The following is a 121914-nucleotide window of genomic DNA, read 5'->3' on the forward strand; positions in this document are numbered from 1 at the left end:
ATAGCTATAAGTCTCTGAGAGTTGCTGGTTTGGAAAGGAATGCCCTATGGACGGATTGGGAGAGAAAGAAGGTTGAAAGAAGATGGATTTATCGGTTGGATACTAAAGAACCAGATGGGTTAAACATTAGATTCCGGTAATTTGGATATTGGTAGGATAACGTTGATGGGGAGACGATGGTTAGTGGATTGGTATGGCCGGGTTTGGTGTGATCGGGCGAGACTTTCTGTCTTACCGACCCCTGACCTGAACTTAGGCCCTAACCTTAACCATTCCACCTTGATTGGAACCCCATCCCCAATCTGAGCCCTACCCATATCTTTCTATGACAGCCCAACCCTGACAACTGGCCCTAACCTTAACCCCACCCTTATATCTGGCCCTAACCCTAACCACACCCCCCACACCCAGCCCGAACCCTAACCATATCCCCCCTACCCCGTTTCACTCCCCGCCCCCCATACTAACCCTTATTGGGAAGATGGGAAGAGGAAGGGGTTCAATGTTTACAATGGGTCATTGTAATCATACAAATTAATGGGGGAATTGCGACCCTTCAGAATTTAATTTGGATAATTTGGATAATTTAGGGTATTATTGGATTTAAAATTTCATATTTGTAGTTCACGTGCAAGGGGCATGCAGAATTTGGGGGTCTAAAAATTTACAAGTAAAAAATTCATATGTAATAACATTTGACATAAATTTTGGGATAAAAAATTATTATTAGACATTTCATGTTAAATTGGACTTTTAATATTGGGTTTAAAAATGATTTGGGCCTACATTAATTAAGTACATGCTGGGAATTATCATAATTCATGGAGTAAGCATTTTTAAAAAAACTAATGGGAAAGGGCTATTTAAATAAAACGGCACTTGGGATAAAAAAGACGAATGAAAAATCTAACTGGAGCAGAGGGTATAAAAGGAGCTGCTACACACAGAAAGGGCATTTCGCCTTGAGACACAGAAGGAGCAACATCACAGAGACTAGACAAACACACAGAAGTTTGTTTTGCTTGTTTTTTGTGCCATAGCCTGAAGAAGGCCCTTTTCAGGGCCGAAACGTCGCGGCGGCACATATTGCAATTTGCTTTTATTTAATTTAATTTGATTCACTTTATTTTTAATTCATAAATACAAAACTAATACGTAACAAAAGAACTAAAAAAATTTTTTATTTCATTTTATTTTATTTCCTTCATTACCATTCTTACTTTTTGATTACTTAGATACCAAAGGCGACATTATTACTATATAACAAAGGCGATACCACAATAATAAAAATCAACACATTTCATAAGTTGCCAAGAACAACAAAACATTAAAAAGCCCATCGGGCTCGATGGCTTTTTTTGATGATGAGGATGGGTGGACGGTGGTCCGTCGCAGGAGGCGCCAGGGGCGTCCTGGGCGGTCCAACTTCCAGCAGCAACGGGTCACCTGGGGGATGGACCGTGCACGTCCTCCTGCCTTCGAAAGAGGGGGGAGGAGTCAGTCTTCATTCCCTAACCCCCTAACCCTAACCCCCCTAACCCCTAACCCTAACCCCTAACCCTAACCCCCCTAACCCTTGCCCCCCACCCCCTATTACCTCTGACCCCAAATTTGGACCCCAAATTTGTCCCCTATGCCAATTTGGACCTAACAACACTATCCCCATCCCAAATTCTGATCCTAACCCTAACCACAGCCACAATCCTGGCCCTGACCCTAGCCCCATCCATGGCAAACCCCTATCCTTAACCTCAATAAAAAACTCTAAGGGCCACACAAAGGAAAAATATATATAAACAAAACGGACAAACAAAAATGAAGGCCGTGTATGTCATTAGGAAAGGAGGGTGTATAAGCCAAAGGAAAGGACGCAGGAATTAGGAGAAAAAAGGAAACACAAGGCAAAGGAAGGGTAGGAGAGGAGAAATGGAAAGGAAAAAGATAGTGTTAAGCAAAAGAAAGCAGTGGAAAAAAGGAAAAAGAGAAGTCACGTATATCCGGCACTTTGGCTGCTATGCAGTGGGGAGGAGCCAAAAGCTATAAAAGGAGGGGGCAGAGAGGAGTCTCCTTTATTTTGATCTGGCCACCGATGCATGAGCACAGCCTGAAGAAGGCACAACACCGCCGAAAGCTAGCGCAGGCCATGCATCACAAAAAATGTTTTGTTTGTTGTTTTAGTTTGTTATTTTAGTTTGTTATTTTTGGGGGAGGTTTATTTAAATTTTATTCATTTTCATGTTTATTGAGGGCCTAAAAAACTAATTTAAAAACCTAAGATTGGGAATTCATAAAAACAACACGGAGACAACAATAATTGGGAAAATAGAAAATTTATTACAAACACAGTAAAAACAGTTAAAAACAATTGGAAACCTGAAAGAAAAATGTTAATTAGAACAATTTGGTTAAAAAACAATTAAAATATGGTACTTACCTGGGAAGCCTAATTAAGGAAGGTACTTACCTGAATTTGGACCTGGAGAGTGACGGACACGGAAGACGGGGTGGCGATAACGTGGTGGGCCGCGGGAAGGGTCACGGTATGGCCCGTGCACCACTCCTGCCCTCCTCGTGCAGGGAGGAGTTTCATTCCCCTTACCTAACCGGCCAGTGCCTGCCATGTACCCGCTGGTTTACCAGATTGACCGAGGCCTACTGCCGAAACCACCTACGGGCCCTGCCTGGTTGCCCCCCACCCCCTATTACCTCTGACCCCAAATTTGGACCCCAAATTTGTCCCCTATGCCAATTTGGACCTAACAACACTATCCCCATCCCAAATTCTGATCCTAACCCTAACCACAGCCACAATCCTGGCCCTGACCCTAGCCCCATCCATGGCAAACCCCTATCCTTAACCTCAATAAAAAACTCTAAGGGCCACACAAAGGAAAAATATATATAAACAAAACGGACAAACAAAAATGAAGGCCGTGTATGTCATTAGGAAAGGAGGGTGTATAAGCCAAAGGAAAGGACGCAGGAATTAGGAGAAAAAAGGAAACACAAGGCAAAGGAAGGGTAGGAGAGGAGAAATGGAAAGGAAAAAGATAGTGTTAAGCAAAAGAAAGCAGTGGAAAAAAGGAAAAAGAGAAGTCACGTATATCCGGCACTTTGGCTGCTATGCAGTGGGGAGGAGCCAAAAGCTATAAAAGGAGGGGGCAGAGAGGAGTCTCCTTTATTTTGATCTGGCCACCGATGCATGAGCACAGCCTGAAGAAGGCACAACACCGCCGAAAGCTAGCGCAGGCCATGCATCACAAAAAATGTTTTGTTTGTTGTTTTAGTTTGTTATTTTAGTTTGTTATTTTTGGGGGAGGTTTATTTAAATTTTATTCATTTTCATGTTTATTGAGGGCCTAAAAAACTAATTTAAAAACCTAAGATTGGGAATTCATAAAAACAACACGGAGACAACAATAATTGGGAAAATAGAAAATTTATTACAAACACAGTAAAAACAGTTAAAAACAATTGGAAACCTGAAAGAAAAATGTTAATTAGAACAATTTGGTTAAAAAACAATTAAAATATGGTACTTACCTGGGAAGCCTAATTAAGGAAGGTACTTACCTGAATTTGGACCTGGAGAGTGACGGACACGGAAGACGGGGTGGCGATAACGTGGTGGGCCGCGGGAAGGGTCACGGTATGGCCCGTGCACCACTCCTGCCCTCCTCGTGCAGGGAGGAGTTTCATTCCCCTTACCTAACCGGCCAGTGCCTGCCATGTACCCGCTGGTTTACCAGATTGACCGAGGCCTACTGCCGAAACCACCTACGGGCCCTGCCTGGTTGCCCCCCACCCCCTATTACCTCTGACCCCAAATTTGGACCCCAAATTTGTCCCCTATGCCAATTTGGACCTAACAACACTATCCCCATCCCAAATTCTGATCCTAACCCTAACCACAGCCACAATCCTGGCCCTGACCCTAGCCCCATCCATGGCAAACCCCTATCCTTAACCTCAATAAAAAACTCTAAGGGCCACACAAAGGAAAAATATATATAAACAAAACGGACAAACAAAAATGAAGGCCGTGTATGTCATTAGGAAAGGAGGGTGTATAAGCCAAAGGAAAGGACGCAGGAATTAGGAGAAAAAAGGAAACACAAGGCAAAGGAAGGGTAGGAGAGGAGAAATGGAAAGGAAAAAGATAGTGTTAAGCAAAAGAAAGCAGTGGAAAAAAGGAAAAAGAGAAGTCACGTATATCCGGCACTTTGGCTGCTATGCAGTGGGGAGGAGCCAAAAGCTATAAAAGGAGGGGGCAGAGAGGAGTCTCCTTTATTTTGATCTGGCCACCGATGCATGAGCACAGCCTGAAGAAGGCACAACACCGCCGAAAGCTAGCGCAGGCCATGCATCACAAAAAATGTTTTGTTTGTTGTTTTAGTTTGTTATTTTAGTTTGTTATTTTTGGGGGAGGTTTATTTAAATTTTATTCATTTTCATGTTTATTGAGGGCCTAAAAAACTAATTTAAAAACCTAAGATTGGGAATTCATAAAAACAACACGGAGACAACAATAATTGGGAAAATAGAAAATTTATTACAAACACAGTAAAAACAGTTAAAAACAATTGGAAACCTGAAAGAAAAATGTTAATTAGAACAATTTGGTTAAAAAACAATTAAAATATGGTACTTACCTGGGAAGCCTAATTAAGGAAGGTACTTACCTGAATTTGGACCTGGAGAGTGACGGACACGGAAGACGGGGTGGCGATAACGTGGTGGGCCGCGGGAAGGGTCACGGTATGGCCCGTGCACCACTCCTGCCCTCCTCGTGCAGGGAGGAGTTTCATTCCCCTTACCTAACCGGCCAGTGCCTGCCATGTACCCGCTGGTTTACCAGATTGACCGAGGCCTACTGCCGAAACCACCTACGGGCCCTGCCTGGTTGCCCCCCACCCCCTATTACCTCTGACCCCAAATTTGGACCCCAAATTTGTCCCCTATGCCAATTTGGACCTAACAACACTATCCCCATCCCAAATTCTGATCCTAACCCTAACCACAGCCACAATCCTGGCCCTGACCCTAGCCCCATCCATGGCAAACCCCTATCCTTAACCTCAATAAAAAACTCTAAGGGCCACACAAAGGAAAAATATATATAAACAAAACGGACAAACAAAAATGAAGGCCGTGTATGTCATTAGGAAAGGAGGGTGTATAAGCCAAAGGAAAGGACGCAGGAATTAGGAGAAAAAAGGAAACACAAGGCAAAGGAAGGGTAGGAGAGGAGAAATGGAAAGGAAAAAGATAGTGTTAAGCAAAAGAAAGCAGTGGAAAAAAGGAAAAAGAGAAGTCACGTATATCCGGCACTTTGGCTGCTATGCAGTGGGGAGGAGCCAAAAGCTATAAAAGGAGGGGGCAGAGAGGAGTCTCCTTTATTTTGATCTGGCCACCGATGCATGAGCACAGCCTGAAGAAGGCACAACACCGCCGAAAGCTAGCGCAGGCCATGCATCACAAAAAATGTTTTGTTTGTTGTTTTAGTTTGTTATTTTAGTTTGTTATTTTTGGGGGAGGTTTATTTAAATTTTATTCATTTTCATGTTTATTGAGGGCCTAAAAAACTAATTTAAAAACCTAAGATTGGGAATTCATAAAAACAACACGGAGACAACAATAATTGGGAAAATAGAAAATTTATTACAAACACAGTAAAAACAGTTAAAAACAATTGGAAACCTGAAAGAAAAATGTTAATTAGAACAATTTGGTTAAAAAACAATTAAAATATGGTACTTACCTGGGAAGCCTAATTAAGGAAGGTACTTACCTGAATTTGGACCTGGAGAGTGACGGACACGGAAGACGGGGTGGCGATAACGTGGTGGGCCGCGGGAAGGGTCACGGTATGGCCCGTGCACCACTCCTGCCCTCCTCGTGCAGGGAGGAGTTTCATTCCCCTTACCTAACCGGCCAGTGCCTGCCATGTACCCGCTGGTTTACCAGATTGACCGAGGCCTACTGCCGAAACCACCTACGGGCCCTGCCTGGTTGCCCCCCACCCCCTATTACCTCTGACCCCAAATTTGGACCCCAAATTTGTCCCCTATGCCAATTTGGACCTAACAACACTATCCCCATCCCAAATTCTGATCCTAACCCTAACCACAGCCACAATCCTGGCCCTGACCCTAGCCCCATCCATGGCAAACCCCTATCCTTAACCTCAATAAAAAACTCTAAGGGCCACACAAAGGAAAAATATATATAAACAAAACGGACAAACAAAAATGAAGGCCGTGTATGTCATTAGGAAAGGAGGGTGTATAAGCCAAAGGAAAGGACGCAGGAATTAGGAGAAAAAAGGAAACACAAGGCAAAGGAAGGGTAGGAGAGGAGAAATGGAAAGGAAAAAGATAGTGTTAAGCAAAAGAAAGCAGTGGAAAAAAGGAAAAAGAGAAGTCACGTATATCCGGCACTTTGGCTGCTATGCAGTGGGGAGGAGCCAAAAGCTATAAAAGGAGGGGGCAGAGAGGAGTCTCCTTTATTTTGATCTGGCCACCGATGCATGAGCACAGCCTGAAGAAGGCACAACACCGCCGAAAGCTAGCGCAGGCCATGCATCACAAAAAATGTTTTGTTTGTTGTTTTAGTTTGTTATTTTAGTTTGTTATTTTTGGGGGAGGTTTATTTAAATTTTATTCATTTTCATGTTTATTGAGGGCCTAAAAAACTAATTTAAAAACCTAAGATTGGGAATTCATAAAAACAACACGGAGACAACAATAATTGGGAAAATAGAAAATTTATTACAAACACAGTAAAAACAGTTAAAAACAATTGGAAACCTGAAAGAAAAATGTTAATTAGAACAATTTGGTTAAAAAACAATTAAAATATGGTACTTACCTGGGAAGCCTAATTAAGGAAGGTACTTACCTGAATTTGGACCTGGAGAGTGACGGACACGGAAGACGGGGTGGCGATAACGTGGTGGGCCGCGGGAAGGGTCACGGTATGGCCCGTGCACCACTCCTGCCCTCCTCGTGCAGGGAGGAGTTTCATTCCCCTTACCTAACCGGCCAGTGCCTGCCATGTACCCGCTGGTTTACCAGATTGACCGAGGCCTACTGCCGAAACCACCTACGGGCCCTGCCTGGTTGCCCCCCACCCCCTATTACCTCTGACCCCAAATTTGGACCCCAAATTTGTCCCCTATGCCAATTTGGACCTAACAACACTATCCCCATCCCAAATTCTGATCCTAACCCTAACCACAGCCACAATCCTGGCCCTGACCCTAGCCCCATCCATGGCAAACCCCTATCCTTAACCTCAATAAAAAACTCTAAGGGCCACACAAAGGAAAAATATATATAAACAAAACGGACAAACAAAAATGAAGGCCGTGTATGTCATTAGGAAAGGAGGGTGTATAAGCCAAAGGAAAGGACGCAGGAATTAGGAGAAAAAAGGAAACACAAGGCAAAGGAAGGGTAGGAGAGGAGAAATGGAAAGGAAAAAGATAGTGTTAAGCAAAAGAAAGCAGTGGAAAAAAGGAAAAAGAGAAGTCACGTATATCCGGCACTTTGGCTGCTATGCAGTGGGGAGGAGCCAAAAGCTATAAAAGGAGGGGGCAGAGAGGAGTCTCCTTTATTTTGATCTGGCCACCGATGCATGAGCACAGCCTGAAGAAGGCACAACACCGCCGAAAGCTAGCGCAGGCCATGCATCACAAAAAATGTTTTGTTTGTTGTTTTAGTTTGTTATTTTAGTTTGTTATTTTTGGGGGAGGTTTATTTAAATTTTATTCATTTTCATGTTTATTGAGGGCCTAAAAAACTAATTTAAAAACCTAAGATTGGGAATTCATAAAAACAACACGGAGACAACAATAATTGGGAAAATAGAAAATTTATTACAAACACAGTAAAAACAGTTAAAAACAATTGGAAACCTGAAAGAAAAATGTTAATTAGAACAATTTGGTTAAAAAACAATTAAAATATGGTACTTACCTGGGAAGCCTAATTAAGGAAGGTACTTACCTGAATTTGGACCTGGAGAGTGACGGACACGGAAGACGGGGTGGCGATAACGTGGTGGGCCGCGGGAAGGGTCACGGTATGGCCCGTGCACCACTCCTGCCCTCCTCGTGCAGGGAGGAGTTTCATTCCCCTTACCTAACCGGCCAGTGCCTGCCATGTACCCGCTGGTTTACCAGATTGACCGAGGCCTACTGCCGAAACCACCTACGGGCCCTGCCTGGTTGCCCCCCACCCCCTATTACCTCTGACCCCAAATTTGGACCCCAAATTTGTCCCCTATGCCAATTTGGACCTAACAACACTATCCCCATCCCAAATTCTGATCCTAACCCTAACCACAGCCACAATCCTGGCCCTGACCCTAGCCCCATCCATGGCAAACCCCTATCCTTAACCTCAATAAAAAACTCTAAGGGCCACACAAAGGAAAAATATATATAAACAAAACGGACAAACAAAAATGAAGGCCGTGTATGTCATTAGGAAAGGAGGGTGTATAAGCCAAAGGAAAGGACGCAGGAATTAGGAGAAAAAAGGAAACACAAGGCAAAGGAAGGGTAGGAGAGGAGAAATGGAAAGGAAAAAGATAGTGTTAAGCAAAAGAAAGCAGTGGAAAAAAGGAAAAAGAGAAGTCACGTATATCCGGCACTTTGGCTGCTATGCAGTGGGGAGGAGCCAAAAGCTATAAAAGGAGGGGGCAGAGAGGAGTCTCCTTTATTTTGATCTGGCCACCGATGCATGAGCACAGCCTGAAGAAGGCACAACACCGCCGAAAGCTAGCGCAGGCCATGCATCACAAAAAATGTTTTGTTTGTTGTTTTAGTTTGTTATTTTAGTTTGTTATTTTTGGGGGAGGTTTATTTAAATTTTATTCATTTTCATGTTTATTGAGGGCCTAAAAAACTAATTTAAAAACCTAAGATTGGGAATTCATAAAAACAACACGGAGACAACAATAATTGGGAAAATAGAAAATTTATTACAAACACAGTAAAAACAGTTAAAAACAATTGGAAACCTGAAAGAAAAATGTTAATTAGAACAATTTGGTTAAAAAACAATTAAAATATGGTACTTACCTGGGAAGCCTAATTAAGGAAGGTACTTACCTGAATTTGGACCTGGAGAGTGACGGACACGGAAGACGGGGTGGCGATAACGTGGTGGGCCGCGGGAAGGGTCACGGTATGGCCCGTGCACCACTCCTGCCCTCCTCGTGCAGGGAGGAGTTTCATTCCCCTTACCTAACCGGCCAGTGCCTGCCATGTACCCGCTGGTTTACCAGATTGACCGAGGCCTACTGCCGAAACCACCTACGGGCCCTGCCTGGTTGCCCCCCACCCCCTATTACCTCTGACCCCAAATTTGGACCCCAAATTTGTCCCCTATGCCAATTTGGACCTAACAACACTATCCCCATCCCAAATTCTGATCCTAACCCTAACCACAGCCACAATCCTGGCCCTGACCCTAGCCCCATCCATGGCAAACCCCTATCCTTAACCTCAATAAAAAACTCTAAGGGCCACACAAAGGAAAAATATATATAAACAAAACGGACAAACAAAAATGAAGGCCGTGTATGTCATTAGGAAAGGAGGGTGTATAAGCCAAAGGAAAGGACGCAGGAATTAGGAGAAAAAAGGAAACACAAGGCAAAGGAAGGGTAGGAGAGGAGAAATGGAAAGGAAAAAGATAGTGTTAAGCAAAAGAAAGCAGTGGAAAAAAGGAAAAAGAGAAGTCACGTATATCCGGCACTTTGGCTGCTATGCAGTGGGGAGGAGCCAAAAGCTATAAAAGGAGGGGGCAGAGAGGAGTCTCCTTTATTTTGATCTGGCCACCGATGCATGAGCACAGCCTGAAGAAGGCACAACACCGCCGAAAGCTAGCGCAGGCCATGCATCACAAAAAATGTTTTGTTTGTTGTTTTAGTTTGTTATTTTAGTTTGTTATTTTTGGGGGAGGTTTATTTAAATTTTATTCATTTTCATGTTTATTGAGGGCCTAAAAAACTAATTTAAAAACCTAAGATTGGGAATTCATAAAAACAACACGGAGACAACAATAATTGGGAAAATAGAAAATTTATTACAAACACAGTAAAAACAGTTAAAAACAATTGGAAACCTGAAAGAAAAATGTTAATTAGAACAATTTGGTTAAAAAACAATTAAAATATGGTACTTACCTGGGAAGCCTAATTAAGGAAGGTACTTACCTGAATTTGGACCTGGAGAGTGACGGACACGGAAGACGGGGTGGCGATAACGTGGTGGGCCGCGGGAAGGGTCACGGTATGGCCCGTGCACCACTCCTGCCCTCCTCGTGCAGGGAGGAGTTTCATTCCCCTTACCTAACCGGCCAGTGCCTGCCATGTACCCGCTGGTTTACCAGATTGACCGAGGCCTACTGCCGAAACCACCTACGGGCCCTGCCTGGTTGCCCCCCACCCCCTATTACCTCTGACCCCAAATTTGGACCCCAAATTTGTCCCCTATGCCAATTTGGACCTAACAACACTATCCCCATCCCAAATTCTGATCCTAACCCTAACCACAGCCACAATCCTGGCCCTGACCCTAGCCCCATCCATGGCAAACCCCTATCCTTAACCTCAATAAAAAACTCTAAGGGCCACACAAAGGAAAAATATATATAAACAAAACGGACAAACAAAAATGAAGGCCGTGTATGTCATTAGGAAAGGAGGGTGTATAAGCCAAAGGAAAGGACGCAGGAATTAGGAGAAAAAAGGAAACACAAGGCAAAGGAAGGGTAGGAGAGGAGAAATGGAAAGGAAAAAGATAGTGTTAAGCAAAAGAAAGCAGTGGAAAAAAGGAAAAAGAGAAGTCACGTATATCCGGCACTTTGGCTGCTATGCAGTGGGGAGGAGCCAAAAGCTATAAAAGGAGGGGGCAGAGAGGAGTCTCCTTTATTTTGATCTGGCCACCGATGCATGAGCACAGCCTGAAGAAGGCACAACACCGCCGAAAGCTAGCGCAGGCCATGCATCACAAAAAATGTTTTGTTTGTTGTTTTAGTTTGTTATTTTAGTTTGTTATTTTTGGGGGAGGTTTATTTAAATTTTATTCATTTTCATGTTTATTGAGGGCCTAAAAAACTAATTTAAAAACCTAAGATTGGGAATTCATAAAAACAACACGGAGACAACAATAATTGGGAAAATAGAAAATTTATTACAAACACAGTAAAAACAGTTAAAAACAATTGGAAACCTGAAAGAAAAATGTTAATTAGAACAATTTGGTTAAAAAACAATTAAAATATGGTACTTACCTGGGAAGCCTAATTAAGGAAGGTACTTACCTGAATTTGGACCTGGAGAGTGACGGACACGGAAGACGGGGTGGCGATAACGTGGTGGGCCGCGGGAAGGGTCACGGTATGGCCCGTGCACCACTCCTGCCCTCCTCGTGCAGGGAGGAGTTTCATTCCCCTTACCTAACCGGCCAGTGCCTGCCATGTACCCGCTGGTTTACCAGATTGACCGAGGCCTACTGCCGAAACCACCTACGGGCCCTGCCTGGTTGCCCCCCACCCCCTATTACCTCTGACCCCAAATTTGGACCCCAAATTTGTCCCCTATGCCAATTTGGACCTAACAACACTATCCCCATCCCAAATTCTGATCCTAACCCTAACCACAGCCACAATCCTGGCCCTGACCCTAGCCCCATCCATGGCAAACCCCTATCCTTAACCTCAATAAAAAACTCTAAGGGCCACACAAAGGAAAAATATATATAAACAAAACGGACAAACAAAAATGAAGGCCGTGTATGTCATTAGGAAAGGAGGGTGTATAAGCCAAAGGAAAGGACGCAGGAATTAGGAGAAAAAAGGAAACACAAGGCAAAGGAAGGGTAGGAGAGGAGAAATGGAAAGGAAAAAGATAGTGTTAAGCAAAAGAAAGCAGTGGAAAAAAGGAAAAAGAGAAGTCACGTATATCCGGCACTTTGGCTGCTATGCAGTGGGGAGGAGCCAAAAGCTATAAAAGGAGGGGGCAGAGAGGAGTCTCCTTTATTTTGATCTGGCCACCGATGCATGAGCACAGCCTGAAGAAGGCACAACACCGCCGAAAGCTAGCGCAGGCCATGCATCACAAAAAATGTTTTGTTTGTTGTTTTAGTTTGTTATTTTAGTTTGTTATTTTTGGGGGAGGTTTATTTAAATTTTATTCATTTTCATGTTTATTGAGGGCCTAAAAAACTAATTTAAAAACCTAAGATTGGGAATTCATAAAAACAACACGGAGACAACAATAATTGGGAAAATAGAAAATTTATTACAAACACAGTAAAAACAGTTAAAAACAATTGGAAACCTGAAAGAAAAATGTTAATTAGAACAATTTGGTTAAAAAACAATTAAAATATGGTACTTACCTGGGAAGCCTAATTAAGGAAGGTACTTACCTGAATTTGGACCTGGAGAGTGACGGACACGGAAGACGGGGTGGCGATAACGTGGTGGGCCGCGGGAAGGGTCACGGTATGGCCCGTGCACCACTCCTGCCCTCCTCGTGCAGGGAGGAGTTTCATTCCCCTTACCTAACCGGCCAGTGCCTGCCATGTACCCGCTGGTTTACCAGATTGACCGAGGCCTACTGCCGAAACCACCTACGGGCCCTGCCTGGTTGCCCCCCACCCCCTATTACCTCTGACCCCAAATTTGGACCCCAAATTTGTCCCCTATGCCAATTTGGACCTAACAACACTATCCCCATCCCAAATTCTGATCCTAACCCTAACCACAGCCACAATCCTGGCCCTGACCCTAGCCCCATCCATGGCAAACCCCTATCCTTAACCTCAATAAAAAACTCTAAGGGCCACACAAAGGAAAAATATATATAAACAAAACGGACAAACAAAAATGAAGGCCGTGTATGTCATTAGGAAAGGAGGGTGTATAAGCCAAAGGAAAGGACGCAGGAATTAGGAGAAAAAAGGAAACACAAGGCAAAGGAAGGGTAGGAGAGGAGAAATGGAAAGGAAAAAGATAGTGTTAAGCAAAAGAAAGCAGTGGAAAAAAGGAAAAAGAGAAGTCACGTATATCCGGCACTTTGGCTGCTATGCAGTGGGGAGGAGCCAAAAGCTATAAAAGGAGGGGGCAGAGAGGAGTCTCCTTTATTTTGATCTGGCCACCGATGCATGAGCACAGCCTGAAGAAGGCACAACACCGCCGAAAGCTAGCGCAGGCCATGCATCACAAAAAATGTTTTGTTTGTTGTTTTAGTTTGTTATTTTAGTTTGTTATTTTTGGGGGAGGTTTATTTAAATTTTATTCATTTTCATGTTTATTGAGGGCCTAAAAAACTAATTTAAAAACCTAAGATTGGGAATTCATAAAAACAACACGGAGACAACAATAATTGGGAAAATAGAAAATTTATTACAAACACAGTAAAAACAGTTAAAAACAATTGGAAACCTGAAAGAAAAATGTTAATTAGAACAATTTGGTTAAAAAACAATTAAAATATGGTACTTACCTGGGAAGCCTAATTAAGGAAGGTACTTACCTGAATTTGGACCTGGAGAGTGACGGACACGGAAGACGGGGTGGCGATAACGTGGTGGGCCGCGGGAAGGGTCACGGTATGGCCCGTGCACCACTCCTGCCCTCCTCGTGCAGGGAGGAGTTTCATTCCCCTTACCTAACCGGCCAGTGCCTGCCATGTACCCGCTGGTTTACCAGATTGACCGAGGCCTACTGCCGAAACCACCTACGGGCCCTGCCTGGTTGCCCCCCACCCCCTATTACCTCTGACCCCAAATTTGGACCCCAAATTTGTCCCCTATGCCAATTTGGACCTAACAACACTATCCCCATCCCAAATTCTGATCCTAACCCTAACCACAGCCACAATCCTGGCCCTGACCCTAGCCCCATCCATGGCAAACCCCTATCCTTAACCTCAATAAAAAACTCTAAGGGCCACACAAAGGAAAAATATATATAAACAAAACGGACAAACAAAAATGAAGGCCGTGTATGTCATTAGGAAAGGAGGGTGTATAAGCCAAAGGAAAGGACGCAGGAATTAGGAGAAAAAAGGAAACACAAGGCAAAGGAAGGGTAGGAGAGGAGAAATGGAAAGGAAAAAGATAGTGTTAAGCAAAAGAAAGCAGTGGAAAAAAGGAAAAAGAGAAGTCACGTATATCCGGCACTTTGGCTGCTATGCAGTGGGGAGGAGCCAAAAGCTATAAAAGGAGGGGGCAGAGAGGAGTCTCCTTTATTTTGATCTGGCCACCGATGCATGAGCACAGCCTGAAGAAGGCACAACACCGCCGAAAGCTAGCGCAGGCCATGCATCACAAAAAATGTTTTGTTTGTTGTTTTAGTTTGTTATTTTAGTTTGTTATTTTTGGGGGAGGTTTATTTAAATTTTATTCATTTTCATGTTTATTGAGGGCCTAAAAAACTAATTTAAAAACCTAAGATTGGGAATTCATAAAAACAACACGGAGACAACAATAATTGGGAAAATAGAAAATTTATTACAAACACAGTAAAAACAGTTAAAAACAATTGGAAACCTGAAAGAAAAATGTTAATTAGAACAATTTGGTTAAAAAACAATTAAAATATGGTACTTACCTGGGAAGCCTAATTAAGGAAGGTACTTACCTGAATTTGGACCTGGAGAGTGACGGACACGGAAGACGGGGTGGCGATAACGTGGTGGGCCGCGGGAAGGGTCACGGTATGGCCCGTGCACCACTCCTGCCCTCCTCGTGCAGGGAGGAGTTTCATTCCCCTTACCTAACCGGCCAGTGCCTGCCATGTACCCGCTGGTTTACCAGATTGACCGAGGCCTACTGCCGAAACCACCTACGGGCCCTGCCTGGTTGCCCCCCACCCCCTATTACCTCTGACCCCAAATTTGGACCCCAAATTTGTCCCCTATGCCAATTTGGACCTAACAACACTATCCCCATCCCAAATTCTGATCCTAACCCTAACCACAGCCACAATCCTGGCCCTGACCCTAGCCCCATCCATGGCAAACCCCTATCCTTAACCTCAATAAAAAACTCTAAGGGCCACACAAAGGAAAAATATATATAAACAAAACGGACAAACAAAAATGAAGGCCGTGTATGTCATTAGGAAAGGAGGGTGTATAAGCCAAAGGAAAGGACGCAGGAATTAGGAGAAAAAAGGAAACACAAGGCAAAGGAAGGGTAGGAGAGGAGAAATGGAAAGGAAAAAGATAGTGTTAAGCAAAAGAAAGCAGTGGAAAAAAGGAAAAAGAGAAGTCACGTATATCCGGCACTTTGGCTGCTATGCAGTGGGGAGGAGCCAAAAGCTATAAAAGGAGGGGGCAGAGAGGAGTCTCCTTTATTTTGATCTGGCCACCGATGCATGAGCACAGCCTGAAGAAGGCACAACACCGCCGAAAGCTAGCGCAGGCCATGCATCACAAAAAATGTTTTGTTTGTTGTTTTAGTTTGTTATTTTAGTTTGTTATTTTTGGGGGAGGTTTATTTAAATTTTATTCATTTTCATGTTTATTGAGGGCCTAAAAAACTAATTTAAAAACCTAAGATTGGGAATTCATAAAAACAACACGGAGACAACAATAATTGGGAAAATAGAAAATTTATTACAAACACAGTAAAAACAGTTAAAAACAATTGGAAACCTGAAAGAAAAATGTTAATTAGAACAATTTGGTTAAAAAACAATTAAAATATGGTACTTACCTGGGAAGCCTAATTAAGGAAGGTACTTACCTGAATTTGGACCTGGAGAGTGACGGACACGGAAGACGGGGTGGCGATAACGTGGTGGGCCGCGGGAAGGGTCACGGTATGGCCCGTGCACCACTCCTGCCCTCCTCGTGCAGGGAGGAGTTTCATTCCCCTTACCTAACCGGCCAGTGCCTGCCATGTACCCGCTGGTTTACCAGATTGACCGAGGCCTACTGCCGAAACCACCTACGGGCCCTGCCTGGTTGCCCCCCACCCCCTATTACCTCTGACCCCAAATTTGGACCCCAAATTTGTCCCCTATGCCAATTTGGACCTAACAACACTATCCCCATCCCAAATTCTGATCCTAACCCTAACCACAGCCACAATCCTGGCCCTGACCCTAGCCCCATCCATGGCAAACCCCTATCCTTAACCTCAATAAAAAACTCTAAGGGCCACACAAAGGAAAAATATATATAAACAAAACGGACAAACAAAAATGAAGGCCGTGTATGTCATTAGGAAAGGAGGGTGTATAAGCCAAAGGAAAGGACGCAGGAATTAGGAGAAAAAAGGAAACACAAGGCAAAGGAAGGGTAGGAGAGGAGAAATGGAAAGGAAAAAGATAGTGTTAAGCAAAAGAAAGCAGTGGAAAAAAGGAAAAAGAGAAGTCACGTATATCCGGCACTTTGGCTGCTATGCAGTGGGGAGGAGCCAAAAGCTATAAAAGGAGGGGGCAGAGAGGAGTCTCCTTTATTTTGATCTGGCCACCGATGCATGAGCACAGCCTGAAGAAGGCACAACACCGCCGAAAGCTAGCGCAGGCCATGCATCACAAAAAATGTTTTGTTTGTTGTTTTAGTTTGTTATTTTAGTTTGTTATTTTTGGGGGAGGTTTATTTAAATTTTATTCATTTTCATGTTTATTGAGGGCCTAAAAAACTAATTTAAAAACCTAAGATTGGGAATTCATAAAAACAACACGGAGACAACAATAATTGGGAAAATAGAAAATTTATTACAAACACAGTAAAAACAGTTAAAAACAATTGGAAACCTGAAAGAAAAATGTTAATTAGAACAATTTGGTTAAAAAACAATTAAAATATGGTACTTACCTGGGAAGCCTAATTAAGGAAGGTACTTACCTGAATTTGGACCTGGAGAGTGACGGACACGGAAGACGGGGTGGCGATAACGTGGTGGGCCGCGGGAAGGGTCACGGTATGGCCCGTGCACCACTCCTGCCCTCCTCGTGCAGGGAGGAGTTTCATTCCCCTTACCTAACCGGCCAGTGCCTGCCATGTACCCGCTGGTTTACCAGATTGACCGAGGCCTACTGCCGAAACCACCTACGGGCCCTGCCTGGTTGCCCCCCACCCCCTATTACCTCTGACCCCAAATTTGGACCCCAAATTTGTCCCCTATGCCAATTTGGACCTAACAACACTATCCCCATCCCAAATTCTGATCCTAACCCTAACCACAGCCACAATCCTGGCCCTGACCCTAGCCCCATCCATGGCAAACCCCTATCCTTAACCTCAATAAAAAACTCTAAGGGCCACACAAAGGAAAAATATATATAAACAAAACGGACAAACAAAAATGAAGGCCGTGTATGTCATTAGGAAAGGAGGGTGTATAAGCCAAAGGAAAGGACGCAGGAATTAGGAGAAAAAAGGAAACACAAGGCAAAGGAAGGGTAGGAGAGGAGAAATGGAAAGGAAAAAGATAGTGTTAAGCAAAAGAAAGCAGTGGAAAAAAGGAAAAAGAGAAGTCACGTATATCCGGCACTTTGGCTGCTATGCAGTGGGGAGGAGCCAAAAGCTATAAAAGGAGGGGGCAGAGAGGAGTCTCCTTTATTTTGATCTGGCCACCGATGCATGAGCACAGCCTGAAGAAGGCACAACACCGCCGAAAGCTAGCGCAGGCCATGCATCACAAAAAATGTTTTGTTTGTTGTTTTAGTTTGTTATTTTAGTTTGTTATTTTTGGGGGAGGTTTATTTAAATTTTATTCATTTTCATGTTTATTGAGGGCCTAAAAAACTAATTTAAAAACCTAAGATTGGGAATTCATAAAAACAACACGGAGACAACAATAATTGGGAAAATAGAAAATTTATTACAAACACAGTAAAAACAGTTAAAAACAATTGGAAACCTGAAAGAAAAATGTTAATTAGAACAATTTGGTTAAAAAACAATTAAAATATGGTACTTACCTGGGAAGCCTAATTAAGGAAGGTACTTACCTGAATTTGGACCTGGAGAGTGACGGACACGGAAGACGGGGTGGCGATAACGTGGTGGGCCGCGGGAAGGGTCACGGTATGGCCCGTGCACCACTCCTGCCCTCCTCGTGCAGGGAGGAGTTTCATTCCCCTTACCTAACCGGCCAGTGCCTGCCATGTACCCGCTGGTTTACCAGATTGACCGAGGCCTACTGCCGAAACCACCTACGGGCCCTGCCTGGTTGCCCCCCACCCCCTATTACCTCTGACCCCAAATTTGGACCCCAAATTTGTCCCCTATGCCAATTTGGACCTAACAACACTATCCCCATCCCAAATTCTGATCCTAACCCTAACCACAGCCACAATCCTGGCCCTGACCCTAGCCCCATCCATGGCAAACCCCTATCCTTAACCTCAATAAAAAACTCTAAGGGCCACACAAAGGAAAAATATATATAAACAAAACGGACAAACAAAAATGAAGGCCGTGTATGTCATTAGGAAAGGAGGGTGTATAAGCCAAAGGAAAGGACGCAGGAATTAGGAGAAAAAAGGAAACACAAGGCAAAGGAAGGGTAGGAGAGGAGAAATGGAAAGGAAAAAGATAGTGTTAAGCAAAAGAAAGCAGTGGAAAAAAGGAAAAAGAGAAGTCACGTATATCCGGCACTTTGGCTGCTATGCAGTGGGGAGGAGCCAAAAGCTATAAAAGGAGGGGGCAGAGAGGAGTCTCCTTTATTTTGATCTGGCCACCGATGCATGAGCACAGCCTGAAGAAGGCACAACACCGCCGAAAGCTAGCGCAGGCCATGCATCACAAAAAATGTTTTGTTTGTTGTTTTAGTTTGTTATTTTAGTTTGTTATTTTTGGGGGAGGTTTATTTAAATTTTATTCATTTTCATGTTTATTGAGGGCCTAAAAAACTAATTTAAAAACCTAAGATTGGGAATTCATAAAAACAACACGGAGACAACAATAATTGGGAAAATAGAAAATTTATTACAAACACAGTAAAAACAGTTAAAAACAATTGGAAACCTGAAAGAAAAATGTTAATTAGAACAATTTGGTTAAAAAACAATTAAAATATGGTACTTACCTGGGAAGCCTAATTAAGGAAGGTACTTACCTGAATTTGGACCTGGAGAGTGACGGACACGGAAGACGGGGTGGCGATAACGTGGTGGGCCGCGGGAAGGGTCACGGTATGGCCCGTGCACCACTCCTGCCCTCCTCGTGCAGGGAGGAGTTTCATTCCCCTTACCTAACCGGCCAGTGCCTGCCATGTACCCGCTGGTTTACCAGATTGACCGAGGCCTACTGCCGAAACCACCTACGGGCCCTGCCTGGTTGCCCCCCACCCCCTATTACCTCTGACCCCAAATTTGGACCCCAAATTTGTCCCCTATGCCAATTTGGACCTAACAACACTATCCCCATCCCAAATTCTGATCCTAACCCTAACCACAGCCACAATCCTGGCCCTGACCCTAGCCCCATCCATGGCAAACCCCTATCCTTAACCTCAATAAAAAACTCTAAGGGCCACACAAAGGAAAAATATATATAAACAAAACGGACAAACAAAAATGAAGGCCGTGTATGTCATTAGGAAAGGAGGGTGTATAAGCCAAAGGAAAGGACGCAGGAATTAGGAGAAAAAAGGAAACACAAGGCAAAGGAAGGGTAGGAGAGGAGAAATGGAAAGGAAAAAGATAGTGTTAAGCAAAAGAAAGCAGTGGAAAAAAGGAAAAAGAGAAGTCACGTATATCCGGCACTTTGGCTGCTATGCAGTGGGGAGGAGCCAAAAGCTATAAAAGGAGGGGGCAGAGAGGAGTCTCCTTTATTTTGATCTGGCCACCGATGCATGAGCACAGCCTGAAGAAGGCACAACACCGCCGAAAGCTAGCGCAGGCCATGCATCACAAAAAATGTTTTGTTTGTTGTTTTAGTTTGTTATTTTAGTTTGTTATTTTTGGGGGAGGTTTATTTAAATTTTATTCATTTTCATGTTTATTGAGGGCCTAAAAAACTAATTTAAAAACCTAAGATTGGGAATTCATAAAAACAACACGGAGACAACAATAATTGGGAAAATAGAAAATTTATTACAAACACAGTAAAAACAGTTAAAAACAATTGGAAACCTGAAAGAAAAATGTTAATTAGAACAATTTGGTTAAAAAACAATTAAAATATGGTACTTACCTGGGAAGCCTAATTAAGGAAGGTACTTACCTGAATTTGGACCTGGAGAGTGACGGACACGGAAGACGGGGTGGCGATAACGTGGTGGGCCGCGGGAAGGGTCACGGTATGGCCCGTGCACCACTCCTGCCCTCCTCGTGCAGGGAGGAGTTTCATTCCCCTTACCTAACCGGCCAGTGCCTGCCATGTACCCGCTGGTTTACCAGATTGACCGAGGCCTACTGCCGAAACCACCTACGGGCCCTGCCTGGTTGCCCCCCACCCCCTATTACCTCTGACCCCAAATTTGGACCCCAAATTTGTCCCCTATGCCAATTTGGACCTAACAACACTATCCCCATCCCAAATTCTGATCCTAACCCTAACCACAGCCACAATCCTGGCCCTGACCCTAGCCCCATCCATGGCAAACCCCTATCCTTAACCTCAATAAAAAACTCTAAGGGCCACACAAAGGAAAAATATATATAAACAAAACGGACAAACAAAAATGAAGGCCGTGTATGTCATTAGGAAAGGAGGGTGTATAAGCCAAAGGAAAGGACGCAGGAATTAGGAGAAAAAAGGAAACACAAGGCAAAGGAAGGGTAGGAGAGGAGAAATGGAAAGGAAAAAGATAGTGTTAAGCAAAAGAAAGCAGTGGAAAAAAGGAAAAAGAGAAGTCACGTATATCCGGCACTTTGGCTGCTATGCAGTGGGGAGGAGCCAAAAGCTATAAAAGGAGGGGGCAGAGAGGAGTCTCCTTTATTTTGATCTGGCCACCGATGCATGAGCACAGCCTGAAGAAGGCACAACACCGCCGAAAGCTAGCGCAGGCCATGCATCACAAAAAATGTTTTGTTTGTTGTTTTAGTTTGTTATTTTAGTTTGTTATTTTTGGGGGAGGTTTATTTAAATTTTATTCATTTTCATGTTTATTGAGGGCCTAAAAAACTAATTTAAAAACCTAAGATTGGGAATTCATAAAAACAACACGGAGACAACAATAATTGGGAAAATAGAAAATTTATTACAAACACAGTAAAAACAGTTAAAAACAATTGGAAACCTGAAAGAAAAATGTTAATTAGAACAATTTGGTTAAAAAACAATTAAAATATGGTACTTACCTGGGAAGCCTAATTAAGGAAGGTACTTACCTGAATTTGGACCTGGAGAGTGACGGACACGGAAGACGGGGTGGCGATAACGTGGTGGGCCGCGGGAAGGGTCACGGTATGGCCCGTGCACCACTCCTGCCCTCCTCGTGCAGGGAGGAGTTTCATTCCCCTTACCTAACCGGCCAGTGCCTGCCATGTACCCGCTGGTTTACCAGATTGACCGAGGCCTACTGCCGAAACCACCTACGGGCCCTGCCTGGTTGCCCCCCACCCCCTATTACCTCTGACCCCAAATTTGGACCCCAAATTTGTCCCCTATGCCAATTTGGACCTAACAACACTATCCCCATCCCAAATTCTGATCCTAACCCTAACCACAGCCACAATCCTGGCCCTGACCCTAGCCCCATCCATGGCAAACCCCTATCCTTAACCTCAATAAAAAACTCTAAGGGCCACACAAAGGAAAAATATATATAAACAAAACGGACAAACAAAAATGAAGGCCGTGTATGTCATTAGGAAAGGAGGGTGTATAAGCCAAAGGAAAGGACGCAGGAATTAGGAGAAAAAAGGAAACACAAGGCAAAGGAAGGGTAGGAGAGGAGAAATGGAAAGGAAAAAGATAGTGTTAAGCAAAAGAAAGCAGTGGAAAAAAGGAAAAAGAGAAGTCACGTATATCCGGCACTTTGGCTGCTATGCAGTGGGGAGGAGCCAAAAGCTATAAAAGGAGGGGGCAGAGAGGAGTCTCCTTTATTTTGATCTGGCCACCGATGCATGAGCACAGCCTGAAGAAGGCACAACACCGCCGAAAGCTAGCGCAGGCCATGCATCACAAAAAATGTTTTGTTTGTTGTTTTAGTTTGTTATTTTAGTTTGTTATTTTTGGGGGAGGTTTATTTAAATTTTATTCATTTTCATGTTTATTGAGGGCCTAAAAAACTAATTTAAAAACCTAAGATTGGGAATTCATAAAAACAACACGGAGACAACAATAATTGGGAAAATAGAAAATTTATTACAAACACAGTAAAAACAGTTAAAAACAATTGGAAACCTGAAAGAAAAATGTTAATTAGAACAATTTGGTTAAAAAACAATTAAAATATGGTACTTACCTGGGAAGCCTAATTAAGGAAGGTACTTACCTGAATTTGGACCTGGAGAGTGACGGACACGGAAGACGGGGTGGCGATAACGTGGTGGGCCGCGGGAAGGGTCACGGTATGGCCCGTGCACCACTCCTGCCCTCCTCGTGCAGGGAGGAGTTTCATTCCCCTTACCTAACCGGCCAGTGCCTGCCATGTACCCGCTGGTTTACCAGATTGACCGAGGCCTACTGCCGAAACCACCTACGGGCCCTGCCTGGTTGCCCCCCACCCCCTATTACCTCTGACCCCAAATTTGGACCCCAAATTTGTCCCCTATGCCAATTTGGACCTAACAACACTATCCCCATCCCAAATTCTGATCCTAACCCTAACCACAGCCACAATCCTGGCCCTGACCCTAGCCCCATCCATGGCAAACCCCTATCCTTAACCTCAATAAAAAACTCTAAGGGCCACACAAAGGAAAAATATATATAAACAAAACGGACAAACAAAAATGAAGGCCGTGTATGTCATTAGGAAAGGAGGGTGTATAAGCCAAAGGAAAGGACGCAGGAATTAGGAGAAAAAAGGAAACACAAGGCAAAGGAAGGGTAGGAGAGGAGAAATGGAAAGGAAAAAGATAGTGTTAAGCAAAAGAAAGCAGTGGAAAAAAGGAAAAAGAGAAGTCACGTATATCCGGCACTTTGGCTGCTATGCAGTGGGGAGGAGCCAAAAGCTATAAAAGGAGGGGGCAGAGAGGAGTCTCCTTTATTTTGATCTGGCCACCGATGCATGAGCACAGCCTGAAGAAGGCACAACACCGCCGAAAGCTAGCGCAGGCCATGCATCACAAAAAATGTTTTGTTTGTTGTTTTAGTTTGTTATTTTAGTTTGTTATTTTTGGGGGAGGTTTATTTAAATTTTATTCATTTTCATGTTTATTGAGGGCCTAAAAAACTAATTTAAAAACCTAAGATTGGGAATTCATAAAAACAACACGGAGACAACAATAATTGGGAAAATAGAAAATTTATTACAAACACAGTAAAAACAGTTAAAAACAATTGGAAACCTGAAAGAAAAATGTTAATTAGAACAATTTGGTTAAAAAACAATTAAAATATGGTACTTACCTGGGAAGCCTAATTAAGGAAGGTACTTACCTGAATTTGGACCTGGAGAGTGACGGACACGGAAGACGGGGTGGCGATAACGTGGTGGGCCGCGGGAAGGGTCACGGTATGGCCCGTGCACCACTCCTGCCCTCCTCGTGCAGGGAGGAGTTTCATTCCCCTTACCTAACCGGCCAGTGCCTGCCATGTACCCGCTGGTTTACCAGATTGACCGAGGCCTACTGCCGAAACCACCTACGGGCCCTGCCTGGTTGCCCCCCACCCCCTATTACCTCTGACCCCAAATTTGGACCCCAAATTTGTCCCCTATGCCAATTTGGACCTAACAACACTATCCCCATCCCAAATTCTGATCCTAACCCTAACCACAGCCACAATCCTGGCCCTGACCCTAGCCCCATCCATGGCAAACCCCTATCCTTAACCTCAATAAAAAACTCTAAGGGCCACACAAAGGAAAAATATATATAAACAAAACGGACAAACAAAAATGAAGGCCGTGTATGTCATTAGGAAAGGAGGGTGTATAAGCCAAAGGAAAGGACGCAGGAATTAGGAGAAAAAAGGAAACACAAGGCAAAGGAAGGGTAGGAGAGGAGAAATGGAAAGGAAAAAGATAGTGTTAAGCAAAAGAAAGCAGTGGAAAAAAGGAAAAAGAGAAGTCACGTATATCCGGCACTTTGGCTGCTATGCAGTGGGGAGGAGCCAAAAGCTATAAAAGGAGGGGGCAGAGAGGAGTCTCCTTTATTTTGATCTGGCCACCGATGCATGAGCACAGCCTGAAGAAGGCACAACACCGCCGAAAGCTAGCGCAGGCCATGCATCACAAAAAATGTTTTGTTTGTTGTTTTAGTTTGTTATTTTAGTTTGTTATTTTTGGGGGAGGTTTATTTAAATTTTATTCATTTTCATGTTTATTGAGGGCCTAAAAAACTAATTTAAAAACCTAAGATTGGGAATTCATAAAAACAACACGGAGACAACAATAATTGGGAAAATAGAAAATTTATTACAAACACAGTAAAAACAGTTAAAAACAATTGGAAACCTGAAAGAAAAATGTTAATTAGAACAATTTGGTTAAAAAACAATTAAAATATGGTACTTACCTGGGAAGCCTAATTAAGGAAGGTACTTACCTGAATTTGGACCTGGAGAGTGACGGACACGGAAGACGGGGTGGCGATAACGTGGTGGGCCGCGGGAAGGGTCACGGTATGGCCCGTGCACCACTCCTGCCCTCCTCGTGCAGGGAGGAGTTTCATTCCCCTTACCTAACCGGCCAGTGCCTGCCATGTACCCGCTGGTTTACCAGATTGACCGAGGCCTACTGCCGAAACCACCTACGGGCCCTGCCTGGTTGCCCCCCACCCCCTATTACCTCTGACCCCAAATTTGGACCCCAAATTTGTCCCCTATGCCAATTTGGACCTAACAACACTATCCCCATCCCAAATTCTGATCCTAACCCTAACCACAGCCACAATCCTGGCCCTGACCCTAGCCCCATCCATGGCAAACCCCTATCCTTAACCTCAATAAAAAACTCTAAGGGCCACACAAAGGAAAAATATATATAAACAAAACGGACAAACAAAAATGAAGGCCGTGTATGTCATTAGGAAAGGAGGGTGTATAAGCCAAAGGAAAGGACGCAGGAATTAGGAGAAAAAAGGAAACACAAGGCAAAGGAAGGGTAGGAGAGGAGAAATGGAAAGGAAAAAGATAGTGTTAAGCAAAAGAAAGCAGTGGAAAAAAGGAAAAAGAGAAGTCACGTATATCCGGCACTTTGGCTGCTATGCAGTGGGGAGGAGCCAAAAGCTATAAAAGGAGGGGGCAGAGAGGAGTCTCCTTTATTTTGATCTGGCCACCGATGCATGAGCACAGCCTGAAGAAGGCACAACACCGCCGAAAGCTAGCGCAGGCCATGCATCACAAAAAATGTTTTGTTTGTTGTTTTAGTTTGTTATTTTAGTTTGTTATTTTTGGGGGAGGTTTATTTAAATTTTATTCATTTTCATGTTTATTGAGGGCCTAAAAAACTAATTTAAAAACCTAAGATTGGGAATTCATAAAAACAACACGGAGACAACAATAATTGGGAAAATAGAAAATTTATTACAAACACAGTAAAAACAGTTAAAAACAATTGGAAACCTGAAAGAAAAATGTTAATTAGAACAATTTGGTTAAAAAACAATTAAAATATGGTACTTACCTGGGAAGCCTAATTAAGGAAGGTACTTACCTGAATTTGGACCTGGAGAGTGACGGACACGGAAGACGGGGTGGCGATAACGTGGTGGGCCGCGGGAAGGGTCACGGTATGGCCCGTGCACCACTCCTGCCCTCCTCGTGCAGGGAGGAGTTTCATTCCCCTTACCTAACCGGCCAGTGCCTGCCATGTACCCGCTGGTTTACCAGATTGACCGAGGCCTACTGCCGAAACCACCTACGGGCCCTGCCTGGTTGCCCCCCACCCCCTATTACCTCTGACCCCAAATTTGGACCCCAAATTTGTCCCCTATGCCAATTTGGACCTAACAACACTATCCCCATCCCAAATTCTGATCCTAACCCTAACCACAGCCACAATCCTGGCCCTGACCCTAGCCCCATCCATGGCAAACCCCTATCCTTAACCTCAATAAAAAACTCTAAGGGCCACACAAAGGAAAAATATATATAAACAAAACGGACAAACAAAAATGAAGGCCGTGTATGTCATTAGGAAAGGAGGGTGTATAAGCCAAAGGAAAGGACGCAGGAATTAGGAGAAAAAAGGAAACACAAGGCAAAGGAAGGGTAGGAGAGGAGAAATGGAAAGGAAAAAGATAGTGTTAAGCAAAAGAAAGCAGTGGAAAAAAGGAAAAAGAGAAGTCACGTATATCCGGCACTTTGGCTGCTATGCAGTGGGGAGGAGCCAAAAGCTATAAAAGGAGGGGGCAGAGAGGAGTCTCCTTTATTTTGATCTGGCCACCGATGCATGAGCACAGCCTGAAGAAGGCACAACACCGCCGAAAGCTAGCGCAGGCCATGCATCACAAAAAATGTTTTGTTTGTTGTTTTAGTTTGTTATTTTAGTTTGTTATTTTTGGGGGAGGTTTATTTAAATTTTATTCATTTTCATGTTTATTGAGGGCCTAAAAAACTAATTTAAAAACCTAAGATTGGGAATTCATAAAAACAACACGGAGACAACAATAATTGGGAAAATAGAAAATTTATTACAAACACAGTAAAAACAGTTAAAAACAATTGGAAACCTGAAAGAAAAATGTTAATTAGAACAATTTGGTTAAAAAACAATTAAAATATGGTACTTACCTGGGAAGCCTAATTAAGGAAGGTACTTACCTGAATTTGGACCTGGAGAGTGACGGACACGGAAGACGGGGTGGCGATAACGTGGTGGGCCGCGGGAAGGGTCACGGTATGGCCCGTGCACCACTCCTGCCCTCCTCGTGCAGGGAGGAGTTTCATTCCCCTTACCTAACCGGCCAGTGCCTGCCATGTACCCGCTGGTTTACCAGATTGACCGAGGCCTACTGCCGAAACCACCTACGGGCCCTGCCTGGTTGCCCCCCACCCCCTATTACCTCTGACCCCAAATTTGGACCCCAAATTTGTCCCCTATGCCAATTTGGACCTAACAACACTATCCCCATCCCAAATTCTGATCCTAACCCTAACCACAGCCACAATCCTGGCCCTGACCCTAGCCCCATCCATGGCAAACCCCTATCCTTAACCTCAATAAAAAACTCTAAGGGCCACACAAAGGAAAAATATATATAAACAAAACGGACAAACAAAAATGAAGGCCGTGTATGTCATTAGGAAAGGAGGGTGTATAAGCCAAAGGAAAGGACGCAGGAATTAGGAGAAAAAAGGAAACACAAGGCAAAGGAAGGGTAGGAGAGGAGAAATGGAAAGGAAAAAGATAGTGTTAAGCAAAAGAAAGCAGTGGAAAAAAGGAAAAAGAGAAGTCACGTATATCCGGCACTTTGGCTGCTATGCAGTGGGGAGGAGCCAAAAGCTATAAAAGGAGGGGGCAGAGAGGAGTCTCCTTTATTTTGATCTGGCCACCGATGCATGAGCACAGCCTGAAGAAGGCACAACACCGCCGAAAGCTAGCGCAGGCCATGCATCACAAAAAATGTTTTGTTTGTTGTTTTAGTTTGTTATTTTAGTTTGTTATTTTTGGGGGAGGTTTATTTAAATTTTATTCATTTTCATGTTTATTGAGGGCCTAAAAAACTAATTTAAAAACCTAAGATTGGGAATTCATAAAAACAACACGGAGACAACAATAATTGGGAAAATAGAAAATTTATTACAAACACAGTAAAAACAGTTAAAAACAATTGGAAACCTGAAAGAAAAATGTTAATTAGAACAATTTGGTTAAAAAACAATTAAAATATGGTACTTACCTGGGAAGCCTAATTAAGGAAGGTACTTACCTGAATTTGGACCTGGAGAGTGACGGACACGGAAGACGGGGTGGCGATAACGTGGTGGGCCGCGGGAAGGGTCACGGTATGGCCCGTGCACCACTCCTGCCCTCCTCGTGCAGGGAGGAGTTTCATTCCCCTTACCTAACCCTCTCTCCCTCATTGTGGGGAGCCCCCCACCCACTACCCTGTCCTTACCCTAACCCCATTGCCCCCCTCCCCCCTCCCCTTCTAGCCCTAACTCTAAGGGAGCCCTAAAAACCTAAACTAAGGAAAAAAGACAAGAAAAGTCAGAAAAAAGACAAAGTACAAAAGGAAAGGATTTACAGGAAGGGGGTGCCATATAAAGAAAAATACAGAACAGGACGGGATGTCTAAAAAGAAGGGGGTGCCATTTAAAGAAATATGAGAAGGAATAAAGAAAAGAACACAAGAGAAATAAAGTGAAATAATAAAGAACAACAGAGAGAATAAAGAACAACAGAAATATAAAGAGAAAGATAAAGAAACAGAAAGAATAAAGAACAAGAATAAAGAAAAACAGAAATACAAAGAGAAAGATAAAGAAAAACAGAAAGAACAAAGAACAACAGAAAAAGGGAGAGCTAAAGCAGAAAAAACTGAGAACAAGAAAAAATTAAGAAACGAAAAAAGTTAAGAAAAACAGAAATGAAAAGCAAGAGTATAAAAGGCCCAGAGTGGCGAAATTGAACACAAGAAGCGGGTGGGCCAAGCCTGAAGAAGGCTAAATTAAGCCGAAACGTCGCGAATGGCCCAACCCCAGTGCACTACACCCGCTTAGGGTAATTTTTTGATCAGGGGGCACCAATACCAGTCCCATGGATGGACCGTGCACCTAGGTTCCGGCATAGCCGGGCCTATTCTTTCCCCACACCCTAACCAGCCTGTGCCTCCTGGGATTGGTGGTGCCCCTGCCCATTGCCTCTCTCCCTCATTGTGGGGAGCCCCCCACCCACTACCCTGTCCTTACCCTAACCCCATTGCCCCCCTCCCCCCTCCCCTTCTAGCCCTAACTCTAAGGGAGCCCTAAAAACCTAAACTAAGGAAAAAAGACAAGAAAAGTCAGAAAAAAGACAAAGTACAAAAGGAAAGGATTTACAGGAAGGGGGTGCCATATAAAGAAAAATACAGAACAGGACGGGATGTCTAAAAAGAAGGGGGTGCCATTTAAAGAAATATGAGAAGGAATAAAGAAAAGAACACAAGAGAAATAAAGTGAAATAATAAAGAACAACAGAGAGAATAAAGAACAACAGAAATATAAAGAGAAAGATAAAGAAACACAGAAAGAATAAAGAACAAGAATAAAGAAAAACAGAAATACAAAGAGAAAGATAAAGAAAAACAGAAAGAACAAAGAACAACAGAAAAAGGGAGAGCTAAAGCAGAAAAAACTGAGAACAAGAAAAAATTAAGAAACGAAAAAAGTTAAGAAAAACAGAAATGAAAAGCAAGAGTATAAAAGGCCCAGAGTGGCGAAATTGAACACAAGAAGCGGGTGGGCCAAGCCTGAAGAAGGCTAAATTAAGCCGAAACGTCGCGAATGGCCCAACCCCAGTGCACTACACCCGCTTAGGGTAATTTTTTGATCAGGGGGCACCAATACCAGTCCCATGGATGGACCGTGCACCTAGGTTCCGGCATAGCCGGGCCTATTCTTTCCCCACACCCTAACCCTAACTTGAAAAAAACCTAAAAAAGGAAAAAGAAAATATACTTACCTGCAGAACTCAAATTAGAATCGCTTTGGGCCAGTCTGAAGAAGGCTTACTCCAGCCGAAACGTCGCGACGGCCCACAGACTTGCATTTCACCCTAGACAAAGGCAATTTTTTGAACCAGGGCAGGGACACCACCTCCCGGCAAGAACCCTCGGCCCCCATTGATGGACAGTGCCCGTCAGGCCTCCGATTGCTGTTGGCCTGTTTTCACCCAACCCCTAACCCTTTTATGAGCTCAACATTTATTAGTCTTGTAAATATAATTTTTGGGGGTTAAATAAATGGAAACTATATTTTTCTAATAATTCCTGGGCTCCTCCTGTTTTTCAACTCGGTCCATCACAGACCGGTAAATTAATAATAATAATAATGGATTGGATTTATATAGCGCTTTTCAAGGCACCCAAAGCGCTTTACAATACCACTATTCATTCACTCTCACATTCATACACTGGTGGAGGCAGGCTACAGTTGTAGCCACAGCTGCCCTGAGGCAGACTGACAGAAGCGAGGCTGCCATATCGCGCCATCGGTCCCTCTGGCCAACACCAGTAGGCAAGTAGGGTAAAGTGTCTTGCCCAGGGACACAACGACCAGGACAGAGAGCCCAGGGATCGAACCGGCGACTTTCCGATTACAGATGCGATTCCCAACCCCCTGAGCCACGGTTGCCCCAAATTGAGAGCTTCAACCAGTAATGCCATTAATGGGAGCTTGTGCAACGTTAGTGGTAACTGCCTTTCATTTTGCAATACAAAACTCATATACATACCCATACACATTAACCCTTTAAAACCGGTCAGAGCGGGCACGCTCCGTTTTGCGCAACTACTTTTGAATCCCGGTAGCACTGCAACCACGTGAGCTAGTGCATACATTTTTTTTTGCAAATGAAACCAGAGGAGTTGTACTTACATCTTATGCCATCAGCCTGTCCTAGGTCCCGGTTTCCTTCCACGTATAGCTTTGCAAAAACTGCATAAAAAGCGCTTGCAGCAACAAAAACATAATATTCCAGAAACACGCTTTGCCGATCCGATCAGCTGTTCATAGCACTTCCTACCTTGGAATAGACATCAGCGCGAACTATCACATGTCCGCCATGACCTGCCCGAAACCGGAAGTGATGTCATTTTCGCAGAAATGTTGTTTTTTACCATCAGGGCCTCAAGGCCTATACTGGTCTTTTTAAAAGTTATGTTTGACTTCATGGCTTTCTGTGTCGTTTCTGGGATGCTTAGGACTCTTATTGCACTGCTGGAAATAGTTTATTTTGATGCATATGCTGCTTTTTTGCAAATTTGCAGTATAATATTTATTTAAATTTTTCCTACAGTGTATAAAAATTGGTGTATTTCAAAAATAAAACTATGAAGACACTTAAAATAAATTTCCTGTGGTGGGAAACTATTTTGTGCAACTTTTTTGTATTTACAGTTTTGAGGGATAAGCCTCTTAAATTTCTCTAACTAGAAATATATGTTAAAAAAGCAAAAACGATTTTCAATTTTTTTGCAGTTTATTGCACTTTTTTGCAATTTATGTAATTACTATGCACTTAATGCATACATATTATTACAATTTAGGCTGTAATGGTTGTATTGATGTATAGCAACTTGAAATGCTCCCAAAAATGGCTCTACAACATGTAAAAATATAATATAAGCTCTGGCGGACTTGGTTCTAAGGTAGGTCTTAAAGGGTTAAAAGAATGTATTAATGCAACTAGATGGGGAAACTTGAAAAAGAGGTCTTTTTTAGTGCTTGTTTGCTGCCAAGTGTCTATTTGCATCTTTTAATCAATCTGTGGGTGAGCTCCATGTTTCCTATGCAAAGCTTGTCAGCCAACACCCAACAAATTCAAATGACTCTTGCAACATGTTTCATATGAAGACAAACCATTTTATCACTCTTTACCAAATCAAAAACATCAAGTTATTATAACAGATTTGTCCATTTGATCCTGGACTTGACTTGGAAACAAACATTTTTGTGGTTTTGTTAGTTATTACTAACAAACACTAAATAGTCAGTGGTCAAAGGTAAAAATAATACACCACACCATAATTCTTCCACTTTGTTGACTCTTGAAAGAGACATATTTTAATTTAGCTGTTTTTAGCTTTAGTACTGAACTCCATTATAGTGGTGCATTCTTCATGTGTTCTTTCTCTTTTGCATACTGCCTGTTTTTACTCTTCCTCTGAAACAGCCATTTTATACAGGTTGGTGTGTAAATGAATCAGTTGTGGGGATTGAATGGAACTGAATGCTGCTTTGTTAGCCAACATGTTAGACGAATCTTACCAAATAGTCAGTAGACCAGATAATAACAGGAAAATTAGACCAAGAACCTTGGAAACAATGTCATTGCTTATAACGAAGCTGATGGGGAAACAAACAAACTTTTGAATGCTCCCTAGTATGAACAGAATTCATATTAGACAATTTCCAGCCCTAACTATAAACTTTGCCAATATAAGTCAAGTCCCTAACTGACTAACTGCTGCTAGACCATTTCCAATGCTCAGAGTGTCATTGGTAACCTGCCAGTGAAATGACCTTCATGCAGAAACAACTCAAGAGAGCATTTACAGCTGATATAATTTAACACTATCTGCTCTTTCAGGCCTTATCCAATTCCCTCACACATGTTTACACACTTCTTTGTCATTATTTGAAACGTTTAATATGAGCATCTGTTGAAAATTGTCAAGTGTCTGATTGCCAGAACTTTAGTTGATAAGTCTCCAGGTCCTGTCACAGCATCTAGGATTAAGGTCACTGAGCAGAAGTCAGTGGATGAAATGACAAAGACAGATTCTGAAAGAAGTGGCCATCTTTTAGCAGAAGTAGTCGGTAAATCTCTGCATATATACATATATATATATATATATATATATATATATATATATATATATATATATATATATATACACACACACACACCCATCACTGACTGAAATGTCATGGTCCAGTCTTCCGGTTTTGAAACCTTTGTCAGAATCCTCTGCTGAATTGAAGATGGTGTTCGTGATGTTGCAGAAGGCTCTCAAATTAAGTGGACATGTGGACTACACATCAGAGTATAATGTCTTCCCTTCATGGTTCTCCCAGGTAACACATGGTCTGGGCCTGTATGCAATCCTAGACACATCCAGTTCAGGTTTACCGTAATACCACTTGTTTAGCAGCTGGTCCACTTGCTCCTGTTTTGTTATCCCATGAAGCTGTTCTTCTTCATCATCGCACTCCTCTCTGAATTTGCTGATGAAGACCGGGTGTGGAAGACGTAGAGAGTCCTCCCTGACGTCCTCAAAGAACTGCACCACACACTTTCGGGCGAAGTCTCGGGCATGTAGGACGCAGGTCTCATCGAAGAGCTTCTGCTCCACGTCAAGATAGTTGCTCCAGTAGCGTGTCTGCAGGAAGGTGGCATGGTCGTCAAAACAGGGCTTGATGAGGCGTCCCAGTGCTCCCAGTACAATCAGGAACAAGAGGATGGACCAACCAATCGCCTAGACAGGATAAGAAAGCAAATCATGCAAAGCGAAGAAAACTGTCAGTAAGCAGAGCAGTGACTGTGACAAGGCCACAGAGAGCCAGTGCAGGTGCTTTAATGTTTAACCCTTTAGAGCCGGTCGGAGCGGGCATGCTCTGTTTTACGTAACTATTTTTAAATCCCGATAGCTCTGCAACCACGTAAGCTAGCGCAATAATTTTTTTTTGCATATGAAACCGGAGGAGTTGTACTTACATCTAATGCCACCAGCTTGTCCTAGGTCACAGTTTCCTTCCACGTATAGCTTTGAAAAAAACTGCATAAAAAGCGCTTGCAGGAACAAAAACATAATATTCCAGAAACACGCTTTGCCGATCCGATCAGCTGTTCATAACACTTCCTACGTTGGAATAGACGTCAGTGCGAACTTTTGCATGTCCGCCATTACCTACCCGAAACTGGAAGTGACGTCATTTTCGCGGAAATGTAGTCTTTTTTACCATCAGGGCCTCAGGGCCTATATTGGTCTTTTTAAAAGTTATGTTTGACTTTATGATTTTCTGTGTCGTTTCTGGGATGCTTAGGACTCTTATTGCACTGCTGGAAATTGTTTATTTTGATGCATATGCTGCTTTTTTGCAAATTTGCAGTATAATATTTATTTAAATTTTTCCTACAGTGTATAAAAATTGGTGTATTTCAAAAATAAAACTATGAAGACACTCAAAATAAATTTCCTGTGGTAGGAAACTATTTTGTGCAACTTTTTTGTATTTACAGTTTTGAGGGATAAGCCTCTTAAATTTCTCTAACTAGAAATATATGTTAAAAAAGCAAAAACGATTTTCAATTTTTTTGTAGTTTATTGCACTTTTTTGCAATTTATGTAATTACTATGCACTTAATGAATACATATTATTAAAATCTGGGCTATAATTGTTGTATTGATGTATAGCAACTTGAAATGCTCCCAAAAATGGCACCACACCATGTAAAAATATCACTTGGTTCTATGGTAGGTCTTAAAGGGTTCATTTAGATCACATTAGATAAAACTTTATTAATCCCTCGATTGGGTTCCCCTAATTTGTCGCTTATTGGTTGATGAGTCTTTGCTTTGAGCAAAAATGTTGTGAACGTGTTTTTTAGTATCAAAATTCAGAGGACAAAATGTGTCTTTTAAAGACTGTTACTAAGCTATGGTTGGTAAGTCAAAGAATAAGTTTCCTGAAAGGACTGTTATTTGTTTGCACAGAATAAGCTCTGCAGCTTTTCCAGCTCTCATTCTTAATGCTGCTGTTGAAAAAGTATTAAAAACAAAGTTCTATTGTTTTCATTAGAATTTTTGAATTTTTGTTTTTCATTAATTTAGCAGATTGTTTCGGGATTGCCAGTTATTGTAGCTTTAGTTTAGTCATTCATTTCATTATAAGTGTAAGTTTTTATTATCTGTTTTTGTTGTTAGATTTAAGTTCAGAGTACCGTAATTGTCGGGCTATAAGCCGCTACTTTTTGCACCAGCTTTGAACCCTGCGGCTTTTAGTCAGGTGCGGCTTTTCTATGGATTGTCCCTGATTTTTGTGATATCGTAAGACGATTTGTTTTGTTTGTTCCGCTGTTGTACGGCACTACGTTGCCTGGCGGAAGGGCATGTGATCAGACACACAAGGGGTTCAAGAGTGGTATGTTGGTCACGTGTCCATCCGCCAGGCAACATAGTGCTGTACAAGTAGCGCGAAAAACAAACTTCAAAGTAGCGCTACGCGTTCAGCGGGAGGCGTGGATGACGAGCGGCAATAAACTTGCGAGAAGCAAGTTATGCCCAACTCCACCGGTGGAATCTGACAGCGTGGAAAAGTGTGAAAACATCCACGATCACCAACGGATTTGAAGGGCTGGACTGCTGCATGATGGAGAGGAGGACACCGCCACGGCCCTTCTGAGGGTGTTCGACTCTGACAACGAGGATTTCTTTGGTTTTGAAAGTGACAACGAAGGAAAGAAGCGGAGAGTGGATGACGAAGCCACCCTGAGCCTGTTTGTATCCGACACTGGAGAAGAGGACTTTGGTTTTAGTGCGCAGGAAGAAGAAAAAGATGGTGGTGAATGACTGACTTTTCTTCTTGTTAAAGCCGTGTCACTGCACCTGAGCCTAAAAGGTAGTCCGAATCTATTTTTCTGGTGTGCTGTAGGTTATTGTTATGTACTACATTTGTTACTCGTTTATGAAGCACAGTACATGTTTCCTACTTGTAATTACCGCTACTTGTACATATACCTAAAAAGTTATGCAAATATGTACCCGTAACTTGTTTTCCAAAATATTAATAAAAGGGGTGTGTCTCCAAACAGCCATCTCTTTCCTGACAATTCCCTTTGTGCATATTCTCTTACATATGATAAGTCAAAATTGAAACACCTGCGGTTTTTGGTCAGGTGCGGCTAATGTATGCACAAAACAGGATTTTCCCCTGATTTTAGCTTGTGCGGCTAATATTCAGGTGCGCTTTGTAGTCCGGGAAATACGGTAGATATTACAAAACAAACATTAAAACTTTAGGTGCACATGGGATGTCTAAATAATGAGTTCATTGCATTCACTATGTTTTCACAAGCTTTTAACATTGTCTAAGCTATTTCCTGTCTCCCTTCTCTCACCCCAACCGGTCGCAGCAGATGGCCCTGCCCCTCCCTGAGCCTGGTTCTGCTGGAGGTTTCTTCCTGTTAAAAGGAAGTTTTTCCTTTCCACTGTCACCAAATATGACAAACTGCTCATAGGGGGTCATATGATTGTTGAGTTTTTCTCTGTATGTATTGTTGTAGGGTCTACCTTACAATATAAAGCACCTTGAGGCACCTGTAGTTGTGATTTGGCGCTGTATAAATAAATTGAATTGACAATTTCCTGTATACATTTTTGTTAACTGTTCCTGCACACCCTGACAGGTTACCGTTCCCTCACACAGCCAGCAGAATGAAATAAGCAGTCTTTCACACCTATGGCCAATTTAGAATTGCCAGTTAACTCAACAAACATGTCTTTGGTGACCCGGGAGGAACCCACACAGGTGCTCAACATAGAAGGGCTCTGGCTGAGTTATTCAGGTTCATATCTAAGCCCTTCTTGCTGTTGGGTAACACCTCACTGCTGACAGGGCTCGTGTCAGAGCTAATGTGATGTGAGTGTTGCAGATGTCTGTTATTTGTTACAGATCTAATATTCTTGCCATTGATCCAATAAATCAAGCTTTTACAGTATTTTATTGTTAAAGGCCTCCTTTTTCAGCGATAATAGACACCCTAGGTTTGTAATTTTTTGAAGTAAATAATACATTTCCTATGTAAAAAGTCGAGATTCTAATTGCTTTATTGGTTGACACTCGGTCAGATCAATCCATCTTTCTGTAAAATCCTTCACAGACTAATAGGAGGTCGGTTTTAAATAATAGCAAATGTTCATTGAAAAATAATAATTCCCGTGTGCCCCAGGGAGAAGGGACTGTTTATGTGGCTGAGAACTTACCTGTGAATGGCAGCGAACATAACGAGAAACCGCTTTACGGAAAGAACTATTCCTGAAGATAACGTCCTCCTTACAGGGTACTTTGGCCATGATCTTCAGAACATCCAGACCTGTGTTATTAGGCATACCTGTCGAAAAAAACTTTATATCATCCAAAACTGTTGTGAGACTAAAAAGATGGTATTTAACAGAAGGATAGTTTAGCATGTGTTTACCTGAGAAGAGTGCAGGGTCTACACTCACACTGAAAGCACAGATAAAGATCTTTCCATCTAGCAAAGTGACCAGGATCCACACCATTGGTGCCAGCAGGGCCCTCTGGATCATGGCTGAGAACAAGTACCTGCAAAACAAAATAGGAAAAGATGTGAACAGTGTCCATTTCTTTGGTGTGTAATACAAAAGGATCTGGATTTGGGACTTGCATCTACAAGGTCACATTAATGCTGAAATAAATAAATAATAAATTATGGAACTATGGAATAAATCCCATAGTAAAAAAAAAAGTCTAGTTGATAAACTGCTCTGCCTGCACTCTAGACCTATCAAAAGAAGAGGTGATGCAGCACACTACAGATTTCACTGAGCTTAATTAGTACTAATCAGTACTTTCATTTCATTTCATTTACTGTGCAGTTACATATAATAGCAACAGCAGCCTGTCTGTGTGCTTCTGTTAGATAGCAAATTCTTGACTTACTTGACAACAGCAGGATTTTTGGATCTGTTCCCAATGGGTCTCATCCACTCGTCCATCATGACACCTGTATGCCGGTTGACAAGGATTCCCAGGAAGAACAGTATAATAGGCGGGACTATCATCACTCCCAGAGAGTAAAGTTTGTTGTACTGAGGGAGGCACGGGCAGTTAAAGTCGAAGCTGGTGTAAAGCTTGACACTAACCAGGGCGAGGATGATACAAATTCCATTGGAGATGGACTCGGAGTTGGACTGGAAGTACTGCAAGACTAACTTCAGGCGCTCCATAACTTAAATAAATTGTAGGTTTGTTCAAGGTTGATGTAAAAACAGCAATATCAGCCAACTGCTGCTTTTTTAAAAGGCTACAGGCAGGAATAGAAACTGAACACCTCAGGCAGGAATGAACTAAACCGTGCTTAGTCTGCCAGGAAACAAGAAGAAATTTCCTGTGATAATTTAAAGCCCTACAAAATATTTTATATTCTGTAAAAAACAAAACACTTAGCAGTTCACTTACCTCACAATATGTCAGTGCTTTTAAAGAAAAGGCATAAATCTATAGTTTGAGCAGTCTGAGTATTAACCACTCAAGCTTTAGTGAAGCTGTAGTGAAAGGGAGCCTGGCAGTGAACCAGGGAGAGGCTGAGACCACGTGATACTGGGTTGCCTGAGCGGGTAACAAAGCTGTGTGGACACACCCTGCTATACTCTTAAAGCAGCACTCACAATTGTCAACGGTGAACAGAGAAATAAAAGAAGCCACAGCTTCTTTTATTCCAGGTCTAAAACTGGATTTCAAAGCATGGCAGTGCACATTACATGATCCATAATATTGTGGTCTAATGTACACTGTAAAAACAGTCTGTCATTCTACAGAATTTTCCTGTTACTTTTGTAAATAGATGAAATATCGTTACAATTACAAAAGAGGCTGTAAAATTAACATGTCTAATGGAAAATAACTGTACCTGTGAATATACATGACTTTTGACCTTTTTCGGCCGTCAGCAGTTTAAATTAACAGTTGGATGTATATGTTAATAAGTATAAGAGACATGGTCCTAAATAGAACTTAAGGAATTAAAAAAAGGTGATACCTGTCCTACAGCAGTAGCTAGAATGTGGATTTGATTCCAAATGTGCTTTTATATGTTGTAATATACAAGTCAAGAAGGAGGCAAATTGTGGCTAGTTTTTTTGTTTGTTTGTTTGTATGTTTGTTTGTTTATTTATTTTTTGATTTTTTTAGTATTCAAGCAGGCAGCTTGAATTGTACTTGGTGGAGGAGAGGCTAAATCTGAATTAGTCAGTATAAAGCACCTTGAGGCAACTGTTGTGAATGTTGGTGCTATATAAATAAAACAGAATTGAGTTAAATCGGAAAGTTCAGAATAGCCCAAGGATGAGACAAATGTCTAAGTGGTCAGACAGACTGTAAATAGTGTTGGTGACACTGATAAATGCAGCCAGAAACTGAATTATTTTGCCTGTCAGTCTGAGGGTTGTGGAAGAATATATACATAGCTGAAATTTCCTCCAGCTTAAATAGTCAACTGGTAAGTCTGAGGATGACCAACATGCGAGTTCATCAGAATGTCTGGTTGAGAGAGAGAGAGAGAGAGAGAGAGAGAGAGAGAGAGAGAGAGAGAGAGAGAGAGAGATAGATAGATAGATAGATAGATAGATAGATAGATAGATAGATAGATAGGGTGAATCAACACAGAGTGCCAGTGGTGGACCTGTCAATTCTGGTACTCTATGGCGAAGACATGTTGGTCTCCATAGTGGGGGGCAGTGAGAATAGGGCCCACTGAAGGATGTTAGACCATTAGACCCCCTCCTTTAAGTCTGTTTCTGATTCTTTGGTCATTGTTTGGATACCAGGTTTTGTCCTTTATTGCTCCTTTTAAGATAAGATAAGATAAGATAAGATAACCTTTATTAGTCCCACACGTGGGAAATTTGTTTTGTCACAGCAGGAAGTGGACAGTGCAAAAGTTATGACGCAAAAATTAGAATACAATAAGAATAAATACAGTACACAGCTGTACAGAATAGAATAAAATAATATACTATATACAGTAGAATAAAATAGAATAAAAATATACAATAAGATAAAAATAGAATACGAATGCTATATACAACTGAGTAAAAATACAACGATGCCAGAAAAGATTATTGCACTTAGTGTTATTGCACATGTGTGGATGTGTGTGTTTGTTCAGTTAAAGTCTTTGTTGTGGAGTCTGACAGCAGTGGGGAGGAAAGACCTGCGAAATCTCTCCGTCCCACACCGTGGGTGCCGCAGTCTCCCACTGAAGGAGCTGCTCAGTGCTGTCACAGTCTGCTACATGGGGTGGGAGACGTTGTCCAACAGGGATGACAGCTTAGCCGCCATTCTCCTGTCACTCACCACCTCCACTGGGTCCAGAGGGCATCCTAGAACAGAGCTGGCCCTTCGGATCAGCCTGTTCAGTCTCTTCCTGTCCCCAGCAGAGATGCTGCCGCCCCAGCAGACCACACCATAAAAGATAGCAGAAGCCACCACAGAGTCATAGAAGGTCTTCAGGAGTGGGCCCTCCACCCCAAACGACCTGAGTCTCCGCAGCAGGTACAGCCTGCTCTGCCCTTTCCTGTAGAGGGCGTCTGAGTTATGAGTCCAGTCCAGTCTGTTGTTCAGATGAACACCAAGGTACCTGTAGCTGTCCACAGCCTCAATGTCCATACCCTGGATGTTCAGTGGTTGCAGTGGAGAATGCTTGTGCCTGCGGAAGTCTACCACCAGCTCCTTGGTTTTACTGGCGTTGATCTGGAGGTAGTTCAGCTGGCACCAGTCCACAAAGTCTTGAGTCAGTCCTCTGTACTCCTTGTCGTCCCCATCAGTGATGAGGCCGACTATTGCAGAGTCATCAGAGAACTTCTGCAGGAAGCACTGGGTGGAATTGTGGGAGAAGTCTGCAGTGTAGATGGTGAAGAGGAACGGAGCCAGAACCGTTCCCTGTGACATTTGAACTCGCAAATAGGCCTAATTCCTCAAGGTGTCCCTTCACTTCTCAAGTGCTCTCACTAGCATCATCTAAATGCAGTTATTCGAGACAGCAATCCAAGCAGACTTGTGGTTCTGACAGCATCCAACATAGCATTATCATCTTCTTCGATGTTCGGTGGAATTCTGCTTGCCTCTCTGCCGGTTTTGGGGGTTATTTTTATGGCAAGCAGTTGTCTTCTAATCAGTATTTCAGTTCTGCTTACTGTCACCGCTGTACATTTCAGAAACTGGCACAGTAGTTATCGCTACCTTACCCAAAGTAAATTAACCAGCCAGGCATTCCCTCTCCATCCTCTACTCCAAGACAAGCTCATATAAGCTTTTACGAGTCGTCAAGCCATCACCACAAGTCTTAAAATCCATGCATGCGTCACTGTCAGAGCTTCAGTTCAGAGTCGAGCCAACCGGTCAATGGGTTCAACTCATTCATCTAAAAAGGTATTTCATTGTCAGAAATTTCCTTTGATCTCTTCTCCCACCATCCCTTCCACTCTATGGATTCCTAGACCACGTTATTATGTTTGCTAGCCTGCCTATCAGTTATATTCCTTTCCTTTGGGTGGCACTGTCACTTGACATTCGCTCTCTCTGCACATGTCTTCTATCCTGTCTTCTTTCTCTCCCCAACCGGTTGCAGCAGATGGCCCCGCCCCTCCCTGAGCCTGGTTCTGCCGGAGGTTTCTTCCTGTTAAAAGGGAGTTTTTCCTTCCCACTGTCACCAAAGTCTTGCTCATAGGGGGTCATATGATTGTTGAATTTTCCTCTGTATGTATTATTGTAGGGTCTACCTTACAATATAAAGCACCTTGAGGCGACTGTTTGGCGCTGTCTAAATAAATTGAATTGAAAATTGAATTATTACTGCAGAGAAGTTGACTCCATACATAGACACACATAATTCTATTTAAAGTAAAATTCTTTATTCTGAGTCAGTGACAAATTGCTTCGACGCTGAATTGAACAGTGAATCTGTGTCAATCAGTGACAACAGCTGCCATTTTTAGGATTATAAAAATGAAAAACATTCCTCTGGAAAACAAAAGCAAAATCAACATTCTCTTCTGACTCCACCCTAAATTAACAAATTGCTGTGTGTCACGGAAATTTCTACCATGACACAATTCAGGTTAGTGTCATGGTAGCACAGACACATATCTTTTAACTTTGCTGGGGAAAAATATTAAATGGACAGTACATCTAATGATCTATTACCAAAATAAGAAAAAAATAAACAGGCTAAACAGTAGCATGCAAATTCTACATTTAATGCCCACCTCCTCTCTGTCTCAAACTTTCAAATCAAAGAAATTATATATCAAGAATTATACTTTGAAGTAAAGTAAATTAACTGTTTATTCACCAATTCATTTAAAATAGCTATTAATATATATTAATTTAAATAGACAGCAAGAAAAAACCCACCGCAGAATGTGTGAGGGCTTGATGTAAAGAGCTCTGTGGGGAATTGTCATTATCAAAGAACTTTAAACTTTTAGTATGAATACCTCTACCTCAATGTCTTGGATCACCTTTGTGAAATACTTGGATTCTGTGAATTTCTCTAAGCTTCCTGGAGTTCTTGTAATGGCTTTTATATCGACTCCAGCAACCACATACAGTGGGGCAAAAAAGTATTTAGTCAGCCACTGATTGTGCAAGTTCCCGCACTTAAAATGATGACAGAGGTCAGTAATTTGCACCAGAAGTACACTTCAACTGTGAGAGACAGAATGTGAAAAAAAAATCCATGAATTCACATGGTAGGATTTGTAAAGAATTTATTCGTAAATCAGGGTGGAAAATAAGTATTTGGTCACCTCAAACAAGGAAAATCTCTGGCTCTCACAGACCTGTAACGTCTTCTGTAAGAAGCTTTTCTGTCCCCCACTCGTTACCTGTATGAATGGCACCTGTTTGAACTCATCATCTGTATAAAAGACACCTGTCCACAGCCTCAAACAGTCAGACTCCAAACTCCGCCATGGCCAAGACCAAAGAGCTGTGGAAGGACACCAGGAAAAGTATTGTAGACCTGCACCAGACTGGGAAGAGTGAATCTACAATAGGCAAGCAGCTTGGTGTGAAAAAATCAACTGTGGGAGCAATCATCAGAAAATGGAAGACATACAAGACCACTGATAATCTCCCTCGATCTGGGGCTCCACGCAAGATCTCATCCCGTGGGGTCAAAATGATCATGAGAACGGTGAGCAAAGATCCCAGAACCACACGGGGGGACCTGGTGAATGACCTGCAGAGAGCTGGGACCAAAGTAACAAAGGTCACCATCAGTAACACACTACAACGGCAGGGAATCAAATCCCGCAGTGCCAGACGTGTTCCGCTGCTGAAGCCAGTGCATGTCCAGGCCCGTCTGAAGTTTGCCAGAGAGCACATGGATGATACAGCAGAGGATTGGGAGAATGTCATGTGGTCAGATGAAACCAAAGTAGAACTTTTTGGTATAAACTCAACTCGTCGTGTTTGGAGGAAGAAGAATACTGAGTTGCATCCCAAGAACACCATACCTACTGTGAAGCATGGGGGTGGAAACATCATGCTATGGGGCTGTTTTTCTGCCAAGGGGACAGGACGACTGATCCGTGTTAAGGACAGAATGAATGGGGCCATGTATCGTGAGATTTTGAGCCAAAACCTCCTTCCATCAGTGAGAACTTTGAAGATGAAACGAGGCTGGGTCTTCCAACATGACAATGATCCAAAACACACCGCCCGGGCAACAAAGGAGTGGCTCCGTAAGAAGCATTTGAAAGTCCTGGAGTGGCCTAGCCAGTCTCCAGACCTCAACCCCATAGAAAATCTGTGGCGGGAGTTGAAAGTCCGTGTTGCTCGGCGACAGCCCCAAAACATCACTGCTCTCGAGAAGATCTGCATGAAGGAATGGGCCAAAATACCAGCTACTGTGTGTGCAAACCTGGTAAAGACCTATAGTAAACGTTTGACCTCTGTTATTGCCAACAAAGGTTATGTTACAAAGTATTGAGTTGTATTTTTGTTATTGACCAAATACTTATTTTCCACCCTGATTTACGAATAAATTCTTTACAAATCCTACCATGTGAATTCATGGATTTTTTTTTCACATTCTGTCTCTCACAGTTGAAGTGTACCTCTGGTGCAAATTACTGACCTCTGTCATCATTTTAAGTGGGGGAACTTGCACAATCGGTGGCTGACTAAATACTTTTTTGCCCCACTGTAGATGTTACATACACATGTTGCTGGGTTAGAGCTTTGCCAACAATTGCATTGTGCACTTATCATGTAAAGTACTACTTTTCAGCTTTTCTAGAAGAACTTACAGATGGTTAATCAAAACCTGTATTGTATATGTTCACATTGTTCTTATGTTGCATAAAACAAATTCCTGCAACAAGATTAGTCATTAGCCTTTTGTTGCAACAACGTATCAGTAATAAATTGGTACTTTGAATAAACCATGCAAACAAAAAATCAGATAAAGTCAAAAAACAGAAATGTAGAGGCTTAAAACAGAAAGCGCTAAATATTTTTTAGATACAAAATCTGTTACAGCACAAAAAAGGGGAAACATATTGAATGCAAGTTGAAAGAAAGCATAGCTGAAAACTGTAACATAAATTAGAACAAGTACTTTTAAACAAATCATCAAACAATTATATCTTCTGCCTTATGGCTGAGAACTCAGGACACTGCAGCTTAAGTGATCAGGTTATTGAAGTGTATCATCTTAAGTAATGCACATATTGCCAAAGAGTTCCTGCTGGATACTGGATTTGATAAAGTCACAAATTACCAGAGGAAAATGTTTGTTTCCTGACTGGTTGGCAGTGGTTTCTGAAAACTGTTGTCTTACTGGGTGGAGGTACAACTTTCCTGTTTGTGTTGCCCTCTTCATAGTTTCACTACAGCTAGGAAAGTAGCTAACCAGAGCTTGTAGATAAGTCCACTGGTTTTGCAAACTAGTTGGGCATTACACATTTTCCCTAGCAACAGGTGGTTGTCGGGGGGTCAGTGACTGGTACAAAGGCCTGTATAACTGGGGCATCATGTGGATGGGGGCTGCATGTCTACAAAACCTTAATAAGTACAGCTAAGGGACAAATGTAATTAGATTTATAAGCAGATAAACCAATGATGCAACTAAACATATAAAACTGATTATATAATACACAATATACATTGCACAACCAGAAGGTTATTTGGAGATTGCAAAAATGGACTTGGTGGAGGATGCAGTTTTAGACAAAAGATCCAGATCTAATAGACAAACAGTTAAATAAATAAAACACCAATTCAAAAAAAAAAAAATCAAATAAACAAAACAGCATATGATTAGCTAATAAACAACATTATTTGACAACCAAAGAAAACAAACACAATATTTAACCCATTTAAATGAAACAACAACATTATTTCATAGACAGCACTGTCAGAAAAGAAATAAATGTGATAGAAGTCTTTTCTTTACTAGTATTGGTTTTTTTTTTGAAGCTGCATTACATAGAAGCATAGAGCTGCCAGCCAGGCAAAAGAAAAATAGAGCCATATCACATTATAACGTGAAAAGTTTATTGTTCTAACAATATACTTTTCACATTTGAACAACATATTATCACATTATTACAATATAAAATTTATATAGTTATCATTTTTGTTATAACGTGATAATTATGTATGTTTTAATATGTGATATTATGTTGTTCAAATGTGAGTATATACAATAAAGTTTTCATGTTATAATGTCATATAGCTCGAATTTTCTTTTGCCTGGATGGCAGCTCTACGCTTCCGTAGTGTTGACACTTATGATTTATGTTTAAAATAATATTGATTGAAGCTACGTGATTCATAATTTCGTTTTAAATTTTAATAAATATAACTATAATTTTCCAGGTGCACTTGTACCCAATGAAAAAAATCAAACATCATTCTTTTACTAATGAACTCCAAAACTGAAAAATCCCCATAAAATAAAATACGACTTTGACCCGAGTCTGTTTACATGGCAGCTGTCAGGATGACATGGAATGCTTCTGTACATCTGAACTACAATAACAGGAAGGTGAAATGCTGACAAGTCATTTTATGCTATCTCAATGTACAGTAACAAATGAGCAAAAAGATTTAAGCTGTGTTGTTTTTAGATGGAAAAAGAGTAATTACATTTCAATATAATGGGTAACAAATGTGACTTTTCTGAGCCAGAATAAGTGACGGGGCTGGACATATGGAAGATGCAAATGTTAAAATTATGTAATTTCTGGTAAACAATAGGTCAAAGTATTTTACAAATTATACATTTCTCAAGAAATCATTAGTCAAGATATGAATACCACCCTTTCAGAACTGTGATGCGTATTCACTACTTAAAAGATGTTTAATTCATGCACTCCATTTACACGCTACGTACATTTATACATTAAATTCTCATCTTGTACAATACATACATATACAGCAGTGAACATGGCGTTCATACAAAAAAGTAAAAAATATCATATATGAGAACAAACATGATGTGCGATGCTGGTATCACACATCATACATACAGCACAATCATTCAAAAATGGTCATAGCTGCAGTTAAAGGGATTTTCTTTTTAAAAAGGCAGTGTGTCAACTAGTATCAGTAAGGAATCATCAAGTGGGTCTCCCTTTGCATTTTGGTTTTTCATGGAAACACATGGCATATATCTGCTCTGTGAGCTGCTCTGAATTCTTTATCACAGTTACGGTAATGATTTCAAATCAAACACAACACATTGCAAGTGACCATGCTTTTTTTAGGTGATAAATAGATGAGTCAGTGGAACAGATCAGCAGGTAAAGTCTCGACCTCTAGCTCTCTGTGGTTGTGATAGTCGCATTGCTGTTCTGTCCAGAAACACTTCAATGACCAACTACACCATGGAGCAAATGTTCTACTATCCAGTCTTTTTGAGGTTACTGTGTTCAGCAGAGCATAGCCACCAGAGTCTCTGACACTACTAGCCCTGTGCCCAGCCTGCAGGAAAAAGTTGAAAAGCCAACTGGGTAAAAACTGCAAACACTATATCCAAAGTTTTCCTTTTGGTGGCTTGTGGGAGATCATCTGCAGTAGTGCTACTTCTTTGCCAGTTGGAAAGGATGTTGACCCTTTAAACATGAGCACAGTTTTAATAAAAATAACAGAGCAGCAGAAATATTAACATTTCGACTGAACTTATGTACTGGACATCTCTTCCCTACTTCCTGCTGCCTAAGTTCTGATTTACTCCAGCCATAAAAGTGGCTAAATAGTCAATATATGCATATATACATTTCTCCTATAGTTTTAGTACTTACAGTATAATTTTTGTCTCATTTCCTGTAAAATATCTCAAAATTAAGCTAGATTTAGCTGCTAGATTATATTTATTTCATACTTAAGTAATTTTAAGTACTGCACAATTTCCTAAGCACTTTTCCTAAGCACTTTAATTATTTGTTTCCCATAAAAGCCTGACTTGCTCCCTACTTATTGTAGAGGTCTAACTCTATGTGTATATAAATATAATTACATTGTAATTTCAAATAAAATACACGGAAATTCCTTTTAATTACAGAGGAATCATGCTGTTAGTCGCCGGGCATATTACAGTGTTACCTAGTGTCCTGAACTTGTTTGCAAGACACTGTTGAAAACAAACATAGATTGTATTTCCTTTCTTTGTAGTTGGAACTGAAAACAGGGTTGGATCTTTGGTTTCATTCTATAATACTGGACTTACTTCTCTACGAAGGTTTGAACTTTGAGAGTGTTTAAAGAAGAGTGAAAGCGTGAAAATGTTCATTCCTGTCTGAGAAAAGTGTATAAAGTGTGTAGTGAGGGGTTTTACAGCCTTAAAACATCTATAATAATTGTAAAAAATTAAAGTTGGCTACTTCGCGGATTTCACCTATGGCGGGTTATTTTAAGAATGTAACTCCCGCGATAAACAAGGAACCACTGTATACCAAAAGATTCTGGACAATTTAATTCTCCTAACTTTGTGGGAATTGTTGGGAGATGGCTCCTTCTTGTTTCAACATGACTGCACACCAGTTTACAACGTAAATCCTGACCTCAAGCCAATGGAACAACACTGGGATGAATTACAGCAGAGACAGTGAACTCAAATGCAAGACTGCAATGTCAGTGTCTGATCTCACACATGCACTTCTGTGTAGAATGATCACAAACTCATATAAACACACATCTTATCCTTGTGGAAAGCCTTCCCAGAAGAGTTGAAGCTGTTTAGCTGCAGAAGCTAGCAAGCATCATATTAAACCCTATGGATTAAAAATGTTGTGGCATGGGAACAACGAACTCGACCACATCTTAACACTTTTCACACACTCTTTTATTCTGGTTGCTTGTTCTCTGTACACTCGGCTGCAATTTTGCAGCTGCACGACAACAACGTCAGGACCCAGTTCTTTTGTCTTTTATGCAGAGGAGGCATGATGACCTGATTGAGCTCGAGTGTATCAGTCTCCCCCGCAGCCACACCACAAATCCCACCCGTCACTCAAGGTCATATATATGTGTGTGTAGGCAGTGGAGCAAATACTTTTGGCAATTTAGTGTATATCTGCACTGAGCCCAACGTGCATTAAATATGACTCATGTCAATGCAAACACTTGATGACATAAACATTTGTAGTTCTATACAAAATATACCTTGATGCAAATACTTGTTCACAGTACTGTGTATGTAAGAGTGTAGAAAAGCTAATTTTTTGGATTGAATAATTGAATACTTTTAGAGTATACCGTTTGTTTTTTTGCTCACGCAGTTTTCCCTATTTTACTGGCAAAGGGCTACCTTTAACCTCTGTCAAACATTACAGGAAAAACAAGTGCAGCGGCTGGTTCTTTACCGTCTGTGATGATAACTATACTAATCTACATTTATAATATGTAGGACAGCATAGAATTTGAGTAAAAAATGCCACGTATTTTATTAACATACAGTTTTAAACCTCTTCAAACCTGGATTGCACTGAAGTTAATGACATAACAACAACCTCACAACATAAAACAATGCAATCCTCTAGAGCGCAGATTAAACAGGGTCTACCATTTGGATTGTGATACTCTGTAACTAATGGGTACACTTAAATTATTTTTAGTCCAAATCATTATAAATGTAAACTTAATTATGACTGTCACTGAACAAAATAAATATTTTAAATATCTGAGCACAAGTATGCATGATAAATATCAGAGCAAAAACAAGGCTAACTGGTGACTAAGTTAATTTAGGTGCAGCAAAATGACACAATGAATATTTGCTGGGAAGGATCCAACAATAATCTCTAATGGCAACCTCAAATCCAGGCAGAGCACATCACACACAAAGCTTTGTCAAAGAGCAGCATATAATGGATTAATTTCATCCGCTCACTGTTGTTAATGAGGTTAATGAGAACAGCTGTTACAAAAAGTGTTTGTGGATAATTTAAAAAAAAGGATGTACATTGTCCAATAAGGTTACAGCTTTCTTCATAACAGGATGAGACTATGAGGAGATTGCAGCAGCAGCAGCCTTAAATGAGAGTGGCAATGTTTGGGGTGAATACTAGAAAAAAAACGGCACTAGGATACCGAACCCAAGGGTCATAAAACAGGAGAATTTGACAAAACTATTTAGAATGAACTAAACGTAGAGGAATAACACAAAGCAGCAACACAGAGCTGTTACTTTCCTGTTGTGCAATTGGACATTTAGTTTACAGGATCAATCTTCTTGGAATTAAAATTGTTACAAAATCTTGGTTGATGCCCTCTTTCTTGACATAAGTGTTAAAAGCACTTTGCAATACTGGATAACTTAAAAACAGTTTAACAGCACTCTACGTTTAGATCTCCTAACTGATGAACTCATCACTTTGCAAAGTTTGGTCTGGATATAATGCAATGGGCGACCTCTTCAGCTGAATAGGAACGGCAACACAGACCGGCCAAAAAACTGTGACTTAAAGGTTTATCATTCCCCACAAAACGACTGTTAAAATGACCAATTTTACAGCTTAGAGCCAGCCAGTTACAAAAACTTCAATTTACATAAATAAGGCTTATCCAAATGGTTGTTGCTGCTTTGATTTGTGTGCTGATACAGACAACTGTGGCTGATCACGTCTACAGACAAATATGAAAATAAATACATAAATAAATATCACAAAGAGGTCAAATACTTTTTCATACTGTAGCAGTATGTATGCAAGAGACAGAACAGCTATTTTCTCAATTTAATAACATAATACTTTTAGAGTACACCCTTTTTTAAACTTCTAAAAATGTTAAACTTCTGATAACATGAGTCAACTTCTGCAGGTTAATTGTCCCATACACAGCTTCTCTCTCATTTAGCTCACTTCTAAACTATATGAAACTACATGTATAATATGCAGGACAGCAGAGAATTTGATTTGAAACATACAGTTAATAAAATATATGGCAGCTGCATTGCATTCTTGCTAATGGTACTAAGATCCTACACAGCAAAAAACAAGTGAAGCAGCTTGTTCTAACAAACAGTATGGCTTGTTACATATTACAAGAGTTGTTGTTTCTGTTTTGGTGAGTGAAATTCTATTTTATTGATGTTCTTTACTTAGCACTAAAAGCCAGCACACTGCTGACACGAAATGCAGCTTCCCACCAAAACTTGCTAGGATTAGCTGATAATTTTACACTCCAAATACAGTATCCCCAGAGTCAAACCTCACGGGCTGACATCATGGTAGTTACACTCTCCTTTGTGTTTACTACATAATATGGAATTATATAGTAAACAAAATAGTATTAAATAAAACTTTTTTTATATTGTAGATTCTTCCTAATAGCCACGCTTTGCTTTGACTACTACTTTGCTCACTCTTGGCGTTCTCTCCATGAGCTTCATGAGGTCGTCACCTGAAATGGTTTCCCAACAGTCTTGAAGGAGTTCCCAGAGATGCTGAGCACTAGTTGGTCCTTTTGCCTTCACTCTGCGCTCCATCTCATTCCAAACCATCTCCACTGGGTTTAGGTCAGGTGACTGTGGAGGCCAGGCCATCTGGTGCAGCACTCCATCACTCTCCTTATTGGTCAAATAGCTCTGACACAGCCTAGAGGTGTGTTTGGGGTCATTGTCCCTGTTAGAGAATACATGATGGGATGGCATGTCACTGCAGGATGCTGTGGTAGCCATGCGGGTTCATTGTGCCTGAATTTGGACTCATCAGACAAAAGCACAGATTTCCACTGGTCTAATGTCCATTCCTTGTGTTTCTTTCCCGAGCAGTAGAGGGGACTCTTGGTCTGCCTTTCCTGGGGCGGTCCTCATGTGAGCCAGTTTTGTCATAGTACTTGATGGTTTTTGTGACTGCAGAGTCTTAGCAATGTTCCGGACTGACTGACCTTCAGTTCTTAAAGTAATGATGGACTGTTGTTTCTCTTTACTTAACTGATTGGTTCTGTCAAATAGAGCTGTCAGCCATGCACCAACCTGACTTCTGCACAACACAACCGATGGTCCCAACCTCATAAGGAAGGCAAGAAATTCCACAAATGAACCCTGACAAGGCACACCTGTGAAGTGAAACCATTTTGGGTGACTACATCATGAAGTTCATTGAGCCAAGGGCCAAGGGTATGCAGGGCTTTCAGCGAGGCAAGGGGTGGGATCTAAAATATAAAACATATTTAGAGTTATTTATCATTTTTTCAGCTTGTATCTACTCACACTGTATCCCCTACAGTGTGAGTTGTGGTGGTCAGCATGCCTAGGAAAGCTGGAAGTGAATATGTGACACTGCAGTATAGTAGTTACTGGACAAACATGAGATTGATCTCTTATGTCTTCATGTTCTTCGGTTTAATATGAGCACAACAGTCTAAAATTCAAAGTGCACATTTAAAATAGCTTCCTGTCCCTGTGTGAACATATAGTAAAATTTAAACTAGTCTATATGCAGCGCTTGCTCTCATTATTATAGTTTTCAACACTTTGTCAGAGGAGAGTTCAACCAAGACTTTCCAAGGCTAAATTAGAAATGTTGCCAGCCCCACATCCCAGTGCAGCATGGTCTATCACAATAGAGCAAAACATAATGCAATAAGTTAAAGAGCATTATTCTCTTCACAAAATGCAAATTCAGTCACATTATCATTTTTCTTAGCCAATCATATAAAACAATGCATAGATATATAAAAAACATTACATACACACCGTCATATTTATTAAAATAAACAATATGTACAAAATTGCCATATATATTTATTTTTTCCATGTATAATAGAATAGTAATAGTAAAAAAAATAAATATCCTATGTACATCACACAAGCCATTCCAAAGTTATCGTCACTGCAAGGAAAAACAAAAGGCAAAATGTTAGTTGTTAGGTCACACAATGTTCCCCATGAAGTTAGCATGTCAGGCAAAAACACAATGCTGTGACAAACGTACTTTATTCCAACATCCAGGTACAGGTAAACCATCATCTCCCTGGAACATGTAGAGTAAAAAAGAGACAATATTAGAAGCAACAATGGACAGTATATTGAATCATTTTACAATTATATGAAAATAAAAACACATTTTGACCACCCAGCATTCTACAAGTGCAACTCATGCAGATTTTGTAGATTCCTTCAGGCCTGAAAACGACTCTATAATTACATCTAAATAGTTTAAACCTGAACAATAGCTATTCTGTGAAGAATTATAAATGTCAGCACTGAGTTTGTATCAATGCTAATGAAACAAATACAGCTGGAAGAGCGGAAGCAACCTGAGATATGTTGACATGGTACAAACAGTATTTATTTCTGCAGTTTTCATTGATGAAATTACATTTGTGTGTCCTTTCAGGATGAAATCTGGGACTACAGCTGTTGCAAGTTGTACAGAAAAACACTATCACCATAGCAACAACCATGCATATTATGGCATTTACAGACTTTTGCTACAATAAGCAGGTAAAGTCAACAGCTATTTCCCAATTCATAGGCCGCATCCTTCAGAGGACCTGGCCTTTGCGGTCTTCATGGGCCGAATTTGGACAGCTCTTGTCGTGTCGCTGTGACGTAATAGGCCTACAAATGCGGCCTCAGAAGGATGCGGCCTATGAATTGGGACATACCTAATATTTCACCGATTCCCAATTTTTTTTCCAAAAGTATGTGACAGATAAAACTTTGATGTCTCCTTCACAAAAAGGAAAACCAAGAATTTTAGGTGCCTCTATACTTAGAGATATATTTGCTTTAACACACGGGCTGCTGTGATTCAGACTGAGCCTTTTCAGTTGTCAGACTGTGAAAGGAATAATACAGGGTGGGCCATTTATATGGATACACCGTAATAACATGGGAATGGTTGGTGATATTAAAGTCCTGTTTGTGGCACATTAGTATATGTGAGGGGGCAAACTCCTCAAGATGGGTGGTGACCATGGTGGCCATTTAGAAGTCGGCCATCTTGGATACAACTTTTGTTTTTCCAATAGGAAGAGGGTCATGTGACACATCAAACTTATTGGTAATGTCACAATAAAAACAGTGGTGTGCTTGGTTTCAACGTAACTTTATTCTTTCATGAGTTATTTACAAGTTTCTCTTTGTTCACAGCCATTGACATGTCGAAGAGGTTAACACGTGAGGAGCGGATCGAAATTGTGTTGATATCTGGTGAACGCAGTAACGAGGTCATTGCAGCAGATTTCAATACAAGACACCCTACGGGACCACCTATCTCCCATGCTACAGCTAGCAAACTGCTTGCTAAGTTTCGTGAAACTGGTTCAGTGTTGTCAAAGGAGCTTGCAAAGAAAAGCGTCTGGACTTCTTTAAGTTGCTTGAAGACGTTTCACCTCTCATCCGAGAAGCTTCTTCAGTTCTAAGGTCAAATGGTGGAGAGTCCCAGATATAAACCTAGTGGGAGTGACCCCCCACAGAGAGACAAAAGGACCCCCTGATGATCCTCTAATCGCCTGAGCCAAGGTGTGAAATTGGGTGTGGGACCCAATCAGCCAGAGTTTCGGGTGTGTTCATTGTGAAACCTGGCCCCACCTTATCATGCGAATTCCTGAGGTCAGATGGCCCAGGATGTGAGTGGGCGTTAAGGCGTCTGGGAAGGGATCTCAAAACTGGATTATAGATGGCAGAGGATCCAGATGAAACCATGGTGTCCTTTGATGTAGTCTCTCTCTTCACTTGCATACCCACCACGGAGGCCGTGGAGACTGTCAGAAAACGACTACAAGAAGACAGCTCCTTGGAGGACAGGACCAACTTCACACCCGATCAAATCTGCACACTGTTAGACCTCTGCCTCACCACTACATATTTCAAGTACAACGAAGGCTTTTACAGACAAAAACATGGCTGTGCCATGGGCTCCCCCGTGTCACCTATTGTAGCCAACCTTTACATGGAGGAAGTGGAAAGGAAGGCTCTTGGCTCTTTCAAAGGAAGAGTACCCAGCCACTGGTACAGATATGTGGACGACACCTTGGTCAAAATCAAGACACAAGAAGTGGAATCCTTCACTGCGCACATTAACGCTGTGGATAAAAATATCAAGTTCACCAGGGAAGACACAAAGGACAACTGTTTGCCTTTCCTGGACTGCGCTGTGCACATTGAAGAGAACGGCAAACTCAACATCGAAGTTTACCGGAAGCCCACACACATGGACCAGTACCTCCTTTTTGAATCCCATCACCCTCTGGAACACAAACTTGGAGTAATTAGGACCCTACACCACCGGGCAGAACATGTTCCCTCTAAGCCTGAAGGAAAAAAGAAGGAACACACACATGTAAAGGAAGCACTCAAAACGTGCGGCTATCCTAAATGGGCGTTCTCAAAGTCAGCAAAGAGGCACAGAAAAGAAGACCAGACACCAGCGAAGGAGGATAAGAAGGACAGACGCAACAACATTGTCATCCCCTATGTAGCCGGTGTATCAGAAAAAGGAGGAGAGTTTTCTCCAAGCATGACATCCCAGTGTATTTCAGACCCAGCAACACACTCAGACAGAAACTGGTTCACCCGAAAGACAAAACGCCAAAACACAAACTTAACAACGTGGTGTATGCTGTACAGTGCAGCGAGGAATGCTCAGACCTCTACATTGGAGAGACCAAACAGCCACTTCACAAGCGCATGGCACAACACAGAAGAGCCACCTCCACAGGACAAGACTCAGCAGTCCATCTGCATCTTAAGGATAAAGGACACTCTTTCGAGGATGCCAATGTTCACATTTTGGACAGAGAGGACAGATGGTTTGAAAGAGGAGTGAAAGAAGCCATCTATGTCCACTGTGAGCAACCATCTTTGAACAGAGGCGGGGGTTTACGACACCAACTCTCTGCCATCTATAATCCAGTTTTGAGATCCCTTCCCTGACGCCTTAACGCCCACTCACATCCTGGGCCATCTGACCTCAGGAATTCGCATGATAAGGTGGGGCCAGGTTTCACAATGAACACACCCGAAACTCTGGTTGATTGGGTCCCACACCCAATTTCACACCTTGGCTCAGGCGATTAGAGGATCATCAGGGGGTCCTTTTGTCCCTCTGTGGGGGGTCACTCCCACTAGGTTTATATCTGGGACTCTCCACCATTTGACCTTAGAACTGAAGAAGCTTCTCGGATGAGAGGTGAAACGTCTTCAAGCAACTTAAAGAAGTCCAGACGCTTTTCTTTGCAAGCTACTTTGACTACGATGACCTGGATGACTGAGAACCTTCACAAACATATGGTTCAGTGTTGGATTTGCCAAAATGTGGATGCAAGAAAACTAATGAAGAAACATCAGTGGCTGTCCTAGCTTCATTCAGCAAGAGCCCACAGCGCAGCACTCTCCGCATGTCACGGGAGAGTGGCATTAGGCGAACGTCCCTTCGGCAGATATTAGCTACTCACAAATGGCACCCTTACAAACTCCAGCTGCTGCAGCATCTCAACGAGGATGACCCAGATCGGCGCACAGAATTTGCAGAATGGGCAAAACAAAAATTGGAACAGGACCCTCAGTGCACGCAGAAGATTTTGTTCAGTGATGAGGCAAACTTTTATGTGAATGGTGAAGTTAACAAACAAAACCACCACTATTGGTCTGACACTAACCCACATTGGATGGATCCCGCCAAGACTGTTGGACCAACAAAAGTGATGGTTTGGTGTGGTATATGGGGCACAACGATAGTGGGTCCATTCTTCATCACTGGAAACCTCAAGGCCACTGGATATTTGAAATTGCTACATGATGATGTGTTTCCCTCTTTATGCACTGAAGCTGGCACGTTCCCTGAGTTTTTCCAGCAACATGGTGCACCACCACATTATGGGTGCCAGGTCCGAGCATTCCTAGATGAACAGTTTCCTGGAAAGTGGATTGGTGATTGTGGGCCAGTTAAATGGCCCCCAAGGACTCCCGATCTGACCCCCTTAGACTTTTATCTTTGGGGTCATCTGAAGGCAATTGTCTATGGTGTGAAGATACGAGATGTGCAGCACCTGAAACTACGGATACTGGATGCCTGTGCTGGCATTTCTCCTGCGGTGTTGCTATCAGTGTGTGAAGAGTGGGAGAAGAGGGTTGCATTGACAATCCAACACAATGGGCAGCACATTGAACACATTTTATAAGTGGTCAGAAACTTATAAATAACTCATGAAAGAATAAAGTTACGTTGAAACCAAGCACACCATTGTTTTTCTTGTGACATTACCAATAAGTTTGATGTGTCACATGGCCCTCTTCCTATTGAAAAAACAAAAGTTGTATTCAAGATGGCCGACTTCTAAATGGCCACCATGGTCACCACCCATCTTGAGGAGTTTGCCCCCTCACATATACTAATGTGCCACAAACAGGACTTTAACTCATTCACTGCCAGCCATTGGCAGTGAATGAGTTAAACCCATTGACTCATTCACTGCCATTGACGGCTATAGACGTCAATGGCAGTGAATGAGTTAATATCACCAACCATTCCCATGTTATTACGGTGTATCCATATAACTGGCTCACCCTGTAGATTTTATAATAAAGTCTAAGCCTTACCTGTGGAAAGGCAATCAAGAAGACCTAATCAGTTTGCTTTACAGATTAACAGATTCATGACTACATTAAATAAACAGATTAGCAAATCTCTTTTCTTTACTCTTTTTCACCCGTCTCCCCTCATTCACATACATGGACTTCAACTTAGTACTAGAGAATTCATGTATTTTCCCTCCAGTGAATAAATCCTTCCTCTCACTGTAGATCATGTCTACAATCATCACAGTCAGAGACAGACTCCTGCCTGCTCACCGGTCAACCTTTCCATCACCACTGCAAATAACAAGCGGCTCAGAGCCCATCACTGCTGATCTCACCCCTACCTTGAACCTATCCCTTGAATACTATCCTGTATTTAATTCAATTCAGTTCTGAACCTCATCACCAGCAGTCACCCCAAGGGACTTAGGGTTGTAAGATAGAGACCCTACAATAATAGAAAACCCCAAATATCAAACAACCCCCTTTTAGAAAGAACTTGATGACAGTGGGAAGGAAAAACTCCCTTTTAACAGGAAGAAACCTTCAGTAGAACCAGGCTCAGAGAGGGGCGGCCATCTGCCGGGATCAGTTGGGGGTGACAGGAAAGAAATAAGACACGATGGGAAAGACAGCCAGAGATTAATAAGAACTAATAATTAGATGGAGAGCGGTGTGTGAGCACATAGAGAGTGAAAAAGGTGAGATAACAAGAAACACTGAAACACTCCATGCATCATGGGAAGTAGCCTAGACCCATTGCAGTGTAAGAAAGCCCTTACTATATCCTCTGTCTCCCGAATCCAATCTGGGAGCTGGTTCCACAGAAGAGGGGTCTGAAATTTGAAGGCTTTGCCTCCCATTCTACTTTTAAATATTTTAGAAAATGAAAATTAAGCCAGGATTATATTCCATCAACAAGTCTCCTGTGTAGAGGACACACTAAATCCACATGTTTGTGGATCATAAAGAATGGATGCCTTTCTGATGCAACCCTGCCCATGTATCCGGGCTTGGAAATAGCACATGGTGGCTACTGGCCCCTGTGGCTGGTTTTCACTCCCTGTGGTAGTCTATTGCCTTGTAGATAGGGAAGAATAATGCCCCATGCAAGAAACAGTGTAAGAAACCATGACTAAAGGCATTACTATATTTGAAAATAACACTGTGAAGGTTTTAGATCCGAGGTTGGTGTATTAGTCACAATTGTACGTGATGTTATGTTTCAAAGGTTTTTAGTCGTTATAATCACTCTTGATTATGTTATGTTGTCTCACCATATTGTAGAGGAAGCAGTGAGTTGATTACAATAAATTTAAACTATCATGCAAAAGTGCATATTGTTGTTTACAGCGATGCACTGTAGGATCCATAAAGAGGAGTGTGGTTGAGGGTAGCTAAAGGCATGCTAGTAAAGGGAAAGAAAGAGCACCATACCACAGGGCAAGGGGCATCCAGCCCGTCCAGGCCTGGCAAGCCCGGTTCACCTTTTTCCCCTTTAATGCCTCGGAAACCCTGTTTGTGAAATCAGCCATTTAAAAAAAGAGTTTTGCAGCTCGTGCAGCAGAAGAGTGTTTTCCCTCCACTGCTTAATGGCAGGAAGATCTCGATGTTTCTCCACGATGTCACTGACTTCAGTTTCCTAAACATGCAGGAAACCTGAGACTGACAGGAACCGGGCTCACTGATATGGACTTGCAAGGAAATGGTTTCTCTGATTCTAATGCAGAGGTTAATGTTCTCTAACATTTCACTAAGAGTATCTGACTGGTACAAGTAGAGCAGACCATCAGCATCTTCCCCAGTCTTTGATTGCTTTGCTTGTTCAAAACAACCAGTGCACCATGGCTGGAAGAACAGAGCCAACAGTGCTGATGGACATAATGGATAAAATAACACCAGAGAGAAATCTGACAGTAGGTATGCTATTGATTTTGATTTAGTATTAGAAGCTCTTGCCTATAGCTAGTCTATGCTGAACTGTCTAACTTTCTTTACTACAAAGCTGCAGAGGTGAAGGTGCAGGAAGAAAGTTCAGCGTGGAGTGGGAATACTTTGGTGTCTCTGTGGCTGCCTGTTTCCTGTCTGTCTGGGACCTGGAAGAAAAGTTCCTCAATCATAGCTGTGATCCAGTCTCAAGCATCTTTGCTCTCATGAATGTCTTTCTTTTTCAGTAGTATTTTATAATAATGTCACACTATTAAGCATTACTAAGGTATTAGTAATGCCTAATTTATCATTTATGTAGTATTACTGCTCCTTAGTATGCCACTTGAAAGATACAGATATATTATTATGACTATGATTATGAAAATGATTATTACCAGCAGTGATAGTTGCGCATGGTGTGATAGTGTGATATTATTATAATGTCCTACACTTCCTCCTTTGGTTTTTTGAATGGATGAGGGATTTGAGGATGTATATTGATTCTAGTCGTGTTGTCAAAATAACCTACAGCTGGACCACTGGACCAAAACCACTCTGAGGTTGATTAGAAACATTAAATGAGGCAAAAGGAAGCTGTCCAACTGAAATGTCCTGAGAGTAACTTGCTGCTTCTTCCCTTTGCCTCATGGCTAAACACAGAACTACTGACATACCAATGGACAGGGGGCATCTAATCCAGGTGCTCCTTGGTCTCCCTTATCCCCTTTGGCCCCCCTGTTGCCTTTCTTGCCCCTCTCTCCCTGCAAACAGTGTATTAAAAAGAACAAATTTAATCCTCCTTACTACACCACAGTAGAAGCAAATGCTTTTGTTTGTAAGATTTCAATAGCTGTTTTTTGACATATGCAACAGATGATATGAGAAATTTTAGCGTCATTTTGATTCACTAGTTTTCTTTGTATGATTTAGCGATCTAAATTCACTAGAGAGTGGGAGGGAGTAGAAGGAAACAGGAAAAAGTAAGCCATTGCAGTTGGTGAGCAGGTTTCCTACCAGGGACAACATGCACACTACGAAACAGTGCACGTACAGCTTACACAGCTTGGCTCATTCACACAAGCACTTTTTTCTACTGAAGTGCTTTCTAGCTAACATTCACACACATTCTTACCCTCAAGGATGCATTAGAGAGCTTGGCGTTAGTGTCTTGCCCAGATGTAGATGTAGTAGATGATCTGCTCTAACTCCTGAACTACAGCCTACAGTGACATTTAAACTTGTCACAGTAACATGATGGGTCAAGAAACTGTTGGATTTTGATGCATAGTTTATTTTCTTGCATCGTGGACAATTCCTGATAAATAATTTTGTCTTTTACGGGAAAAATCGACTAAATTTACAAACTGAAGTCTACATTTAGGTGTTAAAAAGCAATCTAACACCAGGAGGGGGAAAAGTATTTGGTTAAACTTAAAACCTGCACCATTTTTAACAAACAAACCTATCACCCTGTTAGACCAAGAATAACAGATTGATGCTTTCTCAATATTAACATATATATCAAAATAAAGAACATCAATCCATTGTCTTCATTATTTAATTGCATTATATGTGCTACTTTGGCATGCAGCTATTTCAAAATGATTACGTGACTTCATCAAGTGGATTCAGTTCAGGTCAATTCAGTTTTATGTAGCTCCAATTTAAATCAAGCTGCTTCAAGGCATTTAAGGCCTTAAAAGTCTTTACTTTGATTCTAAGGTAAAGAAGGACCTTCAGGTCAATGTTTGTGTCACCTGTGTCTGCTCCTACAGGCAGGGATTAAGAGATAAGAGTTTCATGCTGTAACTTTAAGCAGAAAATGACTTTTGCTGCGGTCTTTTTTGTTTCTGTCGTCTCATCTGGATACCATTAAACCCAGTGCTTGGGCTTTTAGCAGTTTATTTCAGATGTAGTATTTTTTTAGCACCTGCAGTAAAGACACTGGTAATATTTGGTGTAAGGTTTAGACTGATCACAGTTAGATTTGTACAAGCTGTTTAAAAAACAAAGATGAACCCAGAAATGCGAAAATCTTGTTGTGCTAGCATCTAATGAGTAGACACATTTTACAGTGATGAGAGAACACTGACGAGTTACAGGTTAAAGGTTCAGGGGCTGGAGGGACTTAAAGGATGCTTGCAAGGAAGAGCAACTGTTAAGTAGGACTAGTTAAGAGGTAAGTGTAAGAGAAGGAACCCAAGACTACATTAGGATGCAGGAGGAGGAGGAACAGAAGGCCAAAATTTGTGAGAGGGAGAGAGGGCAATCCCAGCAATAAAAAGAGCTGCAGGCCACAGAGCAAGGTGAAGGGAAGGAAAAGGGGATAGGAAGACCTGCGGAAACAAAGGAAGATAGGAAAAAGTAAAAACAGCAACACAATCTCACAGCTTCAACACTTTCAACTGGATATTCACATTTAGGTGGATTGTTTGGGTTTCTGTATGTGTACACTGGAAGTGTGGCCAGTTGAACGTGCTGAAAGAGCCCACAAAGATAAAACAAAATGGAAGTGGAAATATTAATTGTCACAGGTTAATGGGAAGGAAACAGGCATTCTCTGAGGGGTGGGTATGTGACCAGCACACAATGATGTTTTAATTCATAAAACAGTTTTTTCTCTTTAGTTCCACTAAAAACAAAGGTGCTTTAGAGGATGTCACTGAGGATATTGTTAGAATAGTTTAACATTAGCACTGGAACTAAAATTGATTATGACTGTTTTAACAGTAAGCCTGACATCGAGATGCCTCCAAGTGACCATTGGGTTCAAAACAAATCCCCTGCAAACCAAACATTTTGCCTAAACTATGACTCACTGATCTTTACTTTTATGCATAATATCAAAGAGAACATTTATTTATTGAAATTCAGATATTATCTGTATATATTAGAAAGAACATTGTCAGAGTTTCTCAGAAAGAAATTTCAACAACAATTTTGTGGATGTAAATGCCAACTGTGGTAATAATATTTACCAACATAAACTACTTAATAAATGAAATTACACATGTGTGTGTGCACAGATGATCAGCCACAATCACGTTAGTTACTTTATTTTTATAATAGGCCAAACACTGCAGACAGTATGTTACCTGATTTCCCTTGAGTCCCTGTGGTCCTACTAATCCCTGTAAAAAGAAATCAGATGTCACATTGGGGACTGTGCCATATGACTGCATTTGGGGAATAAGGACACATGTTTTTATCACTGTTGTTATTTTGCCAAATACAGTACTCTCCATAAAAAAGTGATGCCACTGTGTTAATATGGAATAAACTCATTCCATACGCTTTTAATACACACAAACATTTTTCCATATCTTTACTAAACAGCTTTGAAACAGCTTTACATTTAACCAAACAGTGAGTGAAAATGAAACTGAAGCATCGTCCCACACAAAACTGAAATCCCAGTAGATGTGTTTGTGACAGCAGTGTGTAGCTGCCGCATGAGTTTGAAGCGTAACAAATGCAAACATTGGCATGAATTGTTTCTTGAACTCTTGCAGTGTCATTGATAGCAGGAACAAATGGCCTTCTGTAGGATTGTACTGTATGGATAGTACTTGATCTTATCTTTCACCAGCACAGTTCGCCTCCCTACCCTTTGATGTGTAAATCATATTGCTGTGAAGGATGCAAATGCAAATTAAAATGTTACCAGTGTTAACCCCCCCCCCCCGAACACACACTCTCACACACACACACACACACACACACACACACACACACACACACACACACACACACACACTTACGGGGATGCCTTGCGGCCCTGTTGGTCCTGGAATTCCAGGATCACCCTTTTCACCCTGTAGTTGTGACAGAAACCATCACCTGTACATGCCGCCTGATCTTAAACTCGATGCATCTTTTAGAATAAAAAAAAAAAGTTACTCACTGTCTCTCCCTTTGGTCCTGCTGGCCCTGGCACACCTGCAGGTCCTACTAGACCCTTTAAAACATGTTAAGGAAAGTAAATAGTAGGATCTACAAACAGAATAGTCAGGATCATCAAATGCCTCAAATCAGTAAATCAACAAGCTTTCTGGTACAATGTATCTTGGAGCATTTAAACCAGTTCTTCACAAATCTGAGATAACAGAACATTTCTACAAGGTAATTTTCTGCTGGTACTTGTAGCATATACCAAGCTTGTTGAACTACTGTCCAAACTGTATTAAACGAGGGAAAATGAATAAAATGTCAAGGTTGCAGCCTTCTGTCTAAGTATGAATCAAGATTGGAGAGGAAGATCTTGCATCTTAGGCATATCCAGCATGTGCACCCCTGTCTGTAATGCAGCTGTCCACGTGTACTACATGATATTTAAACATGCAGCACAGGTATCTCTGCATGCTTATTTGCATACTTTCCAGCAATGGCAGCTTTGCAGCCTGACGTTGGTACTAGGAGGGCCAGGAAGCAGGAAACTGTTAAGGTATGATCAGAGTTGGAGTACTGACACTATAATGGCATTCTATACGAGCTGGCAAGTTGTTTTGTTGGCAATCGCTTACAAGACACTGAATAGTTTGGAATAGTTAAGACGATCTGGAAAACAACTTGCCATAACACATAAACAGCTTCAAATTCCAAGATCTCTCAGGTGCTTGTGGTGGCTGGGCCTGTATGAGATGTGGTTATATCTCATAACCGTATGGATTTATGGTTTAAATTTTCAGGTTACTGATACTTAGAAAAGTAGTTGAGGGAGTTTAATTAAAATAGGGAAAAAATAATTGAAATTTCTTCATACCTAATCAGCTTAGCAGGAGTCATTGATGAGTTTCCCTTTTTACAAGAAACAAACTGAATAACAGGTTTTTATTTCTTTTTATAATGGTAATACAGTTAAAGAGCTTACCTCCTATAGATAATTTACTTTGAAAGCAATTTGAACATCTATTGCCTAAATTAGTTTCATTTGTATGTCCATCTTTATGCACAGGCTAATTTCTTTTGTCAACTCTGGAAACTTACACAACTGCCTGTAGACAAGCCATTATTCAAATCTTTTTTTGAATAAAAAAAACCAGAGTGAAAACAGAGGTTATGAGATTTGATGGACAGTAATTGATAAGGAAATATACATATTTCATGTCTCTAGGAAAGCAGGCAGACATGTTGAACATAAAAACTTGCAAACTAAAAGGAAGGAAACCAGGAAACTGTAATTAGCCTGTTTTGAATTGGGTGAAGTTGGCTTAAAATTTTAAGGGTTTATTGCTGATTGTGTAAAGAATTAAAATGCAAACGAACACAAAGAATATTGATATGTTTTTGGAAAATTGTGATGAACATACTAAGATGGTGAGTCATTGTAACCAAACAGTTCTAGGTAATTTGTGTTGGTAATACTCAAAACAGATGGATGATTGTCAATGATCAGTTTTGTCATTGACAAGTAATAATCAGGTAGCAGACTTTCACCTGGGGTACCAGAAGCTCAACAGCAGACTAAGTTGTTTGGCAGAGAAGATTTGCAAGTTTTCATGGTCACAATGCACACACTCAATTCTGCTGCTGTACATGTACACCACCATTTAAGGGGAAATTTACTATCAACACAAAGTACGAAGAAAACTTTTTAGTTATAGTAACTCGCTATCTATGTTGGTGGAAATAAATAATTGATCCCCTACTTTGTACATTTGTAACTTACATAGAAATGGACAGCCTCTAATTATGATGGTAGTTTCATTTTAATGGAGAGAGACCGAATATTAACCAAAAATGCAGAAGAAAACACATTACATCAAAATTATAAAATGATTTTATTTGAATTCTGACTCCAATAAATCATTCATTCTCTTTTGATCTTAACTCTTTATGTGTAGAAACCACACCTGTCCACAGAATCAACCTCTCCACCATGATGGGCAAAACCAAAGCTCTCAAAGGACGTCAGGGAAAAGACAAAAGCTGGAATTAGCTACAGTGCTAACCACCGTGCCACCGTGCTGCCCTTGGTTTGGTGCTATTTATATAGCACCAAATCACAACAACACTCGACTCAGCATGCTTAATAATGCAAGACCCTACACAGAGTCACCCCAACCATCAGATGACACCCTGTGAACAAGCATTTTGGCAACAGTGGGAAGGAAAAACTCCCTTTCAAGAGGAAGAAACCAACAACCGACTTGCTCACCTGGAAAGGGCTGGGAAACCTGTGAGAATCATGTTCTTTGATTTCTCCAGTGCTTTGAACACCACTCCTGCCCTGACCACACTCGCAGAGACTAGCTGGAGTATACAGGTGTGGACCATCATCTCACTACATGGATCCTGAACTATCTCACCAGCGTCCATCAGTACGTAGGATTTCAGACATGTGTGTCTGTACAGGCACCCCACACACCCAATACAGCACAGATGTCTCTTAAAACTCGGTCAATTACTTCCAGCAAGAATTCTCTGATGACTGAGAGTAAAGAGAACTGATGGGGACTGTTTTGGCTGATGCAGCAAAACTGTCTATTCAACACTGGGAAAACCACCTCCAGTTTGTGCTGGAGATGGGCCTTCGCAGGCAGAAACATCTTACACCTATAGCAATGAACATCCAGGGAATTAAGATTGAGACAGTGGACTCTTATGAGTACTTGGGTGTTGACCTGACCAATAAACTGACAAAGTAGACTGTATCTGAAGACTCCAGTCTTTTGGATTGCAAGGGAACTCCCGAAGACCTTCTGTAACTCTGTGGTGGCATCTGCCATATTTTATGGTCATGTGGTCTGCAGGGAGATTAACATCCAATCACAGCACTATCTATCATTAGTCATATATATCTAGCTACATATATAGGTTTATTGTTTATTGTCTTAATAAAAGAGACTGTTCATTTATTTGTGTGAGCAAAATTAGAAATTCAGCAGGGGATCAAATAATTACTTCCCATATATCACCATATAGATAATACGTTCTCAGTGCCACTGTATCCTCCAAACCCAACTCTGTGCACTCCTGTCCTCACAGAGTTTCTTTAGAATGAAAAATATTAAGACAAGCATGGGTAGCAACAAAGCAAGCATACAGTATACAACAAGCAGGCATTAAGGACATCAAGCAGGCAATAGTTGGGAGTAGAAGGGAGGAAGAAGAGGAGAAAGAGAAAGGGATTGGAATGTGACTTGCACCACTCACCACTGCACCTGGTCTGCCGTCTAACCCATGAGCCCCCTGTATAGTGTTGTACACAGTTAGAGAGCAGAGATGATGAGGGGACGAGGTGGTAGGTAGATGGGGAGGGTAGTCAGAGTTGGATGGGGAGATGGGGGAAGGAGGCGTGAGTGAAGCAGCGACTCAAGTGACTTCAAAAACATATTCAGATGATCACAACAGATGAGCGATGAAAGTGATGAAGCGGAAGAGTGAGTGATTTGGTCATAGTGGGTGATGGCATCATGTTTTTCTTCGCAGTGATGGCTGTTCTAAATTTCACTGTGATTATATCAAAGGCATATTTTACCATTTTAAAAATAAAATTTACTTCTATACTGACATGAGCACTGGCTATAAATGAAACTTATTGAGTGTGACATAAACCATAAATTCTTTGTAAAGCCAAAGATTTACAGCAACATGGTCCATTTTAGAAAGATTATAATAAAAAATTAAATTTAATTCAATTATATTATATTCATTAAAGCTGTGATGCCACTTGGCTCAAGGCATTTACACTGCAACATAAAGACACTGCAAAGTTAGAAAGGAGAACACTCAGCCAGTGTTGAAGCAGAGCTTTACACACAGTCATAAATTGTTGTTAGATTCACACATCTCTTCTGCTTATCTGTGTGTGTGTGTGTGTGTGTGTGTGTGTGTGTGTGTGTGTGTGTGTGTGTGTGTGTGTGTGTGTGTCTCCTAATATAGAACAATTTCAACCAAAAATGTACAATCTGGATTCATCAGTCCATGAAACCTTTTACTATTGATACATACAGACTCCAGCTATTTCCTCCTGTTTAAGGATGGTTTCTTGTCAACCACCTTTCCACCAAGAACATTTTTGATGACACAATAGTAAAAAGTGGGTCAGCTGAAGGGCCTCATATATTTTTCAGGTCCTGTTTGTGAATTTTCTCCTATTTAACTCTTGGAAATCTTGGAGTCGATGTTAATCAGGATATGTCCTCACCACACTTTAAACAAAAAGTGGAATAAAACATCTAGAATTATATATAGGAAAGCATATAGAGGCTACAATGAAGCATGTAAATGAATCCATAGAAATGTAGAATGAAGTACAGTATGTGGATGAGTAAATCATAGTAATGAATGATTCAACCTTTGCCCTAGTTTATCTGTGTTAAAGGTCACAGAGAAAGAGAACGCATGATGGGATTCATGTAAGAGGTAAGAGGAGAAGGAGAGAAAAAAGATTGTAACTGTCAAACACGGAACCATCATTTATAAGTGGTTTTACTGATTGTTAATTAGTTGTAAATATGTTTAAGTTAACCAGTATAATGAATCAGAAAATAGAATAACAATGATTCAGGCCTCACTGAGATGATGTTACAATGAATGTTCATGTGAAAATGTGCTAAACACAAATCTAACTGAAGTAGAAATACATAAGCTAAATGAAACAAAGTGAATTGTATTGATATGTGACTGAGTGTGTAAATGCATTTTCTATGTTAAGAATGACAGGTGAAAGATGAAAATGTAATGAAGTGGTTTGAAGTAGGTGATTCAAGATGGCGCCGAGTATGGCAGCCTTGTCGCGAGCTCCCCCAAGCAACAGCTTTTTTCTGTGTTTAATTTTACTTTTCCTTCATTTTTTCGCGAGTAGCACTTGTCTCCTTGTGTACGACCGACAAACCTTACTGGACATAAAAGACTGTCTTTCTTATAACTTTCCGGAGTTCAAGTTTTGCAACACGGACGCTCCGTTTGCAGACCCCCCATCCATCTCACCTGAGACGCCTTTGTTTTCTGGCCCTGGAGGCCGCAAACGCCGACGCAGAGGGAGAAGATCTGGCGTTCTGGTTCGACTGAGACGGCGCACTAACAGACCACCGTTACCCAGTTTATTACTGGCTAATGTGCAGTCTCTGGAGAACAAGCTGTGCGAGCTTCGGGCACGGATCTCATTCCAGCGAGAGATGCGGGACTGCTGCGTGATCTGCCTCACAGAAAACTGGGTATCGGACAAGGTACCGGACTCCGCAATACAACTACCGGGGTTCTCCGTGCATCGCGCGGACAGGTCACAGGATCTTACTGGGGAAAGCAGAGGTGGTGGTGTGTGTTTCATGATCAACAACAGCTGGTGTGATTATGCGAACGTGCACCCGGTCAAATCCTTCTGCTCACCGGACCTGGAGTACCTGATGATTAAGTGCCGGCCATTCTGGCTACCGAGGGAATTTACAGCAGTGATTATTACGGCTGTTTACATTCCCCCACAAGCCGACACTGACCGAGCACTCAGGGAACTGTACAGCGCGATAAGCAGCGAGGAAACCGCACACCCAGAGGCGGCGTTTATCACAGCCGGGTACTTTAATAAGGGAAACCTGAAGAAAGTCTCACCCAAACTCCACCAACACATCCACTTTAACACTCGTGGAGATCGGCTACTCGACCACTGCTACACCTCTTTCCGGGATGCGTACAAAGCCCTCCCCCGCGCCCCATTCGGCCAATCAGATCACCGCTCCATCCTGCTCCTGCCCGCCTACAGGCAGAAGCTGAAACAGGAAGCTCCAACCCGGAGGGCGGTGCACTGTTGGACAGACCAATCGGAGTCTGCGCTGCGGGACTGTTTTGATCACGCGGACTGGGAAATGTTTCACGTGGCTGCTAGGGACATTGATGAATACACAGACTCAGTCTGCGGATTTATCAGGAAATGCGTGGAAGATGTCGTCCCATCCAGAACAGTTAAATCCTTCCCAAATCAAAAACCCTGGATTAACGGAGATGTTCGCGTGGCACAGAGCACCGCCTTTGCCTCCGCGAACACATCGGACTACAAACACGCACATTACCAACTCCGGAAGACGATCAAAGCAGCCAAACGTGAGTACAGGGACAGGGTGGAGCAACAGTTTGACAACCCTCGGAGTATGTGGCAGGGACTAAACACGATCACAGACTTTAGAGGGAAAACCAGCACACCGCAGACCACGGCCTCTCTGTGTGAGGATCTAAACGTATTCTACGCTAGATTCGACACAGCGAACACCATGAGACCGGACAGTGTGCGCACCGCGGATGACGTCAGTGCGCACACTGTGTCTGAGGAGGATGTGCGGAGGTGCTTCAGGAAGGTGAACGCACGCAAAGCTACTGGTCCGGGCGGGATTCCCGGCCGCGTCCTCAAGTCATGCGCGGCTCAGCTGGCTGGAGTGTTCACGCACATCTTCAACCTTTCCCTCTCTCTGTCTGTAGTCCCAGCCTGCTTCAAAATGGCCACCATCGTCCCTGTACCCAAATCCTCCACCATCTCCTCATTGAACGACTGGCGACCTGTAGCCCTGACCCCCATCGTAAGCAAATGCTTCGAGAAGCTGGTCAGGGACTTCATCTGCTCTGCACTACCCGACTCACTGGACCCTCTACAGTTCGCATACCGCCACAACAGGTCCACTGATGATGCCATAGCCCTGACACTACACACTGCCCTGTCACACCTGGAGAAGAGAGACACGTATGTGAGAATGCTGTTTGTAGATTACAGCTCAGCATTCAATACCATCGTTCCCTCGAAGCTGGACAGGAAACTGCAGGATCTAGGACTGAGCAGCTCCCTCTGCAGCTGGATCCTTAGCTTCCTGTCTGACAGACGCCAAGTGGTCAGACTGGGCAGCATCACCTCATCCCCCATCACACTGAACACTGGTGCTCCACAGGGGTGTGTACTGAGCCCTCTCCTGTACTCACTCTACACCTACGACTGCACAGCCACTAACAGCTCCAACATCATTGTGAAGTTTGTGGACGACACTACAGTGGTGGGTCTTATCACCAACGGTGATGAGACGGCTTACAGGGAGGAGGTCAGCGCCCTGACCCACTGGTGTCAAGACAACCATCTCACCCTCAACGTCGCAAAGACAAAGGAGTTGATAGTGGACTTCCGGAGGTGCAGAGAAGTACACACCCCCATCACCATCAACGGCGCTGCTGTGGAGAGAGTGAGCAGCTTCCGGTTCCTTGGTGTACATCTGGCTGAGGATCTTACGTGGTCAGTACACACAAACAAAACAGTGAAGAAGGCGCAGCAGCGCCTCTTCTTTCTCAGGAGACTGAAAAGATTCGGCATGAGCCCCCGCATCCTCAGGACCTTCTATCACTGTGCCATTGAGAGCATCCTCACTGGATGCATCACCACCTGGTATGGCAACAGCACCGCCTACAACTGCAAAGCTCTCCAGAGAGTAGTGCGGTGCTCTGAACGGATAATTGGAGGTGAGCTTCCCTCCCTCCAAGACATCTACAGGAAGCGCTGCCTGAGGAAAGCGGGGAGGATCATCAAGGACTCCAGTCACCCCAGCCATAAACTGTTCAGACTACTTCCATCAGGAAGGAGGTTCTGCAGCATCCGGTCCCGTACCAGCAGACTGAGAGACAGCTTCTTCCACCAGGCCATCAGACTGTTGAACACTTCATAGACACCTCAGCTTCACTACTGGAACTTTAACATTATGCACTCCATACTGTACAGTAATGCCACTGTTTTGCACATGTCTCACTCTGTATATTTTATTTTATTTATTTTATATATTTTATTTATTGTTTACTCTATTTAATTTGTAAAATATGTGTACACACACACACACACACACACACACACACACACACACACACACACACACGTAGAAAATATTTAGTATACACATCCAGAAATGCATACACTATTATATATTGTACATATATTTATTAGTTTCAGATGTAGCCATTCTTGTATTTTGCTTGTTTACATTATTGTATTTTGCACAACTCTGTTGCTTGTGAAGCTCGCACACAAGAATTTCACTCACATGTGCTGTACCAATGTACCTGCACATGTGATGTGACAATAAAAGTGATTTGATTTGATTTGATTTAAAGTTGAAAGTTTAAATGTTGTAAGTCCGATAGAGAGAGCATGATAACGTGTGGGTGGACATTGGGCGATTAGACGTTAATAATGTCATTGGATGTCCCCGGGGGTGAGGTTAGATGTCACTTCAGATGTGATGTCCAGTGGGTGAATGGGGAGAAAGGGTGAGCAGTTTAAAAGTGAGGGGCGATTTGGGGTTCTTCCCTTTTGTCTTCTATGAGATGAGAAGTTCACACAGTGGAAAGCCACAGCCTGAACTGTGAACATGCAAACTGGTTTTGTACTTTTTGGCTTTTCATCTGCTCAATTTTGCTGTGATGGTTCATTCAGAAGGAGTTTGGTTCATCTTACTCCCCCTGAATCCCCAGCTGCTTTCCTGTAGGGTGATTACCATCAACTCAGAACATGGGGATAAGTGGATCTTTAGGTTGTGCTCATCCTTTCTCCAAGCTCTCCCCACCAAAGATAAGAACAAAATCAGCATTAGCTCAGACCAGGTTAATTAGATACGTATAGTTTACATATAGTTCAAGTGTTTTATGATTATTACTATTTGCCTTTGCTTTTGCTTTCTGGCAATTAAAGTGTAAATTGTGGACCTTCACTTTTTAACTCTTTGTTAGACAGTAAAGGTAAAAGTCTGAGTACTGATTTTGATCAGTGCAAATAGCTTTTACAGTTTACCCTAGCCTGTTAAAATAATCTTCCCTTGGGCCCTTTCCTCAGAAATTACAAGTGCCATGATCAATAGGGGAGCTACCGTAAACCAATGGGACTGACAGTATTTGATCTGCAAGGCTACTCAGTTTTCTTCTTATCTGGGTTAGCAGTTGACCTCTGCATACCTATTGGGTAAGACTCATAGGACCAAGAGCTGAAACAGACTTCCTGTATAGGGGTTGGGGGCCCATGCAGATCAAGAGTATAACAGAGAGCTATCAGGAAAAAAGGTTTTTCCTCTAGTTTGCGTCACCACGTAGTGACGCAGCTATCACTTTGTATTTAGTCAGGTGGATTATGTAACGCAATACCCAGAAGCAGTGCCGCTGCGCAGGCGCTGTTGCAGATCATCTCCCATGTTGGCATCCCGAAAGAGATATTGACTGACCAGGGCTCATCGTTCATGTCTCGCACCCTGAATGTCTACCACCCTCAGACTGAAGGAGTGGTGGAGCGGCTGAATAAGACTTTAAAGTCCGTGACTCGGAAGCTCATTCACGAGGATGAACATAATTGAGATCGCTGGTTAGACCCTCTGTTGTTTGCAGTGTGGGAGGTGCCCCAGGCTTCCACCAAGGGATTTTCAGGAAGCTGCAAGGGGTGCTCAACCTTATTAGAGAAAACTGGAGGAAGGTCTGAGTCCAATGAAAAATGAGATTCAGTACGTTCTGGATTTGTGAGCAAAACACACTTTTGGGAGGTTGTCATGGGAGAATTTGCGTGATGTTAACATCTGTACAACAGAGGGGCTAGAATCAGGCAATTTTAACAGGGAGATAAAGTGCTTGTATTGCTTCCCTTCTCCAGCTCAAAATTACTTGCCAAGTAGCAAGGGCCCTTGGTGGTCCCACGGCGAGTGGGGGATGTCGACTATGAAGTGATATGGTCGGACAATGGAGGGTCCATGCATATCACCTCAACCTCTTCAAAGCATGGAGAGAGACTGCAGCCGCTTCTCTGGTGAGCCTGGTGACAGAGACGAGCTGGGGCCAGAGGTACCAAATGCCACCATTCCTGCCTCCCTCCATTGTGATAACCATGTCGCACAGACCTAGAGAGCGGATGTTGGCGGATTGTTGCAGATGTGTTCTCCCCCCCACTCGGCCATATGAGTCTCATCGAGCACCATTTTCATACACAACCTGGCATGATGGCACGTTCACTGCCATACAGGCTACCTGAACATAAAAGTCAAATTGTTCAGAGGTATTTGGCTGAGATGCTGTGGATGGGAGTAATAGAAGAGTCAAACAGCGTGGTGTAGCCTACTTGGATGATGTTATCATCCATAGTGACACCTAGTCGGAGCATGTGCAGCGGGTGACTGCAGTCCTGGAGTCCCTGAGGCAGGTGGGGCTCATGGCCAACCCAAAGAAGTGTGCAGTTGGACGGAGGGAGGTACAGTATCTAGGGTAGCACTTGGGGGAAGGAAGGTGTGTCCACAGATGGAAAAAAACAGCAGCAATTGCCAAGATCAAAAAGGAAGTGAGACAGTTCTTGGGGCTGACAGGGTACTACCACTGGTTCGTGCCTGGGTTTGCAGACCTGACCTTCCCCTTAATTGAGCTCACCCGAATGGGTGCTTCAGACCTGGTCCAGTGGACGGAGTCGTGGCAGGTGGAGTTTGTGCAGGTAAAAATGGCTATGTGGGGAGCAGCTGCTCACAGTCCTGACTCCCCCCCCCCCCCCCCCTTTATCCTCCAGACTGACGCCTCGATGGTCAACTCTCTTTGTTATTACCTGCTGGGGCGCTCATACACCCTCTGCTCAGACCACGCCCTGCTGCAATGGCTTCACCGCATGAAAGATGCCAATGCCCGGATCACCTGGTGGTATCTGGTTTTACAGCCCTTTAAACTTCAACTTGTCCTACTTCCTGTCTCTGGACAAGAAATTTAGCTGGTTTAATTTATCTGTTTCATATATGCTGTTGAACTGTAGGTGACCTGTGTAAAGTGACGTGTTTCTGCCTTACAGAAGAGTAGTAGTAAAAATGGGGGAGGACCCCTTATATGGAGGGTCAGTTTGTATCCTCACTACAACCCCACAATTGCCTCGTGCTGGCTGAATTCCTTCTTGCAAGAATAAAGCGCTCAAATGGAAACTGAGCAGTGTCACCTCTTTTATTTAATGCACTAAACTTCCATAACACTCCTTTTTGATTAGTACACAGAATTTATGAACATTTATGGTTTGAGTTGTTTTGGATGTGTCAATTGAATGGGTTGCTACTAAATCTGGTGGGAATTTCATGTCAATAGCACCTTTATATTCAATGCTTATTTCACGCGCTGTATTATAATGTCTCAGTTAAAGCCAAGGACCTCAGCAGGCTCCACTGAACTTCACTTAAACCAGTGTTGGTTGGTCTGACTAATACGCAGGTACATGTTTGATCCATATTTTTATCTTCTGTTTTTATTAACTGCATTTTGTCCTTGTTAAGTTAAAGCTGAAATAAAAATGTTCAGCTCTATCTGTTAAAATTCAAGCTTTAAGTAATACGCTTTTGTCTTCTACTGTTTTGTTAATATGGAAGTGCTGGACCGGGCCACACTTACTCAGTCCAGCCTCAGTTACTACACGATACTACGGAGACTCCTGGTACTGGTGCTCCTCTGAAAATGGCTTTTTCTTGTACTCACACACATATTCAAGGTGAACATACTCACAGTTGATTTAAGTAAGTATGATTAACCTATTTTAGAACTGAAAAGTCAGTTGTTAGACTCTGTTTGCTGAACCTGCTTTCTAGAATCAGACTCAAACACAGGCAACAACAACAAAAACTAACAGATCACTAACAGGAAGAGGAAAAAAGGACGATAAAGAGAAGAGAAATCTAAAATGAGACAACAGAAAACTAGCCTTAAAAATAAAACAAGAAGTAAACAGAAGATAATTAGCATCAAGACAAAAAGAGACAAGGAAAAACTAAATTAAGGCATTAAGGCAAAGACAGCAAAAATATTTAAATATAAGAAAAAACTGGTTCTAAAAATATAAAAAGTATTAAAATCATACCAGGACTTAAAGTTCAGCATTATCTCACTGTCTAAAAATAATCACTAGGATAAAAAAAGAAATAAGAGCTACAGCTTATTATTATCAGAGAAATAAAAGCAGGAATCCCAAATTCAACTTACAAAGCAAATCCTTGGGACCTTGATAGAGCCAATAATTTCACGATTAATGATAATGCAACAACATCTTGCTATCATGTGAAAAACTCAATTCCTCAATCTATAAGTGACTGAGAGCAACTGAAATGGTGTCGTCAGCCCTCTGAAGCCTTTGAACCTTTCTCTGGTGTTTTGCAACATTTTTTTAACATCTGTATTTTCTGTAACTCCTGAACCAGCAGGTAAATTGTAAGAATTTCAATGGTTCCTGAACGCAGTGACTCATTTCAGTGATATTAGGATGATTACAGTAATTCAAGGCATAGGGTCACAGCAGCCAAAAGTTGGTTGAGAGAAGAGAAAGTGAGTGTGACGACGTTTTTTTATCTAACAGTTTGAGGGTTTTCTTTTAACTGTTTTTTGTTGTTTTCTGTGTTTCTTGCAGAGATTGTCGTGGCCAACCTGGCATTACTGTAATGACTGTAATGATATCACTGAAAAAGCACAGAGTTGAAGAAACCATTGAATTTTTTTGATTATGCCAGTGGTTCAAGAGTTTTGGTAGTTTGATGTAAAAGTTTGACCTAAAACTGATGATTATTTTAATGTGAGTGCAAACCAGTGTGAAAGAATAACAACCCAAAAATTCATTTTCAGATTATCCCATTACAAATCAACTCAAACATCATTTGCATCAATTTTCAATATGAGACAGCTAAGATGTATTTTGAATGTTGGTTATTATGAACAGACAGAATGTCCAGTGAACTTACAGGAAGTCCAAGATGGCCTCTGTCTCCCTTGTCGCCTTTCTGACCCGTCGCTCCCTTTTCTCCTCGGATTCCAATTCCTGGCTCTCCCTGAGTTAAAAGGTAAGAGATACAATACAATCCTTACACTTTCCTACATAAAATCAATGATATGATATGATATTGACAACATATAACTAGAGGCAAATTTAATAACCGTAGAAAGTGGGTAATATCATAGTTTGTTCTCACCTTAGGCCCCGATGGTCCTTGTGGTCCCTAGAGGAACAAAACAGTGAAATTTATTTCAATTCACTTTTATTTATATACTGCCACTCACAACAACAGTCATACTAAAGTGCTTCATATTGAAAGGTAATGACCCTCCAATAAAACAGAGAGAACAATCAAACGACCCCAATGGCGACAGTAGGAAGGAAAAGCTCCCTTTAAACAGGAAGAAACCTCTGGCAGAACCAGGCTCAGGGAGGAGCGGCCATCTTCTGCAATCGGTTAGGGAGTGAGTGGAGGACGGCAGGATAAAAGGACGAGATAAAAGTACATGGAGGACAAGAGTCAAAGCTTTAAAATAAGTAACGATTAAATTCAGAGTTATGTATAAAGACATGGTGAGTGAAATAAAGGTGAGTGAAGAAGAAACACCAAGTGCATCATGGGAAGTCCCCAGCAGCATAGACCTATCCAGAGTTTTCAGTCACATGACTGACTCACTACCCTGGCATGCAAAATATGGTCAGAAGTGGACAGTAGGTGGTGCTGTAGGAAAAGTATTTTTCTCGCCTATATCAAGCAACTACTCGAAAAACAAACATATGAAGAGAAACAATGAATTTTAGGGACTTGTGATCCATATTTTGCTCTGGCAGCTTTATGTAAATACCTAAAATACCTAAAAGTGCCAATGTCTCTCCCAGAGCTCCAGTTCAGTGACATCTATGTGCATCTTGTAGAACAGGGGTCGGCAACCTTTCTGATGATGAGTGCCTCTAAAATTCCCTCAGAGGTCATTGTGCCATATGACTGCATTAGCAATGAATTTAATAACGCTCTATATGAACAGTTACTCACTATATAGATCAACTTTACAGAATTATATTTGTTCGCAGATGTTGGCAGCTATTAGCGAATAGTTATCAGCTATTTAGAAACAAAAAAAGACTTTTTATCCTTAACAGCAAATCAGAATCAGAATCAGAATACTTGAACTAAATAAATGAACTGTACAACAGAAAATACAAATGCTATTTATGGTCTCCTCCCAACAATGATAAGAAAAATAAACTAAGCCAATATGGCATGTTTGTTAATACAGAGACACACATGTTAATGTGATCTCTGGTCTCCCACTCAGAGACACAGGTCTCCGAGTGTCCAGCATTCAGAGGCTACCTGAGGACTCATGTGAGAGAAAATCTGCTCACACAGACATGTAGAGCCAAACACTGTCAATAAGGCCTCTGCAATGTTCTGAAGACAGTTAAACTTGTCAGGTAGTGACGTCCAGCAGGTGAACATGCAGCTCCATGAACACGCACAGCTGTGGATTCCAGCTGCGTTCATAGTTCTGCAAACTTCTGCAAACTGACCCCACAGTGTCGAGCTTTTCAGTTCAATCAGCTGCATTTCGATGTCGCATTAACTGGCATTAAACCAGCCAGTTAATGCAAGATAAACCCAGCTGCTCTTTAAAGCTTTCTGGTTTGATCAGTATTGAGTCTTCGGATGTATCCGTGTATTTCCGTGGTGCTGATGCTGCGCTGAGCGGACAGCTGCTGAAGCATTTGAAGTGTCAGAATGAGGAAATTTAAACATCGCTTGAAAAAACTGCCAGCTAACAACGTCCCTCTCACCGGTAGTTACTTTTAGCCAGTTACAAGTTGATCTGGTAGTTGGGGTTGTTAGCTAAGATACCGACATTAAGAAGCGGCACAACTAATGTGTGTATGCGAGCTAATTTGCGATGTGCACCGCTGGCCCGGCCATTTATTTTTTAATGCACCTGCTCAGATTAGTTCACTGCGTGTCGTGCCCAAGGCTGGACTGGGACAAAAAAATCTTCATTTTGACTGGAGACCGGCCCCCCAGGTCTTAAAGCCATAAAGCCTTTGAATGAAAACAGACGCTGTTGTGACAGTGATGTACAGTCTTGTTGGTATATGTATGATTTCTGTACATTTTACGTCAGATAAAAACTTTGGTTGTAAGATTCAGATAATTATTTATTAAAAGTGAGATATTTTAAATGAGAATAAGAAAGAAAAGTATTTCTTTGTGCCCCCTCTCCCTGTTAATGCCCTACCTGCCCCCCTGGCAAAACTTTGCTAGACCCGCCCCTGCACAGTTACCAGCTGTCAGCTACTTAGAAAAGGATCCTGGTGTTATTTGTCTCTCAGAAACAGTTCATAACTTCAACTCATTCATGTCACCTAAAAGGTAAACCTGTTTCTCCATCACTGTTCAGCTCTGATGATTCAGTAAGGACATCTCCTGGTTTCATCTTCATGTTTCCCTCTCACCACATATCCAAACCGACATCATGACCAGCAGCTTTACAGCTGTGGCTCCAGCAAACATCAGCTGATACTAGAAATGAATATTAAATCAATTCTAACAACAGCTGATCAAGCTTAAACGTGCTGCTGTTGTTTAGCGCGACATCGGCTGGTTTCCTGTTTCTGGCGCAAAGTGGGAGATAAACAAACAAGAGAGCCGATCAGCTGATCACTGATCAGTTTCATGATTGAAGTAGCAACAGGAGAGGGAGGGGGAGAGAATGAGAGGAGAAGAGGCAGCTGCAGCGTAAAGATGCAGAATAACTCCAGCGTTGTGTCTTTTTCCATTCTAGCTGAAGTACAAACTGTGTTCCTTTTCAGCTCAATACGAAACGCGTAATATTTTCTCTGAATGCGGGACGATTCCGTTTTTTACAGGTCAGTTGGAAACTCTACTAACTAACCTTACAAATAAGTTCACTCTCACTAACATCATAGCACCCATCCAGCTGTATAGAAACTCCGTCATGCTAGCTAGTACGCAGTACGAGTTATTGTAACTGACGGTAAAAAGTCAGCATAACGAAAATAAACTCCACCTAAACTTGGTTTATATCTGACCCAGATAGACTGCAGGTCATAACTTCTTACCTGAAGTTCAGTTCACCTGACACTCGGACCGGCGGCCACTTCCGGTCTCTCCTCCTCCTGCCTCCCCTTTCCCTCATCCACCTGCTGGCCTCTGTGGGAGCTCCGCCATAGCCACAACCAAACAACTGAGTTATTTTTACACATCAACCAGCATCTGGCCAATCCACCACCTTTCATTGTTTATGCCGTTACAAAAAAAAGAAAAAGACATCGGCCCATAAAAACGAAAAATCACCATCGACCCACCAGGCAAATGTCTGGTATGCCCGATGGCCAGTCCAGCTATGGTCGTGCCATCAGTTAACCCTTCGCATGCCAGATGTGGCACGCGTGCCCAGGGTTGCCGACCCCTGTTGTAGAAAATCACTGACCTTACGCTGATGCCAGGATGCAACCTTTCAAACTATGGACTTCTACGTCTATTTTCAATTTGGATGGGTAAATAATATTGCTATGTGGAAGCCAGAGATGGGCAGTGTTACTGCCATGTTAAGGGATTACTTTTTTGGGAGAAGTAATCAGTAATTAGTAACTAATTACTTTTTTCAAGTAACTTGACCAACACTGGTGGAAGCTGAAGAACAAGAAAGTGTTCATCATTAAAGCAAAGGTAAGTGTCGCATAGCTATCTTAAATAAACTACCACACCTAAATCTTATGCTTGGTTGACTTGGGCTTTCACTGTGTATGACTAGAAAGGTTCCAGTAGTACTAATTTGTCACATTAACGTCATGTCAAAACAGTAAAGTTGAAAGAGTGTTTTTCCAGCGTCAGGTTAACCATTCCTGGAGTTTAAATTAGCCACCTCTGAGAGCCTGGATTGTTGTGGAGATTAGTGCGATTTGGCCTGTAAGGCAGGTAAAGAGATGTGTCCTCACATGTTTGTGCTATACTCAACGCCCTTCTGGCAGCTGTAAATAAATGCTGATTAGTGCATCCCATAGCACAGGAACTATCTGCCGTTTTGGCCTTCAAGCCACACGTTGAACTTGATGTTTAAAGGGAGTCATGCTAATTTCACATGTAGCATCCACGTACAGCTTGTTACAAGCAGGTGTGGGGCCTGACTGACCACAGGGCAACATAAACGTAAGACCATGTACAGGGGCCCAGCTTCCTGTCCCCCCTGGTAGGACACTTAACATGTTGGTGGAATTTGGGGAGTTTAGATTTCAAACCACAGGGCACTGTTTGAGGCCCTGCAGTAATGCTCCAGTCTGTGGCTCCAACTTCGTCCCAAACTTTACACCAATCATCAATATTTAGCAGGTGGTTTTGATGGTATTGCTTGTTTATGTATTTGACCGTATTAGAAGGCTCATTAGATCATACTGAGGTTGTAGAGGAAGTTTGCTACTCAATCCCCGGCTCTTTGAGTTATCTTTCACAGTATTCTTGGGTAAAATACTGAACCCCAATTTGTCCACAGTGTATCCATGTGAATGTGCATGTAAATGCTAAATAAATGGCTTAGACATAGATAAGCACTGTGTGAATGTGTGTGTGATTGGGTGAACGAAAAACATGCTTTTAGTGCTCAAACTGGGTATAAAGACAATAAGGACAGGAGGTAAGCATCCTATTTATCATTTAAAGACATGGTTAGTGTGTCACATGAAACACCTTTACAGTTATGCATTACTTTTGTTTTTAAAGATAAGAGTTACGCGGCATATCTGACTTACTGCTGGGCCAGCTGGTCCTGGGGGTCCTGGAGGACCATAGATCTAAAGGCAGGGTATACACAGTTTTAAAAGTAGTGCTTATAAGGCACTGACAAGCAGAAAATTATAAAACTCAGTTTATAAATAATCCTTACCGATTCTAACCTTCCTCCATCTCCAGGTTCACCTTTTGGACCCTGTAACAATATGTGGGAAAGACACAGGGACAAAGGGTTCGTGATATATTTCCATATTTTACAAAACTATTACAGGACATCTGTGATTTCATACTACACTTGTGCGATTTGATACAGCACTTGGAGCACAGCATTTCACTACCTCACAGCCATCTAACCAGCCATCTCTTGCAGCTTGAGAGGCAACACTGCATAGCATCGTACACAGGAACCATTTGTTAGGGGAACATTTCAGTGTACTATAAGGTCACATAGTTATCAAATCAAATCAAATCACTTTTATTGTCACATCACATGTGCAGGCACACTGGCACAGCACATGCGAGTGAAATTCTTGTGTGCGAGCCCCACAAGCAACAGAGATGTGCAAACACAACAACACAAACGAGCAAAATACAAGAATGGCCAACCTGAAACTAATAAATATATGTACAATATATAATAGTGTATGCATTTCTGGATGTGCATACTAAATATTTTCCTACATGTGTGTGTGTGTGTGTGTGTGTGTGTGTGTGTGTATACATATTTTTACAAATTAAATAGTAAAAAAAAAAAAAAAAAAAAAAAATAATAATAATAATAATAATAATAATAAAATATATAAAATATACAGAGTTGAATATGTGCAAAACAAGTGGCATTTATATACAGTGTGGAGTGCATAATGTTGAAGTTCCAGTAGTGAAGCTGAGGTGTCTATGACGTGTTCAGCAGTCTGATGGCCTGATGGAAAAAGCTGTCTCTCAGTCTGCTGGTACGGGACCGGATGCTGCAGAACCTCCTTCCTGATGGAAGCAGTCTGAACAGTTTATGGCTGGGGTGACTGGAGTCCTTGATGATCCTCCCCGCTTTCCTCAGGCAGCACTTCCTGTAGATGTCTTGGAGGGAGGGAAGCTCACCTCCAATTATCCGTTCAGAGCACCGCACTACTCTCTGGAGAGCTTTGCAGTTGTAGGCGGTGCTGTTGCCATACCAGGTGGTGATGCATCCAGTGAGGATGCTCTCAATGGCACAGTGATAGAAGGTCCTGAGGATGCGGGGGCTCATGCCGAATCTTTTCAGTCTCCTGAGAAAGAAGAGGCGCTGCTGCGCCTTCTTCACTGTTTTGTTTGTGTGTACTGACCACGTAAGATCCTCAGCCAGATGTACTCCAAGGAACCGGAAGCTGCTCACTCTCTCCACAGCAGCGCCGTTGATGGTGATGGGGGTGTGTACTTCTCTGCACCTCCGGAAGTCCACTATCAACTCCTTTGTCTTTGCGACGTTGAGGGTGAGATGGTTGTCTTGACACCAGTGGGTCAGGGCGCTGACCTCCTCCCTGTAAGCCGTCTCATCACCGTTGGTGATAAGACCCACCACTGTAGTGTCGTCCGCAAACTTCACAATGATGTTGGAGCTGTTAGTGGCTGTGCAGTCGTAGGTGTAGAGTGAGTACAGGAGAGGGCTCAGTACACACCCCTGTGGAGCACCAGTGTTCAGTGTGATGGGGGATGAGGTGATGCTGCCCAGTCTGACCACTTGGCGTCTGTCAGACAGGAAGCTAAGGATCCAGCTGCAGAGGGAGCTGCTCAGTCCTAGATCCTGCAGTTTCCTGTCCAGCTTCGAGGGAACGATGGTATTGAATGCTGAGCTGTAATCTACAAACAGCATTCTCACATACGTGTCTCTCTTCTCCAGGTGTGACAGGGCAGAATCAGAATCAGAATCAGAATACTTTATTGATCCCTGGGGGAAATTATTTAGTGTGTAGTGTGTAATTATTAATTAGTGTGTAGTGTCAGGGCTATGGCATCATCAGTGGACCTGTTGTGGCGGTATGCAAACTGTAGAGGGTCCAGTGAGTCGGGTAGTGCAGAGCAGATGAAGTCCCTGACCAGCTTCTCGAAGCATTTGCTTACGATGGGGGTCAGGGCTACAGGTCGCCAGTCGTTTAATGAGGAGATGGTGGAGGATTGGGTACAGGGACGATGGTGGCCATTTTGAAGCAGGCTGGGACTACAGACAGAGAGAGGGAAAGGTTGAAGATGTGCGTGAACACTCCAGCCAGCTGAGCCGCGCATGACTTGAGGACGCGGCCGGGAATCCCGTCCGGACCAGTAGCTTTGCGTGCGTTCACCTTCCTGAAGCACTTCCGCACATCCTCCTCAGACACAGTGTGCGCACTGACGTCATCCGCGGTGCGCACACTGTCCGGTCTCATGGTGTTCGCTGTGTCGAATCTAGCGTAGAATACGTTTAGATCCTCACACAGAGAGGCCGTGGTCTGCGGTGTGCTGGTTTTCCCTCTAAAGTCTGTGATCGTGTTTAGTCCCTGCCACATACTCCGAGGGTTGTCAAACTGTTGCTCCACCCTGTCCCTGTACTCACGTTTGGCTGCTTTGATCGTCTTCCGGAGTTGGTAATGTGCGTGTTTGTAGTCCGATGTGTTCGCGGAGGCAAAGGCGGTGTTCCGTGCCGCGCGAACATCTCCGTTAATCCAGGGTTTTTGATTTGGGAAGGATTTAACTGTTCTGGATGGGACGACATCTTCCACGCATTTCCTGATAAATCCACAGACTGAGTCTGTGTACTCATCAATGTCTCTGGCGGCCACGTGAAACATTTCCCAGTCCGCGTGATCAAAACAGTCCCGCAGCGCAGACTCCGATTGGTCCGTCCAACAGTGCATGGGGCCTGGTGCCTACTTTGTTTTACATTTTGTATGTCTTACTGTCAGACATCTGTTGCATAACCCGAGTCTTATACAGCAAATCTCACCCAAGTAGTGAAGATCTACAAGGTTTCTAAGCATATTAAATTCATAAATATATAATGCACCTAATTACTGCTGCAACAATTCATCGGCATAATCATAATGTCATTGACTATAAAAATTTGTTGATGCACAATTTTATCATTGACAGGTCATATACTAACATCACGTAAATGTGTTTTTGTAACTGCAATAAGCTTCAGGAAGCGATGGGGGCAGTATCGCCTCTATCGTCTGCCAAGACTTCACTAAATACTAACAAAGAAGAACATGTTGTGAATGCAAACATGAGGATGGAAGAAAAGGGAAACTGAGATTTTAAAATACGCAACAGCATTTCACAGAAAACTGCACAGAAGTGCATTCGGGGTGGGCGAGGTTGAGATGGTTTGCTAAAGGTGGGCTGATCAATCCAAATATTTGTTCTGATATCAGATTGATTCTAACACTATAGGATAGAGACATTATTTCTATCCTCCAAGTTCAGTAAATAGTTTTTAACAAATAAATATTTTTTGAAAGATCTACTTCAAACATGCACAAATATTAAAAATATGTCCCAGCATTGACAGATTCCAAACAATCTGTATTTTTCCCCCAATAAATTTGTTAGAAGAAATTTTAAAATAAGATGTCCTGATCCACCAAATATAGCAAATGCATCAGTTAATTTCTTGCACAGAACTCCAACTTACAGTCTTTGACACTCTCGGGGTCTCTTCCAAGTCTTTAATTAGATAAGAGTGTAGCGAGAAAGACCAAGATGTACCCTCTGGATGACAACGATGTGGAACAGTGATAATGTGGAACTTCAAAGACAGTTGTGTGGTTAACGTAGTCACTTACAGGTGATCCAGATGGACCCATGTCACCCTTGGTGCCTTTGGGTCCTGGAAAGCCCATGACACCTCCCTCTCCTCTGGGACCTTCAGGACCTGCCGGGCCCAGGAGACCAGGTTCTCCAGGCTTCCCTCGAGGTCCCTGAAAATAGAGGATCATAAGTTGCTCCACTTTATTAAATGTAAACAACAGAAATCTGCATGAATTAAATGTGTGTTATATCAAATCAGTGATGGTTAAGTGTAATTATCACCCACACTCTTGGATTTTAGGAACCTCATAAAATCAGACCTGAGTAATAACATGGAGACAACATAATATTACCTTCTCTCCATCCAGTCCTGGTGGACCTGGTAGACCAACTTCACCCTAAGGACAAACCAAGGTCGCATTACCAACTAGGCAAACCAGACAATTGTCTTCGTTTACAATAACTGCACATCCACACCAATGTCATTATGACTGAAAGAGAAACCTCTTTTAACACAGCCTGTTTGTTTGTTTTAATGCAGACTCTTGCAGCTCTATCTGCAAATCAACATTTTTAAGCAATACCAGACTAGACATTCATGCTATTATGTAAAATGTCGCATTGGGTTGGCTGCAGGTAGAGCAGGTCATCTGCTGATTGGAAGTTTGGTGGTTCATTTCCAGTCTGCATGTCAAATATCCTTGGGCAGGATACTAACCTCAACTGGAGTATGAATGTGTGCGAATGTTAGCAGTTATGTAGAAACAGAATAGGAAAAAACTGCTTGTATGAGTGGGTGAATGAGGCATTGTCAGTGCTCAGGTAGAATAGGGAAGGGCTATATAAGAAGGAGTCCATTTACATGTCACATGTCCTAATAACAATAGTCTAATCTGGAGGAGATGAAGGCATGAACAAACATCTCCAATTCACCTCTAGAGACAAAAGTCCTGAGTTTAGTGATATTTCTTATGTGAAGAAAGAAACAACGGCTTGCAGACTTGATTTTGGCATCAAAAGTCAAAGATGAACCCAAGTGTCCGAGCAGCAGCTTTTACAGTGGATGAGAAAGACACCAAACGTTGTCTGATTTGGGCCTTAATGCTCTGTTGTCTGTATTAAGCTGCAGAAAATTGTTTGCCATCCAGCCATTAATTGTGTTAAGACGGTCCAATTTATCCAATTCTTGGAAAAATGTTAAAAAGTTGTTACAATCCTTATCTGAAAAGACTGGAGACAAACAATGCTATTCTGTGTATCAAAGAAAACCTTAGGATCTCTTTTTCCTACTCTCACATTTTTTATCATTTTATTTTTTATTAAAAGGAATTTTTTCCTTTTAATAACCCTTATGTGCCTCAAGTTTTCTGGCTTTCCACAGCTGCTCAGCTCTACAGCAACGTCACCTAAAACTGCGGATAGATTCAGTGATCCGAGGAGGAGATTTGAGAGATGCCACTTTGGCCGGTACAATCTGAAATGAAGGAAGCTGCACCCAGTTTTATACCATCAGTCTCAGCCAGATTATTAGCAAACAATTCTACAGATTCTTCCACCACAGAGTCAGTAATAAGTTGTGAGTGCTATGCATGAACAGAGGGCAGAGTGTCAAGGCTAGAAGATAGATCAAATAAAAGACATTTATGGTCACTAATAAAAATGTCTTGCAACATTCTCACACAGTAACACAATAATGTAGCACATTAATAAATTGTCATTGCCAATGTCAAATTTACTACACAGGATTTTTAGTTATCCACCTGATGGACAAGCAGAGAAAAATAATTTATCACCAAACCCCAGCCTGTGTAGACCACAGAACAAAAAACTGAAACCATAGGGGAGTGTAAAATATGCACATTACCATATATTCATTGTGAATGATGACAAAAGTATGCATGTTTAGTTATACTGCGTGCAAGCATCATCTGGCATTGTGTTATTCTAAAATACTCTCCTACCTTGGCTCCAGGGATTCCAGGTGTCCCTGGAGGTCCAGGTAATCCAGGAGGGCCCTATAAGGATGAGAGATTCAGTCATGAGATATGTTTGCATTTTGTGCAATACAATCTAGAAAATACTCACCATCAGGGGGATGTTGCGGATATCCTGTGAAGAAATATTAAATGTTACTAATGCTTTATTTAATGTGTTACTTTCTTTGTAGATGAGAAAGTGAAACTCATATGAAGCGACATACATTTTCATACTGGATTTCAGCCCTTCCTGGCTCCCCAGTCGGGCCTGGCAGACCCTAGAAGGTGCAGATGTGCCATTTGTCAACTCAGTGGACACATGTTAATAAAAACTTTTATTTCATCCAGAACTTACCCTTGGGCCAGCTGGGCCTTGAATACCTGCTTCCCCCTATTAGTTGATGTAAGACATAAGACTTTGGTTAGGCATAAATATGCTATAGGATTCATATTTTTCTGAATAAAGGCCCTTTCAAAATTTATTTCTAGTGCTCTTATCCTCCTTTTTCTCCCTGGGATCCTTTGTCACCCTATAATAAAAATATTCTAATATTATGCAGTAACTTCACAGAGTTAGAGTTACTTAAGCATTTTTTAAGTAATAATTGCATTGCTGTTTCATGGCATTGTATTTCACTCACTCTGGGTCCTCTTAGTCCCGGCAGTCCTGGTGAACCAGGCTCTCCTTTAATTCCCGGGGCTCCAGTGTTCAGCTCTCCTTTCTCTCCCTGTCATACATATAGAAAAGGTCTTAACCAATGGCATACACTGTTATCTCCAATTTTATCTCCATGAAAATCAAGAATAATCAGTCCTCTGAAGAATACTGTCAGCAGTTCCAGAGCAAATAAATACATAGTAAGCTGGTAAGTGGCCCTGGGGGACATTGTTGTCTAACCGTTCTGTCCGTGGCTTCTAACAGTTAAACATTTACTGTTTCATGAATTGAACAAATAGTGGCAATATGAAGGTTGATAGAAATGATTGGTAGAATTAGCCAGTTTCATGAAAACAATCATTAAGACTACACATTCTGTCAAAGAGGGAGCAAAATCCAGCAGCACGGAAAGACAGCCATCTTGGAACGGATATATTCACTGACACACTGAAATGGGTGAGTTACTAACAAGCTATGATGACAGAAAGATGACAAAACCACCATAAATAAACAAAACCACTATGAACCACAAAGAGTGAAAAAAACAATAGTGGCCGCCTCGTGGTAGATTCTAGGTGATGTTCAGAAAAGGTGTCACAGGGATTCAAACTCATCTGAGAGTTTTAGTGGATGCACCTACAGTTTGAATGTAAAAATCCTACGCTGCCTAGTTCTCGAGTTATCATGTTAACAAAACTTTCAGAAAGTGTCTGTGAGTGTTCATCACGACATATCCTTGGTAATGAGGATGAGACATGACAAGGGCGCACCCCAGGGGCCAGAAGGAGGTAGAGAAAGACGTAGGAGACCTGGGCCATCTACAGCTCCCCAAAGTACTCAAGACCCAAGGCCACATATCTATAAGAACTGTTTGCACCCCAGAAGAAGAATGAAGGCCCCCAACTGAGCCCTCACAGCCAAAAGACACGAGCCCCAGAGAATCAGAGGCAAGGGGCAGCCCAACCTGCCGGAGGCTGACCATGTCAGCGTGACCCGAGATTGGCCAAAGTGCCCAAGAACCCCCCTCCCCTCCCCATGACAAAGGCCCAAGTCACCTTGGACCACAACCCCCAAGGAAGCAGGCTGATAACCACGGTCAGCTTTTTAACCAGCAGGGTCGGCCTGATGAAAATTGATGAAAATGTAAAAAAAACATGAAAATGTAGATAAGGTTGATCAGCTCCACAACTCTGAGTGGGGCTGGTAAGTGAAGTGAAGGGGGTTCAGATGTGGTCTGACCAGAGGATGGAACTGATCGAGGTTGTCTTCCAAGGTCTTAGTTAGGTGCAAAGAAGCATCGTTTTCCAGCCACAATCACATATCACCCAGTTGAATCAGCCTTTACATTATAAACCGTAAATTGTTTACTGTTGCTAATCATGATCGCTGCCCCTCTTGATCTTGAGTCAAAGTTGGACTGAAACACTTCAGCTGTGCAGATATGAGTCTTCTGCAGAAAATGCAATGCCTGTGTTTAGCTGTTTTAAAGATCTAATAACTTTTTAAAATTTCATTGACTAATTGCTGCTGTAATGGAGGTTGTGCTCTCCGAGTGCTTCTTGTTCTTACAGTGATATGACATGGACCTTCAGCACCTCCAGACTGGTCAAAAAAGCCCAGCAAAGATCGCTCTGCCTGAGAAGGTACAATGAGCAGAGTTCCTCTAGAAATGGCTGCTGGACTTTTACAGGACAACCTGGGATGTGGTGGTTCAAAACACAAGAGTTCACTTGAGATGATCCCAAAGTGTCCCATTAGTAAACTCAAAGGTTTGTCCAATGTTCACAAAGTTTGCATTTTAACACTTCTTTTTACTGTGACCTACAGTGTGTGTAGATATATGTGCACTGACAAAGTTTCCATTACAAAAACAAATTACACATACGGATACCTTTAAGACCTATCGGCAACTCTTACACTGAAGAGACCGTAATCAGCCAGTGATGACACTGCAGTATTGCTTTCATTGTGTTTGTGTTGCAGCCCAGTGTCCTGACAGTCAAGAAGCACAAGGAGATACACCTACTGCTAGAGTTTCCATAACCGCTTACAAATTCCATGTGTGCACCAACGAGTGACAGTATCTGCTTCAACACCTATTCAATGTGTCACAGAGACACAGAAACAAGAAAAACGCCACTGAAAAGTTTCATCTGAAAGATATTCTAACAGCATATGTGCATCTCCAAAAGTTGATTCTGTTCATCTGGGCGTAGCGTTTTGTGGGAGAAACGTTTTGTCATCATCCAGGTGACTTCTTCAGTCTCAGCTGACTGCAGGTTTCCCCCAATCTTATAAACAGGACATGAAAGTATATGTGCAGTCACCATGTCACACTGAATACCTCGTATTCTAGCAACTTTTAAATGTCTTTTCAATTAGATTTGCACAGTTTACTTTACTATTGTTCTAGCCACCTCTAGTCCGTTTCTATCCTTTGCAAGTCCTTCCTGCTGCGAATCATGAGCAGATGAACCGTCAACAATGTGTAAAGTTCAACTAAGCAACTAAAATGTCTTCATAAAGTCAGACATTGGATTGGATAACAGAATGACTTGTGTGAAATAATGTCTATCTCCCTCCTGCTTATTCTTATCTTATTCTTCATCATTTCCTCCGGCTATTTAATTGTTCCTCCTCATTTGCAGTGAAGGAAATGTGGGCACACACTTCTCCTGGTCATGAAATCCAGTATCTTACTGCTATTGTATTTAAAATATGGGAGCAGAACAGACAATTTTAATAAGAGCTGGTTTCAGAAACACCACCTATGTTAGTATTTTGCAACAATGACCGATGGAGGTGTTGGATGTGTCTGTTCCCTGTGTGTCATTAGACCTGAGCTTCCTGCTGGGAGTTTCAGGAGTTTTCTCTGAGATTATAGGACCAATTTCCCCTAAGTTCATAGATTATTCTTCCTTGTGCAACTATTTCTGGGCACTGAAGGTTCAGCCTGTGAAATCACTTTCTCTTTATTAAAGAGTAAAAGCCTTCACAGATTGCTGCTCCCTGTGGATACAAAATGCTATACAAGTTTAACCTTCCTCCTGCCACCATCTGTCTGAGGCCCCTAATGGAGAAAACATACCCTGCCATCCTAATGTGGCCAGTACAGAGATGTACTGTGAGCCCAGGTCTGCTGGGACTGCTGCAGTGCTGACAGAGGAAGCAGAGTCCACCATGTAGAAAAACAAGACAATAAATGTCTTCATATTTAATTATTCTGTGGTAAAGCCTCTAAGACATGACAAGCATCTAAGACATAAGTGCATCCAGGTAAGTTCCAGTTTCCTGTGTTCAGAGACAGACAGGAGAAGGATTTGAAGCCTGTTTCTACTGATTCATACATTTAAAGCATGTTCCTATCACCCAGACTCCAGCAGTGACATCTGCCATCTTGGCATGAATAAATAATCCTTAAAATGCCACACACACAAGCTCCCTGCTTGGCTTTTATTTTTCATTCTCTCGCCTCTCTCTGGGAACGCCCTCACTCTTTCACCTCCCCACACAGTGCATGGAAACATTAGCTCAAGCAAGCAGACAGTCCACTTCATCCAAGGGGAAACAGACCACAGGGAGACGGGGAGCTGACAGAAGTAGAGCTACAGCCTCCTCTTGTTAGCTGCTTAAACTATGGAACTGAATTAAATCCTCTCGTGGAATTAAGGCCAGAAACTATGAAGAGAAGTCTGTGTCGGGCTCTTCAGCTTTGAACTCAGCTTTACTTTACTAAAGTGAGTAGTTCAGAAAAAACAAAAGGTGCCTTATTTTACTTCCTCTTACCTTATTTCCTTGGTCTCCCCCAACTCCCTGTGAAGCAGATAACAATGCTGTAAATTTAACAATAATTATACTCTCCACTAGATGGCGCACACGATATTTTGTAGTCCTTTCAGTGAGTAATGTTTCATGTCAGTGAGCTGATGGGCTCATGGCAGAAAACAGATAAGATGGAACATTTACAATAATCTGCACAGAAGGAGAGCAGCAGCTTATTTTCACAAGTGCCAACATTTGAGCTCTTGGGCAAAATCACATCTTATAGATTTATACTGTGAATTCGTTGCTATAACTGTTCATATCCAGATGGCAGAGACATTAAAATCTACAACTGTTTATTCGATTATACAGTTTGGACAAAGACACAAACTAATAATAATATTGTTTTTGTTGTTTTTTGTATGCCCTGTCCACATTAGAGCAATCAGAATCATTGTGTGAAGGACAAGGACAGTCTGAAGGATTTATTTTCCCATGTAAACCAGTACAGCTTTACTGGTCCACTTGATTGACATATTTTATTGGACCTTTATTATTATTATTATTTATTTTTTTCATTTTGAGTTATTACACTGAGAACGGACAGGACCGGAGGACAGGAAAGAGAAAGAAAGAGAAAATGGGAAGAGAGTTAACAGAAGGAAAGAGAGAGAGAAAAGACTAGCAAGGAAAAACACAGCATCCGCAACCGTAAATAATAAACAGTATAAATAAATAAATAGTAATATTGTCACCAGTGATAGGGTTTAAAGGCACTTGTCATCAGGAGATTAGATCTCTTGGAGCAAGCTACTGTATCCTGCAAACTGTCCTCAAACCTTAGAGGATGATCTTAAAAGCTTAGAGTGTGTTGGAGAGTTTCTCCTGATGCTTTGGGTCAAACATAAAGCAGAAGGTAAATACCTTTGGGCCTGCTGGGCCAACATCACCTCGATCCCCCTGTGGAGACAAACAGACACACATACAAACACCAAAATAATAACACTAATAAACACTGAAAGCACAGTAACAGCCAACAGATGATCAAAGTGGTGTCTCGAAACCTATTAAAACTGAGCCCTATTTCTTTATTTCCCTTTTAAAGTAAAAATATAAGAGTTCATTATGAACATAAAAATAAATAAAATACTAAAATAAAAATAAATAAAATACAACTTCCTTAATCTTTCTGCTTTGATCGTACGCAGGTATTCAAAGCTACATGATATATACGTCCATCATTAGTAAATAAGTGGTCATTTCTTTCCGTTCATAAGGAAAAATGTGTCTACTGGAATATAGCATAGTTGAAATAATACTTTTTAAATGTAAAACACAGAAGGGAGCTCACCTTTTGTCCTGGCACACCTGGCTCACCCTGAAGACATAAAACAATAAGTGTATATGTATAAAGCATCTATACATTCAGCTTTGATTTACCGCAGTAAGCATTTCACATCTCTGCGTCACATCTGAGCTCACAGTTCACATTCCTGCTTTCAAACAATCCATAACAATTAATGCATCACGTGGAGCGTTTGCATCAGGCACACTGAAAACTTTCTGACTTGGTGTCATGTGGCCTGTTTGACTCCTACAACTCTAAATTCATCACGGCGGGCTACAGTGATGCTGTTTTTATTTTGCACTTTGTATTAGAAAGAATGTTTTTTCACCTTTAGTCCAGGCAAGAGCTGCATAAAGAAGGAAGAAGAACGTTAATGTTGCATGAATTAATAATGTGAAGGCTCTAGAAAAACATGACGAGTCACAACACTAATGCTTACCCTTGGGTCTTTTCCAGGTTTGCCTGGCTCTCCAGGTTTACCCTGTGTGACATAAAACTTTGTTTTACAAAGACTATACGAGCCATGTCATAATCTTGTGAACAATGACATTATGCCCCTCCCTCTAGTGAGAGCATAACAGTAAATACATTCATATAAAGTGAACCTTTATACTAGTGAGTCTCTTAAATCTTGTCTGAGATGGAAAAGTCTGTTAAATTTAAATTTGACACCATGGTGCGTGACACCAGAGGATATATAAAGAGGTAAACTCAGATTAAGACTCACCGGTGGGCCATTGGCCCCATCCGATCCCGGTGTTCCCGGTGGACCGGGTGGCCCCGGAGGTCCCGCAGGCCCCTGTATTCCAGGCTCGCCCTGCTAAGAGAGTTTGAGTTAAAACCTGTCATTCTACAGTGAGCCACACCAGCCATGTCCAAACAACCTCACACTACACTGCAATCAATTCAATAAAGGGTGGGGAGCAAGTGCTGTGGTGTTGGAGAGAGCAAGGTAAGCTAAGGAACAGGGCGAGCAGTTATTATGCTGGAGAACAATGACTTTTTTCAATTAATACCCAGTTTCTACATGCTTGACCTGTGACCCTCAGCTGACAGGATATGCAAGCATATGGTCAATAGATGCTCCAAAAGTGACCAAAGAGTCATTTAGCAATAACACAATCACAGAGGTTTCATTTTCTGGACTGCTGTCCACAGTTACCAGTGTGGATCAAGAAGACAGTGAATAGAAAGAGTGCCTTTCTTATTCAATGATGTGAATGCCCTCCCTGTCAATGAGGTCAAAAAACCCCAAGTATCCAAAAGCTCTGAAAACCAATCACATGATTGAGGCTGGTGTAAAATATGAAAACCTTCAAGAACACCATTTTACTTGTGACTCTAGAGACCATCATACAGAGACATTTAATTAACCATCATCTTATCTTAATTCAATGCTACACAAGCTATACAACACAATTTTTGTACCATTGTTGTCCAGCTTTATGCACACCTTCATATATATACATATATATACACATATACATATATACACACACACACACACACATGGCAGCAGAGAGAAGCTGTGGGAAGGAAGAGAAGTTGGATGGCAAGCAGGGGACATACACAATTGTACCTTGAGGCGTTTTAATATTAGAGGGCTTATTGAGGGCATGTTGCGCACGGTGATGGGCAACATCTGCTGGGGGGGAAGTCACAAAGCACAGGTGGCCAGCGATGCAAAAAGGTCACAGGGCAAAGGTCACCAGGAGGCCAAAGAAAGGAAACAGGGTAGAAGAGGAGAAAGACGGATAGAGGGGGAGGGATGTAGAGGGAAAAAGAAATGAGGGTGAAAGGAAATGGGAAGTCAAATTAGAAAAAAGGAAATAAGGCTGAAGAAAGGAAATCTAAAAAAGAGGCCCCAGTAAAGCAAACTATAGGCCTGAAGCTGCAAAGGGGATGGTCCATGCACTGATATGCTCTAAATTATATGCTGAATTTTGTTTTGCTTCTTAGATGCCAGCAGAGAGCCTTTCTGTTTGCTGTGCAGGATTTGTTGTGGATCAGCATCCCCATTAACTGTTACTCAGGCCCGTAGATTGCAGTGGAGCAGAGGAAGGAGCCTGTCTTGCCACAAAGAGAGTACAGCAGTAGAGTTACAGTACATATTCAGACTTACTGTGGCCAACTGTCCAACACAGGGCTGTACAATACGTCGCTTCTGTTGAGATGACCAGTGCGATCAGATAAAAGGTCAGTACAAGTACACCTGTGATGAGAGCTTTGTTTTCCCAAGTGCATGAAACGTGCCTACTTTTTACAAAGCGTACATATTTCCACAAACTTTATGATGCCACTAAAACGAAAGCACCTTTATCAATAAAGTAAACCCAAAATAATTCCTGGCCAGTCTTCTCTGTCTTAACACGTATCCAATGTTACATTTGATTGACTTCAGTTAGACGATGCCTGTTTTGCTATGTAACCAATCACGCTCTTTATTCAGAAGATCACTTAGAAGTTCTATGGAAATACATACAGCAGATTATAAGCAAAGGTGAGGGAAGAGTAAAAGTAGGCAAGTCTGCTGCTTTGTCTCCAACCATTACAGTGATCCACCACAACTGAGAACAGCTTTAGATGGATATAAGTCACCTGCTGCTAATATTAAGAATGAATCAGATAAAAATGGTCTTTCCTGTGGGGAATATTTGTCTTTATGTTGAGATGCATAAAAATGAAAAAGTATCAGAAATGCAAAACTAAAGGACAAACAATGAACATGCTGACAAGTGGAAATTTAAGGCTCCTTAAAGGATTTTTGATATCTTACGTTGACAAAATAAAACTTGACTGAATGTGTGACTGTGGCTTGTAGCAAAGAGTACTTGGAGTTTTTAAAAAAAGCATCAAGTAAATACTCAGTAAAGGTTTTGTGTCACCAAAAAGGAAATGCATTAAGCTGATCCTGATTAATGAATCTTTATTCTTTTCTCTGGGTGGAAAGCAGAAGGTTGACGAGTGCCTTTGTTCGTGGGCACTGGCTCTCTTTGTGGCATGACCTCGCAGCACCCAGTGAGGGTTATCAAACAGGGTGTTCAGAGACACCCACAAACCTTCAACAGAGTATGACTTGATCGTAATGCAGCCAGGGTTTTCAGAGGAAGATCCTGCACAAAGAGGCCCTACACACCATGGAAATTGTCATTTTAGGCAACAAACCATTTCATTATCAAATCAAACAGAAAGTTACATACAGAACTGAGGTCAACATTCGCCCAGCTTACATAATCGAATCTTTAGTATCAGAAGAGCTGAGATGCATTTTCTCTAAACACCGGGTCTCTGTGGCTTTTAAACACCAAAACACGCTGCACCAAAAACTGGTCCACCCCAAGGATCGGGTCCCCCGACACAAACAGAGTAACATAGTGTACGCTGTTAAGTGCAGGAGGATTGCCAGGATTTATACATCGGAGAAACCAAACAACCTCTGGCTACAACACAGCAGAGCCACCTCGTCAGGCCAGGACTCTGCAGTCTATTCACACCTACAGGCCAGTGGACACTCTTTCAATGATGAGCATGTTCACATCCTGGACAGGGAGGAACGCTGGTTTGAGGGCAGAGTCAAGGAGGCCATTTACGTGAAAAGGGAAAGACCATCTCTGAGGTTACATCTGTCATCATCTTACAAAGCTGTGATTGCAGCCATTTCCAAACTCTGAATGGTAGTTGTTTAATAAACAACTAGAACCAGATAATTATCAGAGAAAATCCACTTGCATCAGTCCCTTCATCCAACTTCAAATTACTCAAATGCCCAAGGCCCTTTGAGGTGATGGTAGTGGTGGATGTTGATTATGAGGTTGTGCAAATTGACAAAGGCAGAGCAATGCAGATTTACCACCTCAACCTGACCCTCCTAAAAGCATAGAGGTAGGCGGAGCTTGACTCTCTGCTGAGCTAGGTGAATAACTGAAAAGGCAGTGGCGTATTAGAGCCATCTTCACCTGTAAATATTGGAAACGAAGTATTTGACAAGACATTGTTGCCTGTCTATTATTACTAAGACTAAATTAACATCTGAACTCCACAAACAGCAATTCCCTAAGACTGCGGCCTGGACTGTGTTTATACCATAGGAATGCCCCTCCAGACTGCTGCAGGGGTTTCTTAAAAACTTAAAGACTAGCTAAAAATAGGCTAATTTATCAGACAAATCTCCATTACATAGCAGACTCTTTTTCCTGGCAATCATACACATCTGTCTGTATAGCATGCTGCTGGTAGGGACCCTGTTTTCCCTCAGCTACCTGAACTGCAGAGACAGAGGGCCAAAGAACTGCAGTTCCACATGTGCTACCTATCATTCATCTATTTTTGTCATCGTTAACGACTCTATTAGTTAATCTTAAAAAAAGAACATAATAATAACACACTCAATATGTTAAACTTTGACTTCTTCTGAAAGAGAACCAGCAAAGAATTAGTTTAGTAGTAATGTTTCCTTACCCGATGTGTGTAATCGCCACAGATACCCTTGAATAAACGAAAAAAGTTGAATTAGAAAGAGATCGTTAGAGTATCAGAAAACTGATCTGAATGGCATAAAGAGCCATAACCCTAACCCTAGCCCTTTCACACGGTGAGTGTAGTTTAGTCTATGGAAACTGTGTTGAGTTCTGTAGCTCAAGAAGAGTTTTCCCAAATGTGATAGCATACACCTTGATGGTGTCATAATGTTGCCCTCTGAGGCTGACACACTGCTTACATTACTGCTACCACACACTGTAGAGATATGCTAGTTAAAGCTGATAAGCTCTGTGCTATCTTGCCCTGATTCTAAAAAACAACATGATGGAAGCCATAAGCAGACATTTACTCTTTCAAATGTGGACTCCAGAAATCAGTGGCCCGTCTTTTATATACAATCTATGCTTCTGATGCTTTAATTAAATGGTGTGAGTACTTCTTTCATCAAATAAAGGGTAGTACACTCACCAGCCATAATAAAAGAAAAACATGAAAAATAAAAATCTCACCTTCTCCCCTTTAGGTCCAGGTTCCCCCTGGACAGCAAAAGAACACAAGTAAAGAAAAGAGGAGTTGGTTACAAAGGTAGCAAAGAGCTGAGCAGTGCGTAATCAGAGGACTGACATCAGGTCTCAGATACTTACTGGGTGTCCTTTAGGACCACGCTGTCCCTGAAAGACACCAGGAAAACACTTTGTCTTAAATATGACCTAGGCATTGATTAGCTGCTGCAAGGTGTGAAAGACTTAACATGAGTGAAAATCATTTTCTCAGAATAATCAATCAAACTGAAAAATGGACTGTTCTAACTTCTTGTTAGGAACGAACCCACTCAGGTTAACTTCCCACTAAGGCCTGGATGTGACCTGCACAAGTAGCTGTCAGATCTCAGCAACTGGTTTATTAAAGAACTCAGGAAGAGGGGCACAAATCCATCCATCCAGTCTATCCCAACTTTATATTCACTGTGTTTTTAATTTGTTAAAGAACGACTTTGTTGCACAGGGCTGCTCCACTTGCCCTGTGGGGGGTCTCTGTCTTTTAAACTTGGGTTCTCTACCAGAGACTTAGGATCTTGAGGGTCCTGGGCAGTATCTTTGGTGTTCCTAGGACTAGGTTCCTGCGACTCCCATTCCTGGGATCTGCTTTAGCCACTCTTCTATTTTTGCCATCACTGCCCTGAGTGCTCTGATTACCACAGGGACCACTCCACATCTTTTCTCTCAGCTCTTGGTATTTTTTAATCTTCACATCTTCCTTCTTCCCGATGTCGCTATCACTTGGTATAGCTACATCTAACGCTACAGCTGTCTTCCTCTGCTTGAACTTGGCCTGTCTGTATCTGAAAGTCCCACTGGATCTTAGCTGGGTCATTTTCAACCATCCTAAAGGCCATATCCCACTGGATAATTGGATACGACCTTGGGACTTCCAGGCCATAATCATCACAGATCTCCCTGTGTACTACGACAGCCACTTGCTCATGGCACGTATAACCTGCCAGCTAGCATCTTGCACTATTCTGCTGTGTGCTGGAATATCTCAGGGAACAGTCTGTGCAGCCTGAACCTGGTAGACCCCAGCCTCTATCAATCTTGTGCTTAAAGCTTGTTCCTGTGCTGCCATGATTAGTGTTTCTGTGCTGTTTTTCAGTCCAACTTTGTCCAGCCATACAAAGTGGGAAGAATGTTGTTTCCCCTAACATTCCCAGATAGTTTCACAATTGTCTATGAAACCTACATTGTTTTTAAGGAGAAAACTGGCTGCTCCTGTCTGCATGCCAAATATCCTCGGCCAAGACACTAACCCCAATTTGCTCTCTGATGTTGTTTATCTTATCTATTTTAATTCTGTTTTATTTGATTATATTATCCCTCTGTTCAGCACTTTGGCCCACACTTGATGTCTTTTAAATGTGCTATCTAAATAAAGCTCACTTGACTTGATGCAACAATCAGAGAGTGTGTGAATGACAGATTGAAAACACTTACATTTAAAAATTATAGAAAAACGTGCTTGTGTAAATGGGTGAATGAGGCAGGTTGTGTAAAGAACTTCAAGTGCTCAGATATAGTAGAAAAGCGTCATACAAAAATCAGGCCATTTGCATTACACCCCCCCCCCCCCCCCCCCCCCCCCCTGTCCAATTGGGGGAGGGAAACAAAGAAAACTACAGAGTTTGACATTTTTTGCAAAGTTACACACCAGTTCATTATTAACCTTAAAACCTTTGACTGACATAACCCTGTGTCATATTTCTAAAAACAGAATTGCTAGTAGCCAGAGTTTTCCCTTGGCAGGTTGGTGATGGACTTTTGTTCCGGATACGGTTCCTGTTCCTACCCAACTGCTCGGGACGATCGGCTGGGAGAGAGCTAACGATGGCTAAAGGACAGCACAGAGGACGACAGCACAAGAACAGATCCTAAACACCAGATCCGTAGAGGCAAGAGTCTACTACAGCTGACAGGCCCAGGGTTGCAGACCTTGTTGCAGGATAGTTGTAGGATGGGACTGCATATGGACTTCCAGTCCCTAAGCCCCAGTGGGAGACACCACCAAAGGTGGTTAAGAACAACAGGGCGTCGAGTTCCACACAGTCAAGCCAACATATAGTGGAGGTTGACAAGGAGCAGAAGAATGCTGGGACAGATGTGTCTGTCCCAGCAGACAGCAACAAGCAATAAGAAGCACGGGAAATAGAGAAGTACCAGGTAGTTACGGGACAAGATTTTGTTTTTGTTCTGTTTGTGTACTTTTCATGTTATATTATAACGAGTGCTTGATTGGCACTATTTATGTTTATGACTTACCATGTCTCCCTTTGGTCCACTCTGTCCCTTTGTGGAGGCAAAACAATTAAATCAATCCAAACATATAACATCACTAAACTAAAAAATAATAATAAAGATGATGATGGCTGGTAGAATTTTTATTAATGACCAGTGAAGGAACTAAATTATTCAGTTCTTCCAGTTTGCAAAAGGAACTTAATGGTACTCACAGGCTTGCCATCTAACCCAATTGGACCCTGGGAGAGGAGAGGAGAAGACAGTACAACATTTAGATTGTGTTATAGTCCCTGACTCACAAAGATGCAATTTCTAACTTTTAGGAAATACACTGGCAATTAAATAAAGACTGTGTATCTTGCTCAGACATACAGATGGCAGTGCTGGTGGTAGTAGAAGGAAGGTGCTGTTACCAGTATGCTACTAGTTAAAACAGTTATTGGTCTGTGTTTACTGTGCTGAGCAGCACTCACAAAGTGGCAATCTAATCATGAGAAGATGGTAATATTTTGGTTTGATGTTCCATTTTATCTAAAGGAGTGCAGAAAATGTTTTTACATATTTTATATGAGTAAAATCGTCAATCACCAGCTAATTCATGAAGTATTATAGCCTAAAAACAACCCTGGCAAACAGGTGGTTATAGCTTACTGGAAATCCTGGAAATCCTCTTGTACCAGGTTGTCCCTAAAGAGATGAAAAAAAGAGAAAACCATGAGTGTTTAACATGCATCCGACAGTCTGACATAAAGCCTGGAAAAGTGTAGTTGAGAGTAGAACGGTTCCGCTATTTTTACGTATTTTGTAAATGGTGAATACACTGTGTGCGATTTCCTTCTGTGTACACGAGGAAATCAGATACTGAAAAATGTTCTGTCTCGCCTCAGGCCAGCAATGACTGTGAAGCTTCAAAATGTACCACATATTCATCCAACCCAGTGACATGACAAAATGACAGGACAGACGAGCTCTACAGAGGGTTGTGCGGTCAGCTGAGCGCACCATCCGCTCCGAGCTCCCTGACCTGCACTCAATCTACAGCAGGCGGTGCTGGACCAAGGCCAGGAAGATCGTGAAGGACCTCAGCCATCCCAACAACAGACTGTTCTCTCTGTTGAGGTCAGGAAAGCGATTCCGCTCCCTGAAGACCAACACAGAGAGACTGAGGAGGAGCTTCTTCCCGCAGGCGATACGGTCTCTCAATCACACCACCACACAGTCCTGACCCACACATATGGTTCTTACACACACACTGGACTTTCTGGACTTTGGTTTTGCACAACACTTATACTATATTCTTCATTTCCGGTTAATACTTGTACAGCTGCTGTTATTGTGTATATATTTATTTATATTTAGATTTCTTCATACATTCTTATATAGTTCTATATTGTGTATTTTGTTGTAGAGTTATTTTATTTTCAACTTTAATTTATATATTTTATCTTATTCTTTCCCAGTTAAATTTACCCTTCATTCTAATTTGTGTTGTACAGTTATTTCATTTTTAACCTTAATTTATATTTTATTCCTTCCTAGTTAAATTTACCCTTTTTAATTTTTCATATTTATTTCCTTTCTTATTCATAGCCTTTTCCTTTTTTGTTTTCTTTAGGTCACGAGCAGTTGTCCAAGCATTTCACTACATATCGTACTGTGTATGACTGTGTACGTGACAAATAAAAATTTGAATTTGATTTGAATTTGAAAATGCTAAAGATGCTGAAGCATTTGTTTTGCCTCGGGTTGCATAACCTCCTGTTTTCCTCAGCGCTCTGTTTTTTGTTCACAACTGTAATGTGTTTGCGACTGACTCTTCTTGGATTCTCCTGTGCAGAGTCTCTTCTGCAGCCTGTTATTTATTAGAAATGCCTATTACAATACAGGAAAAGTGGGCATACAAAAGGATAGACTATAATAATGAACACTAAGAAAAACAGATGCTTAGGCTGGCTAGTTGCCCTCCTGTAAACTATAAACGGGGAGAAACATTCAACTCGTGTTGTCACCTGAGAATTTTGGTCAAAACAAGAGAAACCAGTATGACTGGATAACTAGCCGTGAGCCCAGCTGGACAAGGATGGAGCGTCCAGCTTTGTTCCCTGATAAAATAACGATGACTAGTGATCCAGTCTAACTTAACTTCCAATGCAATCGTTTACACATGCACTCTGCAATTATATAACAATATTCTGTCATGGAGCAGTGACTCAGTCTTGAATAAAGACAATTTGGCCGAGCCAACATAAATCCGTGCTCAGTACTCCACAAACCTGAAAAGTAAGGAGTTGTCTAATTTAATTAATAGAGCTGAAAAGTCTGTTGGTGTCCACAAAACTGATGTGATGAGTTCTACAACAGTGGTAGCTAATAAAGACATTTGCTGCATAGACAAGCAGACGTGATTAAAGGTAAAAGGGTTCGTAGTTCTAGGGAGAGACACTTACAGGAGGTCCTCTTGGTCCAATGATAGACAGGCCAGGCTCACCTGGTGCTCCCTATGAACAGACAGAAAGACAGGAAAAGGGATTCCTTTCTCTAGCACTCACATCTATAAATATTATCAGAGGGATTCAACAAAAAGGTAAATGGCTACAGCAATTCATCACATACAATGTTTAAATGTTTAAAGAAATGTAAAGCTGATGTGACACCAATGTCTGGTTACTTGGGGTTTAAATTCTAAGCTGGTTTAAATTTGGTGATAGTGGGTAAACACCAGTGGCTACTGAACTAACTCCTGATCCTTGTTTAACCTCCTAAGACCCGAACTCTTCCACGGCATGCATTTTTAATTTCTCTTTGATATTTGGGCTGATTGGGACCTGATGAATGTAAAAACAAAGAATTAGCAGATTTATTTTTTTTACCTAATTTTTGTTTCTAACAAAAATGAGAGCCACTTAAATTTCGATAGAACAGTAGCAGTATAATGTCCTTGTAAGTGGATATCAGGCCCTTGCAGAGCAAAATTGAGTATTTTGGTCTAAATAACCCAAAATGTGATGTCCACATATGTGGACGCCAGGTCCTAGGAGGTTAAGGGTTCTATAAATGATTAGACTTAATGGAAGAATGTTATTAAAATGTGCAGTAATGCATGAAGCGCAACCTCTTGTTTCTTCATATTTTGCTAGGAAAATGGGAGATACTTGCAATTACGTATTGAACTACTGTCTCTTGGACAACCTTCTTCCTTCTAATTTCTTTGAATAGCATTCAGGAATAGTTCTCCACACATTGCTTAACTCTGGTTCTGGTTCATTTGCTGCTTTTTGTTCTGTTCTCTGTCACTCTGCCACTGATCATGTTCCATTGTGTTTTTTTCTATTTAGAAAAGCATTTGCAGTGTGGGATTACTGTCACTGTCATGGTCCTGGGTCTTTGATCCAGTGTTTTTATTCTGCACTCTTTATTTGCTCCTTTGGTTTTAAGAAATGTTTACATTCATGTGTGAGTGAAGCGCTGCTGAGGATCTCCTTAATCCCACTAGCCCGTCTTCCATGGAGGACGGAGAGTCTGGGGACGACAGGGACAACTCGTCTATCTCCGAGGGTTAGGTCACTGCGGTAAACAAAGAACGAGACTGCAGACACAAGCGGTGGAAATGCGCTTCCTACGAAGGGTGGCTGGCCTCTCCCTTAGAGATGGGGCAAGGAGATTGGCCATCTAGGAGGGGTTCTGAGTAGTTGGAAGCTAAACACAGAGCACCTGTATAAAAAAGCCCAAAGCCGACTGTACTTCCTCAGGAGGCTGAGGTCTTTTAACATCTGCAGGAAGCTCCTGAGGATGTTTTACCAGTCAGTGGTTGCTGGAGTACTTTTCTATGCTGTGGTGTGCTGGGGGAGCAGCACAGCAAAGAGGGACTCATCCAGGCTGGAGAAACTGATCAGGAAGGCTAGCTCTGTGGTCGGCATGAAGCTGGACACTCTGGTGACAGTGGCAGAGAAAAGGACATTAAAGAAACTGCTGGACATTATGAACAATGCTGGGCATCCTCTGCACACGGCCATAAACAATCAGAAGAGTCTGTTCAGTGACAGGTTGCTTCTCCCCAAGACAAGAACTAACAGACTTAAAAACTCCTTTGTCCCACACGCCATCAGACTGTTTAACTCCTCTCTGGAGGGGAGAGGGAGGGGAAACAGGAGGACAAAGGAGGGGGGAACAACTAAGCTGTAGTGCCTCTTCACCTCACTGTACAATACCTTGTGCAATACTTTTTGTAAATAGTCAACAGTGCAATAGACTCAATACTTGAAATGTGCAATTCACTTGTATTTTTATTTTTTATTCCTATTTATTCTATTTATCCCCTTTGTATATTTTATTTATATTTGTCTCTGTATTTATATGTGTGTGTGTGTGTGTGTGTGTGTGTGTGTGTGTGTGTGTGTGTGTGTGTGTGTGTATATATATAACAATTCTGTAACTGTAACTTCGGTCGCTGCTGTGCTTTTTTGGAAGTCGAATTTCCCAGAGGAACCCACCCGAGGGATTAATAAAGTTCTATCCTATCCTATCCTAAAGCTGTGATTTTGAGATTAATTCTGTCTGCTGAGTCCTGCATCTGGGTTCACTCTCTATTTGCCACAAAACTGTTCAATGACATGGGACATATAAATATAAAATGGTTGCCAATCGTACGCATTCCCGATGGTTAAATCAAAAACTGATTGAACTTTTTTGTGTTGAATAATTATATCAATATAATGCCCACTGATATCAGTTATATCAATGGACAGCACGATGGCACGGTGGGAAGCACTGTTGCCTCACAGCAAGAAGGTCCTGAGTTCAATTCCACCATCAGGCCGGGGTCTTTCTGTGTGGAGTTTGCATGTTCTCCCCGTGTTTGCATGGGTTCTCCCCGGGTACTCCGGCTTCCCCCCATAGTGCAGAGACATGCATGTGTTTTACAGATAGCTCTAGATAATTACTGTTGTAGCTCAACTTTTTAACATATTAGAAAACACTTTACATCCTGCGGCGGTCTATCCTTCAAGCGTAGTGTCTTGGCTGTTCCTAGGAGTGCGCTCTTCTAGACAGAGAACTTGGATGTTGCTCCTGGGATCTGCTGGAGCCACTCGCCTACCTTGGGATTCACTGCGCCGAGCGCTGCGATTACCACTTGGACCACCGTTACCTTCACCCTCCACACCTTCTCCAGCTCTTCTCTGAGCCCTTGGTATTTCTCCAGCTTCTCGTGTTCATTCTTCTTGATTTTGCTGTCACTCGGAACTGCTACATCGATCACTATCACATACGTCTTCCTCCGTCTACCACCACTATGTCCAGTTGGTTAGCCATCACCATTTTGTCCATCTGTATCTGGAAGTCCCACAGAATCTTAACTCAGTTGTTCGCCACCTTCCTTGGGGGCGTCTCCCATTTTGACCTCAGGACTTCCAGGCCACACTCGGCACAGATGTTCCTGTACACTATGCCGGCCACTTGGTTATGGCGTTCCATGTATGCCCTGCCTGCTAGCATCTTACACCCTGCTGTTATGTGCTGGATTGTCTCAGGAGCATCTTTACACAGCCTGCACCTGGGGTCCTGCCTGGTGTGATAGACCCCAGTCTCTATGGATCTTGTGCTCAGAGCTTGTTCCTGTGCTGCCATGATTAGTGCTTCCGTGCTGTCTTTCAATCCAGCCACTGGTAGGATTTCTGGATGTCAGCCACCTCCTCTATCTGCCGGTGGTACATACCATGCAGGGGCCTGTCCTTCCATGGCAGAGAGGCGCCTCCTCTTCCTCGGGTTTGTGCTGCCTGAGGTATTCACTGAGCACGCAGTTAGCCGGGGCAGTCTTCCTGATATACTCATGGATGTTTGTTGTCTCATCCTGGACAGTGGCTCTGACGCTCACTAGGCCCCGGCCTCCTTCCTTTCACTTAGCGTACAGCCTCAGGGTGCTGGATTTTGGGTGAAACTCTCTACGTATGGTCAGGAGGAGATAGAAGAATCAAGACGAGGGTCTTGATGTCAGTGGCTTCTATCTCCTCCTTTAGCCAGCTTATTGTCCCAGCAGGGTACCTGATCACGGGCAGGGCGTAGGTGTTGATAGCCCGGATCTTGTTCTTACCGTTCAGCTGACTCCTCAGGACTTGCCTCTGCAGGTACTTGGTGGTTACAGCTTTTCTAGTGACCTCTTCATGGTTGCCATTTGCCTGTGTCATTCCCAGGTAGTTGTAGCTGTCCTCTATGTCTGCAGTATTGCCTTCTGGTAGTGCAATCCCCTTCCCTCTTTTCGTTACCATCTGTCTACACTTCTCCAGTCCGAACGACATTCCGATGTCGCTGCTGTACATCCTGGTGGTGTGGATCAGTGAATCGATGTCTTGTTCACTCTTGGCAAACAGCTTAATGTATGACAACTGCTCCATTCCATAGTTGGTATCCGTAGCCAGTCTTATCAATGATCTCACCAAAGGGGTCCATGTCTATGCAGAACAGCAGTGGAGACAGAGCATCTCCTTGGTAGATCCCTCAATTGATGTTTACTTGTGGTGTTGGCCTCTAGTTAGGACTGGGCAACATATTGAGTTTTTAAATACATCGATATATTTTTATACGAGATATGAGATGTGACAATATCGTTTATATCGATATAGTCTATGTTACGTTATAATGCCTCTCTTTCGTCCACTTTTGTCTCTACGCAACGTTACTCTGCCTCGCCTCTCTCCTTCACTGAACACAACTTCCCCTCGCCCATCGCTTCACCTGCAGGCAACGACAAGATGGACACGCCAACTATCAAAGAGGAGCTGGTCGGTAAAAACTAAACATTTGGACATTGCTATTTTAGTGCTGGTAGCAGTGATCTCGTTAAAATGATGTTAACGCCATAACTGCATTAACACGGCAAATCTCCGTTAACGAGTTACCGCGGATCACCCCGTGCGTGGGGCTGGACGGCGTCAACGGGTTAACGAGCTAACTGGGCTAACATGTTGACGCCATCTAAAATCCTTTCATTGTCTCAAAACTCGACGGTGCACCTTATGTATGAATTCTGGTTGTGCTTACTGACCGCGAACCGATTTTCTGTGGTACACGGCGCTCAGCAATCTGTCAAAAAATGTTTTTGGACGACTTTGCTAAGCTACAAAGCCGCACCGCTTGATGGATTGTTGGAGCATTACGGCTACCGTAGTCAGGAGCCTCGCGGAGTGATACGCATGGGCTTCAATGTAATATTACCGTATTGTGTGCGTAAGGACCACATATGGCACTTATTAAGAGACATGGTTACAAAGAGGATTTCAAACTCAGTCACACAGTAGAACTTGGGAACAGAGCAGCTGCAAATCTGTCTTTGTTATTATGCTCAGTGTCTTTTTAGTTTACATCTTGACTGCACAATTGTGAGCAGTTTGTTATGCACAAAAACAACATTGTTTTATTTTATTTATGGAGCATTATTATTTAATAAAAAATGATAATTTATTTCCGAGTAATTCTTTTTATTTACATCTACGCTGTACGTTAATAAAAGTGCCTGTGTGAGATCTGGGACACAGCTTTGACTAAAAACTCTCTTTTTGTTCTTACTTTATGGTTTTAAAAAATATTGAGATATATATCGTATATCACCATCCAGCTAAGGAATATTGAGATATGAATTTTGGGCCAGCCCTACCTCTAGTGTTGTTCACCGAATCCCCATTGCATTACTGATGAAGGCTCTTATTGTCCTGTGGATCTTGTGCAGTTCATAGGCAGGTTATTGGTCGGGAGTTGGATGGAACTGGTCCCTTCTGCGTGTCTCTCATAAACTAGCAGCTGGTTCATTTGTGCTCCCAGTGGCTCATGGAGTACCGTCAGCTTCTTCAGCCAGTAGTCATGAATCATGTCAGGGTCTAATGCTGTCCAACTTTTCATACCCTTTCTTGGATGTCTGCCACTGTGGTCCCTACTGGACTATTCAGGGAGTTTACTGTGGTCTCTTAGATTCACTAGCCACTGTGGATTGTCGTTATAGATTGGGTCCTTCTCCCATATGCTCTTCCAGTATTGCTCCGTCTCCAGCCTTGGTGGTGCTGTTCTCATATTGTTCCCTGCCACTGAGAGTACACCTTAGATTGTTCTGTGGAGTCGACCTGGTTTCTCCCCCTGCCTTCTAGCTCTCTAGTGTACCTCTTCAAGTGGCTGGACAAGGCTGTGAGTCTTTCCTTGGCAGTTTCCAAGGACTCTGTACTTCTTAGGTACCTTTTCTTTATTACACCTTTCTGTAGCTTCAAAAGTTTGCTAACTTCTCTCCATGCTACCTTGATCTTGGCCTCTAGTCTCCTTCTCCATGGAGGAAACAGCTCCATGTGGCTTTCCATCTTGTAACCAAGCATCTTACAGACCACTGCTACCGTGGTGTTGATTAGCTGATTGGATGGTCGCAGTTGGTATCGTCCTTAGTGCTGTGTTTACATCTTCTAGTAAATCTTCAGAGGGTACTTCACGTTTTACCAGAAGGTAAAAGTAATGATTGAAAAAGAGGGTTCGTTTAATTTGAGGTTGTTGTCTGTTGCTTCCTTGGTGTGCTCCCGCTTTGGTAAGTCAGAGAATTTCATTTGTACAGATGAGAAGTCACAGGTTAGGGTTTGAATTTCAACCAAAACCAGGACCCACTTGGAGAAAACAAAACCAATTGTTGTTCACAAGCAGACACATAGAATATGGATCTTATTTCATCCTAAATAAACTTTTTTTTAATCCCACAAAGATCACTTTCCATCAGCTGTGGCTTTAAGAGATTACATGCAGTAATGTCTGCATGTATAATTTTGGTATTCCTTCATTCTGTTTGTCCTGACAGCTACGGGAAGAGACGAAACACAGATCATTACCTACTGAAGCGTATTCTCAGCCTACAAAGATAAATATTTTGCACTGTGATCCATAAAGTAGCCACATTGTCTGCTCCTCCGCACTTTATGGATCCTGATGATCAGGTTACAATTTTTGTAAGGCAATCCAAGGCTAAAATTATATTTTAATGACTGACTATTTAAAAAATGTATTGGCTAACAACCACATTTGACTCTCTGGTATGTGTTGTTGCTTTTCCCCTTTGTTACACATTTCAGCCAAGAATTCAGAGTGATGAGAACAAATCTGTATTTGTATATGCATCTGACAGATTGGAAGTTTTTGCTTGTTGACACTCTCCCTCTTTAGAGACTGTGTGTTTAATGTGTGTTTAACCCTACAGACTTATAGCAGTTGGAATAATGGTCACCAGTCTGGCATTTGTTCTTCTCTTCTCCAATATAATATAAATAACATAATAATAGAAATATTTTGGGTAATAACTATTAAATCTTCTACTTCTGCTGAGTGAACAGCATTTTAAATAAATTGTGTAGTGTCCATCATAGTACAGAATACAACATTCAGGAGCAGAGAACAAACTCAGACTGCTGCATTGACCCTCGTGGACACGGATCACCTGTTCTACCAAGTGAGCTAATTTAGCACCCTAGAATTTTGTCATGTACTCTGCCGTTGCCTGTGTAAAGGTCTCCCCAGTTGGGGGACAGACTTAGGAGTCTTAAATTAGACTTTTCAGATGCCTGCGTAACAAATTGTTACTTTGGTGTTTCAGAGTGTAAAGACTTCAGGTGACCTAACTGGGGTGGGAAACCATTTACAGACCCACATGCTGTTGAAAAATAGAGATCCAAATCCCATCCCTGTTCATACAATGAAGTGCACAGTTATGCACCTCTAACCACTACTTCCACCACCCATTGAGTCACACCTTAGCCAAGTCTATTTATATTTCACTGCAATCGGGCCGTGTTAATCACAGATGAGCAAAGTCAAAGAAGTCAAAAGTAAAAATAGAATTTCAGGATTAAGCTCCAACATTTAGTTAAAGTTTAATCAAGTTATTTTTTTAACTGTGCTAAATAACTACATTTGTATATGGACCATCTAATGGCATGTGTTCCTAAACTTACCTTCTCCCCTGCGTGTCCTTTTAAGCCCTGGGATCAGACACAGCAGACACAGTCACATGCAAGTAGGTGTGTAGAGGGGGGAGAGACACAAGAAGGGAGAGAGAGAGCGAGAGAGAGAGGGAGAGAGGGAGAGGAACCAGTGTTAGATACATGGAGAGGGCTCGGGACATGCAGCATCTTTAGGACTAGTGACGGAGGTGGTGATGGTGAAAGAGCTAAAGGGAACTACTGTATATGTAAATCAAATGGAGGAAGGTGATATATATGGCTTTCCTGAGAACAGGAAGGGTAATTAACACTGCCCCAAAATCACTGTCTGCCCTCTTCCACCCCTGGAAGCCATCGCCAGCTCCTCTCTCAGGAAAACAGGAGCATCATAGGTGAGCACTACACCGCGCCCACCACCTGTTTGACCCGCTGCCCTCGGGTTTGTGAGTTTGGAGGTCCCACACCTCCAAACTCACAAACAGCCTCTTGACAGGCCTTTCTCTTATTTCTGCATGAATTTGTCTTGTTTTGCATTTATCCCCATTGACTGTATATATTACTCCTGTTTGCTAATTATTCCAACTGTTTATATCAACTATTTATATCTTATTCTGGCACAGTTGGTATGAAGCACCCACAATAATTTCATTGTTCATGTACTACGACAATAACGGGCTGTTGTATTTTGTGTGTGTGTGTGTGTGTGTGTGTGTGTGTGTGTGTGTGTGTGTGTATACACTTAGTTTTTTCCATTTTGTATTATTTTCCAGGGTGAAGTGATTGCACAGCTTGCATTCAAAGTAATGTAATACATTCCATCACTGTCTGCTTTCCCTGTCAAATCTACAAATAAACAATCTCAGACAGCGCTGTCATAAAACTCCTGTCAATTAATATGTGCATCCATCCTTTACATTACTGCCTTGAGGCTGCTGTTGGCTACTATCATGTAGTATTTCTGCTAAATCATATCATTTCTGCTACATTATAGTATTGCTGCTACTATGCTACTTTTCTACTAAGTTATACTATTATATTATTGTGTATTAAGTTATAATTTGCACTGAAAGCTTATTTCATCTCATAGCAAAGTGTAGTTGTCTCTGTCGCTGATGGTTTGTCCATCTCCCGTTAACAGCGACTGGAGCTGGGCAAGCTGAGAGACCAGCAGTTGGTTTCTGGTGGTTTGCAAATGTGGATAAACCTCTGGCCTTTAATGGTGACATGAGGGGAGAACACAGTGGTCTGCTTTCACTGTTCTGACATCAGTTAGTAGCCAGGAGTCGTATGGAAACACAGCTAGCATTAGGAAGCAAACCAGCTTCAGTGATTTAGCTTTGTAACCGATGAGTGTCCTCTTGTTAATTACCTTGGCCAACATGTGTGATAAAGAGAGGATGGAGCGTGAAAAAGTTATTTAACTCCTTTATTATATAAGCAAGTAAACTTTTGACCATGATGGAGAGGGGACAGCAACTCTGACCATTCTAATAAAAGTCTAATAACTTATGCAAGTTGAGCAGGTGCAGGGTCAGATTAGCATCTATGAGAATGAATGAATGTGATGGGCTTAACCAGCTGTTTGCCAACACGCCACTTTCACTTTTTTACTCATATTTTAATCCCCCTGTTAACTCTGTCACACACTATTCAACCATTTTAATTCAGCTGATTGATTTATCTTACTTTTAATTGACTTTTTGAAAAATCAGGATGCAGACCTGTGTTTCTGATCTTACGAACAACTTTTCATAGATATGTGGTCGTCACAGAACACCCACCACACCATTTATAGAATATGATGGTGACCATTAAACAGAATGAGTTCAACCTTAAATATATGCTGTAAAGTGAATCCAGCTAACAATGATGGGAAACAGTTTTCTGCATAATAATTATTTTTACTTTTGATATTTTCTGCACAGTTTTCCAATAATGCGGTGCAAGAACACAGGGCTGTTGGAAAGCTATCACGCAAGCAATCTAAGCAGAAGGGGTTACATGCAGAGGATATGGGACCTATGTACCTAGTGTTATGGAAAACTTGGGTCCACTTGCTACGTTTGCAAAACCGTCTATCAGGAGCCTTGGTGTTAGTATTGACTCAGCTTTGACTTTGGATGCCCATGTAAAATCTCTGGTTCGCTCCTGTTTTTCTCACTTGAGAAACATTGCTAAGCTGAGTCCCATTGTATCGCGCTCCGAATTAGAAATTGTCATTCATGCATTTGTTTCATCTCGTCTGGACTATTGTAATTCTTTGTTTACTTGTTTATGTAAAGCCTCTTTGGAGCGTCTGCAAGTTGTTCAGAACGCTGCTGCAAAGCTTCTGACCAAGTCCTCCAAGTTTTCCCATGTCACACCCCTGCTGATTCAGCTGCACTGGCTCCCAGTTAAATTCAGAATCCAGTTTAAGGTTTTGACCTTGACTTTCAGGGCTCTGCATGGACAAGCACCAACATATATAAGTGAACTTTTACATCCATACATTCCCAGCAGGTCCCTGAGGTCATGTGACCAGGGCTTGCTTGCTGTCCAGCACATGTGGCTGAAAACAAAAGGCGACAAAGCTTTTGTAACTGTGGCCCCCAGATTGTGGAACTCTCTCCCTTTGAGCCTGAGATGTGTGGACTCAGTGATCGCTTTTAAAAAACAGCTAAAAACTCATCTTTTTAAACTTGCTTTTGGTTGATTTTTATTTTTAGGTTTTAGCTTCTGTGAAGCACTTTGTGATTTTTATCCTGAAAGGTGCTATATAAATAAAGTTTTACTTTACTATGGAATTCTCCACACCCAACGTCTCGACTAATGGCAAAACTAGTTTCTCAGTGTTCCAACATCTGGAAGAAACAACTGCTATCACAACTTGAAATTGATGAGGTAAAACAGCAACAGGGAGGCAGAACCTGAGGTCAGGGGGAGATATCATCATCCCCACACTCTAAGATTGGGTACCAAACTCAGTGCGAATGCATGAGCAGCTAATCTGAGAGATGGGATCATGGCTGAGCTTGAAACCTGGACCTTCCATGGTTGATTACCAAGACTACATGAAGTCCCCTCTGAACGTTTCCTCAAAGATGTGAATGCAGCATTACGGAAAATCCCTCCTTCGACTATTATGGTAACCAAACAGCTAATCAACACCACGACAGCAGTGATGACTGAGATGCTTAGCTATAAGACAAACAGCCGCAAGGAGCCGTACCCTCCATGGAGAAGGAGACTAGAGGCCAAGCTCAAGGCAGCACGGAGTTAAGTTAGTGTGTTTTCATTACGCTATCAGTACTCCTATTTAGACAAAGGATTTTAATGTTTCTTCCACCCTGGGTGGCTTGTAATTCAAAATGCTAGCAAAGGAACTTCAAGAAAACTTTGTTATCACAGTACTGATCATTTACTTCTGTATTAATGCATACTGTTCAAAATAACTGTAATCTAATCCTGTAACATTAATCCTTTTGCATTTGTGTTGTAAGAGCTTTTGAATGTAACTATCACTAGTGCTGGTGATGCATGAACCCAATTCACTCACCATTCTCCCAGGAATTCCCATACTTCCTTTGCCACCCTAATGTCCAATGCAAATTAAGAAGGAACAGGAGTCAATCAGATGTTCTATAGGGATACCATGGCATTCAGACTTATCGTCTCTGCAACTCTCTCATTTGCAAGGAACTATGCTAATCTCATTTTTTCACTGATGCGTTATAGAAACAACGGTTGGTTCATGTTAGTGAGACGAATGTTAGCACATTTATATCCTAATGGAAGCCAAAACTAGAAAAGAGAATAACAAATTTAAAAGAGCTTAAATGCTTTGTTCTGACATCAGTTAGTAGCCAGGAGTCGTATGGAAACACAGCTAGCATTACTGCTACAAAAGCTTTTAAAGTTTTTAATGTCATGGTATTCCTTTAAGGAAGATGATCATTTTTGTTATTCAGAATAACCAATTCAACATGCCATGCCCAAATTATGGGAGCAGAAAGAAGATCACTGTGAAAAACAATCACATAATTATCAAATAATCATGCCTCATTCAACACTGCAAAGTTCAAGATGAAAGACGATGGAAGAAAGTTGCAGTAATTTCTTATGTCATTAGAAGAAAGTTATTAGTAGCCCTGTTACTTTGTTACACTTTTCCATCTTATATCTCCAGACAGTGTTACGGTAAGGGCAGCGGGTTGAAAACCACCTGAGATAGGAAGTCATGATTGGGTGATTAGCCAGGTTTTAGCTTCAGATCAGGGCTTTGATTCCTAAATCTATTTTTACATGTGTATAGTATAAAGTCTGATTGTTCCAAGATGATAGTGTAGTTTATATTTACTAAATGTTCATCCAATGACATAAAGACACACTGTTGCCTTTTGCAGTCTAACCTAGGTGTTTGGGGTTTTTTAATTTACCAAACTTTAACAAAAAAAAAAAAAAATGTTTCTCTGACTTAGTTGTGAGCTGACAGCATGATTCTGCAACTATTCAATGCAATAATGCTTGTTAATAATTCCTGTTCAAGGTCCCGATTTAAATCAGGGCTTTGGGGAGAATCTGGCACCGCCAAAACTGCATTTAGTTTAATCTGGACCTGGAGTCTTTAAAGTGCCCAACATGATTATTTGCTGGAACCACAGAGTACAACATTCATTATAGTAAAGTGAGGTGAATTGGGTGTTTGGTAAAATCTCATCCAATTCTTATTCTTAATTTTTATTCTTATCTTATTCTTATTTTTATTTTCATGTCTATTTAAGTGTAATTTATGACAGTATGTTTGCACTGAAGCACCGCAGCACTTTCCTAATGTTGTAAACCTGCTCAACATTTGGCAATAAAACCCTTTCGCCGATCGTGGCTCAAGAGTTGGGAGTTCGCCTTGTAATCGGAAGGTTGCCGGTTCGAGCCCCGGCTCGGACAGTCTCGGTCGTTGTGTCCTTGGGCAAGACACTTCACCCGTTGCCTACTGGTGGTGGTCAGAGGGCGCCAGTGTCCGGCAGCCTCGCCTCTGTCAGTGCGCCCCAGGGTGGCTGTGGCTACAATGTAGCTTGCCATCACCAGTGTGTGAATGGGTGGATGACTGGATATGTAAAGCGCTTTGGGGTCCTTAGGGACTAGTAAAGCGCTATATAAATACAGGCCATTTACCATTTCTGATTCTGAATTCATTTTTTGCAAAGAGGGAAATGTGATTGCTGCAACGGTCATGTACACCCTGTTTCTGCCTTTCCTAGTCAGCTACATACACACTCACACTTGCATATATACTAACAGAAAACACATGCTTGCATGTACATACTTCCATATGTGTATGACACATTAAAAGTAAGCTTTGCGCTGGAGAATGGACGTTTTAATCAAAAAGACCAAGAGCTGGACAGGTGCGCAATCACAGCACACAGTGTTACAAATGGATACTGTTAGGGTGTGTGTGCTATTCAACTGCTGTACTGACATCTCTGAAACTTTTCATCATATAAGTGATAAAAACTGCAAAGTTCACTGCAATAGTACATCTATACTGGTGTATTTGTATTCCAGGTTCTGTAAGGATGTGCACAAGTTGGTAGTCTAACCTTTTCAAATCCTGATTTCTGGGAAACAGTCCTTTAAAGACTATTTAAAGACTATTAAGATAACGGTGTGTTATTATCTTGATTTTCATTAAAGTTTCATTAAACTGTGACAAAATCAACAAGCAACAACAAGTAGTAATTTGCACATTTCATTCTGAACTAGCAGCTGAGATGTTAATACTCCACCACTCGCACATCAATACTATGCATGAGGACACACAAAGAGACAGGTTAAAACAAGTTACCGGAAAGCCTGCTCGTCCAGGAGGACCCTGAAAAAAGCACGAGACAAAATTAGTATGACAAGAAGAGTACATTTTACAGACAAAATTAACATAATGAAAGACACCTGCACTTAATCAGGCCAGAATAAAATCAGTAGTAATGACTGGAGGGGCTGTTTACTACCTTACGGCAAGGGAATCGTTTATTTTGGCCTGTTCACTGACAGCACAAAGTATCCTGCTGATGCACTAACATCACAACATTCAATGAATTAAAAAAAAAAGTTTAACTGTTTGAACATAAGTTTTAATGTAAAACAACAGTTTTCACCACATAGCCTCATGCAAGGGTTGTTTTTGGAAGAACTTGTAGTTTCCATGCTTCTGCAAAACAAAGCCCTCTGAGATCTCCTTAACTGCCCTTGCTCATCTTGTTATTCAGCTAATCCAAGCTACAATGGAGGTTTCCAGCATAGTGACTTCCATTATAAACAAATCACAAGGAACTAGAATACAATGGCTTTTATTTATGGGCTGGGACTAAGAACAAGAGGGAGCAAATTTTAAAAAAGTCAAGTGTGTTTTGCTTTCACAAAGGGAACGGAACTCAAATCAAGGCTTTTGAACTCCAATAAAGAAAGAATACAAAACAAATTAGCTGGAAGTCAAAAGTGGAACATATATTGGGGCATGAAACATGCTTTTTCTTAAAAAGCCATTAGTTCCATTAGGGCCTTCAGAGTATTATTATCCAACCACTGTGAGTTTAGAGAGTGTAATTAAAAGTGCTATAAAACACAATTAATGTGGAAAAACACCATTAAAGAGTCAGAACCAAAACAATCTGTAGCTAGTCCAAAATCAACAGGGTTGAACAGAACAATACTAATCATGAAATGACCAAACTGAAATGATACAATACTAAAGTCCTTTCATTTTTCTTATGAGGAAGCTGATACAGATATTGTCGAGAGTGTATGAGGATTGGTTGGTTAAGGATGTCTGTGAAGGTTCTCAGTCATCCAGGTCATAGTGATCTAAGAAACTTGGAAAGAAAGCAACTGGACTTCTTTAAGTTTCTTGAAGACATTTCAACTCTTATCCGAGAAGCTTCTTCAGTTCTAAAACCAAATGATGGTCAGCCCCAGATTAGTAGCCTTAGTGGGAGTTGGCCCTAATCAGGGTTGTTGACCCACTATTGATCATGTGCTTTATCACATGAGCCAAGATGTGAAAAGGGTGTGGAGTATTATTAGCAGAGGTTTCAGGTGAAACCATTGTGAGACCTTGCCTCACCCTATCATTTGAATTTTTGAGATCAGCAGACACAAGATCTGAGTGGACGCTAAGGCATCTGCGAAAGGATCTAAAAATTAGATTATAGATGGCAGGCGGCTGGTGTCGTAAGCCCCGCCCTCTGTTCAAAGATGATCGTTCACAGTGGACATAGATGACTTCTTTCACTCCTCTTTCAAACCATCTGTCTTCTCTGTCCAAATTGTGAACACTGGCATTTTCAAAGAGTGACCTTTGTCCTTTAGATGCAGATGGACTGCTGAGTCTTGTGACTGTGTGGTTTTTCAAATGTAGAGGTCTGAGCCCTCGTCGCTGCATTGCATGCTGTAGCGTTGTCATGTTGATAAAACCAGTCGTTACCACACAGATGAGGGCCCTCAGTCATGAGTGATGCTCTTTGCAACATCTGGACATAGCCAGCAGCTACTTGATGCCCCTGCACCTCCTGAAGCTCTATTGCTCAACTGAAGGAAATTATGGCATCCCCTCCACTGTGGAGCATAGAGAACATCTCAGATGGGATCTGCTTGTCATGCCAGTAACGTTGGAAGCCATCAGAACCATCAAGGTTACATTTGTTCTCATTAGACAATAAAACTTTCTCCTTTCAATGTCCCATGTTTGGTGCTCTCTTACAAAGTCCAAATGGTGAGTTCTGCAGCGTTCAAGGAGACGAGGCCTTTGAAGACGTTTTTTGTTTTTGAGGCCCTTCAAGTCTCAGATGCCATCTGATAGTTATGGGCCGCAGTTGGCACCAGAAACGCCCTTAATTTGGGTTGAGGATTGTCCAGTGTCTTGACGGAGAGCCAGTTGGATCCTCAGCTCTGTGCTGGTGAGATTTTTTTGGGTCTTCCTCTTGACTTTTTTGTTCCATAACCCTCAGGATCATTTAAGAAATTCCAAATGACTGTCTTACTTCCCATCTCAGCAGCGATGGTGCGCTGAGAGAGACCCTGCTTTTGCAGTTCAACAACCCGACATTCAAAAAGGGAACATTTGTTTGCCATCAGAACGTCATGATAGTGTGACTACCTGACAGAAAATGACAACAAATCCACATTCTTGCACAGATTTGGCCTTTTAAAGCATGTGGTCCTAAACTTTTGATCTGCTGTAAAACAGCCTGTTTCACTCCCATTTCTTCTTGTTGCATGTTGAAGTTCTACTTGGAACCTTGTTAAGATCCAAACATTAAAAATATGAATCATTTTTCAACTGATCTTGAACTTTTGACCAGGACTGTATTAACAATTGAATCCATTGGCAACAACTCAAGGTTCAGTATCTTGCACATGAATGCTTGCAGACGGGAGCAGCCAACCTTCCTATTAGTATGTTTTGATGCATGCTCAATCATCCAGGTAAGGAAATCCCAATAACAGTGATTCTGTTCATCTGGACGTAGCATTTTGTCACCCATCTAAGTGACTTCTGCAGGTTGCCAACCTTATAAACAGGACATTTGCATAAGGACTGAAACCAGCCCACTAATTGAACAATGGGCTGTGAGGTCAGTTCCTTGATCATTAATATTCAAATTGCCATGACCACTGATCAATGGTCATGAGTACCATTGACAGAGAGTTGGGCAATGGCTGTAATCACAGCATTGTAAGATGGTGACAGATGGACCCTTAGGCCCCTCCTCCATTCAGAGATTGTCTTTCCCTTTTCACGTAAACGGCCTCCTTGACTCCAAACCAGCGTTCCTCCCTGTCCAGGATGTTACATCCTCATCATTGAAAGAGTGTCCACTGGCCTGTAGGTGTAAATAGACTGCAGAGTCCTGACGAGGTAGCTCTTCTGTGTTCACCGATCAATAATCAGCGGTGTTAATGCCTTACAATTAAGCCATTAACTCCAATATTCCTCTGGTTCTCACTCTTCATCCCAAAATCTAACTACTCTCTGTTGAAGTGTCTAAAGTCAGTGATCCTGCACATCATGCCCACGTCCCAGTCTACACACCCCCCCACCTTTTCATTGTTACTCTTGTGTTTACAATAAAACTCATGAAATCGATTACTGTCTTCTGTTTGGTGTCTCACCGTTTGACACTAAACTAACCTCATGTGCAGTTTATGCTTCAGTTCTCTGCAGTGAAAGCTACTGAATGTATGAACAGTGGGGAAAGTAACATCAACAGAAGTAGCTGAAGATGTTGCTAAAGCTGGAAGCAGTAATTATTACATCCATCCATCTTCATCTGCTTATCCGGTTCAAAGTCATGTTGGTACTGGAACCTATGCCGGTGGCTAATTGTGTTATACATTTCCTTTGTTGTGGTTTTGCAATATTTCAGTCTTCTTTCCTTGTTTGGAGTCATGTTTTTCATGACTTTGTAAAGCTCTAATTTCTCTGTGGGTGCTAAAATACTTCTTTATCTAAAACATACGAGTTTTCCTTTTAATCAAAGTTTCAGTTTCAACTATTTGCCTGCATTCAGCTTTTCCTGCACAGACCTGCCAAGGGCCACAGGTCTAAGCTCCTTTATCATCAGTACTGTTAAAGTATGTGGACAGGCAGAAGTTACACAATGAAACTACAGATTACCACCGTATCCAGTCAAGCTTTACTGTCAGCAGATGTGTTCCAGGGGATTGTCCGTTTCATCTACTTGTCACCAAAATGTAAAAATAATCACTTTGAGTCACTTCATCATGTGGAGGTCACACAGCATCTGGTGTACTTACTGGAGGTCCTGCAAGACAGAGGGAGAAAGAGAGAGTGCTAAGTTTTTATGCAACCATGACAAAGATTCCAGTTAACCCAACAATGGTGTGCAACCAAAATACGTTTCTTAGAGTTGAGTATGAGCAGTGGAGCAACAATGCACTTTTCATGGAAGACTCAAGGTAACTCGAGTAAAAATATCTTTCTGCAGTGGATTCACACTTCAGTGTTAAATCTGTGCCATAATCCTCAGCATGCATACAAGATGTGACTAAATGTCACTGTTCACACGCTAAGGTATACATGGTGACAATGGCATTAGCTCCTTGTGTAGGCTACATCACAGGCTCTACGTAGTTCACTACAACAGTAGGAACCAGGCTTTTAGTTACACTTTTTATTGTCTGGCATGTTTCTGACATAAAATGAAACAAATGCTTGTTAAAAACTCCAAAATAATGTAACTGATTTTTCTATGAGTTAATCAAACATAACTTCTTGTCACTTTTCAACACCACAAGACGCCAATTATTGAGTTGTTTTCTGTCTAGTTACAGCAGTGGCACATGAACACTTTAATCTGTACACAAGTAACCAGATTAACAAGAAATCAAATGCTTCATGTAAACATTCAGAAGATTTTGGTCCGATCACACGTCACCGTTTTCTTCTAAACAAAGCGGATGAGTTATACCAATCGGTAATCAATAGATAAATAAAAAAATCTTTTGGCAATGCAAATAAGATTGATTGGTCAAAAATAGCATTTCTTTAGGGTCTCTAACCCTGTTTACGGAAACCTAGTGCATGTAATATAAAATACTCAAACATCAAGTGAATTTCTCATTGTCCACACATGGTAAAATTATTACGAAAATTCAACCCTTTCAGATTGTGCCAAGTTAATAAACTCGCATCACAGCCTGTCAGCTTTCAAACAGCCATAAAACAGGCCTTTCACAAAAACCGAATTATGTAGAAAGAGCCTGGGATCATTCAACAGAAAGTTACGACCAAAACCAGACACGGGTCACTGAAGATGTCGTCATGAGAGCCACAGCAAGATGAGGAAAACTCTCTGTGAAATGCAAATCCTCACTATTATTCAATCGATGTGCTCCTCAGACTACTCCATCCATACTTGGGTGCCTGCTGTCAGTGAAATTCAAATCCATACGAATTAAATACAATGGAAACAGACAGTTTAGGGTCTAAAATATACTGTTTATGTTGAGGAAATGATGACATTAAGTCACACCAGTTTACAGTTTGAAGCTCGCATAAGAAGATGTTGTTTAAAAGGTTCCCCACTATTTTCTGTTACCATTGTGTCAACACAGCATGCAGACTGGTAGCCACCCCAAAGCTAAGGCGTTACAGCAATTTAAAAAGTCTTACTCTACCCTTCGCATGGCATCACAGTACACCACTCTCATTTTACACTGAATGTTTGGTCCACACAGGCAGCTTTATATTCTCACAGCTTTCACAAAGTCCTGTGTGTGTGTCTTCATCTAATTACAGGGACTACGTCAGAAAAATAATTGCATCTTTTCAGGGATGCAGAACAGACAGTGACAGCTCACTAAAATCACAGCAAACACCGTCAGCAGGTCTACATTTAAAACTAAACATTGTACTAAATAGTGAATAACGTAAATGCTTTATGACTTTCTCCTATTACAGGGGTCTGACAGAATAAATGTTGCTAATTTGTTATTTGCTAAGTGAATAACGTATTTTAAGAGACATAATTTTACATTTTTTTAAAAATTAGAGATATTTCATAAATCAACATCACATCATGTAATGTTGATTTATGAAATTTCATAACTTGAATTCCTACGATTTGATAAGATGATATTTGATTAATATTTTCTTTAGTTTTAAGTTAACTTCAGTTAAAACTGCATCATTTAGGGCCACAAAGAGCCAACTGTTGCATACTGTAAACACCCAGACCCTTTAAATTTAGAGGATTTTCTATTATGATATGAGATCTGGGTAATAAAGTCAAATTACGGCTGCTCCAGTCATTCCTACGATTGTGTTCCACATTTTTAAGGTTACCCTTTACCTCCCTCTCTCTATTTAAGGGTGTGGAAAGCAAACACGAAGGCAAGATTCTTGTTGCATTCTGGCCTGCCATCACATCCTGTTGGCTGGACCCACTCACCCAGGGGACATAGTGTAGAGCACCTTGATCCAAAGGCACTTTGAAAGGCCTGGGGAAGTGGGCTCAAATATAGCACATGAAGTGGCGCCCGTCAAACGAGCTCTGGGCACAACATGAAACAAAGTTTACAGTCATAAACAAACACACACACACACAAAAAGTGGAATTTATTTGACTGCATTGATATCATATTCCAAGCCTTGTCCTCTGCTGGGTTTAATCCCAACTATTGCTAACACCTGTTGTTTATGCTTATGTAAAAGCAGTGGCGGTTAGCTATGGTCAGAAATAACGATCTAATATTGCCCACCAGCGTTCAGATTCACAGGTGTTTCCCTTTCCCTTGTCTTATTAGACTCAGTCATTTACTGAAAAGGAAGTCTTTCAAGTTCTTAAAGTAACTACGCAAAAATACTGAGACTTGCTGCTATAATAAGATTTAAAACCATTACAAATATTGCCCCGTGCGCCCTGGTGTTTAGTTTGAGAAAATGTGCATAATTCAACACTTTACCTTAATAAAATCCCTTTATTCTCAGTTTATTGTTGTTTGATAACAAGTAATATGATGACTCTCTGTCCCAGAATATTGACCCAAGAATAGCCTGTGCAGTTTCAGTTGTCTAAATATCCAGATCCAAAAACCCACTTCCACTCCTGATATACCCTGTAGATCCACTGTTTCTCCCGTCAAACCACACAGTAGCAGCCATTTTTTGTTGGGCACTTCCTTTGCTCTTTCCCACCATCTGGTTGCCTTTATTTTCACCAGCTTCACTGGTCGGTAACCTGGTGTGTCATGCACTCGTTGCTATAACAAGATTTAAAACCATTACAAACTGGGGTCCTAATGAACTGTACTGTTGGAGATGTTGGTCTATGTTACTAAATCCCACTGACATCAAAGGTGAAACAAAGTGAAAAGCCTGTTTGTGTAATCACCCTCACAGCCAACCAATGATCACTCAACTACACATTTACAGATCTTTACATTTCTGCTTTGTTAATTCACTTTCATGCTTAAAGGATTTTCTGCAGCAGTTGTCTAAACAGTGAACGTCTGTCAGCCTAGCTCAGTAAAACGACTCCATTTCTTTTGCACCTTTTTCTGAAATCCCTACAGCCCATACACCCCTGAACATTTGAATCAAATCACAGCTACACTTCCCTCAAAGTGTTTATTATGTGAGGGATATGTCCTACAATAATACATAGAAATCAACAAACCTATGACCTGCTTTGGTGAAAATGACAAGAAAAAAAATCTAGAAAATATGATAAAGACGCAGAGC

At 41.8% G+C, this 121914-nt stretch overlaps 2 protein-coding genes across 2 annotated transcripts; both read right to left on the reverse strand.

Moving 5' to 3' along the window:
* Window positions 1–32651: 32651 nt before the first annotated feature.
* Window positions 32652–38001, reverse strand: calhm3 (calcium homeostasis modulator 3). Its single transcript, XM_004572510.2, has 4 exons — window positions 37429–38001; window positions 36944–37071; window positions 36729–36856; window positions 32652–33221 (listed from the first exon to the last, which is right to left on the reverse strand). The coding sequence occupies exons 1-4, from the start codon at window positions 37713–37715 to the stop codon at window positions 32778–32780; spliced, it is 987 nt and encodes a 328-aa protein (XP_004572567.1). The 5' UTR covers window positions 37716–38001; the 3' UTR covers window positions 32652–32777.
* A 7828-nt stretch (window positions 38002–45829) lies between these two features.
* On the reverse strand, window positions 45830–118470 carry LOC101470101 (collagen, type XIII, alpha 1). The gene is made up of 37 exons (XM_076891344.1): window positions 118467–118470; window positions 114499–114525; window positions 112210–112245; window positions 108687–108713; window positions 101169–101219; window positions 99373–99408; window positions 98934–98960; window positions 98743–98769; window positions 96574–96600; window positions 96439–96465; window positions 95909–95935; window positions 94510–94578; window positions 93030–93092; window positions 92178–92267; window positions 91890–91931; window positions 91779–91796; window positions 91454–91480; window positions 91027–91062; window positions 90127–90153; window positions 86324–86410; window positions 86038–86073; window positions 85907–85960; window positions 85792–85815; window positions 85668–85721; window positions 84060–84104; window positions 83742–83876; window positions 80099–80140; window positions 79965–80006; window positions 75367–75393; window positions 75139–75225; window positions 65612–65647; window positions 62361–62414; window positions 62218–62271; window positions 61552–61587; window positions 59131–59217; window positions 51936–51974; window positions 45830–46613 (listed from the first exon to the last, which is right to left on the reverse strand). The coding sequence occupies exons 3-37, from the start codon at window positions 112228–112230 to the stop codon at window positions 46581–46583; spliced, it is 1614 nt and encodes a 537-aa protein (XP_076747459.1). The 5' UTR covers window positions 112231–112245; window positions 114499–114525; window positions 118467–118470; the 3' UTR covers window positions 45830–46580.
* Between the last annotated feature and the right edge of the window lie 3444 nt (window positions 118471–121914).

Source organism: Maylandia zebra, linkage group LG13 (genome assembly GCF_041146795.1).
Source record: "Maylandia zebra isolate NMK-2024a linkage group LG13, Mzebra_GT3a, whole genome shotgun sequence".
NCBI lineage: Eukaryota > Metazoa > Chordata > Actinopteri > Cichliformes > Cichlidae > Maylandia > Maylandia zebra.

Excerpts from the sequence above, each read along its gene's own strand:
- calhm3 (XM_004572510.2), bottom strand. The coding sequence starts at position 37,715 with ATGGAGCGCCTGAAGTTAGTCTTGCAGTACTTCCAGTCCAACTCCGAG. Across the intron at positions 36,857-36,943 it reads AGACCCTGCACTCTTCTCAG|GTATGCCTAATAACACAGGT; the intron begins GTAAACACATGC and ends TTTTTTCGACAG. Across the intron at positions 33,222-36,728 it reads ATGTTCGCTGCCATTCACAG|GCGATTGGTTGGTCCATCCT; the intron begins GTAAGTTCTCAG and ends TATCCTGTCTAG.
- LOC101470101 (XM_076891344.1), bottom strand. The coding sequence starts at position 112,230 with ATGGGAATTCCTGGGAGAATG. Across the intron at positions 91,932-92,177 it reads ATGGGGCCAATGGCCCACCG|GGTAAACCTGGAGAGCCAGG; the intron begins GTGAGTCTTAAT and ends TATGTCACACAG. Across the intron at positions 85,961-86,037 it reads AAGGCCCAGCTGGCCCAAGG|GGTCTGCCAGGCCCGACTGG; the intron begins GTAAGTTCTGGA and ends TGCACCTTCTAG.